The sequence below is a fragment of the Xenopus laevis genome, chromosome 1S (genome assembly GCF_017654675.1).
Source record: "Xenopus laevis strain J_2021 chromosome 1S, Xenopus_laevis_v10.1, whole genome shotgun sequence".
Classification (NCBI taxonomy): Eukaryota; Metazoa; Chordata; class Amphibia; order Anura; family Pipidae; genus Xenopus; species Xenopus laevis.
In genome coordinates, this window is record NC_054372.1 from 193337485 (window position 1) to 193481663 (window position 144179).

At 43.2% G+C, this 144179-nt stretch overlaps 1 protein-coding gene across 1 annotated transcript; it reads left to right on the top strand.

Annotated features, from left to right (window-relative positions):
* Positions 1-616: 616 nt before the first annotated feature.
* ctif.S (CBP80/20-dependent translation initiation factor S homeolog) lies at positions 617-117683 on the top strand. The gene is made up of 12 exons (XM_018244596.2): positions 617-764; positions 20070-20266; positions 22305-22379; positions 24551-24624; positions 27059-27163; positions 29095-29170; positions 48613-48689; positions 69281-69722; positions 73441-73740; positions 110943-111098; positions 116142-116195; positions 117190-117683. Exons 2-12 carry the CDS (start codon positions 20087-20089, stop codon positions 117403-117405), a joined length of 1755 nt encoding a protein of 584 aa, XP_018100085.1. The 5' UTR covers positions 617-764; positions 20070-20086; the 3' UTR covers positions 117406-117683.
* Positions 117684-144179: the final 26496 nt, after the last annotated feature.

Genomic DNA, 144179 nt, shown 5'->3' on the forward strand with positions numbered 1-144179 from the left:
TCAAAAAATCTTTGTCGGTCCCAGTGCAATGTATCTATGTTTGCAGGGCCTTTGTTTTCCTGGCAAATTGGTCTTTTTAGTTGATGGTCAATTCGCACGACCGTTCCGAGAAGATCGTGGTCTCACGATGAGGATCTGATCTTTTAAAAATCTCAACATCTATGGCCAGCTTTACTCAGAGCATCGTCTCCTGCAACACAATCGCTGCTACAAAAACACACAGAGCAGGAAGGAGCAAGTACAGACGCAGAGTAAGATGAGAGGAGCCCCTGGAGAAGGCAACACAAACCGGAAATGGCCAAAGTGCTCCACCTGCAGCTGCTGTCCAAACTACAATTCCCAGCATTCCCTGTCAACGCAGAAAGTTACAGTTCACTTTTAGTTGCAGGTCAGACATCCCCGATTTATCTAATCTATTAAATCAACGTTGTGAGTATAAAGTCCACCACAGGCAGGTCACAACGAGCAGCACATTCACACTGGCCGGTCCTGCTGCCACACGTCCTCTGACTGACTGATCTCCTCAGCGCGGCACGGACTACATTTCCCTGCTTGCCTTGCGCCAATCAACGCTTGCCTTGGACAGTGGGCGTGGCTGTGACGTCACGCTCCCTTTCTCCCTGTGTCAGGCAGGATCTCTCCCCTCTAGTGCCACTGGCCAGGCGTCCGGGCACTTCCGGGACTGATGAGGCTGCAACAAGCGGACGAGCTGCTTTAGGGAGGCGGCCTGGGCCAGCCCTGGGATCTGAGCAGCCACGGAGCAGGTAGGCACAGATGGGACCCCAATGCCCGTGTTATACTGAGACCCACTGAGGGAAGCTGTAACTGCACATGCTGCGAGGAGGCTGCTGGGAGTTGTAGTAAAGCAGTGACAGTGGGTGTTTGTGCTGCGTAGGGCAGAAGAGGGGTTGACAGGCAGCATGAGTGGCCCTTATATGTTGGCCCTTATATTGGTGGCCCCTGTGTGTTGTGGGCTCAGTATTTGCCTCTGGACTGGGGGCACAATCAGGACTGACATGGGGGAAGACTCTGTCCATAGACCTTTGTGTAATAGAGATCTGGTAATCCAATGGCAGAGATGCTGGGAGTTGTAGTTAAACAGCAGCTGAGATGTGGCCCTTAGTGTCTGGTGAGATGAGGCCTCCATGCTCCTATATTGCCCCCCCTGTAGTTTCTGGTGCAATGAAATAGTACAATCACTCTCCCCCCCGCATCTCTGCCCATTCTGCTCCTTAATCTTCCATTGTTTTTATTGGTGATGCCACCCGCTCCCTTGTGTGTGTGTTGAGTTGTACCAACCCCTCTCTCTGGCACTGCCCCTTGTTCTTGTATTGCAGCAGTGAGTGTTGTAGTTACACTACAGTGTGTGAGACCAGCAATACCGTGTGATTGACACCCTTATATTATCCCGCTGCTTCTCTTACTTTATATTGGGCTTATGTATAAACCGGCCCTTTTAGTGTCTGGCATAGCCCAAAGTGCCCTCTTGTACTGACCAATACCCGTTCATAGTATTGAGTTTGAGATCAGTGTCCTCTCTCTGACTTGGCAGGTGCTTATGGGTATTGTAGTTCTAGCACTGCTTGGGAAATGGGTGATAGAGTAAAACCGTATTGTACACTGTGTATTCATTATTTTAAACATTCTGATGTCTGGAGTCTGGTGCTCATATTGGTGCTTGCGGGTGACACAGCACATGCATCAACACAGAGAGGCAGAGGAAGGTGCAACCAACATCTTTTTCCCTGCGCTGCTGGTTTCCTTATCCTCAGCTTTCCTGGTGCAACAAATGTTTCTGCTTTTCCTTTTTTTTTTTTTTTTTTTTATACTTTCAAGTTCAGAGATTGTTAAAGGGATACTGTCATGGGAAAAATGTTTTTTTTCCCCAAAACACATCAGTTAATAGTGCTGCTCCAGCAGAATTCTGCATTATAATTTGTTTCTCAAAAGAGCAAACAGATTTTTTTTTTCATTTTGAAATCTGACATGGGGTAGACATATTGTCAGTTTCCCAGCTGCCCCCAGTCATGTGACTTGTGCTCTGATAAACTTCAGTCACTCTTTACTGCAAGTTGGAGTGATATCACCCCCCCCCTTCCCCCCCAGCAGCCTAACAGAGCAGTGGGAAGGTAACCAGATAGCAGCTGCCTGGTAGATCTAAGAACAACACTCAATAGTAAAATCCAGGTCCCACTGAGACACATTCAGTAAAGCTGGCCATAGATATTGAGATTTTTAAAAGATCAGATCCTGATCGTGAGACCATAATCTTCTCAGAACGATCATACGAATTTACCATCAACTAAAAAGACCAATTTGCCAGGAAAACAAAGGGGAGCTGCCTGCTTGGCCCTGCAAACATAGATAGATTGCAGTGGGACCGACAAAGATTTTTTGACCTGGCCGATCAATTTCCTGACAAATGTCGGCCGCAAAATCGTAAGATGTACGATCGTTCGAATAATTTCGAAGGATTGGTCGGGCTTCCCTAAAATCGGTCGTTCAGCAAGAAGAATCGTCGCGTCCATGGGGAGCTTTACATTGAGTAGAAGAAACAACAGCCTGCCAGAAAGCAGTTCCATCCTAAAGTGCTGGCTCTTTCTGAAAGCACATGACCAGGCAAAATGACCTGAGATGCACCTACACACCAATATTACAGCTAAATACACTTGCTGGTTCAGGAATTTTATATTTTAGAGTGAATTATTTGCAGTGTAAACAGTGTCATTTAGAAATAAAAACTACATCATAAAAATCATAACAGAATCCCTTTAATACTTGTGTGTCCATCATCAGGCAGTGGCGCTTTAATTTGCTGGAAAGCTGACGTTTTATATTGGCCATATGTCCTCTAGACTAAGCTCCTGCTCCTCGACACTGACCTGTATGTTCCCAAAACTGCCTGTGGTTAATGAATATCCACTGTAGGATTATCATTTTTTTTTCTACTCTTGGGGAAAGTTATTGCCCCTTTTATATGCTTGCATTGGGGAATTCATTTTCTGGTACACAAGTATTTTCTGTTTCCTTTCTGGCAAGCGACAGCAGCTCTGTCTTGCTTTATGGCAGGGAGTCTAGATATAATCTCAGGATCACAGCAGCTGTGTAGGATACGTTACACTTAATCTGGAAGGCTCATTAGTATTTACTGCACTGCTGCCTGTCATGGCTGGGACTGATTTAACAATTTTAAAGAGACTTGGCTGAAGCAGAGTTAACATTAAGCATTACTCTGTTAATAACTGGACTTCCAATGTGATAGAAAATAAGTGTATTCTGTAGAAACTTCAATGGTATAATTATAGAAAGGGGTGATGGCATGGCTTCAATTACATGGTAGCATTACTTCTAGGCAAGGTTAAGGCTTACTTACCCTTTAAAGCCCCCGTCATACTTCAGTGGTGTAAATGAAACAAGTACAGTGAATCATTGTGCACAAATAAGTACTAATTTTATAACCAGATACAGCAAGTGGGGCAGTATTAGGGTTCCCCTGTGGTGCAGTTTAAGAGGGAGGTCCTTTGGAGGGTCCTAGTATGTTGGGGTTTGTTCTACTTTAGCAGAATAAATTAGCAGAATAAAGAAGAGTTGGCTGATAACATTTCATCACCGGTAGTGTCATCATGGGGGTGCAGGGTGCAAGCATCATGGCGGGTTGGAGGCAGGGTTGTCGGAATAGTTTGTGAATGTTGTGCCCAATGAAGCAAGGTTAAAGGGCAAGTCAACCCCAAAATAAAAATTTGCCTAATAAAAGAAAATACAATTCTAAGCAACTTAGATGTACAACTCCAATATACATTAATTACAAATTTCCAGTGCTTTTAATGTTATTTGTAAAAATATTTGATATTGAAAGCGGCATTTGCATAACTCCCAGTTGTTACTTTTTAAACAATGTTGCAAAAGTCTTGGTTCCCCAGCAAAGTCATGTCTGTTAATCAGCTGCCTTGTCTTACATTGTATCGACAGTCTTAAGGTGGCCATACAGGGGCATACTTTTATCGTTCTGCCATGAACGATCGTATCGTTAAACGATCTTCTGACGATTATTTTGCCATACGATATGCCATCCACGGAGAACGATTATATGAACAGATATAACCGTATTGTTTGCTTCGTGTATGGACAAGCGTTGTTCAACAAACGAGGAGTGGTGCTAACATTGTGTCACTGCCTGTAGTATATAGTCAGTTTCTCCATGCAGATTTATGTCTTGCTATGGCATAATAAACTTCTTTCACATATGAGGTGATAGGGTGATATTCCTGCAGTCAGCACCAATTTATTTCTTTACATAGTTCATATAGTTACAATTGAAAATGTATATGTTCGTTATCCCTGAATGACGATCAATTTTGCGAACGATAATGTCGAGACGATCGTTCGCCCGATGATTGTTCGTACACCATCAACCATCTGATAGGTTATTGATATTATCGGAACGTTCTGGAATCGGTCGTTTGGAAGTAAAAAAATCTGCCCATGTATGGCCACCTTTAGACATCAGGGCAGAAAAAAGTAAGGGGCAAACACTGCTTTCAATAGCAATACATATACAAATAACTTAAAAACCATAGAAATAGAAAATTTGTAATGATTGGAATGCAAAGTTGCTTAGAATGTTTTCTTTTATTAGGCAAATTGTTATTTTGGGGTTGACTTCCCCTTTAAATTAGGGATGCACCGAATCCAGGATTCGGATCGGAATTCGGCCAGGAGTCAGCCTTTTTCAGCAGGATTCGGATTCGTCCAAATCCTTCTGCCCAGCCGAAAGGAATCGTAATCCTAATTTGCATATGTAAATTAGGGGCAGGGAAGGGAAATCGTGTAACTTTTTGTCAGAAAATAAGGAAGTAAAGAGTGTTTTCCCCCTTCCAACCCCTAATTTGCATATGCAAATTAGGGTTTGGATTCGGTTCAGTATTCAGCGGAATCTTTCGCAAAGGATTCGTTGGTTCGGCCAAATCCAAAACAGTGGATTCGGTGCATCCTACTTTAATTATACTCAGCTCATTGTGGGGCACCATTGTGCCTAGTCATACCCTTACTCTCATACCAGGCCTCCTTTAATATCTGGGGGAAAAAAGCACCGCAGGAGTTGTGCCATGCCTTGTGATGATGGTTACAGGGATTTAGAGAAGCATCTTACTCCAGGTTCAGTTCGGGATCCGGCAGCAGCCAAGCCATTGTTAGCAGGACCACAATCTAAAAACTGGTAAATCCCTGAGCTAATTCCTCTGTGCTCCTATAAAGTCCTGGAATCCAAAAACAAACATAAACTTTGTATCCTAACAATTCAGCAAGGCCAACTGCAATATCCTAAAATCAGAGCCCTACACTGAGTGTATGTGCCAGCTGTCCCAGTCTAATTATCACTTCTCTGCCATTCCACCCAAATACTTACAGTCTGCAGACATGGGAAGGTCGGAATTCTTCTCTGATTCTTCCAATTCAAAATTGAGGTAGTCTGCGTCCCTTTCTCCTGTGTTTTGTTATAGATGTAGTATATGTAGTATAGCGAGTTTATTCATAGTGCAAATCATTAATACATTATTATACAGGACAGGATGAGGCCTCAGCTACTGTATGCATGGAATATTCACTCTCTCTATATTTATATTGACATTTATCCATGGGAGGTGCCATATTTTTTCCTGTTAGTACTACATATAGTAATTTTTTCCATTTTGCTTGGCATGTTTTCTGCAATTCATATACCCGAAATGCTTATTTTAGTGGTAAAATGAGACCAATGGAAATTGCAATTGTCCATATCGCCGTGGCTACAGTAGTGATCATGCTCCAGCTCCGTGTACACGGGGGATACTTGTCTAATTCCAAATGTATTTCCTCGTTAGTGTGGAGCTCACCGATTGGTTCTAGTCGATCACGGGTCCATACATCCAACTTCCCGGCAAACTGAACCTTCTATAAAATCACAAATACGGACTTCTTGGACACGTTAAGTCCGTATTTGTGATTCTATACTTAGTCGAATTCAAATTCTTAAAGGGCCAGATTATGATAAATCTCGAAATTTGAATAAAAACTCATCGAGTTTGCATAATTCACAATTCAAATTTGAGAGTTTTGACTAAAAAAAGAAAAAGAAAAATTTACCCTTAATATATGTGCCCCTAAATGTTGAAATACACAATTTTTGCCGAAATTTAAAATTATGGATGCACTGAATATTTATTATTGGGATTCTGCCAAATCTTTTACCCAGAATCCTGTTAAATCCCAAATCGAAACCAAACTTTGACTGCCGGATGTATTAGGATCGTAAAAAAAACATAGATATCTTGTTCCAAGAATTGTCATGTAGAAAGTGCTTTAAATTGATACACAAGCAACAATCTTTCCGATTTACTTAGAGCAGTGATCCCCAACCAGTAGCTCGTGAGCAACATGTTGCTCCCTAACCCCTTGGATGTTGCTCCCAGTGGCCTCAGAGCAGGTGTTTATTTTTGAATTCTAGACTTGGAGGCAAGTTTTGGTTGTATAAAAACCAGATGTACTGCCAAACAGAGCCTCAATGTAGGTTGAAGAGCCACATAGGGTCTATCAAATGGCCAATCACAGCACTTATTTGGCACCCCAAGAACATTTTCGTACTAGTGTTGCTCCCCAACTCCCTTTACCTCTGAATGTTGCTCACGGGTTCAAAAGGTTGGGGATCCCTGACTTAGAGTTTGAATTTGTTTTGACTAGGCACTTGGATTTGGCTAAATCCTGCTGAAAAACCGTTGGATTTGCCTAAATCCTATATCCTAAATCTCTATACCAAATATCTTCGTGGTACTGTGCCAGTGTATGCTGTGAGTGGATAATGAAGATTTTCAGAGGATTCGTTGTTCTCCGAATGCATCAATGTAACCTAGGCAACAAATATGCACATTTTAGGGAATCCGTGGAAATATAGAATTCAGTTCAGATAAACTGTGTGTGTATATATATGTGTGTATATATATATATATATATATATATATATATATATATATATATATATATATATATATATATATATATATATAATCTGATAGTCTGGCTTCTGCTACAGAGCAATTAATGCCTGGATTGCCCCAATGAACTGACGAAGGCAAGATAGGGTGGCAATATATTTATGCTTTCTCGGTTTGTTCAGGATAGCAGCTGCCATATTAGCTTGGTGTGACAGCACTGTATACATGAGGGATGAACTAGAGGGGCAGGTAGGCACCCACCTTGCTCCTACCCTCCCACTAAGCCCTCTAAAGGTCCCCATAGACGCAAAGATTTTTCTTTGCCGAACGACCCATTTTAGTCAAATTATCGTGACATTAGTGGGATTTGAACAATCGTACATCTTACGATTTTTCGGCCGACATCTGTCAGAAAATTGATTGGCCAGGTTAAAAAATCTTTATCGGTCCCAGTGCAATCTATCTATGTTTGCAGGGCCAAGCAGGCAGCTAGCCTCCGTTTTCCTGGCAATATCGCTTGAAATGGTCTTTTTAGTTGATGGACACATCGTACATTTAAACGATCGTTTCGAGATAATCGTGGGCCCATAATAAAGAAAAGATCTTTTAAAGATTTTTACATCTATGGCCAGCTTAACTTGCATATCATTCACACAAGCAAGTTAGAGCGTGCCGGGGTATGCAAAAGAATCCAGCACTAAGGCAAGTAAGTATATCTGCCCCTGTGCCCACACCTCAGTAATGCCCCAGATGAATGAAATGGTTAAATGAGCACCGAGGTGCAAGGTTTGCACCCCTTAATGCTTTGCACTTAAGTCTAATGAGAAACGATCTTGAGAATCGGCAAAGCAGAGTTAGAATCGCCTTTACAGAAGTAAGGGAAAGTCCTGTAACAGGAATATTGTGCAGCCACTAAGAATAAGAGCAAAAGTGAAAGAAACTCCTGTTGATAATTCAATTTATAATGTGTAATCTTCAGTGTCCCCACAATGCAGCCGGGCTCACACCCAAGTCTACAAGCAAACTCTTTATTTACCTTCTGATACGGACTCTTTAATCGACTGATAAGTGCAGCCTGGGCCCGGCAGCCAATCAGAATTACACTGCTCTTCCACATTTACTCTTCTATATATTTGTATAATCCCCAATTAAATTCCCAATTGATACTTTTAATGATTTAAAGGATTTTTTTTTAATTGGAAAATGCTTAATATGCCCTGATGTCAGATGGTGTCTGATTGTAGAAGAAACAAATAAGAACCATTGTTTAGGGAAAAGTTTATTATAAAAATCAAATTTTTTAAACTCTGGTGAATAGGATCAACCTGAAAACTCGTTTTTTTTGTTTTGTATTTTAAAAACTCCAAACTCAAGTCAGGAAGGCTGCAAACAACTCCAAATTGATCCCTGGACATTTCCCATTGACTTAAACAGCAATTCAGCAGGTTTTAGGTGGCGAATAGTTGAATTATTTTTGAAAAACTCGAGTCTAATTTAAATAACTAGTCAAATTTGACAGTTTTGACCATAAATAAAACTAGAAAATTGGCTAAATCTGCCCCATAGTATGGTGTGTGTGTGTGTGTACAGTGGTGTGAAAAACTATTTGCCCCCTTCCTGATTTCTTATTCTTTTGCATGTTTGTCACACAAAATGTTTCTGATCATCAAACACATTTAACTATTAGTCAAAGATAACACAAGTAAACACAAAATGCAGTTTTTAAATGAGGGTTTTTATTATTTAGGGAGAAAAGAAATCCAAACCTGTGTGAAAAAGTAATTGCCCCCTGAACCTAATAACTGGTTGGGCCACCCTTAGCAGCAATAACTGCAATCAAGCGTTTGCGATAACTTGCAACGAGTCTTTTACAGCGCTCTGGAGGAATTTTGGCCCACTCATCTTTGCAGAATTGTTGTAATTCAGCTTTATTTGAGGGTTTTCTAGCATGAACCGCCTTTTTAAGGTCATGCCACAACATCTCAATAGGATTCAGGTCAGGACTTTGACTAGGCCACTCCAAAGTCTTCATTTTGTTTTTCTTCAGCCATTCAGAGGTGGATTTGCTGGTGTGTTTTGGGTCATTGTCCTGCTGCAGCACCAAGATCGCTTCAGCTTGAGTTGACGAACAGATGGCCGGACATTCTCCTTCAGGATTTTTTGGTAGACAGTAGAATTCATGGTTCCATCTATCACAGCAAGTCTTCCAGGTCCTGAAGCAGCAAAACAACCCCAGACCATCACACTACCACCACCATATTTTACTGTTGGTATGATGTTCTTTTTCTGAAATGCTGTGTTACTTTTACGCCAGATGTAACGGGACGCGCACCTTCCAAAAAGTTCAACTTTAGTCTCGTCGGTCCACAAGGTATTTTCCCAAAAGTCTTGGCAATCATTGAGATGTTTTTTAGCAAAATTGAGATGAGCCTTAATGTTCTTTTTGCTTAAAAGTGGTTTGCGCCTTGGAAATCTGCCATGCAGGCCGTTTTTGCCCAGTCTCTTTCTTATGGTGGAGTCGTGAACACTGACCTTAATTGAGGCAAGTGAGGCCTGCAGTTCTTCAGATGTTGTCCTGGGGTCTTTTGTGGCCTCTCGGATGAGTTGTCTCTGCGCTCTTGGGGTCATTTTGGTCAGCCGGCCACTCCTGGGAAGGTTCACCACTGTTCCATGTTTTTGCCATTTGTGGATAATGGCTCTCACTGTGGTTCGCTGGAGTCCCAAAGCTTTAGAAATGGCTTTATAACCTTTGAAATTGAACTCAGGTGTGATAAACCACAGTGAAGTTAATTTTTAACAAGGGGGGCAATCACTTTTTCACACAGGCCCATGTAGATTTGGAGGTTTTTTTCTCCCTTAATAACGTAAACCTTCATTTAAAAACTGCATTTTGTGTTCAATTATGTTATCTTTGACTAATAGTTAACGGTTTTTGATGAGCAGAAACATTTAAGTGTGACAAACATGCAAAAGAATAAGAAATCAGGAAGGGGGCAAATAGTTTTTCACACCACTGTATGTATGTATATATATATATATATATATATATATATATATATATATATATATATATATATATATATATATATATATATATATATATACAGTATATATATATCTGCAATTAGACAAATGATATTTGTTTTTGCATAATAAAGAAAACTGTTATTTAAGGGTCTGGCCTCCCCGATCTGCCTTTCGCCGGCTAAAATGTAAATAGCCTGGGGGCAAGCACACGGCGTGCTTCGTTTTCTGAAGTCGCCCGAAGTTTCCTCGTGAGGCAATTACGGGCGACTTCGGAAAACGAAACGCTCCGTCTGCCTGCCCCCAGGTGATTTATATTTTAGCCGGTGAAGGGCAGGGGGAAGGCAGATCGGGGAGATTAGTCGGCGCAAAGAAGAGGAGATTTGTCGCCTGGTGACTAATCTCCCCGAATCTGCTCGTGTGGCCAGACCCTAAAGCAACATCCCGCTATATATTCATTATACATTTATACTGTAAGAGGCCCATTTATCAAAGGTCGAATTTCAAATTAATTTTATTTATTTTTTTAATTCGAATATTCTCTCTATTCGACTGGGAGTTTATTTAAGAAAAAAATTTAAGGGGCACATTTACAAAGCTCGAGTGAAGGATTCGAATTAAAAAAACTTCGAATTTCGAAGTGTTTTTTTTGGCTACTTCGACCATCGAATGGGCTACTTCGATTTTCGACTACTACTTCGACTTCGAATCGAACGATTCGAACTAAAAATCGTTCGACTATTCGACCATTCGATAATCGAAGTACTGTCTCTTTAAGAAAAACTTCGACCCCCTACTTCGGCAGCTAAAAGCTACCGAAGTCAATGTTAGCCTATGGGGAAGGTCCCCATAGGCTTGCCAGCGTTTTTTTGATCGAAGGATATTCCTTCGATCGTTGGATTAAAATCCTTCGAATCGTTCGATTCGAAGGATTTAATCGTTCGATCGAACGAATAATCGTTCGATCGTAGGATTAGCGCTAAATCGTTCGACTTCGATATTCGAAGTCGAACGATTTTAGTTCCTAGTCGAATATCGAGGGTTAATTAACCCTCGATATTCGACCCTTAGTAAATCTGCCCCTAAATGTCTAGTATTCTAATGGTTCCGACCCGAAAATACGAATTGTTTTCAATTCGTATTCGATTGGTACGAATCAAGTTTTTCTCCCGAAAAAAAAAATGCACAAAGAATGTCAGGAAGGGTATTAACATCTCCAAATGGCTCAACAAGCTTTTCTATTGACTTGTACGTGAACTCGAACAGCTTTTAGGTGGCGAATATTGGAATTAGGACGGTTTCCATGGTCCATAAGTCTCACATTCTAATTTATTTTTGAATAGGGGGATTAAAAGTGTAATGTGTGAATTTTGAAACTCGAAAATTTAAATTTAATATTTGACCCTTGATAAATCTGCCCCCAAATTTGTAGTTGCTTTAGAAATCAGCCCTTCTTTGTCTGTTCCATGTTGTCTTCTCTGCTGGCTCTGACTCCTGAAACGATGAACTGATTTTTGCTACATTGGTTCAAGAGTCAGAGTTCGAGAACAGAAAAGGGACAGACCGATACTACAGGTATGGGACCTGGAATCCAGAATGCTTTGGACCTCGGGTCTTCCGCATAACAGATCTTTCCATAATTTGGATGTTCATACCTTAAGTCTATTAGAAAATCATGTAAACATTAAATAAACCCAATAGGCTGGTTTTGCTTCCAATAAGGATTAATTATATCTTAGTTGGGATCAATTACAAGATACTGTTGGAGTCTATGGGAAATGGACTTTCCATAATTCAGAGCTTTCTGGATAACGGTTTCCAGATAACGGATCCCATACCTTTACTATTATTGGGCAGAGATGATCTTTGGAATAACTTTCTGGATCTATTCTGTGGGATATTTGATTGCTGTGGCTGGCGTGGGTTAGTTAAACACAGAGTACTTTTGTTGGAGGCAGTGCAGGTATTTAAGGAATGTTTGTCATGTGAATTCCAGACATACCTCCTTCTTTACTTCTACCTGAAAAGGGCCTTTCATGAGCACCGAACAATGGTATTTGTACAGTTTGCACAAGGTCTAGTAACCCATAGCAACCATTCAGATGTTTGCTTTCAGACAGCAGAGCAGTATTTGCTGCCAGTTGGTTGCCATTCCTGATAAGAATTGAAAAAAAAAACTACAAAAATAGTTAACATCATCTGCATATTTTATTTAAAGGGTGAGTACTCCTTGTCTGTGCTTCCTTGAAAAAACAGAGGCCGACAACCCCACCCCCTAGAAAGGTTGTTAATACATGAAACAAGGATTAGTTACCCTTTAAACTGGGTTGTGCATAGTAGGTTACTATTTCCAGAGGAGAGATTATAATTCTCAGATGATGCTTTTCCAGGCGACTTGCCATTCAGTCCTCTGCTTCGACCTTCAAGGTTGTTATTGGGATCCCATAGGCCCAGGGTGGGGGAATATTAACCTTTGCTTTGTTTATACTTGTTACTTAGTTTTCCTTGAGGAAAGGTATTCATTTCAACCTCACCACCAAATCTCCTTCTTCTCCTTCTTTTGGAGAAGATTTGGTTTTAAAGCAAGAAGAAAAAGTTTTTGTATTTTTACTTGCCTTATTTGTGTTATTACAGAGAAAAAGGAAATCATTTTTAAAAATCTGTATTATTTGGATATTTACCCGTCTCCCATAGACTCCATTATAATCAAATAATCCAAATTTTTAAAAATGATTTCCTTTTTCTGTGTAATAATAAAACAGTAGCTTGTACTTGATCCCAACTAAGATATAATTAATTCTTATTGGAAGCAAAACCAGCCTATTGGGTTTATTTAATGTTGACATCATTTTCTAGTAGATTTAAGGTATGAAGCTCCAAATTATGCAAAGATCCGTTATCTGGAAAACACTAGGTCCTGAGAGTTCTGGATAACAGGCCCCATACCTGTAGTTTTTTTTCTGCATTAGAATAGGTTTTATCCTATGGTAAATCAGAGACCTGTGAGTGACATGACATATATTTGACCTGTTTGATCAATCTGCAAGTAAATAACCCAGAATAAATATTTTGTGGGTTTTATGAGCCTCCAAATGCAAATAACCATGTGCCCGTTAATTTCCCCCACTTTCTGCTGTTCGGGGAGCCGAACCAACTGCTGCCTGATGGGTCCGGTGTGTATCCGGAGCATTCTGTATAACAGGTCCCATACCTGTAGAGTCCTGCAGTTTTATCAGAAACAAAACCAGGGACTTGGGGGACACTTTTGCAATGGGCAATTACGACTGGATGATTTATACAGGCTATAACGGTTACATTCTGCCCTAATAACTATTTATAAATAAATACCAGCAAGCTGCCATTTCTATTTGGGCAGTTTTTATGCTCAAGAAAAAATAAAATCTAAATTGGTATCCGAGCAATTTTGCTTTTTTTACAGAGCCGTAATGGGGCTCATTTATAAACGGTGGGCAAATTTGGACCTGTGCGGTAACCCATGACAACCAATCGGATAATTGCTTTCAGTGCTAAACCTGCAGCTGGCTGAAAAAAAAACTAATGACTGGTTGCTATGGGTTACTGCCCAAGTGCAAATTTGTCCACTGTGTTTTCTCCCTTTTGAGGTGTTTGTATTGGCGGGCTGAGTGCGGGCTGAGTATGGACTCCAGGAGCAACAGGAGTGAGCTTTAAAGGGCATGTAAAGTGTAAAATAGAATAAGGCTAGAAATGATGTATTTTGTATACTAAACATAAACATGAACTTACTGCACCACAAGCCTAATCAAACAAATAATTTATGCTTTCAAAGTTGGCTACAGTTGGTCACCATCTTGTAACTTTGTTCAACATCTTTGCAAGACCAAGACTGTGCACATGCTCAGTGTGGTCTGTGCTGCTTAGGGTTCGTCATAAAACAAAGCTGGCGGGGGCTCCCCTTGCTGTTCATAAGTATGATTGTTTCCCTGCAGTTAGGGACCGTCTGACAATTCCTATCCACAGTAGCAAATGAAGGGAAAATTTCACTGAATACAGTTAGGTTTCTTATAAAAACGGTACACATTTTTTAATTAAAGTATATTGGAGATAGGTTTCTTTTTCATTAAAGAAAGTAGAAATGGGATTTTATTTTTTTGCCTTTACATGCCCTTTAATCTGTAAGAGCATCTTTCCCAGGCAACCCGAGCACATTCTGCCCATTCTGTTCTTGGGCAGCTTCCCTGGCTGGATATACTGCGGGGCCAAACTGATACCCCACAAAGCTGTAGAATATACTGCATTAAGGAATATGGGGGGCCTGGTTGCTAAGCACAGGGGTATCTATGTTACATTTCAGTTTGTTCTCCCTGTGTCTGTGTGTTCTCCTCCCTCTGTCCCTCTCTATTCTCTGCGCTCACTCCTGGTTCTGACTGTTGAAGCCGCTCCTTCTCAGCTGCCTTTTGCTACATTCTTTCAGAGCTCAGAAATAGTTCCCCTTGAATGAGAAACATGAATGGACTTGCTCCTCCCCCTGCTGCAGGGTCTCTAGTGATTTTCTTTTAATGTACCAGTTGTCAGACACATTCCTGCCATTCCCTCTGTGTTCTATATAGAGGCTCTGTCTTTCATGTGGTGTCTAAATGGTTTAAATAATGTGTAAATATATGTGTAACTGAAGAAACCACTTGGCTGCTTGTGCCCTCAGCTGCCTGCTCTGTATTATGGCTTATTTACATTTCTTTATCTTTGTTTATATACACCTGTATTGTCTCTTCAATATCTGTAACCTTCACAATCCCACTGTGTTGTATTTATGGATGGATGTCAATGAGAAAATTGCTTGTATGTATCCTGTGTCTATATAATGATACAAAGTTACACTTCAGCGATTTCTAATACATTATCCCTTATAATACATGAGTGATACTCAGAGTTCCCTGTATAACTCAGCCTGCAGTCTTGTGTCTTTATATGGTCACAGAACAACCCCTCAGTGACTTCTAATATCCTTATCATTTACAGTAGGGGGTACATTATCCCTTATAATACATGAGTGATACTCAGAGTTCCCTGTATAACTCAGCCTGCAGCCTTGTGCCTTTATATGGTCACAGAACAACCCCTCAGTGACTTCTAATATCCTTATCATTTACAGTAGGGGATAAATTATCCCTTATGATACATGAGTGATACTAAGAGTGCACTGTATAACTCAGCCTGCAGGCTTGTGTCTTTATATGGTCACAGAACCCCTCAGTGACTTCTAATATCCTTATCATTTACAGTAGGAGGTACATTATCCCTTATAATACATGAGGGATACTCAGACTTCCCTCTATAACTCAGCCTGCAGCCTTGTGCCTTTATATGGTCACAGAACAACCCCTCAGTGACTTCTAATATCCTTATCATTTACAGTAGGGGGTACATTATCCCTTATAATACATGAGTGATACTCAGAGTTCCCTGTATAACTCAGCCTGCAGCCTTGTGCCTTTATATGGTCACAGAACAACCCCTCAGGGACTTCTAATATCCTTATCATTTACAGTAGGGGGTACATTATCCCTTATAATACATGAGTGATACTCATAGTTCCCTGTATAACTCAGCCTGCAGCCTTGTGCCTTTATATGGTCACATAACCCCTCGGTGACTTCTAATATCCTTATCATTTACAGTAGGGGGTACATTATCCCTTATAATACATGAGTGATACTCAGAGTTCCCTGTATAACTCAGCCTGCAGCCTTGTGCCTTTATATGGTCACAGAACAACCCCTCAGGGACTTCTAATATCCTTATCATTTACAGTAGGGTGTACATTATCCCTTATAATACATGAGTGATACTCAGAGTTCCCTGTATAACTCAGCCTGCAGGCTCGTGTCTTTATATGGTCACAGAACCCCTCAGTGACTTCTAATATCCTTATCATTTACAGTAGGAGGTACATTATCCCTTATAATACATGAGGGATACTCAGACTTCCCTCTATAACTCAGCCTGCAGCCTTGTGCCTTTATATGGTCACAGAACAACCCCTCAGTGACTTCTAATATCCTTATCATTTACAGTAGGGGGTACATTATCCCTTATAATACATGAGTGATACTCAGAGTTCCCTGTATAACTCAGCCTGTAGCCTTGTGCCTTTATATGGTCACAGAGCAACTCCTCAGTGACTTCTAAAATCCTTATCATTTACAGTAGAGGGTACATTATCCATTATAATACATGAGTGATATTAGACTGCATTGAATTTTTATTGTAATTACATGGCAGTATACATTGCATGATTAGAGGCTGTGGGATCACTGGACTGCCTGGTATTTAGTGCTGCTGAAGGGCCAAGTGAAGGGAGCAGCTCTGTTTTATTCATGTGCTTCGCAGCACCAGAGCCAGTACAGACTAATTAGTCATTAAATGCAGTCTCCTGGCAAATGGCTTGTGTGTCTCTTGTGCTGTTAGTCTGGCCATAGTGACGTTATCCTATGTCTGTACTTGAACTGACCAATATTATATAACAATGTTATCAGTCATTGATTTATCTGAAACCTTTTGTCACTGTATGTAAAGTAAATATTGGCTTAAGTGGGTGTTCAAATGTTCTTTAGTGGGTGGGTGGCACCTAGAGGACCCACTGCCTTTTATTGTTAGGTTTAAATGGACATCGCTGCATTATAATAGTCATTTTTAAAAAACACTAAATCCAACCATTTTTCCGTGTGTGTAGGGGAATATTTTTTAACCTTTAAAGAGCACCTGTTGGGCAAAAATATTATCCCAAAAAAGGTGTGTACTAATAGAGCATTTTGCATCTGTGTTAGTAAATCACATTTTTACAAGGGTTGTTTAACTTTTAGTATGATGTGGGGAGGGATATTCTGAGACAATTTGCAATTGGTTTTCATTTTATTATTTTTGTTTTTTGAGTTATTTCACTTTTTATTCAGCAGCTCTCCAGTTAGTAATTTCAGCATTCTGGTAGCTAGGCTCCAAATTCCCCTAGCAACCATGCACTGGTTTCAATTAAAAACAGGAATATGAAAAGGAGAGGCCTTAATAGAAAGATGAGTAATAAAAAGGTGAAAAAAAATGAAGACCAATTGAAAAGTTGCTTAGAATTAGCCATTCTATAACAAACTAAAAGTTAACTTAAAGGTGAACCGTCCCTTTAACCTTAGATCTTGAAGTAAAATGAGTTTTGGAGCATTGAGCGCATGTCTGTGAGTCTCTGGCCGAGTTGCAGTGTAATTGGTGGAGAGGTGGTCGGACAATCTGGATGCACATGTCCTTATAAAGTCTCATTAGCCAGCGAGCATTAATCAACACATAAACCCAAATAATCCTGGCTGCTCCCTCTCCATCCTGCTATACGGGCGAATCAGTTTTATGGCACAGGGGGGATACAAGAGAGAACGGTACCAATTCTATCCTGAACATAAATAGGAGGGAATAAACCGATATTTCTGACAGTAACATATGTATGAGGGTATACAGCTAAAGGTGGCCATACACTATTAGATCTGCTCGTTTGGCAAATGAGCGGATCTTAATCTGATATGGCCACTAACGACGGGGCGATATCGGGTGTATCCGAATGTTCGGCCCTGGGGCTGAACAATTGGATTACAATGCTACGAATGGACACCGATGGGTCGCAGGAGCGCATCAACTAGCTGATACGGTCCTGGATCGTGGAAAAAGATCAAACTTGACTGGTCGATATCTGCCCGATTTTTGGCCTGGATCGTACACGGGCAGATAAACTGCTGAATCGTTGTAAAGGACCAATATTGGCAGCTTTAATCGTGTATGGCCACCTTAACTTTAAGTATGGGACGGAGCATTCCTTCTTTCTAAATCTATATCTGTATCTATACAAATGCATAGGAGCTGTTTGTTTGTTGGGTTTGCCAAGTGGTGGGTTGAAATGGCCAGTAAGCTGATTACATGAGAGGGGTTACGGTTACCACCGTTCAGCAGACTTCTACTTCAACTAATGCTATTATGCATATTATGCTATTATGCAGAGAGGCACAGGATCCTCAATACTATGACTGAAGGTAAACAAGTTAGGGACCTTCATATGGGGTTTACCTTGACATGGTATGGAGGCTTTTCAACTTTATGATCATAACTTTGTAACTAAAAACCCCTGTCTTTGTGAACACATGCATTTGCATTTCTACTGAATTACTTAGACAGGGGCCCAGGGAATGTGCACTGACCCATTTGGTTATGTCATTAGCACTTCCCTTATACTTCTATATATTTCTACTTAGCAATGTGAGTGCTCCCACAACCCCCTCTTGTATTTACGGTTGCCACCTGCCAGGCATTTGACTGGCCCACCTGGTAATCGCCAGCTAGGGACTGCAACACCTGCGGGTCGATCGGGTTTGGACTGACAACGCACCCCCATTTGCGGGTGGCGACTGGTTCGTGCTCTTCTTCCTGCTCTCCCCACCACCTTACACTGCCGGCTTCCAACTTCAGGGTTCCGGTTTTATAGCCACGTGCCTTACTTGCCCTGCCTCTTTTGTGACATCATGGGTGGGTCTATAAAGGGAACCCGGAAGTGGGGCTCGGGCGGGCGCTGGTGGTGGGAAGGTCGGATATCGGGCAGGAAAAAACCTGACCCGCACATCACTACCGGTAAAACTATAAACGTCCTTACCTAAGCGCCAATTAACCAAATGTGAGCAGCTTAAATCGATCACACCGATTTCTGTATTTTAACGTTATTACACTATCATTCTCTCCCCTACAGACACGCTTCAAGTCTTCGAAGCGCACCTCTTATTTTTCACTTGTTATTTTAACTTCTGGCATAAGTGGATCCCGTACATTAAGTTGGTGCTGCAGCGAAGCGATTTTTTGCACTAAGTGCAGAGTTCACCCATTCCCTCCTATAAACTCCACCCCTCCCTTACCCCTTCCGCTGGCAGACTCTTCTCCCCAATGCAGATATGTTATTTCCACACCATTTCCCCACCCGCTTTCCGGCCCCTTCCGCCCATCCCACTCACTTTCCCACCCAGATCTAGCATAACCCGACCCGACATCATGACTCTCAGCCAAAAGAAAGTTCAGACATTCCTGCTGTATTGTACATCGCGCTTGACTAGCTGAACAAATGGAACAATTGAAAGATGACCATACACGTGTATAGGTATCCGATCTGTTATCCAGAAACCTGTTACCCAGAAAGCTCAGAATTACAAGAAGTCCATTTCCCATAGACCCCTTATATAAACCAAATAATTCACATTTTAAAAAATGATTTCCTTTTTCTGTGTAATAATAAAACAGTAGCTTGTACTTGATCCCAACTAAGATATAATTAATCCTTATTGGAAGCAAAACCAGACTATTGGCTTTATTTATTTAATTAGTTAGGTAAGTTTTACCAGGCCATGTATTCCAAAATAAAGATAGACTCCTTTATCCAGAAAGCCCCAGGTCCTGAGCATTCTGCATAACAGGTCTTAACCTTGTGCGGGCCACCATATGGTATGGGTTAGCCCATGTATGGCCAACTTTACCAAGCCCTGGTCACATATCTGTCTGGGGGGCATTGTTTTTAATGCTTATATGGAGTGAGATCAAATCAGCAGGCGGTTGTGTATACCTGCCTGATTTTGAATGAATGACTGATCTCCAGTGGCCGAATTGTATACTCGTTAAATCAACTTTGGCTCAAAATGCAGAGGCTCGCGCTTCTACACCGAAACCAGCTGAGTAGAGTCAATGCAGAAAAAGAGAGGAGGCTACAACCGGTGTATTTCTCATAGCTGATTTTGGCCCCGTGTGGCCCTAACCAAAGGATGTTAAGGCTAATGTCAAACCACATGTAATAAAAATCACTACGTGCAATAACCCATAGCAACCAATAAGGGTTATACTTTTATGTGACTAGTAAATGCTGTATGTATTGGTTGCTACAGGTTTCTGGACTAACATAGCCATTTATTACATAACCCCTAAAGTCTCTGCAGGCTTAAACTGGCCAGGAAAATGTCTCAAATCCGAAAACTTGCAACAAAGGGGGATTTTATTATGTGCCCTGACTCTTCCCCCTTCTATCTTCCCTTGTAGCCAATCGTGTAGCTGTAATGGAGAGCTCGTCGGTAGCATCGGCATCCTCAGAGGCGGGGAGTAGCCGCTCCCAGGAAATCGAAGAGCTGGAGAGGTTTATTGATAGTTATGTGCTGGAGTACCAGGTCCAGGGGCTGCTCACGGACAAGACTGAAGGAGACGGAGAGAGTGATAAGACCCAGTCGAATGTATCACAGGTGAGGAGACGAAAACATGAGCTATGTCTAATGTCACAAATTGTGTTTTCTCTACCTGTGTAAATGCACTGGCAGAGAAATATACTGTGTATATAATACACAAGAGCCATGAATATCCTGTAAATTATATCCTTATAAATGGTGACTAGTGATGTCATCAGTTATAAACGGGAGTTGTGATGTCATTTTTGTCACATGAATAAAACTTGTGTATTATAATAAAAAAAGTACCCCTTGTTGGAAAATATGAGGATATTAGAAGTAACCTCGGAACTCCTCGGTGACTTATAATATCCTTATATTTTACAATGGGGGTACTTTATTCACTATGTATTCATTACTTTGTCAGGCCTCATAAGGGTACATTAGACTTACAAATCAAGAGCACCCCTACTACTACTACTTCTACTAAAGGTGGCCATAGACACACCGATAATATCGCACAAAAAAAATTTCATATGATATTTGGTGCATGTATGGTGGGAAAATGAGCCAACCGCTATCAGAAAATTTTGATTGGGCACCTTCGAAGGCACCCGAACATCAGCCATTGTTAGAGCTGAATGGCCAGATACAGGTAGAATTCTATTGTTTCTATATGTACATCTGACGATTCTGCTCTACGTGTGTATTGAAGTGAAAGATCTTTCCTGGAAACATCTTTTCATTAACAGCAGGTCTGGACTGAGAATCAAAATAGGCCCTGGCATTTCAGGTACACAGAAGCCCAATCAGCCCACACAGAGGCCCAAACAGCCAACACCAGCCCACTAAATACTGACTTTCTATGGCACCTTAAAGGACCAGTAACATCATTTTTTTTGTTTTTAAATTCATTAGTATAGAACGAAAAAAAAAAACAAATTACAATTTTAAATCACTAAGCCTTTATTAAAAGACCAGTAACATCAAAAAAATTAATTGTTTTAAAGTTATAAAAATATAATGCAGTGTTGCCCTGCACTGGTAAAACTGCTGTGTTTGCTTCAGAAACACTACTATTGTTTATATAAATAAGCTGCTGTGTAGCAATGGGGGCAGCCATTCAAAGGAGAAAAGGCTCAAATTACACAGCAGATAAGCTCTTGAGAACATAATGGTGTTATCTGTTATCCACTATTTATCCTGTGCCATATAGCCTTTTTTCAATTTCTGCCATTGCTATACAGCGGCTTATTTATATCAACTATAGTAGTGTTTCTGAAGCAAACACACCAGTTTTACCAGTGCAGGGCAACAGTACAGGATATTTTTATTAATTTAAAACACGTTCATTTTTTGGTGTTACTGTTCCTTTAAGAAATAACTTACCAAAGCTCAGCTTGCACTCCTCTTCCGAAAAGGCGACATGGCGACGATCCATCATGCGGCAGCCAATTTCTCCTCCCTGGCTATCTCCTATAAGGAAGACTTAGCGATTTAAAAGTTTAATTTGTCTTTGTGGTGTTTTTTTTTCCGTTCTATACTAAAGAATTAAAAAAAAAAAATTGTTACTGGTCCTTTAAAGCAGCCCCTCTGGCATTTGCCAGAACCCACAGATTGCCTGATTGACAGTTACCGTACATCCAATATATCTTCCTTTCCTAGCAGAGCTCATTCAAATAATTGATTCCAGTACAAACAAAATCTAACAAACTAACTGCCTTTTGCACAAATTCTGCATGTAGAGAGACATGATGTCTGGTGATTTTAATAGAGTGAGCTCTAATACATCTTCTAGGAAAGGAGCCCCCCTATAAGATATATTGGATCTAACTGTCAATGAATATCTGACACCCAACTGCTGCATGAAGAGAGAATGAAGAGAAACAGATGCTGAGAGAGGGATAGTGAAGATAAACTTGATTATTTCAGAAACAGTACAGAATTTTTAATTGTTTAATTGATTGTATTTATAACCTTTCTTATTTCAGTATGCTGAAGCTTATATTGAATTTTCATTTTCGAGGTCGGTCCCCTTTAAATTGTAAAAATGTTTGTTGCTCATTAAGGAGCACTGGTTCTTGTGGCTCACACACTCTGTTGTTGCTTATTGCAGTGGACAGTGGAATGTACTGAACAATTGGAAGAGAGTCGGACCTCCCCAAAGAACAGAGAGCCCATCTACAATCAGGTAAGGTAGATACTTTATATACATGGGGCTACAATATACAGCCTTTTATTGTTCTTGTATCTTTTATGTGTACAATCATTTTAGTTAAACCCAAATCAGTGTCTTCACTGTCCCTACTTGCAAAGACCACACTAAGGGGGTTATTTATCAAAATTCAAATTTATCTAATTTTTTTCTGAAATATACTCCGACCTAATTCGTACAGTTCATTTCTCCTGTAAAACGCCAAAAAAATCACACGAAAATTGGATTCGTACAAATTTGCAGTTCTGCACTTGTGTGTAGAAGCTCGGGGTTTGGGCAGCGACGGCAGAACACAGTAGTATTGTGTATCTCCCTACATGGAGCTTTACTGAGCAGATAGTGGAAGCATGTCTGTGTTTCCCTGCAAGTAGATCACATTCATATAATGCGGCTTTTCCACTGCTTATTGTATCCAGCTGGCAGTATACGTTGTGTGTCTCTAGCCAATGAGTTGAGTGGAGAAATATATTGTACAGCAGAACATGTGGCATGGGGTGCAGAGCTGAATTTAGCTCCACTTACAGGACAATGTCTGTGATCCTCTCATTTTTAATCCTCCCGCTCCTTGGAAACAACAGAACAGCGCCATTCTTACTGGCACATCTGGGTTCCATAAAGAAGCCTGGAGTTGACAGCACATGTCTTCCCTTAAAGGAACAGTTCAGTGTAAAAATAAAAACTGGGTAAATAGATCGGCTGTGCAAAAAAAAAAAAAATATTTCTAATATAGTTAGTTAGGCAAAAATGTAATGTATAAAGGCTGGAGTGAGTGGATGTGTAACATAATAGCCAGAACACTACTTCCTGCTTTTCAGCTCTCTTGCTTTCCACTGTAGTAACCAATCGGAGACTTGAGGGGGGGCCACATGGGACATGTGAACAATTCCGTTAAGCCGCCATTGTTCTTCCTTTTAATTAGAAACCAATTAAAGATGGGCATTGTGATTAAAGCTATTAAAGGGATAGTTCACCTTTAAGGTAACTTTTATTATATTATGGAATGGCCAATTCTAAGCAACTTTTCATTTGGTTTTAATTATTTATTTGTTATTTGTCTTTTTTTCTTCTGACTCTTTGTAGCTTTCAATTGGGCGTCGCTGACCCCTTCTAAAAAGCAAATGCTCTGCAAGGCTACAAATGTATTGTTATTACTCATCTTTCTATTCAGACTCTCTCCTATTCATATCCCAGTCTCTTGTTTAGGGCTCTTACTCACGAGCGGTTGTAGCTGCGCTCCCCTGCGTTCCGTTTTTCTGCGTTCAGCCGCAGTGGAGCGCAGGAATAGACGCATTACATTTTTTCCAATGGGGCTGTACTCACACAGGCGCGTGTAGGCGCCGAACGCAGGAAAAATGCAGCATGTTGCGTCTCAACCTGCGTTCGGCGCCTACACACGCCTGTGTGAGTACAGCCCCATTGGAAAAAATGAAATGCGTCTATTCCTACGCTCCCCTGCGGCTGAACGAAGAAAGACGGAACGCAGGGGAGCGCAGCTACAACTGCTCGTAGGTAAGAGCCCTAAAATCAAAGCATGGTTGCTAGGGTAATTTGGACCCTAGTTACCAGATTGCTTAAAATGCAAATGGAAGAGCTGCTGAATAAAAAGCTAAATAACTCAAAAACCTTAAATAATAAAAAATGAAAACCAATTGCAAATAATCTCAGGATACCCCTCTCTACATCGGCTATGAGCAAATACCACTGTCTGTCTCTTACCTGCTCCAAGATTCTGCTACTTGTAACTCTAGGAAGGGAACACGAGGCCCTTGCAGGCAGGTCATTGGCTGATTATGTTCCCACATCTTGTCTGGATTTTACTGCATATCACTTACAAATGATGATAGGATCATTAGCCGATTGTTAGTGACCAATCAGAATCGATTCTACAACAACTCTGATTGGATGTTGTCTTTTATAGAGCCAAACACACGGGGGAGATGTGTCCAAGCTGCCCATGTGTCAATAGCTGAAATTTCCCCTCACCCTTATAAAGGTGCAAACGTTATGGCAGCTTACGTGTCCATCAAATGTGTCCATTTCAGATTAGATTGTAAGCTTTTTAGCCATGCAAATAAAATGTAGTTATAACTGCAACTTTTTTTTTATGGGTTTTTGCTAAAGATTCCCCCCCCCCTCTCTGCCTACAGAATGGTAACAAAGAGGGGCCCCTGGACATGCTCGGCACGGATATCTGGGCAGCGAGTACTGTGGAGTCTATAAGGTATGAATTCTCACTTCACACCATTGTTCAGCAGAAGTGCGACAGCTTTAAAGGACCAGTGACATCAAAAAATTATATTGTTTTAAAGTAATAAAAATAAAATGCAGTGTTGGCCTGCACTAGTAAAACTTGTGTGTTTGCTTCAGAAACACTACTATAGTTTATATAAACAAGCTGCTGTGTAGCCATGGGGGCAGCCATTCAAGCACAGGATACACAGTAGATAACAGATAAGTACTTCTATAGTTTATATAAACAAGCTGCTGTGTAGCCATGGGGGCTGCCATTCAAGCACAGGATACACAGTAGATAAAAGATAAGTACTACTATAGTTTATATAAACAAGCTGCTGTGTAGCCATGGGGGCAGCCATTCAAGCACAGGATACACAGTAGATAACAGATAAGTACTACTATAGTTTATATAAACAAGCTGCTGTGTAGCCATGGGGGCAGCCATTCAAGCACAGGATACACAGTAGATATCAGATAAGTACTACTATAGTTTATATAAACAAGCTGCTGTGTAGCCATGGGGGCAGCCATTCAAGCACAGGATACACAGTAGATAACAGATAAGTACTACTATAGTTTATATAAACAAGCTGCTGTGTAGCCATGGGGGCAGCCATTCAAGCACAGGATACACAGTAGATAACTTCCGAAGTTGCCCGAAGTTGCCTCGAGGAAACTTCGGCGACTTCGGAAAACAAATCGATCCGAGTGCCATCCCGCTGGTAATTAAGATTGTAGTCGGCGGGAAGGCTTTTCAGGAAGATTAGTCACCTGAAGAAGAGGAGATTAGTCGACGGGTCGACTAAATCTCCCTGAATTGTCGCTTCTGTCTCTGCCCTTAAAATGTTGCTTTGTAGCACATATATATATTTATACTTTACATATACACCTGTATTTTCCACGAGTTAAATAAATAACGTTTATATAATTCAAATAAAGCAAGTTATCATTTCTGTAAAGAACACTGAATATGTTTTTACTTTTTGACTTGAACCTTCCTCCTTAGTTGTTTAGAGCAATTTTGGAATGTAGGAAATGGCAGATATTACCAGTTACAGTTAAAACCACTTATGAGATGAGCACCTCCTTATCTGTAAGCCTGAGACACTGTCAGCATCCGGGACAATGGAGGGGTTTATCTATTCAGAGCTGTACTGTACAGAGTCATACGGGGTTATTACACACACACACACACACACACACACTCACTCTCACTCTCACACACTCTCACACTCTCTCACACTCTCTCACACTCTCTCACACTCTCTCACACTCTCTCACACTCTCTCTCACTCTCTCTCTCACTCTCTCTCACTCTCTCTCACACTCTCACTCTCACACTCTCTCACACTCTCTCACACTCTCTCACACTCTCTCACACTCTCTCACACTCTCTCACACTCTCACACACTCTCACACACTCTCACACACTCTCACACACTCTCACACACACTCACACACACTCACACACTCTCTCACACTCTCTCACACTCTCTCACACTCTCTCACACTCTCACACACTCTCACACACTCTCACACACACTCACACACACTCACACACTCTCACACTCTCACACTCTCACACTCTCACACTCTCACACTCTCTCACACTCTCTCACACTCTCTCACACTCTCTCACACACTCACACACTCTCACACACACTCACACACACTCTCACACACTCTCACACTCTCACACACTCTCACACACTCTCACACTCTCACACTCTCACACTCTCACACTCTCACACACTCTCTCACACTCTCACACACTCTCACACACTCTCACACACTCTCACACACTCTCACACACTCTCACACACTCTCACACACTCTCACACACTCTCACACACTCTCACACTCTCACACACTCTCACACTCTCTCACACTCTCTCACACTCTCTCACACTCTCACACTCTCACACACTCTCACACACTCTCACACACTCTCACACACTCTCACACACTCTCACACTCTCTCACACTCTCACACACTCTCACACACTCTCACACACTCTCACACACTCACTCCCTGGAGCCTAACTCAGTACCTGGGGAGAAATTAAAGGCTAGAGTGACCTTTTTCCACCTTTTCCTAGTCACTCTACCACAATATATATAAAGTGACTGACAAGGGGCTACTTGCCTGGGCTAAGGGAATGACCGCCTTGTTATCTGGCCACAATCCCTTTGTCTGTCAGTGAGGTTATTAGAACACAAAGAGAAGCTGCTCTGGTCACATGATAGTCGATCATTGAGTGAGCCATGGGATAGCAGCATGTGAATGAAACAGGAAGTATAGAAGTTCCTGGTCCCCAGAGCTTACAGTCAATCCAGGTTGTATCAGTAAATCTCTGAGGCAGTGTGTGTGGATTGTTTAATAACAGTTCTGTGTAATCCGTGTGTCTCTCACTCATCAGTGGCGCCAGTTGGGATTTACAGCCAGAGAAACTGGACTTCACTCAACTTCAGCTGAGAAAGAGGAACAGCCCCAAGCACCCCCCGCCTGAGATCCACAGAGATGGGTGAGTGAGCTATTGGGGCCCCTAGATTTGTCTGTGCGTCTGTCTCGTGGGTGCAGACCCCCATCTTCCCGTCTGAGTCGGCAGTTTACTGGCCATTCAATGGGCCTGAACCACCGATATCTGGCTGAAAATTGTCCACATATTGACCTGTCAGGGTTTATATTGTTGACTCAGTAAATTAGAACAAAAGGATTGTAATTATTTAAAGGAACAGTTCAGTATAAAAATAAAAACTGGGTAAATAGACAGGCTGTGCAAAATAAAAAATGTTTCTAATATAGGTACTTAGCCAAAAATGTAATGTATAAAGGCTGGAGTGAGTGGATGTCTAACATAATAGCCAGAACACTACTTCCTGCTTTTCAGCTCTCTAACTCTGAGTTAGTCAGTGACTATAAGGGGGGCCACATGGGACATAACTGTTCAGTGAGTTTGTAATTGATCCTCAGCATTCAGCTCAGATTCAAAAGCAACAGTTATGTCCCATGTGGCCCTTAGTCAAGTCAATGATTGGTTACTGCCTGGTAACCAATCAGTGGAAGCCAAGAGAGCTGAAAAGCAGGAAGTAGTGTTCTGGCTATTATGTTACACATCCAGTCACTCCAGCCTTTATACATTACATTTTTGCCAAACTAACTATATTAGAAACATTATTATTTTGCACAGCCTATCCATTTACCCAGTTTTTGTTTTTACACTGAACAATTCCTTTAAGGTGGCCATACACATAGAGATCGCCAAACGAGCGGATCTCTCGCTGATATGCCTACCTTCAAGGTGGACGATATCGGGCTGATCCAATCATGGGCCCTAGGGATGCACCGAATCCACTATCTTGGATACGGCCGAACCCCTGAATCCTTTGTGAAAGATTGAGCAGAATACCGAACCGAATCTGAATCCTAATTTGCATATCCAAATTAGGGGTGGGAAGGAGAAAACATTTTTTACTTCCTTGTTCCCTCCCTGCCCCCTAATTTGCATATGCAAGTTAGGATTCGGTTCAGCCGGGCAGAAGGATTCGGCCGAATCCTGCTGAAAAAGGCTGAATCCCGAACCGAAACCTGGATTCGTGCATACCTAGGATTTTTACCACGCTTGATCGACATCTGGCCGACTTTCGGTCAGATATCGATGGGGGAAGTCTGTCGGAGGGCCCCACACACGGGTCAATAAGATGCCGACTGGGTTTGATATCGGCCTGTTTATGGGCAACTTTACCTGGTCCTTTCTTCAGAGTCCAGAAGCCAACGTTACGTACGCGCAGTTGAATAAAGTCCGTCCTTTAAAGGAGAAGGAAACCCCCTGGGTGCAAAAATCCCTCCCTTGTGTTGCCCCTCCCTCCTCCCCTGTGGCCTACCTGTCCCCCCGGGCAAATGCCCCTAACTTGTTACTCACCTCTCTCTGCGCAGGTCCTGTCCACAGAGTTCTCAGGCGCCATCTTCTCCCAAGCCGTCTTCTTCCTGGATTAATCTGTATCTTCTGGCGCATGCGCAGTAGGAGCATTTACCGGTACGGATCTACCTGTAAATGCTCCTACTGTGCATGCGCCAAAAACGCCGGTGAAAGCAGGAAGAAGACGGCTTGGGAGAAGATGGTGCCTGAGAACTCCATGGACAGGACCTGCTCAGAGAGGTGAGTAACAAGTTAGGGGCATTTGCCCGGGGGGACAGTTAGGCCAGGGGGAGGAGGGAGGGGGGGGCAACACAGGGGAGGGTTTTTGCACCCAGGGAATTTCCTTCTCCTTTAACTCTGATGCTCGTGCGCTTCTGCATGAAGAACGGAGGAAGAGAAAGGCTCTCTAGTGCCCTGAACCAGTGCAGCTTTCTGCGTGTATGTATGTATGTATGTATGTATGTGAATGCGTGTGGGTTGGTGGCATGTGCGATTACACGGATGTGAATTTACAACATGGCGTCTCTGTGCCGCAGGTGTGGAAAAGGCAAACGAGTGGAAGGAGACGACATCAACTTGAACGACATAGAGAAAGTACTTCCCACGTGGCAGGTAGGTTCCACTTTACATTGGTGGGGGCTTAGTATTTTGGGGGCACCAGCAGTTCTCTGAGTCTTTATTCTGGATCCTCTGAGCTGGCAGCACAGGGGGGAGTCCATAGAACTGGCTCACTAAGGATTTCTCACTTTACTGCCCTTTGTGTCATGGGGGTTTCATGGGGGTCACACGGGGGTGACATGGGTGACATCAGCCCAGGAGACTCTACACCTGCCGACAGGTACGGGGGCTTTGCAGCTATATAATGGGGCAGAGACAATACGTTATTATATAGACTGTACATTCCACTCACACACGGGGGCTCACCTATAAACACGGGGCACATTTGCACCTGGGCAGTAACCCGTAGCAACCAATCAGTGACGGGCTTTTTTCATCCACCAGCGGGTTGAACAGTAAAACCATTGGTTGCTATGGGTAACTGCCCAGGTGCAAATGTGCCCCGTGTTTATAAATGAGCCCCAGTGTAGATCCTACACATTCTGCTTTTTATTCACAACTCTATTTCTATCTACTTTGCTGCATTTTCCCTCTCATTTCTAAACAAGAGCACCGCAGCCTGTCGTCATTCCCCCCTACAGCCGACGCCTTGCAGTTGGTCACACAGATACATATTTATTGTTATTCTTCTTCTTATTCTTTATGATCCTTTATACTGAATATGATTTCATAGAATGAGGCGGGGGGGGGGGGGCTGCTCACAAACAGGAAATGCATTCACTTATTTACCCATAATGCACTGGTAGTATTTATTGGCTCATTATTCTTTTATTATCCTTCTGCAATTACTGGCCAATCAGGAATTCTAAGGCCTAGTTTTGCTATCGATTGACTTGCCTGGGCTTTTGGATTAAATTGTAAATCTGTGTGTGTGTGGGGGGGGGGTACATGGGGGTTAGTGTGTTTTAACCCCTTCACTGCTGAATTGTGCTTTACTGGAGAAAAAGCCTGGATTGTGGTTCCTGTGGTTGGATACATGGCTCCACCTAGTGGATACTCTAAGCCAGGGGTCCCCAACCTTTTTTACCCGTGAGCCACATTCAAATGTAGAAAGAGTTGGGGAGCAACACAAACATGAAAAAGTCCCTTGGGTGCGAATTGTAATTGGTTATTTGGTAACCCCTATGTGGACTGGCAGCCTACTTGGCACTATACTTAGTTTTTATGCAAATAAAACTTGTTTCCAAGCCAGGAATTCAAAAATATGCACCTGCTTTGAGGACACCGAGAGCAACATTCAAGGGGTTGGGGAGCAACATGTTGCTCGCGAGCTACTGGTTGGGGATCACTGCTCTAAGCACTGCATGGCCGTATTTAAAATGCACCAGCATATTCCACGTTGCTGTACAATAGAAGGGTTGTTGTTTACTGTGTGTACAGGACCTGCCGTGTACATTAGCATTTGTACTTACAGGCTGGATCACGCTGCAGCCACTCGCTGGGACTTTTTCCGGATTCTTGCCTTGTGGTAAATGATTTCATGGTAAATTACAATCGTAGATTTGTAGCATTACTCATGAAGGAAATAGATGTATCCGTAGGGCACCTCGCTTGTTTCTATTTCATTCTTTATGGTGAATATGGACATGGGTTTATATACATGGGTACAATCAATACAACCGTCCTTTATATATTATGTGATGGGAGCAGTAGTTTTATTTAGCTGGTTTTAGGGAAATAAATTGCTTCCATATTAGGCAGAAATATGGATTTATATACAGATGGAATTGTAATATTCTGCTTCCATCACAATGTCCCACGCAGCGCAGTTTTCTCATAGTCTGTACAGAGAGATCCCATAAAACTATGGCAGCATAGGTATTCCCTGTACTAAGCACAATTCAGCAGGAACAGTCCCTAAGTTTGCTCATAGTCTGTATAGAGAGATCCCATAAAACTATGGCAGCATAGGTATTCCTCTGTACTAAGCACAATTCAGCAGGAACAGCCCCTAAGTTTGCTCATAGTCTGTACAGAGAGATCCCATAAAACTATGGCAGCATAGGTATTCCCTGTACTAAGCACAATTCAGCAGGAACAGTCCCTAAGTTTTCTCATAGTCTGTACAGAGAGATCCCATAACACTATGGCAGCATAGGTATTCCCTGTACTAAGCACAGTTTGATGAGAGATTATTTTTGTATATTCCCTGTAGAATATTGGTACTTCTCCCTTTATTCCCTCTGTAACTCTTTGAGAGGGTACAGTGTAATTAAAATTTTTGGCTGGGATTTTCTGGTCAGAGCAATCATGACTGAAATTATGGAGGGTTTGCCTTGCATTAAGTAGGCACCTAAATACTGGGTGCTAATTCTACTGAGAATGTTCCATCCCATAATTAATTGATTCTGCCTGTAGTTCACATAAGCACCACAAGGGGTCAGCAAAGCTATTCATTATGGGGCTCATAACAATTTCCTGAATCTGCTTAGAGAAAGCAGCAAATAGCTGTAGCGTACACTTGCCAAGACACAAACAATAATCACAGTGGCCCCTGGGAGCCTAGAGCAGCGTCACAGTAATGGTGGGGCCCCTGATAGCTGAAAAGCCCATGCTGGGACCCAGCTTGAGTTGCCACCTGGTCTTTTTTACTGGCCTGGCTGGTAAAAATGATGGTTATTATTAGGGAACAAAGATAAATATATAGGAAGGCCGTTATTTTGTTCTGGAAAAGGTGACAACCCTACACCCAGGTGGGACAGGAGGCCTATGGAATTCAGCTGTACATCACAGATATCCAGAAGATGCAGCCAAGGTCGAGAAAAGACACTCACCATCAGCTTTAAACTTCACTAATTGCAGGGGTGCATCTTCCGCTAGCAACTCCCAGCCAGCAACTCCCCGCAGTCTGAGACATGAACAGCATTAAATCACTAGCCTATTTATATTCCAGTCTCTTATTCAATTCAATGCATGGTTGCTAGGTTAATTTGGGCCCTAGCAACCAGATGGCTGAAATTACAAACTGGAGAGCTGCTGAATAAAAAGCTAAATAACTCAAAAACCACAAATAATAACAAATAAAAACCAATTGCAAATTGTCTCCCCTGTTCTTCCCAACCCCCCCTTCCCGTGTCCAGTATGTGGGAACCCCAGCCGGGTCTTTCTCGGTCAATTGCTTCCCCCATGTGATCAGTCCCGGGAGGAGGAAATAATGCTCGGGAAGCGCTTCCTGTTCCATCAATGAATCCCCGTGTGAGGAAAGTCCTAGCGACTCTCTTTCCTTCTCTCCCGCGTTATAAATAGCGCCTCTCACAATAACACTCGCGCTTCTGTGCCGTCAGCTTCCTGTCTGCTGCCGCCAGCTATGGTTTCCATTATAGGTGTTTAGGAATGCCGGCCTGGAACCGGACAGAGCTACACTGGGACATTGTATTCAGGAGATGCCCGAACGTGTTCTCAGGGCGCACACCGACTGGCTGTGTTACTGGCCCTTTAAGGTGACGAAGGTCCAGACAGCGGGTAAAGCGAAGATTCGTTTTCTGCTTTTTGCATCATACGGGTCAGCACCGTGTCTTTATTTCAGGGTTATGTTTTTCCTGGCCTGTATTTCACTGCTAGGCAGGAGTAATGAGTCTGACTGATATCAGCCCTCACTTCGTTTTTCAGCTCTCCAGTATTTAAGCAGCTGTCTGGTCGCTAGGGTCCTGTTTATCCTAGCAACCTGGCATTGGTTTGAGCCAGAGACTGAAATGTGGAGAAGGCCTGCATAGAAAGATAAGTAATATAAAAGGAACAATAGCATTAAACCTGTAGCCTCATAAGACAATCGTTTTTGGGTTTTTTTCTTTTGTTTCCGGGGGCAGTGACCCCCATTTGAAAGAAGCAGAAAAAGGAAGGCAAATAATTAAATCAAAAAAATGAAAACCAATTGCGAAGCTAGGAACAGAGCACTTAACAAACATAACAAACTAAACTTAAAGGTGAACCACCCCTGTAACCTTCAACAGGTTTGGGTTGAGGTCAAATTTTTCTCATACCCCCCCTGTCTGATTTGGATTTGGAAGTTCCCAACTATGTCTGGGGGTGTGATGGACACACTCATATGTCACGTATATAGAATCCATAGTGCCGACCCTACATTTTATTCTACATGGGAAGAAATTCAGATCTTCAGGAGGGAATCCAGCGGTTCCAACAGTGGGGGTCAGGGGGATATCCAGTATAGTGAGTGAGGGGGGCACAGCTGTGGGATGTTCTCTTTATAGAGATACATAGAGGGGGGCACAACGCATTAGGGATGCACCAAATCCACTATTTTGGATTCGGCCGAACCCCCGAATCCTTCACGAAAGATTCGGCCGAATACGGAACCAAATCTGAACCCTAATTTGCATATGCAAATTAGGGGAGGGAAGGGGAAGTCGATTTCATATGCAAATACCCCCTAATATGCATAGGCAAATTAGGTTCGGCCAGGCAGAAGGATTCGGGCAAATCGAATCGAAAAGGCCGAATCCAGAACTGAATCCTGGATTCGGTGCATCCCTGCAACGCATGGGTTTCACCTAGGGATGCACCGAATCCACTATTTTGGATTCGGCCGAACCCCTGAATCCTTTGCAAAAGATTCAGCCGAATACCGAACTGAATCCTAATTTGCTTATGCATATTAGGGGTGGGAAGGGGAAAATATTTTTTAATTCCTTGTTTTGTGACAAAAAGTCATACGATTCACCTCCCTGCCCCTAATTTGCATATGCACATTCGGATTCGGTTTGGCCGGGCAGAAGGATTCGGGCAAATCCAAATCCTGCTGAAAAAGTCAGAATCCTGAACTGCATCCCTACAACGCATGAGTCTCACCCAGTCTGTCTGGTCTCTGTGGCATTTCTGGCTGACCCCAATTATATGACATTTTGAGAATGAGGGGGACCCAGCCTACGATGCCAGTTAGGGTGCCACCCTGCACTTACACCTCAGCGGCAGACACAGTAATTACAGGCCCAGGCTGCTTTGGTGTTGGAGGGCACAATGTTGGCTCTATCAGAGATAAAAGGAGGAAGAGGAGGAGGAGAATGTGGGCACTAAACATTCAGGAACTTCTCAGGACAGAGCCAGAACCACCACTGGAGCCGTTTAAAGGGGAACACAAACTGGGTTTCGGTTCCATTTGCAAAGATAAGGGATGCGAAATGTTCAGCCCTACAAGTTCCCATGTGGATCCCATCACTACCCCAAAAGCTCAGCTGAAAGGTCAGACATTCAGTTGGGACTTAAACTGGAAAGGGTTCGCTACATTCTTTCAAAACTCACAACCAGCAGTGCCCAGAATAGAATAGAACAGGATAAGTGCATCAGATACAGTTCTTTCTGGCGTTTGTCACTGACTCACCAGCAGCTAATGTAGCAAACTGTCCCTTTATTAAAGTTTTATATAGAGGTGACTCTCAGTGTAGAGTTCTGCGCGGAACCATTTTGTTAAACCCGCTCCTGCAACCCGCATACTTACCCGCTTGGACCCGCAACCTGACCCACAAGTAGCTTATCTGCAACCCGATCCGTGACCCGCTGACCATCGAGAAACAGTGAAGAGGTGTCACTAAACCGGAAGTGACATCATTAGACGTTGGCGTGATCAGAAAAAAAGGAGCGAAACTCGCTATTGAGAAGACCCGCGATCCGAACCGCAAGCCACAAAACCAGAGAACAGCCGACCCGCATCTATACCCTCTCCCGAAACTTCTACCTGCAACCCGCAGGGTACCCGACCAGCTGCAGGACTCTGTGCTCTGTTTAGGCCCTAGGCCATATTGCACTGTATATAATGTAAGTACAGTTACCAGGATTTCATTGGAACTTGCAGTGTTTGCCCCAAGGCTTCTCGCCCTATTCAACCGGCACATTGGTCTGTACCACCTGTTATAACTCAGTCCAGACGCATTTAAATGCCCCCGACTCTCTCTACTGATTCTCTATTCATGGGATGTAAATGCATTCTGCTTCCCTGTAAATGTTTGGACAGTTTATGGGCTGCTGGATCTCCCATCTATTACTGCAATTTAGTGGCTCAGCTGCAACTTCCCAGCAGCCCAGTTTTTTGGGTTTATAGTGTGTAACATCAGGGGCATAAATATGGATCCAGGTGGGTAAGGATGGAGAGTAATGGATTATTTCTGGAATACCCCCTCATCACTACCCCATGTCCCTCTTTACTCCTCCTCCTCAATAATATAGTCCTTCCCTGGCACCAACCTTATCCAAGGGCTCCCTGCCCCTCCATATCAACCCTATGGATTCCTGACCCCACTTTCCTGGCCCCATGCCCCTGAACCCCCCCAACCTGACGGCACTAATGCTATGGATCCCTGACCCCACCAACATCTCCCATGGGCCGCTGCACCCACCACTGCTCCAGGCCACCCCATCCCCCGGACCACTTCCATCCCGGAGACAGAGCCTGTCTCTCTGGAGTCCTGCTACATATGCGAGGTCTGCTGCCCATAAAATTACCCCACTATAATGCAGCTTAGGTACCTTTTGTTAAAGAGATACTGTCATATGTCAAAACACATCAGTTAATAGTGCTGCTCCATCAGAATTCTGTACTGGAATCTGTTTCTCAAAAGAGCAAACAGATTTTTTTACATTTAATTTTGAAATCTGATATGGGGCTAGACATATTGTCAGTTTCCCAGCTGCCCACAATCATGTGACTTGTGCTCTGATAAACTTCAGTTACTCTTTACTGCTGTACTGCAAGTTGGTGTGATATCACCCCCCCCCCCCCCAGCAGCCTAACAACAGAACAATGGGAAGGTAACCAGATAGCAGCTCCCTAACACAGTGGTCCCCAACCAGTCACTCGTGATCAACATGTTGCTCTCCGACCCCTTGGATGTTGCTCCCAGTGGCCTCAAAGCAGATGTTTATTTTTGAATTTCAGGCTTGGAGGCAAGTTTTGCTTGCATAAAAACTTGGTGTACGGCCAGAGTCCCCTGTAGACTGCCAGTCTTCATGGGGGCTACTAAATGGTCAATAATGGTACTTATTTGGTACCTCCAGAAACATTTCTCATGCTTGCGTGGCTCCCCAACTCCTTTTACATCAGAATGTTGCTCACAGGTAGAAAAGGTTTGGGACCCCTGCCCTAACACAAGGTAACAGCTGCCTGGTAGATCTAAGAACCACTCAATAGTAAAATCCAGGTCCCACTGAGACACATTCAGTTACATTGAGTAGGAGAAACAACAACCTGCCAGAAAGCAGTTCCATCCTAAAGTGCTGGCTCTTTCTGAAAGCACATGACCAGGCAAAATGACCTGAGATGCACCTACACACCAATATTACAACTAAATACACTTGCTGGTTCAGGAATGAAATTTTATATTGTACAGTGAATTATTTGCAGTATAAACAGTGTCATTTAGAAATAAAAACGACATAAAAAAAATCATGACAGAATCCCTTTAAATAGAACCTCTGCCTCCCCTATTGTTCTGGGACCCCCATGTACAGTTATTCTGAGAATAAAAGATCTTTCATTATATTATTCATATTTTATGATAACATTTCTGCACGACTGATCACTTTCCAGCTACGTGCCGTGCCCCAGGTATTTGTGAATGGGAGTCTGGCCGCTGGCTGTGCCGCACAACAAGAACGTGACATTCACTTGACTCCTGGCTGGAAAGTGCTGTGTGGCCAGTGCTTGTCTGGAGGAAGCTTTCTCCTGGCCCGGGAACAATGGCGGGGTCAGCGGCACAGCACTCCATTCTACACCCTTTCCTTCAATTGTCGGGGGACGAGCTTGTCACCAGAATGGACTCGCTGAAATCTCTGGCTGAGAATAAGAAGCAGAGAACATGTCTCATTAACAGGTGGGGGCAGAATTCCTGCATTTACTCATCATCCAGGAATCTCCTTCGTTTAAAGGGCAACTGCCATTCACATACACACCTTGTGCCTGAAACAGTGCTGCACACTCCTGGCAAATACATTCCCATCAGTTTGCTGCTATCTGATCCCCACTGCAAACAGCAGTTCTGCCCTGCTTTATGGCAGCAGAAATTCTAGTTATCTGTATAACAGAACATTCTGTCCCAGTGGCTGCACAGATCCTATCTGATCCCCATTGTAAGCAGCAGTCCTGTCCTGCTTTATGGCAGCTGAGATTCTAGCTATCTGTATAACAGAACATTCTGTCCCAGTGGCTGCACAGATCCTATCTGATCCCCATTGTAAGCAGCAGTCCTGCCCTGCTTTATGGCAGCTGAGATTCTAGCTATCTGTATAACAGAACATTCTGTCCCAGTGGCTGCACAGATCCTATCTAATCCCCAATGAAAGCAGCAGTCCTGTCCTGCTTTTTGGCTGAGATTCTAGCTATCTCATTCTCCACCCCTGCCAAAGACAAAAAAAGGGAAACTGACTCCTCCATGTTTGCAGAATGGGAGGATAATATAAATTCCACAGGTTGCAGGGGAGGGCTGAATCAATGACGGGGGATGCCATATTTCCTCCGGCTGATTTACGAGAGCCGAAAGATGTGGCTATTAAGGATGTTGACCTGTGACTGTATTTGCTGCAGCTGTGCATACACCAGCCCCGGGCACGACTTTCCCTGACAGCTGTATTGCTAATAAAAGGACGTTTTTATCAGTTACTGTCTCCAAGCTCACGGCTACAGCAGAGCTGGCTATAAATATTAATAAGGATTAATAAATATAAATAATGGAAATGGACTTGGGCCCTGTGCATCATGGGGCCCCTGCAGAGCAGCAGTTGTTGGGAGGAAGGTTTAGTGAGGCCAGATGGTGACAGTACCACTTTATAAAGCTATGGGACCTGTTATCCAGTCTTTCCGTAATTTGGATCTTCATACACTGTCTGCTAGAGAATCATAGAAACATTAAATAAATCCAATAAGGATTAATTATATCTTAGTTGGGATCAAGTACAAGTTACTGTTTTATTATTACAGGGAAAAAGGAAACAATTTTGAAAAAACTGGATTATTTGGGTAAAATGGAGTCAGTGGGAGACGGCCTTTCTGTAATTCTGAGCCTTCTGGATTTTGGGTTTCCGGGTTAACGGGTCCCATACCTGTATCAGTGACACTGCAGACTGGGGTTTAGCTAATTCACAAGTTAGAAATGTTCGGAGGTATGTCAGGGGCTGCTTAATATAATATGCAAAGCAGTTCCATGCAGGAATTTAATGGTTAAATGAAACCGTTTTACTTTACTGTTAAATAGAGAATATTGGGCTGAGAGAATGAAAAACCCAACTGTATGAATTTGTCACATTTCTGCTGACACTCGAGGAAGAGGCAATAACATCCTTTTTTTCCCCTTTGGCAGGAGGATTCTTGTAGATTTCCCATCACAGGGAGAAAAATACTGAAAACGCAGGCTTTTACATAATTCTGCACTATGTTTTATTGGTGTAACTTTATAGTCCGTAAGGATCCAAATGGATTTTTACAAGCTGCATGTTTTATAGGCCAATATTGTGGTGTTTGTCTCTCTTCTGTTCCAGACATGCTGTTCTGATCCAGATTCCTGCTAAAAATTGCAAAAGAAGACAAACAAATACATATATATTTTATTTTTTTTATTTATTTATTTATTTATTTTTCCTGACCTGACTTATTGCATTAAATATGTTCACGGAACCCCTCAGTGAGTTCTATTATCCGTATCAATTACAGTAGGGGGTACCTGCAGCCTTGTGCCTTTATATGGTCACAGAAAAACCCCTCAGTGACTTCTAATATCCTTATCATTTACAGTAGGGGGTACATTATCCCTTATAATACATGAGTGATACTCAGAGTTCCCTGTATAACTCAGCCTGCAGCTTTGTGCCTTTATATGGTCACAGAACAACCCCTCAGTGACTTCTAATATCCTTATCATTTACAGTAGGGGGTACATTATCCCTTATAATACATGAGTGATACTCAGAGTTCCCTGTATAACTCAGCCTGCAGCCTTGTGCCTTTATATGGTCACAGAACAACCCCTCAGTGACTTCTAATATCCTTATCATTTACAGTAGGGGGTACATTATCCCTTATAATACATGAGTGATACTCAGAGTTCCCTGTATAACTCAGCCTGCAGCCTTGTGCCTTTATATGGTCACAGAACAACCCCTCAGTGACTTCTAATATCCTTATCATTTACAGTAGGGGGTACATTATCCCTTATAATACATGAGTGATACTCAGAGTTCCCTGTATAACTCAGCCTGTAGCCTTGTACCTTTATATGGTCACAGAACAACCCCTCAGTGACTTCTAATATCCTTATCATTTACAGTAGGGGGTATATTATGCCTTATAATACATGAGTGATACTCAGAGTTCCCTGTATAACTCAGCCTGCAGTCTTGTGCCTTTATATGGTCACAGAAAAACCCCTCAGTGACTTCTAATATCCTTATCATTTACAATAGGGGGTACATTATCCCTTATAATACATGAGTGATACTCAGCGTTCCCTGTATAACTCAGCCTGCAGCTTTGTGCCTTCTGATATCCTTATCATTTACAGCAGGGGGTATTTTAGCTTTTAAAATATACAGCTATCCCGATCTGTATAGTTTATCCCCCACACTTTAAAAACATGGAACTTCTGGTGCTATTAATATTCTTATAATTGACAATAGGGGGTGCACTATTACCTAATTAGCATCTGTGTAATAATTGGAGGTTCCATATAACGAGACATACTGTATAGCAGTGGAAATATAAAAGCACATATATTACTTGGCATACAATGGGAGAGGAATACTTTTATATTCTTGAGTTCTGGAATTGGACATGCCACCTTAATATAAGGATTCCCATTACACTCATCCTTGGGAATCTACAAGGGACAAGTTTAAAGAAACTATTTGCAGACGGGAGAAAACAGAACCTCGCACGCCCGGGTGCATAATGATGCCCGTTGAGCAGTGAAAGCGATATGGCAGCTCCTGCATGCAGACATGACAGCCGGGGGTATTGGGAAGTCCATCTTGCTGGTTTTTATACAACCGCTGGTCTGGTGGATGCCACAATGAAAACCAGCCCTTTTTCCACAAAATTCCCCTTTGTGATCCAGAAATGTCAGGTCTTATTGAATTCCGTGACCTCTGGGAAGCTGCTGATACTGGAAGGATTTACAGATGAATTCTGAGTAACAATTAGAAGCAAATGTGCTCTGTGCCGACTCCATAAACATTTCTCATGAGTGTTGAGTTGGGGAGGTTTTGTTTAGCTTTCCCGGCTAATGGGCCTGCGCGCTGCGTCTAACGACATCAATAAACATGCGCTCTGCTCTCAATGGATTCTGCTGCTGAAAATAATATGAATGGGAAATGAGCGTACATATGGACTGACCTCCCCTTTCCATATAGGGACAATAAACCGTGAGGGAAAGGGGAAGTCATTTCACTTTCATTTCCTCCTCTTTCCTTTTGAGTAGACCCTGTCTCCAAATATTGCTCCCCATTTGCAAAAATCTTGCACGGGCAATTCACCCCCTCTGGGAAAGGGAAAGGCACAAGGCTGCACACTGAGTTATACAGGGAACTCTGAGTATCACTTGTGTATTATAAGGGATAATGTACCCCCTACTGTAAATGATAAGGATATTAGAAGTCACTGAGGGGTTGTTCTGTGACCATATAAAGGCACAAGGCTGCAGGCTGAGTTATACAGGGAACTCTGAGTATCACTCATGTATTATAAGGGATAATGTACCCCCTACTGTAAATGATAAGGATATTAGAAGTCACTGAGGGGTTGTTCTGTGACCATATAAAGACACAAGGCTGCAGGCTGAGTTATACAGGGAACTCTGAGTATCACTCATGTATTATAAGGGATAATGTACCCCCTACTGTAAATGATAAGGATATTAGAAGTCACTGAGGGGTTGTTCTGTGACCATATAAAGGCACAAGGCTGCAGGCTGAGTTATACAGGGAACTCTGAGTATCACTCATGTATTATAAGGGATAATATACCCCCTACTGTAAATGATAAGGATATTAGAAGTCACTGAGGGGTTGTTCTGTGACCATATAAAGACACAAGGCTGCAGGCTGAGTTATACAGGGAACTCTGAGTATCACTCATGTATTATAAGGGATAATATACCCCCTACTGTAAATGATAAGGATATTAGAAGTCACTGAGGGTTGTTCTGTGACCATATAAAGGCACAAGGCTGCAGGCTGAGTTATACAGGGAACTCTGAGTATCACTCATGTATTATAAGGGATAATTTACCCCCTACTGTAAATGATAAGGATATTAGAAGTCACTGAGGGGTTGTCCTGTGACCATATAAAGGCACAAGGCTGCAGGCTGAGTTATACAGGGAACTCTGAGTATCACTCATGTATTATAAGGGATAATGTACCCCCTACTGTAAATGATAAGGATATTAGAAGTCACTGAGGGGTTGTTCTGTGACCATATAAAGGCACAAGGCTGCAGGCTGAGTTATACAGGGAACTCTGAGTATCACTCATGTATTATAAGGGATAATTTACCCCCTACTGTAAATGATAAGGATATTAGAAGTCACTGAGGAGTTTGATTAAGAAACAAAATGTTTACAGTAGTCAGTATGTGATTATCACGTGAATGAGCATTCTCAAATATTTCCGTCCTATAGAGACATATGTGCTTTACCCATCCAAATATGCCCTCTGGTATCTCCTGTTACTGTTAATTCCCAGAAGATGTTTTGGCTGCTGTCAATTACCTGAGCTTAGGGACCGGCATCTATGTACTTTTTGTTAATGTTTTGATGATTTGTGACGACCCCTAAGCTTAGCTTCCCACTGAGCATGTGCAGTGCCACTGACACACAAAAGATGCCTAACAGAATCCTAAGAAGCCTGGGCTGCTGGGAATCATTAATCTTATAGGGCTGGTGATGCTCTGGGCTAGTACAGTAAGTTCTGTATATAAAATACATTATTTATAGTCATATTATGACTTTATTTCTTCTCCCAGCATTCTCTCCTCCAGAATTCATTTCTAGCCCTATGTCTGAGGTCAGGAAGGCACGGATTTTCCCTTGATATCAATGTGCCTGAATCTGCTTTGTTACTGAATCCCCATTCCCTGTCACATAATTCAGCGCATTTCTTCTTTATTGCGACTGTACAAATCTCTCTACAAATAAAGGGAGGGGGGTGTAAATGGCCTGGCTGTGTGGGAGCAGCCAGTGAGTTTCTCTGCTCTTGCCATTAAACTCCCAATGTATCTCCTTTTATGAGAGCTCGGCCCTGCTTTTCCACTGCTATATGAAGTGCAGCTCCATCGTAAATTCCTCGCACTCTTTGAAGAATGAACAAGGAAGGGGAAAGGTCGCGGGCAAAAAACATGCAATTTTTAAGTCTTTATGATCTAAAAAGGTAAAAGATAAAGGGATGAAAGCAAATTAACAAGCATTTGGGGAAAGTTTATTTTGTGCCTAAAAATGAAGTGCCAGGGATATGACCTGGGCCTGATTCATGGGTCATAGTGGTATATGGACTTAGCTTTTATTTGTTTGGTGGGCCAATACCCGCTCCAACATCGTACAGAATTGCTCTTAGTACAGGGGAATACATATGCCAACATGGTTTTATGGGATCTCGCTGTTCCTGCTGAATTGTGCTTAGTACAGGGAATACCTATGCTGCCATAGTTTTATGGGATCTCTCTGTACAGACTATGAGCAAATTTAGGGACTGTTCCTGCTGAATTGTGCTTAGTACAGGGAATACCTATGCTGCCATAGTTTTATGGGATCTCTCTGTACAGACTATGAGCAAATTTAGGGACTGTTCCTGCTGAATTGTGCTTAGTACAGGGGAATTCCTATGCTGCCATAGTTTTATGGGATCTCTCTGTACAGACTATGAGCAAACTTAGGGGACTGTTCCTGCTGAATTGTGCTTAGTACAGGGAATACCTATGCTGCCATAGTTTTATGGGATCTCTCTGTACAGACTATGAGCAAACTTAGGGGACTGTTCCTGCTGAATTGTGCTTAGTACAGGGAATACCTATGCTGCCATAGTTTTATGGGATCTCTCTGTACAGACTATGAGCAAACTTAGGGACTGTTCCTGCTGAATTGTGCTTAGTACAGGGGAATACCTATGCTGCCATAGTTTTATGGGATCGCTCTGTACAGACTATGAGCAAACTTGGGGGGCTGTTTCTGCTGAAATGGTCTCTACACAGAGATGTGCCATCTCTTCATTGAGGGACGAGGGCTTGTTTAGGTCATTTAGGCTGAACTAGAAGATCTGCCAGCAGATATTTCAGCTTTTGGATCCAAATACACATGACAATACTGGATAGGAGTAACTTGTCAGTCACTGCACATTGAACATTCCTTTTTCTATAGTAGCGGCTGACTTCACCTGTGTTAGAAAAGGTCACATTAAAGGGATTCTGTCATGATTTTTATGATGTCGTTTTTATTTCTAAATGACACTGTTTACACTGCAAATAATTCACTCTACAATATAAAATTTCATTCCTGAACCAGCAAGTGTATTTCGTTGTAATATTGGTGTGTAGGTGCATCTCAGGTCATTTTGCCTGGTCATGTGATTTCAGAAAGAGCCAGCACTTTAGGATGGAACTGCTTTCTGGCAGGCTGTTGTTTCTCCTACTCAATGTAACTGAATGTGTCTCAGTGGGACCCGGATTTTACTATTGAGTGTTGTTCTTAGATCTACCAGGCAGCTGTTATCTTGTGTTAGGGAGCTGCTATCTGGTTACCTTCCCATTGTTCTGTTGTTAGACTGATGTGGGGGAAGGGAGGGGTTATATCACTCCAACTAGAGTCCTGTGCCGGTCCATTTTTTGGAACCCGTACCCGACCCGCACCTTGCATTTCTACTCACTTGGACCTGCTATCCGACCCGCAGGTACCTTATCCACAACCGGACCCGCTGACCATCAAGAAACAGGAAGTGCTTTCATTGTAAACTGGAAGTGACATCATCAGAAGTAGGTGTGATCAGAAAAAAGGAGTAAAAATCGCTATTGAGAAGACCTGCGGTCCGACACGCAGAACCGCCAGCCCATGTCTATACCCGCACTCAGAACTTCAACCCGCAGGGTATGGCAGATTTTTGCGGGTACCCGACCCGCTGCAGGACTCTCCAACTTGCAGTACAGCAGTAAAGAGTGACTGAAGTCTATTGGAGAACAATTCACATGACTGGGGGCAGCTGGGAAACTGACAATATGTCTAGCCCTATGTCAGATTTCAAAATTAAATATAAAAAAATCTGTTTGCTCTTTTGAGAAACAGATTCAGTGCAGAATTCTGCTGGAGCAGCACTATTAACTGATGCGTTTTGAAAAAATGTTTTTTTTTCTCGTAACAGTGTTCCTTTAATCGCCCCACTGCCCTTCGTGCCTGCAGATCTACTGAACAAAGGTGACACTTTTGGACGCCCCTTAATTGTCCTCTGCTGACTTTATACTTTCATTGCTTGGAAGAGGTTCATTCCCACCATTAGCGCAACACCCCCCCCCCCCAACATGGGAAGCAGATTGATTCCTTCAATGTGAAAGAAAAGGAAATGTAACATTTGGGCGGGAGGGGGAAAATATTTGGGAAGAGGGGGTGCAGGCCAGCATCTCAGCATGTGCTAGCGAGGCTTTTTAATGAGCTGTTTCTGTTCCCCGTCCAAATGTTTTTGTTGTAACTTGAAGCAGGTCCTTTAATGTCTGCGAGTGTTGCTTGTGTTGCGAGCACGGCCCGTTTGTATTGCTCTAAAGCTTGGCCTCCGTGCGAGGAGCCTCTCCATCCTCATTTTTCCATGAGTTAAGAATATGTTGGAGATGAAAGATGGTTATGCAAGAGGGGCTGCTCAGAGTCAAACGGTTAATGATTTGCAAGAGAGTTATACCGTCCCATTGGGAGCGAGCGTTGCCCAAGTCACATCAAAGAGGAGCTGAATGCCCAGTTTACATTCGCTTTCTTCATTTCCTCTTAAAGGGGCTGTTCCCCTTTAAATTAACTTTTAGTATGATGTCTGGGACATCATGTCTCTCTACATGCAGGATTTGTGCAAAAGGCAGTTAATTTGTTAGATTTTGTTTGTACTGGAATCAGTTATTTGAGTGAGCTCTAATACATCTGCTAGGAAAGGAGCCCCCCTATAAGATATATTGGATCTAACTGTCAATGAATATCTGACACCCAACTGCTGCATGAAGAGAGAATCAAGTAAAACAGTTGCTGAGAGAGAAATAGTGAAGATAAACTTGTTTATTTCAGAAACGGCAAATAATATTTAAATTATTGTATTTAGAAAGTGTATTATTTTAGTATGAGAAGCAAAATCAAGACGGCTTTAGTATTTTCCATATACTGTAGTTGGCATGGGCAGCCCTTTTAGTTTGCTTATAGGCTGTTCAGGGGGATATCCTATAGCAGTGCTGTCCAACTTCTGTGGTACCAAGGGATGGAATTTTTCTGGCCTACGTGGTGGAGGGCTGATAATTGAAGCCGATGTTGACCACTCCCCCTATTAAGCCACACCCATTAAAGCCAGACCCATGTTATCTCAAGGACTTTTAAGACCATGTCCACATTATGGTGACCAGGGGCGTAACTACAGAGGAAGCAGACTCTGCGGCTGCAGGGGGGCCTAGGAGGTATAGGGGCCCCAGGATGCCCTAATTCAAAAGCAATTTCAATAAATACTGGTAATACATGTCAACCTCTAGACATTTTGGGGACCTGAAAAATAATTTGCTGTGGGGCCCCGTCATATCTAGTTACGCCACTGATGGTGACACACCAAAAAAAAATATGTAAAAAATGTAAGTTGTACCCTTAAATATACCATAAACCCTTAAATCCATATAATGCCTCCCCCGTGGATAACACAGCACCCCAGCACATGATTAAACCACCTTACGGCCCCTAACAAGAAATTCCAAATGTAACAAACCCTAGTAGACTCATGTCCCACAGGGTACAGAGTAGGGCAAGCAGAGGATTGATCACGAGGGAGCATAGGGCAGGCAGAGTATGGCGCACACACAGGGAGCATAGAGAAGGCAGAGTATGGTACACACAGGGAGCATAGGGCAGGCAGAGTATATCACACACAGCGTATATAGGGCAGGCAGAGTATCACACACACATGGAGCATAGGGCAGGCAGAGTATCACACACACAGGGAGCATAGGGCAGGCAGAGTGTGGCACACACAGGGAGCATAGGGCAGGCAGAGCGTGGCACAAACAGGCAAAATATAGGGCAAGCAGAGTATGGCACACACAGGGAGCAGAGGGCAGGCAGAGTGTGGCACAGACGGAGCAGAGGGCAGGCAGAGTATCACACACACACGGAGCATAGGACAGGCAGAGCGTGGCACACACAGGGAGCATAGGGCAGGCAGAATAAAGTAGGAGACAGGGGAACCTATCAGGACTCTAACATAGACTGTTCATACTGTGCTATATACAGTGACATAGTGCTGGTGCCCCTCCAGAAGTTTGTATGAGGTATTATCCCCACTGCTACTATAGGCACCATCTTTACCTGCTAAAATATAACAATAGAGGTGTTACAGGTGTGAACAATGCTATATCTTACTGTCTGAATTTGAGGTATAAACAATGCAATGTCATGAATCTCAGTACTGATACATTAAAGCAGTGATCCCCAACCAGTGGCTCTTCTGAATGTGGTTTATGGGTAAAATAAGATTGGGGACCCCTGACTTAAAGCTTACACAAGGCTTAGGAATCACAGCAGGCAGACTTTCATGTGGAGGAAGGGCACACAATGGGGGGTCGCTGGCTGCATCCACCAGTTGGACAGCCCTGTCCTGTAGCTATGTCAGCAAGGGTATTCCCCTGTACTCCAGCCCAGTGTTTTCTTGCAGATTTATGGGCTAGACCCCAGAAGGCAAAGAAGATTTTCTCATACAAGATAATTGTTGGGTTTTGACCAATTTTTAAATTGTATATTTAGGGGCCATTTTATTAATATGAAATCAAGTGGTTGGTTGGTGGAGTTGCACTTCTAAACATCTGGGTTGCTGTGTGTTTACTTCTGGTTAACTTGCATGGGTTCAGCCTGGCATACAGTACTGAACCCCCTTTTGTGTCTCATATGTAATGTTCCCCCTGTTTGTACAGTAGTTCAGTAATACTTCTCTGTTAATGATGTTAAAATAGTCTTGTCCATATAGCAGCGTAGGGGAACTAATTGCACCAATTGAGGTGAGAGGAGACTAAAGGAATTTGGAAAGTGATCCCAACTTTTCCATCACTGATTTGACTGCAGCATTTGGACTAATGAGTTTATTTCTCTTTCTATTTTTAAACTGTGATCACCTAATAATCAGCTGTTAGAACTAAATGCTGGTATGGCTGCAGCATTGCTCAGAAAGCACTTACTTCTTTATTGGTTCCACGGCTGCCTTTAAAGGGGAGAAAAGTATTGAGTGATAGCAGGGTAAGAAGGTGAAAGTAGCGGAGCACAGATACACTAGGCAGAATGGGGCTAGTTGGGCATGGTGGAGTGGTTAGATCAAGCTGGAGACAGTGGGTAGGATGGAGATAGTGGGCAAGATGGAGACAATTTTAATGCAGTTGGGTAGAAAGGAGATAAATGGCAAGATGGAGAGAATGGAAGACCATTTGATAGGATGGAAATAGTGGAGCAAGATGGAAACAATGGCAAAAGGTTGGGTAGGATGGAAATAGTAAGGCAAGATGCATACAATGGAAGATAGTAGGGTGGGATGCAGATAGTGGGGCAAGATGGAGACAATGGAAGACGGTAGGGTAGGATGGAAATAGTGGGGCGATGGAGACAATGGAAGACGGTTGGGTGGGATGGAGATAGCAGGGTAAAATTGAGACAATGGAAGTCATTTGGGTAGGATGAGGATATTGGGGCTAGATGGAGTCAATGTAAGACAGTTGGGTAGGATGGGGATAGTGGGGCTAGATGGAGACAGTGGAATACAGTTGGATAGGATGGAGATAGTGCAGCAAGATGAAGACAGTTGAATACAGTTGGGTAGGATGGGGATAGTGGTGGCAAGATAAAGACAGTTAGGTAGGATGGGGAAAGTGGAGCAAGATTAAGACAGTTGAATACAGTTGGGTAAGATGGGGATAGTGGAGCAAAATGAAGACCGTTGAGTAGGATGGAGATACTGGGGCAAGCTGGAGACCGTTGAGGACAGTTGGGTTGGATGGGGATAGTGGGGCAAGATGAAGAAAGCAGAAAGATGGAGACAGTAACATTTTACATCAATGTTCCTCAACCTGCATCTTTTCAGTTGTCCCTGAGGTTCAGTTCTGCAAGTTGTAGTCGAACATCAGCAATAGGACACAGTCTGTCAACAGAGATCAGTAACTGACTCCACTTAAGGCCCAGTATCAGTGTTACACACATGGCAAAAAAACAGATTCAAATGCTATTTCTTTTTTCGTCTTTTCTGAACAGGGTTATAACCCGATGCCACATGAAGCAGAGATTGCACATACCAAAAAGTTATTCCGAAGGAAAAGAAATGATCGCAGGTAAGAAATACTGGCAAGGGGGGTTGGTGTAACTATAAGGTGGTATTTAGGAGCTGTGCCAGCACATCCCACTGGATGGAAATCACTTTACTGGAGGAACCCAAATCTATTAAATTAGCTCTGCACCAAGTAACTAGTTTCCCTTGTTACATATTTTAAATCTGCTGTCTGCCCCTTTGCCTTGATTTACTTTCTTATCCCTAACACTCTCCTAATAAATCCTATTAAGCTGCAGCCAGACACTCTTAAGCCTAGGATTTAGGTAAAAAAAAAGACTCCAAATGCCCTGCAGTGTTACCTTCTGGCCGCCATGAGATTGGAGAGCCTGCGGGCAGCGCTGTAAGACAGTTGGACTCATTGGAAGACCTGCCATATTTATTTATGTGTTAAATTAACTTGCTTCTAACCTGACAATGAACTTATATACAAATAGCTGGAATTCAGCCAAAAAGCAGGACAGGACTGCTGCTTACAATGGGGATCAGAAAGGATCTGTGCAGCCACTGGGACAGAATGTTCTGTTATACAGATAGCTAGAATCTCAGCCATAAAGCAGGACAGGACTGCTGCTTACAATGGGGATCAGATAGGATCTGTGCAGCCACTGGGACAGAATGCTCTGTTATACAGATAGCTAGAATCTCAGCTGCCATAAAGCAGGGCAGGACTGCTGCTTACAATGGGGATCAGAAAGGATCTGTGCAGCCACTGGGACAGAATGTTCTGTTATACAGATAGCTAGAATCTCAGCTGCCATAAAGCAGGACAGGACTGCTGCTTACAATGGGGATCAGATAGGATCTGTGCAGCCACTGGGACAGAATGTTCTGTTATACAGATAGCTAGAATCTCCGCTGCCATAAAGCAGGGCAGGACTGCTGCTTACAATGGGGATCAGATAGGATCTGTGCAGCCACTGGGACAGAATGTTCTGTTATACAGATAGCTAGAATCTCAGCTGCCATAAAGCAGGGCAGGACTGCTGCTTACAATACAGATAGCTAGAATCACAGCTGTAAGGGCAGTGGCACATGGCATGTTTTATCGCCCAAGTGGAAAAGCACCACGCCTGGCAATTCTCTTCCATCGCACATCATTTTAATTGTTGCAAGCATGTCATTTTGGCATTATTCTGACTCTCCACCCCTGCTCTTACATCCAGAGTTTTCCTTAGTGCTGGCATGGAGACTAAAATAGAACTATCCATCTTTCATGTCTTGAACTTCTGCCCCTTCCAAACATGCCCCCGTGGGGACCTACTCACACAAATGCTTAAACCCGGTGGATGATGTCACCAGGAGTGGAAATGTTTTATTTGTTAATGAAGCCAAAGAAAAAAAGTGGGTGCCCGCTGAGGCCCCTGGCAGTACAAACAGTACATTTAATTCATTTAACTCTCGCTACAGCAGTTGAATGTACAAGCCAGTTATAGGGGTTGTTCAACGTTAACTTAACATTTAGTATGATGTAGAGAGTAGAGTCCTGCAGCGGGTCGGAGGTACCCTGCGGGTTGCGGGTACAAGTTCCGGGTGCAGGAATAGATGCGGGTTGGCATTTCTACGGGTCACGGGGCGGGTATTCTCAATAGCGATTTTTACTCCTTTTTTCTGATCGCGCCTACTTCCCATGATGTCACTTACGGTTTATAATGACGGCACTTCCTGATTCTTGATGGTCAGCGAGTCCGGGTCGGGTTGCGGATATCGTACTTGCGGGTTGGGTAGCGGCTGTCCAAGTGAGTAAGAATGCAGGTTGCGGGTCCGGGTTGTGGATTGCAGGTTGCGGACACGGGTTGCAAAAAATGGACCTGCGCAGGACTCTAGTAGAGAGTGATATTCTTAGACAATTTGCAATTGGTATATATATATATATATATATATATATATATATATCTATCTCATATATGTAGGCCGCAGTATACAATTGGAGTTATCCTGCACCCCAACCCCCTCCCCCCGTGCTTGAATTCTGAACTTATAGGAGAACTTAACCCCCCATTGTCATAAGTCCCCACTCCCTCCCTGCCTCCCCCCTTCACAGTCTTACTTACTGAACTGCGCATGCATCAATATGCCGCTCACTTCACGAAGATTACCGAAGAGAAGAAGATGGCGCCCGTGAGCTCCGCTTCACTCGCTCTGCATTTGCGGTCGCTATTTCTAGAGGGGACAGAATTCAGGGGTAAGACTGTGCAGGGGGGAGGCAGGGAGGGGGCCAGTGTGGACTTATCACAATGGGGGGTTTAGTTCTCCTTTAAAGGAGAATTCAACCCGTAACACAAAAAATCCCTACCCCCCTAACCTATGTAGACCCCCCCAGCCTACCTGGTAACCGGGGCAAATGCCCCTAACTTTTTACTTACCCTCGGTGCAGATTCTGTCCTTGGCTGCCATCTTCTTTTCTTCGTTAAACTTCCGAAGCAGACTGTCGTTTTCGGCGTTTGTGCAGTTGGAGAAATATTCCAGTCCCGAACAACTGCGCATGTGCCGAAAGTCACGGAAATTTTCGGACATTTTTGTGACATTTTTCGTGACTTTCTGCACGTGTGCAGTTGTTTGGGACCAGAATATTACTCCAACTGCACATACGCCAAAAACGTCAGTTTGCTTCGGAAGTTTAACGAAGGAAAGAAGATGGCAGCCAAGGACAGAATCTGCACGGAGGGGTTAGTAAAAAGTTAGGGGCATTTGCCCCGGGTACAGGGTAGGCTGGGCAAAGGAGGGAGGGTGATTTTCTAGTAGACATATGAAGATCCAAATTACAGAAAAATCCGTTATGCAGAAAACCCTAGGTCCTGAGCATTCTGCATAACAGGTCCTTGGACCCTAGCACCCACATTGCTAAAAATTGCAAACTGGAGATAAAGCTAAAAAAACTCAAAAACCCCAAATAATAAAAAATGTAAACCAATTGCAAAATTCCTCCGAATATCACTCTCTAAATCATATTCAGAGTTAATTTAAAGGTGAACAAACCCTTTGACTTGTAAATGAACTCAGCAGGTTTTAGGTGGCGAATATTTGAAATGGAACCGTTTCCATGGTCTGTGTGATAAATCTCACATTCAAATTTGGTGCTTTTACATTCGATTTTGTGAGTTTAGACACAAAAAAATTTTGAAAATTCGAATTTACCATTCAAACCTCAATAAATCTGACAATTCGAATTTACCATTTGAACCTTAATAACTCCACCCCAATTAAAGGGGCTGTTTACCTTTAAATTAACTTTTAGTATGATGTAGAGAGTGATATTCTCAGACAATTTGCAATTGGTTTTTATTGTGGTTTTTGAGTTATTTAGCTTTTTATTCAGCAGCTCTCCAGTTTTCAGTTTCAGCAATCTGGTTGCTAGGGTCCAAATTACCCTAGCAACCATGAATGTATTTGCATAAGAGACTGGAATATGAATAGGAGAGGCCTGAATAGAAGGGTGAGTAATAAAAAGTAGCAAGAACAAAAAATTTTTAGCTTTACGGAGCATTTGTTATTTTAGATAGGGTCAGTGACCCCCATTTGAAAGTTGGAAAGAGTCAGAAGATGAAGGCAAATAATTCAAAAACTATAAAAAAAACAAAAAAAAAAACGAAGGGCAATTATTATTATTTGCTGTCCCGGGTACACTTTGTATCTGGCAGGCCAAGATGTTTCGGGGATGAGTGTTATTAATATTTAGCTACATGTTTGATCGAAGACAAACAGCAGGAGTCTCTTTACAAAGTGTAAATCCGCATGTAAAGTCACATTTGAATCTCTGACAGAATGGATATTAATATAGAAGGCTTTCTAACTGAACTGCTGCAAAGAGCCAAATATCTTACGGCTGCACCAGAATATGAAGGATCATTTGTGGGACACCTGGTAATACAATAAATCAGCCCTTACTGGGTGCTAGACCTTTAAAGGAGAACTAAACCCTAAAAATGAATGTGGATAAAAATTTCATATTTTATATAGTGAACTTATTGCAGGAGGCTAAAGTTTGAGCTTTTCAATAGCAGCAATGATCCAGGACTTCAAACTTGTCACAGGGGGTCACCATCTTGGAAAGTGTCTGTGACACTCACATGCTCAGTGGGCTCTGATTGGCTGTTGAGAAGCTAAGCTTAGGGCTCGTCACTAATTATCCAGCAGAAAATGAGCTTCCCTGGCTGTAATATAAGCTGATGCTACAGGTTTGCTGATTATTCAATTCTGATGCTAATTGCACTGGTTTCTGTGCTGCCATGTAGTAATTATCTGTATTAATTACTAATCAGCCTTATATTGTGACATTTCTATTCTATGTGTACTGTATATTGTGAGTGGGTCCCTAAGCTCAGTAAGTGACAGCAGCACAGAGCATGTGCAGTGAATCAGCAGAAAAGAAGATGGGGAGCTACTGGGGCATCTTTGGAGACACAGATCTTTACTGCTAAAGGTCTGTGGTTGCCTTGGGCTGGTACAGAAGCACAAAACATCATGTACAACATTTCTAGCTACTTCTTTAGTTAAGCTTTAGTTCTCCTTTAAATGCCCCAAGCTGCACCCTAAATATGCCACTGCCACATAACCCAGTAACAGTAATATAACCACTAGTGGCATATTTATTTTCTTCTGTTTGTGCTGGGAATTAGTTAAAGGTCTTTTCCCTTAAATAGCCTAAAAAGAAAATGAATCCATGTGCTGTTCTAATAAATTAGTATCTTGTACATGTGCTGCAGATGCCACCACTGAGCTGTTCCTTTGCAGATAAGATGGGATCATTGGTGTATTAATCGAACTCGATTTCCTTGTGATGATTTAGTTGGGATTTTATATTGGGTAGAGTTGTTTCCACATCCAGAGAAACAACTAATATCAACTGTTACTATAGGCACCATCTCTCCCTACTATACCTGCTATCCCACAGTCACACTCCCTTCCCAGAGACTATTATCCACTGTTACTATAGGCACCATCTCTCCCTACTATACCTGCTATCCCTCAGTCACACTCCCTTCCCAGAGACTATTATCCACTGTTACTATAGGCACCATCTCTCCCTACTATACCTGCTATCCCACAGTCACACTCCCCTCCCAGAGACTATTATCCACTGTTACTATAGACACCATCTCTCCCTACTATACCTGCTATCCCTCAGTCACACTCCCTTCCCAGAGACTATTATCCACTGTTACTATAGACACCATCTCTCCCTACTATACCTGCTATCCCTCAGTCACACTCCCTTCCCAGAGACTATTATCCACTGTTACTATAGGCACCATCTCTCCCTACTATACCTGTTATTCCACAGTCACACTCCCTTCCCAGAGACTATTATCCACTGTTACTATAGGCACCATCTCTCCCTACTATACCTGCTATCCCTCAGTCACACTCCCTTCCCAGAGACTATTATCCACTGTTACTATAGACACCATCTCTCCCTACTATACCTGCTATCCCACAGTCACACTCCCTTCCCAGAGACTATTATCCACTGTTACTATAGGCACCTTCTCTCCCTACTATACCTGCTATCCCACAGTCACACTCCCTTCCCAGAGACTATTATCCACTGTTACTATAGGCACCATCTCTCCCTACTATACCTGCTATCCCACAGTCACACTCCCTCCCCAGAGACTATTATCCCACTGTTACTATAGACACATCTCTCCCTACTATACCTGCTATCCCACAGTCACACTCCCTTCCCAGAGACTATTATCCACTGTTACTATAGACACCATCTCTCCTTACTATACCTGCTATCCCACAGTTATACTCCCTTCCCAGAGACTATTATCCACTGTTACTATAGGCACCATCTCTCCCTACTATACCTGCTATCCCACAGTCACACTCCCTTCCCAGAGACTATTATCCACTGTTACTATAGACACCATCTCTCCCTACTATACCTGCTATCCCACAGTTATACTCCCTTCCCAGAGACTATTATCCACTGTTACTATAGGCACCATCTCTCCCTACTATACCTGCTATCCCACAGTCACACTCCCTTCCAGAGACTATTATCCACTGTTACTATAGGCACCTTCTCTCCCTACTATACCTGCTATCCCACAGTCACACTCCCTTCCCAGAGACTATTATCCACTGTTACTATAGACACCATCTCTCCCTACTATACCTGCTATCCCACAGTTATACTCCCTTCCCAGAGACTATTATCCACTGTTACTATAGGCACCATCTCTCCCTACTATACCTGCTATCCCACAGTCACACTCCCTTCCCAGAGACTATTATCCACTGTTACTATAGGCACCTTCTCTCCCTACTATACCTGCTATCCCACAGTCACACTCCCTTCCCAGAGACTATTATCCCACTGTTACTATAGGCACCATCTCTCCCTACTATACCTGCTATCCCACAGTCACACTCCCTTCCCAGAGACTATTATCCACTGTTACTATAGGCACCTTCTCTCCCTACTATACCTGCTATCCCACAGTCACACTCCCTTCCCAGAGACTATTATCCCACTGTTACTATAGGCACCATCTCTCCCTACTATACCTGCTATCCCACAGTCACACTCCCTTCCCAGAGACTATTATCCACTGTTACTATAGGCACCATCTCTCCCTACTATACCTGCTATCCCACAGTCACACTCCCTTCCCAGAGACTATTATCCCACTGTTACTATAGACACATCTCTCCCTACTATACCTGCTATCCCACAGTCACACTCCCTTCCCAGAGACTATTATCCACTGTTACTATAGACACCATCTCTCCTTACTATACCTGCTATGCCACAGTTATACTCCCTTCCCAGAGACTATTATCCACTGTTACTATAGGCACCATCTCTCCCTACTATACCTGCTATCCCACAGTCACACTCCCTTCCCAGAGACTATTATCCACTGTTACTATAGACACCATCTCTCCTTACTATACCTGCTATCCCACAGTTATACTCCCTTCCCAGAGACTATTATCCACTGTTACTATAGGCACCATCTCTCCCTACTATACCTGCTATCCCACAGTTATACTCCCTTCCCAGAGACTATTATCCACTGTTACTATAGGCACCATCTCTCCCTACTATACCTGCTATCCCACAGTCACACTCCCTTCCCAGAGACTATTATCCACTGTTACTATAGGCACCTTCTCTCCCTACTATACCTGCTATCCCACAGTCACACTCCCTTCCCAGAGACTATTATCCCACTGTTACTATAGGCACCATCTCTCCCTACTATACCTGCTATCCCACAGTCACACTCCCTTCCCAGAGACTATTATCCACTGTTACTATAGGCACCTTCTCTCCCTACTATACCTGCTATCCCACAGTCACACTCCCTTCCCAGAGACTATTATCCACTGTTACTATAGACACCATCTCTCCCTACTATACCTGCTATCCCACAGTTATACTCCCTTCCCAGAGACTATTATCCCACTGTTACTATAGGCACCTTCTCTCCCTACTATACCTGCTTACCTCCCATTTAACGCACTGTTGTACTTTTATTTCAGTCTTCGCTACCCATTGTTTATATCTCTTACAATTTTAAAATCTTAAGGGATTTAAGAGAGAAGCATGACTGGGCAATGTCTGGTTTTACGCATCTTCCTGGTAATTAAACCACCCATGACCACTGGGACATGGAAACTGATGGACACCCTTAAGTTTTACATTATTTTCCACTTTTCTTGACACGGTTTTTAGACTTGATTTTCACATCCTGAAAAATGATCCCTTAACTGTGGAGTATTTATCCAGAAATGTGGCGTTTATTTTAATGAATCACTGCTGGAGGCCAATTGGAAGGCAGATATGTCCTCGTTAGGGCAGTCCAAACACATGGGTTGAATATTTTTGCAAAGGGAATTTTTCAATTTTACATTCTTTGTTTTTTTAAGTTAAAATAATTTTGAGCTGAAAGAAAAATATCACGGAGAGAAAAATTCCACTGCAGGATTTATTAGAGAATCTTTCTTTGACCCAATAGGCATCACATCGACGTATAAAGACACTTATGTACATTGTACGACATTCCTGTTGAACCATAGTTCCTGTGATAATTTTAAGAAAAAAATGTAACGTTTTGGGTTTCTCCTTTCATGCAATAAATTGAACAGTCAGTTAAAATGGCTGCTGTTATTTTATGAAGAACAGACTCCGTGTTGAGCTCAGATAGGCCAGAGCCATAATGAAAGCAGCCACCTAGTGCTCACGGACATCTGTTCCCCATTTGCATTGAACTTGATATTCCACAGGGGCTCCGGTTTGATCTACACGTAAATGTGTTCGTCACAGCAAAGGAAAAGACGAAGCGCCTCTTTTTCTTTCCCAGGTTGCCAGGTAGAAAGTAGAAATTTTTTTTTTTTTTTACCCTAAAACCGTGTAAAAAAAAAAAAAAAAAAAGGTCTTTAAAATAACCAACTAAAGCAATATCAGAAGCAATTTAGAATATTCATGTAAATTTTGAAACTTGGTGCCAGGTTTTGCCATTTAACGCAAAGGCCAGTTGGGAAGCACATGGTGGGTCTGAAAAGGGCTGACCTCCATCATTTCAGCTGTTGTCTGAATGACTGCTGCCACCAGATCTCATTGGCCAAAGGCATTTACTAACTTGATGGAAGACTCCCTTATTCAATCCAAAGGCTAAACTAGAAATTCTTTGACCAGTTAAAGGGATACTGTCATGGGAAAACATGTTTTTTTCAAAATGTATCAGTTAATAGTGCTGCTCCGGCAGAATTCTGCACTGAAATCCATTTCTTAAAAGAGCAAACAGAATTTTTTAAATGTAATTGTGAAATCTGACATGTGGCTAGACATATTGTCAGTTTCCCAGCTTCTCCCAGTCATGTGACTTGTGCTCTGATAAACTTCAGTCACTCTTTACTGCAGTACTGCAAGTTGGAGTGATATCACCCCCCTCCCCTCCTTTTCCTCTCCAACAGCCAAAAAACAGAACAATGGGAAGGTAACCAGATAGCAGCTCCCTAACACAAGATATCAGCTGCCTGGTAGATCTAAGAGCAGCACTCAATAGTAAAATCCAGGTCCCACTGAGACGCATTCAGTTACATTGAGTAGGAGAAACAACAGCCTGCCAGAAAGCAGTTCCATCCTAAAGTGCTGGCTCTTTCTGAAAGCACATGACCAGGCAAAATGACCTGAGATGCACCTACACACCAATATTACAACTAAAAAATATACTTGGTTCAGGAATTAAATTTAATATTGTAGAGTGAATTATTTGCAGTGTAAACAGTGTCATTCAGAAATAAAAACGACATCATTAAAATCATGACAGAATCCCTTGAAGTAGCACATGGTGGGCCAACAATGTACGAAGTCGATTTTTTTCAGTTGTTGCTTAGATGATTGTTGACATGACATCTCATTGCCCTATGGCATCTACTAACTTGAGTCATTAAACACAAAGGCCAAACTAGAAATTCTTTGGCCAGTTGGGTAGAATGTGGTCAGGAGCGCTCACAAGGAACTTGTAATGGCAAAAAAAAAGCCGCTCCTGGTAACTTTAGGAGCCAAAATTCAGATTTTTTTTTATTTAAAATGTGTGATCTCCGCACTAGTGATGCCCCCCTCCACCCGCTTCGGCACTCTTAATGGTATGCGCCAGGTGTGATTGGGAGCAACTGGAGAAGGGACACCTCAGGGCGGCAAGGGGACCCTAAATGCCCTCTATGTGGTTGACCAACAAGGGGTGAAATTCAATATCCCCTGATCTTCTTTAGGATTTTTGGGGCTCTTTCTTCAACAGTTAATGTTGAAGCCACCTCCACTTTATATCATAGATAGAACTGGAGAGCCTTTCAATACCGTCAGTGGTAGTTTATTGGAGAACTTCAAATTTTGGACCACAAGTCCTTGCACCCGAGGTAGGACCTCTGTCAATGAATGATCCAATATATCTTATAGGGGGGCTTCCTTTCCTAGCAGATTTATTAGAGCTCACTCAAATAACTAATTCCAGTACAAACAAAAACTAACAAAATAACTGCCTTTTGCACAAATTCTGCATGTAGAGAGACATGATGTCTGGTGAGTTTAATAGAGTGAGCTCTAATACATCTTCTAGGCAAAAGGAGCTCCCCTATAAGATATATTGGATCTAACTGTCAATGAATATCTGACACCCAACTGCTGCATGAAGAGAGAATGAAGAGAAACAGATGCTGAGAGAGGAATAGTGACGATAAACTTGATTATTTCAGAAACAATGCCGAATATTTAATTGATTGTATTTAGAAAACTTCTTATTTCAGTATGAGGAAGCTTCTATTAAATTTTTATTTTCACGATGGTTCCCCTTTAAGTTGCTGTCGCAATGCAACCGAAAACAGTTTTGGGTTTGTTTGTTTTGCTGCTGCTGCCAATCAGAACACCCGATCTATCAAGCATGTTGTTGTAATGAGCAGAATGCCACCCAGCTTTCTATAAAAACACCATTTGATCCCAGTTCCAAGAGCCAGGGGGAGAACAAGCTCCGAGCGCCATCGCCTCCTACGCGCTGCACTTTTAAACCGTTTCTCCGAGAAGCAAAAATAACTTCTCGACGGCAAATATTAACTTTTCCACCCTTTGATAAAATAAAACGTATCCGTCCCACGAGGTCTCATTTGCACGCTGGTAAAATAAATCTCTTGGAAACGTATACGCGCGCTTGGCTCGCTCACTTTGTGGATTCGGCAGTTCTGAAGTGTGCGGTGGGCAAGTATGGAAGCTCTGCAGGGTCATAAGGCATGAAAGCTTAAATTCCGAGAAAAAGGGTGATGAGTTTCAAACGTCTATGGCAAATGGTTTCAAGCTGTCAGTTTGGATCCTATTGATGCCAGACTGATATGAGTTTACCCAGGGATCAGGCCATTTTGGGTCACACGGGTGCCCTCCTGTTAGGGGTTTGGGTGCCAATGTTGCTAGACCTGCTACATCTCGCCGTGGCTGGGTTTTTTTTCTGCACCCTTCCCTCTTTGACATCAGCTAGCAGTTTGGGCCCAGGAAAAAGCAAAGGTAGGCTTCAGTGGGTGCACGTGTCCTAAGGGAAGTTTAAAGGATAAGTGAATGTAAAATTGATGAGGATGCTATTCTAAGCACTTTTGTTATTTACATTCGTTATTCATTTTCTTTTAATTCCAAGATATTAAGGGATACATGTACTGTTAATTTGAATGAATTTAGTTACAACAGCGCCACCTGCTGATCAGTTTCCCACCAGTCTGACCACCAAGTAGTCAAGGAAGTTGTCAGGAGAAAGAAAGAGGCTGCTCTGATGTTCTTCTGCTTAGGAAAGATTTGAGCAAAGTTTCAAATTGTTTTCCTAAGCAGATGAAAATTGTGCCAGTGTCCCCCCCCATAAAAGTTTTTACAAAAAAATTGGTGGTCAGGGGCCCCATAGAATATTTTAAAAAATGATTGGTGGCCAAGGGTTCAATAAAAAAAAACAAAAAAAAAACATTGGTGTTCAGTGGTACCTACCTTAGGTTCAACTTTGGGTCTTTTAGCCGCGGCTTTGGATCTTTTCATGGCTTCTGGTCTTTTTGGTTCGGCTTCGGATCTTTTTGACATGGCTTCAGGTATTTTCGGGGAGGCTTCGGGTCTTTTAGGCGCAAATTAGGATCTTTAAATGCAGCTTTGGGTCTTTTTGCGGCTTTGGGTCTTTTTGACATAGCTTTGGGTCTTTTCGCTGTGGCTTCAGGTCTTTTTGGCAAGGATTCAGCTTCTTTCGTAGCTTTGGGTCTTTTCGCGGCTTCAGGACTTCAACTTTGGGTCTTTTCAACGCGGCTTTGGTCTTTTCAGTGCAACTTTGGGTCTTTTAGGTGCGGCTTCGAGTCCTTTTCGGCCTAGCTATGGGTTTTTTAGGTGAGGCTTTGGGTCTTTCTGATTTCTGATGCCAGCCCTGCATTCCTGTAATGGTTTTGCTGCCCATTTCCCTTGAAAAAATGTTTTACGATAGTGTCCTCTTGATATCTCTATACATATAAACATTACCTTCATTTCTGACCATTGATGGAGACATTTCAATTGTAGGATGTACTTCAGCCAAGCAAAGCAGTATGGCAGCTACCGCTGATGTGTATACATGTGTATACAGAGTAGGACTATCCCAAGCCATTGCTTCTTTATAAGAAACAGGGTCAGTGTTTTATTTAACCCTTTATGTGATGACTGTAAGTAGATAGCCTATGCCAGGCCAAATATAGAGAGGGATGTTTGTGTGATTTGGCTTTGGGGAACGGCACATCAGCAGGTTTTATTGTGACCGAGTATTGGACATTATTTTATTGCCTCTCCGGTCCTGAACTAGAATCCGAAAAGTCTGGGAAAGCAGCCGGTGGAAGTCAAATGGCTGGATGGTCATAGTAAGGTTTTGGGGCAAATTTTGCTTTTGAAAGTATGTTCCTTATAGTTATTGTTCTTAATGTGTTGCACCCAACATGCACAAATCAGGGAGGTTTCAAGTCATAAGAGCCCGTTTATTGGGGTTCAGGTAGGTAGAGGGTCCAGACTGGGCTGCCTTAAGTAACCATGGGCCCCAAACTACTAAGTAAGCAGTGCGTTTCTCCTAGGGGGCCATAATTATTAGGCCCATTGGTCACCTGGTCTCCCTGGGTGGTGTTCCCAGTAAAATGGGCCCCAATGAAAAAGCTCCTCTCATTTATGGTCAAGCCCTTGATTCGCTTTGGCCACTCTTGTCTAATTATGCTCAGACTGCACCCGCATTTTTTCCAAACCCTGTCCACTCCCCAACAATCCCCACCCCCTTCACTGCTACTGAATCACACTTTTTTCATGCCGGGCCCCCTTCTGACTGCAATACCCCTGTACCCCCTTCCTAAACGCCTCGGGTAGATACCCAAAATTCTGTTTGCTGCACCACTAACTAAAGCATGCTTCTCAGATTAATCAATTAAAGGATAAGTAAACCTTTAAATAAGTGAATGTAAATTTGACAAAAGTGCTATTCTAAGTAGGGATGCACCGAAACCACTATTTTGGATTCGCCGAATCCTTTGCAAAATATTCTGCTGAATACTGAGCCAAAGCAGTTTTTACTTCCTTGTTTTGTGACAAACAGTCATGCGATTTTCCTCTCCTAATTTGCATATGCAAATTAGGATTCGGTTCCTCCGGGCAGAAGGAAAAAGACCTACTGAAAAAGGCCGAATCCCAAACCAAATCTGGGATTCAGTGCATCCCTAATTCAAAGAACTTTTGCAATTTTCATTCATTATTTATTTTCTTTTAATTCCAAGATATTAAGGGATACATGCGCTGTTAATATGAATGAATTTAGTTACAACAGCGCCACCTGCTGGTCAGTTTCCCACCAGTCTGACCACCAAGTAGTCAAGGAAGTTGTCAGGAGTTTTTTTCCTAAGCAGAAGAACATCAGAGCAGCCTCTTTCTTTCTCCTGACAACTTCCTTGACTACTTGGTGGTCAGACTGGTGGGAAACTGACCAGCAGGTGGCGCTGTTGTAACTTGTAACAAAATTAATTCATATTAAAAGTAAATATTTCCCTTAATATCTTGGGAGTTAAAAAGAAAATAAATAATGAATGTAAATTGCAAAAGGTCTTAGAATAGCCCCCTCATCAATTTTACATTCACTTATTTTTAAGGTTTTCTTATCCTTTAAGCCTGGTGTAACCAACTGGTCCAGCATTTGGCTGACTGAAAGCTCAAAGAAAACATTTACTACTGGGACTTTATAAAGCTGGCCATAGATGTAAAGATATAGTTGTACGAATCGACAGTTTGTACGGTTTTCGGATTGTGTGTGGATTGTTCCGTCATTTTTCGTAGCATCACGATCGGTCGTTTAGTCGATGGGAAAGATTAGAATATTTCTGTCGGCTTATGATAATTTCTCTGCATTGACGATATCAATGGGCAACTGTCATTTCTATTTGTCGGACAGAACGCTCGTACGATTGTCATGGGCAGAACACCTTCTGATTTGTTCTTTTACTACTTTATTTAATCTGAATGGTTAGTGGCAGGTTGGAATTTTGTGACGTCCGATCTTCGTCGGATATAAAGGAAAAATCTGCACCTCCGTCACCAGTTTAAAAGGCAGTGACCATAAACTGAAGGGCCACAGATTGCCCTGACCTGCTGTATCTTGCCCCATTAATCTTTCCTATGCACGCGGCAATGATAACCCAGATGACAGCTCTCATTCTGGAAACGTTCCTGCTATCTTTAGAGCCCCCTATTTCCAGCCCCTCATACCTTTCTATTAATGAGCAGTTTAAGTGCCGCCTCTAATAGCCTCCCAGGGCGCTCCGTTATTCTTAGTAAACGGGAAAGTGTTTTACGACTGATGCTGATATGTAATTATAATGCTGAGACATTCCCGAAAAGCCGTGGAAATAAGATGCAAATGTCAATAATGTAAGAGGGCAAAAATACACTTTATCTTAGAAACAAATGAAGGGGATTGGCTAAAAGGTAAGAAAACGAGCAATGTAGAATGTATTTGGTGCCGCAATGTCTCCAGGTGTTTATCCCAGTAAAGTGCTAAGGGCCTGGGTTAACTTTAATAGAGTAAGAAGTCAACATCTACAACAGCAAAGGCTGAGAGTTGTAGTTGAAGAACAGCTGGGAGACTCCAGAAGGGCTGCCTGATGTTTAGGTTCCTATTATAATCATTTATTTGTCTTATTGGATAATATATTTTAGCGCAAGTGCAAAAAGTGTAAAAAAAAAAAAAAAAAACAGGTTGCAGTCCGCCATGTTTTCTGCCCATTCAAAAATTGTAGCAAACCTCGTGAATACATTGCTGCCTGCATTTTGCTGCACTGTATTCATAATCTTTGTTTAGGTGGAGCCACGTAAGCTCCCGTACCCTAAATTGCACACTGTTTACACCCGCAAGGGAGCCCCAGTGGGCGCAGATTGCAATTAATCCCTGTACTCTCTGTCCTATGTAGGGATGCACCGAATCCAGGATTCGGTTTGGTATTCGGCTATGTTAAGCAGGATTGAGCCTGGCGGAACCGAATCCTTAAAATCATGTGACTTTTCGTCACAAATCACGTAAGTAAAAAAATTTTTAGCCTGCCCACTTCCCTCCACCTCACTGATTTTCATATGCAAATTAGGGTTCGGATTCAGTTCGATATTCGGCCGAATCTTTCACGAAGGTTTCGGCCAAATCCAAAAAAGTGGATTCGGTGCATCCATAGTCCTATGGCACCTTCCTTGCACCCACCACCAGACATTTCAATGGCGGGGGTAAGATTTGGGTGAAAATGATTGACAGAGGGTGATTAAGAACTGGGGTGTGAGTTGACTTGTCTGTAGCACTTGCATCTAGGGTAATTTCGAATTACCCCTCTGCAGTTTTAGATTGGCATGCTCCAATTCTGGGCCAATGGTACATAAACATTCTAAGGATTTGATTGGCTATAGGCTTATACTGGGCCAATGGTACATAAACATTCTAAGGATCTAATTGGCTATAGGCTTATTCTGGGCCAATGGTACATAAACATTCTAAGGATTTGATTGGCTATAGGCTTATACTGGGCCAATGGTACATAAATATTCTAAGGATCTAATTGGCTATAGGCTTATTCTGGGCCAATGGTACATAAACATTCTAAGGATCTGATTGGCTATAGACTTATTCTGGGCCCCAGAATAAGCCTATTGCTAATCAGATCTTTAGAATGTTTATGTACCATTGGCCCAGAATAAGCCTATAGCCAATCAGATCCTTAGAATGTTTATATACCATTAGACGATGTAGCAAGTGTGGGCTGGTGGCAGGCTAAATATTATTTCTTGCTGTTCTCCCGTGGAAATGGAAGCATAAAGGAAACATTAATATTATTGGAGGGGTGTGAAGCTCTTAGGAACTGTGTCCTTTTGTGCGAGTGTCAGATCTCCCAGCTATTACTTGGAAAAGCTCAGAACACCATGTTCCTTTCTAACAAATAATCATTTTTGGATGCAGACATTGGGCTCTGTGAATAGCTGGGAAGGTGAGAAAGTCAAGTGTTCAACTCGCACTGCATGTTGTGACTTCCCCTTGTTCCATTGTGTAACTCACACACATTGTTTGTTCTACAATGTTCTGGATGGATTAGGGCTGATTCAACAAAGGTACCCAAATTGTGCATCTACCCGAAAGGACCAGTGCTGGGGTTAGCCAGCATTTGGAGGGGGGCAAGCAAAAGGGGGGTTGTGTGGACCAAATGGTGGGGTAGGAGGGTGTATTTGTTAGGGATGCACCGAATCCACTGTTTTGGATTCGGCCGAACCCCGTAGTCAAGGAAGTTGTCAGGAGAAAGAAAGAGGCTGCTCTGATGTTCTTCAGCTTAGGAAAAAAATTATAAACCTTTCTCAAATCTTTCCTAAGCAGAAGAACATCAGAGCAGCCTCTTTCTCTCTCCTGACAACTTCCTTGATTACTTGGTGGTCAGACTGGTGAGAAACTGACCAGCAAGTGGCGCTGTTGTAACAAAATTCATTCATATTAACAGTACATGTATCCCTTAATATCTTGAAATTAAAAGAAATCATAAAAGAAATCCCTCATCAGTTTTACATTCACTTATTTTAAAGGTTTACTTATCCTTTAAGCTTACCTACCTGATATAACTAACTAATTATTTGAGAAGTGTAAGGGCCCCGTGTGTATTCGGGCGGTGGGACTGTTTGATTTGGTTCATGGATACAGATGTACACTTACGTGCTGCTGTGCAAGGGCATGATGTAACACAGGGGTGCCCAAAAGGAAGATTGGGATCTACCAGTAGACCTTTAGTTGTGATCAGTAGATCTCAAGGACCTGTCAATAAACAACTTGTCTATATCATCCTCCTGTTTCATGCTCAGATGTTTATTATGTTAATGTTACCTAAGGAATAGTTGTTTGTTAGAATATAGCAATAAAAATTCTCTCCTAAATCAATATAATATTTAAGTAATATTTTCCATGGAACAGAAAGCTAACAGTGATATTATGGATGTAGATTATAATGGGACAACATCGTTAAAAGTAGACCTGCATTATTGAAGTATGGGCACTCCTGATGTAACAGGTTTAATACTACTGTAATAGGATTCCTGGACTTAGTGATAGGTCTAGGGTTCCTGTGTGGCAGAACAGACTGGTGCTTATTTTTCAACACTGTGCGCATTTGCCTATGGGCAGTTATCCATAGCAACCAATCGGTGATTAGCTTTCTAAAAGCAGTTGCAAGTAGAACAATAGATGCAACAATCTGGTTGGTTGCCATGGGTTAGTTTGCCCAGTGTTGATTGATGACCCCTCACTGTGTCCTGTGCCTGAGGCATCTAAGTAGGCACAGCCGCTAGATTTGTGCAAGTAGACGCAAACCTTTTGGTTCATTGCATTGTGGTGGGAGCAGGTTTGGACTTGCCATCACTGACCGGGCACCTTTTTTTCCCCACAAAGTTTGTCCCCTGAGTGAAGAGCAGAGAAAGTGAAAGGGGCAGAAAATGGCAATGGAAAAACAGGAGGGAAAACAAGGGGCAATGTTAAAAAGGCAGCAGGTCAAGGGGGGAAAAGCAGGTTAAGGAGAAACCTGAAAAGAAGAAAGGCAAAGACATAAGAGAAGGAGAAGGGCACAAGACTGAAGGGTGAAAGGGAGAGCCCTTCTCTTCCTTTCACCATTACTATTGATGGCATGACTGTTAACCCGGTTAACTCAGCACTATGGTTAGGGGTCATCTTTGACCAGTCCCTCTCCTCTAATAATATTAATAATACTGCCAAAACCTGTCGTTTCTTCCTCCGCAATAAAGCCAAGATACACCCATTTCTTTCACAAACAACAGCCAAAACACTAATCCATGCCCTTATCTTATCCCGTTTAGACTATTGCAATCTCCTCCTAACTGGTCTTCCTGAATCCCATCTCTCTCCCCTCCTATCAATCTTAAATTCTGCTACCAGGATCCTTCTGCTCTCTCCTAAAAGGGTACCTGCTCAACCCCAACTAAAATCCTTAGTGTGGCTGCCTGTTAAGCAAAGGATAACATATAAACTCCTTCTACTAACATTCAAAGCCCTTCACTCCTCTGCTCCTCACTACATTTCTTCTCTTGTCTCACTATACGTTCCTGGTAGTCTTCTCCGCTCTTCTCAGAGCCCCTTCTCCTCACACCATCCACTGCGACCTCTCATCTCAAATCCTTCTATCTTGCTGCTCCTTCCCTCTGGAACTCCATCCCTGAATTCCTCCGTAAGGAATCCTCTCATAATCTCTTCAAGAAAAAACTAAGAGTCTACGTTTTGGACGACTAGAACATTAGCCTAGTCCTGTCCCTACTGACTATGCCTTACCTTGTGCACTTTTTATCTCCAATTTGTACCTGTATGTTAGCCTCCCATCCACTTAGACTGTAAGCTCTACAGGATAGGGACCTCCTTCCCACTATGTCTCTTACCACATAGCACTTAAGCTCTTTGTCATATGATTCTGTATATATTTATTATGTGATTTGTCTCCCCCATATATACTTTAGTATATATTGTACTTTTATGCACTGTACAGCGCTGCGGCTCCTTAACAGAGCTTTACAAATAAAGTTATACATACATACATACATACATAAAGGCCCACCTACTCAATGTATTTCTTCCAAAGAGACCCTAGTAATTCTGTAGACTCTAGATACTGGGAAGAATCACCAAAGTCATTATATTTAAATCTCCTCTACGTTGGTGAGTTGAGGGATCTCCGCTTTGGAGCAGTTGCACTGAGTTACCCTAGAGTGTCTGCTGAGGCCCCCAGTCAACAAGTTCAGCTCTTTCCCTTTGGAATAAAGCCCTGCTGGAGTTCTCTACTGTAAGCGATACTTTTTAACCTTGTAATTTCCACCATATGTTGGTTCAGTAGAACATATCATTCTCCCTGCCGCATTCCATCAATGTGCCCCTCTAAAAGCCTGCACTTGCCATGAAAAGATTAAAGGGAAAAGGTTCAGACCTTAATCAGTGGTCCCAACTTCTAGGCCTGGCTCACTGCTTCAACCGACTTTCATTTGTTGTTGCTGCTGGGACTTTAATATGGCATATGTGATCAACAACTCATGCTTTCTTCTTCCATGTTAAGCCATATCTGGAATATATATATACATTAGGTTATATCAGTGGCACAGACAGGCACCGTAGCTAAGCCCCCCACAGAGACACATGAAGCCTCCAACAGCTGGCGTTCCCTTCTTTTTCCCAACAACTTGCAGTGAATTATTGTAACAGGAAAGTCATAGACGCAACAGGGATGTATCTGTTACAGACTGGGCTGTGCTTGAACTTGGGGGAGACTGACAGGGAAAGGTGTTTTCATTTTGTCTCAAACGGATTCATCTCAAAGCCCGAGTGAGTCATCTTCCACATGGTGTCAGGAGGTCATGGTCTCTGCTGGATACAAGGTACCCTCTCGATTTCACGCTCCCCTCTCACTGAAACACTTTAATTTGGAAAGCCTGTGGAAATGGAACTCGGTTTTTTTCTGTAGGAGAAGCACATTTTTATTATATCCTCCAGCTATCCTATCCCCACCGCCTGTGTTTAGAAGCATATTCTTTTGTAACTTGGGCAGAAACAAAGATGGCCAACAAGGGTTGAGTATTTTTGAGAGCTTACTCAATGGCAGTGTTTCCCAAACCGTTGGGTTAACTCCCAATGAGGCATTAGAACTGTTGTTTGGGTTGGACTGTCTATTTGCTCTCATAGATATCCCTAGAAGTCCATCTTGGAGGTTAAGTAAAGCAAGAGTGGTGTGAAAATGTCATTGTTGCTTTAGAGATTTTTGAAACTATGGCTGCAATGTTTCTAAAAGTCTGCAACCTTGTTATGGTCTAAACTTGTTCCTTGACCAAATGATAGGCCTCAAGGGTGTCACTTGATCTGAATAAGTGACCACGACTGCTATAGGATGATGCTCTTAACAACCATCTCCCTCCAGTGGCAGAACTACCAGGGGAGCAGGGGGGTGCGAGGGGGCCAGGGCCAAGAATATACAGGGCCAAGAATATACAGACTGCACTGGGTCCTGTGTTGTCATGTAATCTAATGTGGATTTTATAGTTTTTGTATTGTTTAATATAAACGTTCTCCAACTCTGCAGAACCAGTGGCTGCAGCAAAATAATCCACCAAATAGAATTCCAGTTTATCTGTTTAAATCTGGCTCCATGATCTTTGTCGCTGGAGTTGGAAACAGTAAAGGGGATGTAAAGGCAAAAATAAGATCCAACACAAATCTCTACACAGTCACCGACTGCTCTACAGGGAAACAAACAAAGCTGCTTGAGTTCTGCATGGCTGGGAAGTAAGGCGGGGGCTCCCCCTGCTGTTCATAAGTATGATTGTTTCCCTGCAGAGCAGTTAGGGACCGTCTCACAATTCCTATCCACAGCAGTAAATGAAGGGAGAATTTCACTGCATACAGTCAGGTTTCTTATAAAAACTGTACACATTTTTTCATTAAAGTATATTGGACATAGGTTTCTTTTTCATTGAAGAAAGTAAAAATGTAATTTTATTTTTTTGCCTTTACATGCCCTTTAAGTGTATAGTAAGAAGCTAATTGTGAATCTTGTTCTTTGTAGGAAGCAGCAGAAACCCCAAGGAGGAAATAAACAACAACCTCAGCCCCAACAAAATGATGACCAACCAGTCACTGCCAAACACAACGGTAGGGAGCACCAGAGACAATACCACGGCAATCCACCACCTCCGCACTCGTCGGGCAAGCAAGGCCACCATGGCTACAGCCAAAACCGCCGATGGAACCACAATCAGAAGCACTTGCCAAATGATCTGCAGAGAAATGCCAAAGACACCGACACTTTGAAAATTGAGGATGCGTCTGTCTGTACAGTGCACATCCCGTTGGACTTTCACAGCAACACAGAGACCACGGAAAGGCACTGTCCGCAGACAAGTCAGTCTGAAGAGAAGAGGAAAGATGGTGCACAGAACAGAGACAGGCCTAAAATATGCCTCCTCCAGTCTTCAAAGGACAGGTTGAGAAGACGACTGAAAGAGAAGGTAGGGTGAGGAGCAATGGTTTCATCTGAAGGCATAGTCCTCCAATAAATAGGACTTGGGGGAATATAACACAAAAGAGGGTTATGGAAGACAGCTGGAGTGACAATGGCAATTTAGGAAGTACTGAGCCTGAAGGCATAAATTACATTTGATATTGTAGAGTGAATTATTTGCAGTGTAAACAGTGTAATTTAGGAATAAAAATTACATTTTTTTTAATTACTTGTACAGGTATAGGATCCCTTATCAGGAAACCCGATATCCAGAAAGCTCCGAATTACGGAATGGCTGTCTCCCATAGACTCCATTTTATCCAAATAATCCAAATTTTTTAAAATGATTTCCTTTTTCTCTGTAATAATAAAAGAGTCGCTTGTACTTGATCCCAACTAAGATATAATTAATCCTTATTGGAAGCAAAACCAGCCTATTGGCTTTATTTCATGTTTAAATGAATTTATAGTAGACATAAGGCATGACGACCCAAATTACGGAAAGATCCTTTATCCGGAAAACCCCATTCTGGATAACAGGTCCCATACCTGTATTGGATGCTGAGCCTGAAGGTGAAACCTTTAGGAATCCTAATGGCAATGGGCAATTTCATGTTTGTACATTTACCCCCAAAGTAATATCACTTGTACATGATTATGATTTATCAGCATCTCCCCACTGGGAAGAGAATTAAGGTGAGACTAGTGTCTCAAAGCTGGTCCCATATAGGACACAAGCATTCTCCTCCTATCCCCAGAACATTAAAGGATAAGTAAACCTTTAAAATAAGTGAATGTAAAATTGATGAGGGGGCTATTCTGAGGTGCAAATTCACTAACCGGTGGAGTTGCGCCAGCGATGGCTTCACGCACTATGCCTGCCTTTCTCAAATCTTTCCTTAGAATAGCACCCTCATCAATTTTACATTAACTTACTTTAAAGGTTTACTTATCCTTTAACAACTACACACAATAGTCTGTATCCTTCCATAGCCCCAGCTGTCAGCTTGCTTGGAAATTAATGGGACACTGTCATCACCAATAACATTTATTTATTGGTACATGTATGGGATCCGTTATCCGGAAACCCCTCATCCATAAAGCTCAGAATTACAGAAATGCTGTCTCCCATTTTATCCAAATAATCCAAATTTTTAAAAATGATTTCCTTTTTCTCTATAATAATAAAACAGTAACTTGTACTTGATCCCAAATAGGCAAAACCAGCCTATTGGGTTTATTTAATGTTTACTTGATTTTCTAGTAGACTTAAGGTATAAAGATCCAAATTATGGAAAGATCCGTTATCCAGAAAACCCCAGGTCCCAAGCATTCTGGATAACAGGTCCCATACCTGTACCTGAAAACAATGCCTACAACAATGTTGTTATGAGTACTGTTGGAACCTTATTGGCACTTTTTATGTTTTCATGGGGGATTTTATTTCCTGGTACTCCTTGTTCCTTTCTTGCAAAGAGCAGCAGTCCAAAATTACTTCATGGCATATTCTTCAGAATCAGAAACAAAGTAGGACTAGTTATCATTTATTAAAGGGATTCTGTTATGATTTGTATTGTAGTTTTATTCCTAAATGACACTGTTTACACTGCAAATAATTCACTCTACAATATAAAATGTCATTCCTGAACCAGCAAGTGTATTTAGTTGTAATATTGGTGTGTAGGTGCATCTCAGGTCATTTTGCCTGGTCATGTGCTTTCAGAAAGAGCCAGCACTTTAGGATGGAACTGCTTTCTGGCAGGCTGTTGTCTCTCCTACTCAATGTAACTGAATGTGTCTCAGTGGGACCTGGATTTTACTATTGAGTGTTGTTCTTAGATCTACCAGGCAGCTGTTATCTTGTGTTAGGGAGCTGCTATCTGGTTACCTTCCCATTGTTCTGTTGTTAGGCTGCTGGGGGGGAAGGGAGGGGGTGATATCAGTCCAACTTGCAGTACAGCAGTAAAGAGTGGCTGAAGTTTATCAAAGCACAAGTCACATGACTGGGGGCAGCTGGGAAACTGACAATATGTTTAACCCCATGTCAGATTTCAAAATTAAATATAAAAAAATCTGTTTGCTCTTTCGAAAAACAGATTTCAGCGCAGAATTCTGCTGGAGCAGCTCTATTAACTGATGTGTTTTGAAAAAACATGTTTTCCCATGACAGTATCCCTTAAACGTTCGCTGCACTTCTGCTTGGTGAGGCCAGTAGCTGATCTGACAGCGAGAGAGGTCAGGAGGCTGCGTTAAGGCCAATGAAGATAGGAATTATATGAATTATGAAGTCTGAACCTGCAGTGTGACAAGCCTGTTAGTGGATTGATTTCCCTACCAATCCTCACGGCGCCTCAATTGCCCTTCTAGGCGACAGTTTATTGACAGGACCTACAGGATCCTGGGAGAGGAGGCGAATTCCATTTTTGGTGCCGTTGCAGAGCGCCCTTTGTTACAGCTCTGGCCCCGAATCTTCCTGCCTCTGATAAAGGGATACATAGGCTCGGAGCAAACATCCTGTTATGTGAACACACTGTCTCCTAATGACAGCATTAATAAGCAGCAGGGGAAAAAATAAGCCCAGCAAATACAGGTCAGTGTAATGGATTGAGGTGCATTTGTTGGCGCCAATCTCTAGTGAGGATAGAGAAGTGCGGCGCCCGCCGTATAAGAGCTGCTGTAATTCATGCACTTCTCTTGTTTTTGAAGCTGAACGGAAATATATTCATCCTTTATAAGTGTTACTTTATTTTGGTCTTAAAGGGTCACTGACAGAACATGTCCTATTTAAAGGGGAACTAAAGGCCTCTAGAAATGACGTTTGCCTCCCTGCAGAACTAAATCCTAACTAAAGAAGTAGCTAGAACTGCTGTACATTATGTTTTGTGCTTCTGTACCAGCCCAAGGCAACCACAGCCCTTTAGCAGTAAAGATCTGTGTCTCCAAAGATGCCCCAGTAGCTCCCCATCTTCTTTTCTGCTGATTCACTGCACATGCTGTGTGCTGCTGTCACTTACTGAGCTTAGGGAGCCACTCACAATATACAGTACACATAGAATAGAAATGTCACAATATAAGGCTGATTAGTAATTAATACAGATAATTACTACATGGCAGCACAGAAACCAGTGCAATTAGCATCAGAATTGAATAATCAGCAAACCTGTAGCATCAGTTTATATTACAGCCAGGGAAGCTCATTTTCTGCTGGATAATTAGTGACGAGCCCTAAGCTTAGCTTCTCAACAGCCAATCAGAGCCCACTGAGCATGTGAGTGTCACAGACACTTTCCAAGATGGTGACCCCCTGTGACAAGTTTGAAGTCCTGGATCATTGCTGCTATTGACAAGCTGAAACTTTAGCCTCGTGGAATAAGTTCAGATTGTAAAATATGGTATTTTTAGCCACATTAATTTTTGGGGTTTAGTTCTCCTTTAAAGCCAGGGCTATGGTTATCCAAAGACAGGTGCCATTTAGTTAATTACCGCTTCAAAACCGCTCCAATCAGAAGCCTCGTGCGTAGGGTGCCCTCATTTCCCACACCCTGTACTGGAGTACGAAGGGGCAAAGACACCCGTTATTCCAGTCATGGAGGGACTAACAAACTCGCACCTCTAGTGAAGAGAAGGCCCCAAGTCTATTTTCAGTCAGTTGTAAATAAAAGAGTTTAACGTTTTGCTTCGTTACCGATGTTCACGTTGTGTTTCTATTGGTTCTCTCCCGACAGGAAGACGTCGCGGTTGAATCCACCAATCCCCACAAGACCAAAATGGACAAACTGATAGAAATCCTAAACAGCATGCGGAATAACAGCAGCGACGTGGATTACAAACTGACCACTTTCATGGCGGAGGCGCAGAACTCGGCCAATTCGGAAGAGATTCTGGGGGAGATAGTCAAGACTATTTATCAGAAAGCGGTTACAGACCGAAGCTTCGCCCACACGGCCGCCAAACTCTGCGACAGGATGGCTTTGTTTATGGTGGAGGGGACCAAGTTTCGAAGTTTACTCCTCAACATGTTACAGGTAATTTCATTAAAGCAGCTCCATCTCTGTGCCTGGAGCTGCACAAATGTCAGTACATTTCACATTCACTATTTTGTATTTATGGTTCTGTTACAGTCTGAATCCAACAGCAGCTTGTTTGTAGTGTGACCTGCATTGGACATGTAGATAAATGTGGGGATCACACATTTTTCATCCAAGCCTATTAAATCACAGGTTGATGGCTCAAAATGATAGCTATAGAATTCTGCCCCAGTGGCTGCACAGATCCTATCTGATCCCCATTGTAAGCAGCAGTCCTGTCCTGCTTTATGGCAGCTGAGATTCTAGCTATCTGTATAACAGAACATTCTGTCCCAGTGGCTGCACAGATCCTATCTGATCCCCATTGTAAGCAGCAGTCCTGTCCTGCTTTATGGCAGCTGAGATTCTAGCTATCTGTATAACAGAGCATTCTGTCCCAGTGGCTGCACAGATCCTATCTGATCCCCATTGTAAGCAGCAGTCCTGTCCTGCTTTATGGCAGCTGAGATTCTAGCTATCTGTATAACAGAGCATTCTGTCCTAGTGGCTGCACAGATCCTATCTGATCCCCATTGTAAGCAGCAGTCCTGTCCTGATTTATGGCAGCTGAGATTCTAGCTATCTGTATAACAGAGCATTCTATCCCAGTGGCTGCACAGATCCTATCTGAGCCCCATTGGAAGCAGCAGTCCTGTCCTGCTTTATGGCAGCTGAGATTCTAGCTATCTGTATAACAGAACATTCTGTCCCAGTGGCTGCACAGATCCTATCTGATCCCCATTGTAAGCAGCAGTCCTGTCCTGCTTTATGGCAGCTGAGATTCTAGCTATCTGTATAACAGAACATTCTGTCCCAGTGGCTGCACAGATCCTATCTGATCCCCATTGTAAGCAGCAGTCCTGTCCTGCTTTATGGCAGCTGAGATTCTAGCTATCTGTATAACAGAACATTCTGTCCCAGTGGCTGCACAGATCCTATCTGATCCCCATTGTAAGCAGCAGTCCTGTCCTGCTTTATGGCAGCTGAGATTCTAGCTATCTGTATAACAGAACATTCTGTCCCAGTGGCTGCACAGATCCTATCTGATCCCCATTGTAAGCAGCAGTCCTGTCCTGCTGAGATTCTAATTATCTTTACAGCAGATACTTTATGGCCCCTGCAGTAGCAGATCCTTTATGAAATCCATTGTTTACATCACTTCTTACACCATAAGAAGACTAACAGGCAACGTGGTTGAAATAATGAAGTCCCACAAGGGAAAAAGGAAACAAGCCCTGAACAGTTTTACATATGTGATTTTATAAACATTGCCTATATTTAGTATCAGGAAGCTGTAGAAAGTTAATGAGCATTGCACAGAACTGAAGCAAAAGTATCTGTAACTACATTACGGGTGGAGCGTTTTCCTTCATTCTTAATGAGATGCAGGAAGGTTGTTTAATATTATTTGTTTTTATTCTGGAGACAGGGGAAGAGTCACACCAATGGCGCAGTGTTATTGTCGGTCAGTAAATGCCCCTTTAGCTCGCTAGTAATGTAAATAAAACCGAAGTGGGAGTAGTGGGCCCTTTCCCATGGCTACTAGTCATCTCAATGGGCCGCTGGAGCTAGTGACATCTTTCCTCCTGCAACTACTTTACACCTAGGAGGCTGCAGACAGATCTATGTTTAGTCTCAGCTCATTTACAGATTGGTAGGAGACTGACCCTACGTCTGCAGCAACAAATTACTCCTAAATGTGGAATAAACCGCCGCTGCCTCATTATACAGAATGGCTGTAACAGAATCTGCGTGTCTGCTCTCATACGTCTTTCCCTTCCCATCACATTAGAACATCATTTATTTCTCATCCCGACTAATTAGTTTTGCAAATTAAGGAGGCTTGGCTGCACTTATTGGGTTCTGAACGAGGGGTCCCACTCTGCCTGAGGGCCCCTGGACAATGACAGTGGGTGTGTAACTTTAAATCCATTTCCGTCCTTTCCTTATGGGATCTGTTATCCGGAAAGGCATTATGCAGAAAGCTCAGAATTTCGGAAAGGCCATATCCCATAGACTCCATTATAATCAAATAATCCAAATGTTTAAAAATGATTTCCTTTTTCTGTGTAATAATAAAACGGTACCTTGTACTTGATCCCAACTAAGATATAATTAATCCTTTTTGGAAGCAAAACCAGCCTATTGGGTTTATTTAATGTTTACATGATTTTCTAGTAGACTTAAGATATGAAGATCCAATTTACAGAAAGATCTGTTATCCGAAAAACCCCAGGTCCCAAGCATTGTGGATAACAGGTCCCATACCTGTAGTAGGTGTTTATGCCGAAGACCATCAGCTAAAGGAGACATTCATAATCCACCAGATGGACTGGCACAAAACTGGTTTCGGTCAAAAAGCTGCTTCTTAAAATTATTTATTATACAGGTATGGGACCTGTTATCCAGAATGCTGGGGTTTTCCGGATAATGGATCTTTCTGTAATTTGGTTCATTCCTTAAAGTCTACTAGAAAATCATTTCAACATTAAATAAAGCCAATAGGCTGGTTTTGCCTCCAATAAGGATTAATTATATCTTAGTTGGGATCAAGTACAAGTTACTGTTTTATTATTACACAGAAAAAGGAAATCATTTTTAAAATTTTGGATTATTTGGATAAAATGAAGTCTATGGGAGACAGCTTTCTGTAATTCAGATTTTTTTTGTATAATGGGTTCCCAGATAACGGATCCCATGCCTGTACAAATATTGTATCTGCCCAAAAATTCTTATGTGTTTTGTGCCAGTCAGGAGCAACTAACCATAGGCTTCATCATAGAGAACATCTGTATTTAACCTTAACATCTCTTAAAATAAATATTCAGCATTTTGGGGGATTATGGGTGCTAATGATTTCTGTACATTGTGGCATACCTCATTTTGGCAATACTGTAGAAAGAGGGACACATTTTTCACCACGCCCATTTGTGTGGCCACACCCCCTAATTACCATGTTCATTTTGCAAAATTTGGCAGGTTATGAAAGTTTGAACACGTTTCTGTGGTCTTTATGTGTTATTACAGTTTTGCTAATGAAGGTGAATTGCCCTTTAATCTGCAAGACACAGTTTCCCCAAGAGACCTGCTTATTATTACAATTGTTTCTTTGCTTATCTTAAATTGTTACAGTTGTTTCTTTGCTTATCTTAATTTGTTACAAAAGTATCTATTCTGGGCTCTCTGCCAAAAGCCAATTACATTTTCGAAATGTTGTATCTTTTTCTGGCTGTAAAGTGCAGGAGATCAAAGAGAAAGTCAGGTCATTTCAGTAACCCAGGACTGCGGGTTGAGCTTTTCAAATTGGGACTGTCCCGCAAAAAACGGGACAGTTGGGAGGTATGCATTGTGGGCCATGCATGAAGTTTGTGATGGAATTGGTTATCCCTTGACCAGTGCAGGCAGACATCAGGTCCAGTCGGGCAATGGTATGAGGTGTGGTGTTTGCTCCAGCTCTTGTAACCCATAGCAACCTGTTAGCAATAAATGTTATATGCTAAATGGTTGCTATGGGTTTCAAGACAGGAGCCAACTCAGCACCTGTTATGATGTTATAAACAGTGGGCTTCTTTTACCCACCAGGGTCAGGCCTAAAATGTGTGTATATTTGGGGGAGGCTGGGGGCTATTTATATTTAAATAGAGAAAGAAGCACACAATGCTATAATAAATAACGCTGCCCTCCAACAGACAGGCATTGAGTGGTATTTATTGCTAAGCTGCTTCTTTGCTCCCTTATCTGTTCCCCCGGGGTGGGCTATGCACGATAGGGACGTCACAATGGCTGCTGTCATTCACAATGAGATTGTGGAATGAGGGATCTCGCCTCCGATTAGAAGTATGACGGCAGTGTCTGGTTATTAGGGAAGGCTACACACGTCTCATTAGACAGAATATGTACAAATCCCAGCTTATAATGCATCCTGGGAGCTGTAGTTCATTTTATAGCGGTATTGCTCAATAAGGCTATTCCCTCGCTCTCCTGGCCAGCAGCTTGAAAGAATCCTCCTCTGAGATCTGTATGGATCTCATGCACTTTGTTTTTAAACAACAAGGAAATCTCTATTATTATGAAGCTAAAATGACCACAATTATCTCCCTAAGTAAGATGGCTGACATAGTGCTGGTAAAGCCACATTCTCATTGGTGAATTATTTGGCACAGGTGGAGCAGCAGGAGAATTTTATGTAGGGGTTAGTTTTCCTTTCTTGTTTTTCTATTAGATCCGCTCAAACCTTCTCCCGATATGCCCACCAGTATCGGACAGTATCGGACTAATCCAATCATTCGGGCATAGGGCCAAACAGTCGAGTTATAGCGATGGGAATGGGAGCTGATCACGGGGAAAATCAAACCTGCCCAATCAATATCTGGTGATATCAGACAGGGAAAGCCCCATACATGGGAAAGCTGCTGAATCTGTATAAAGGACAAAAATTGGCCCCTTAAATCTGTGAGTGTATGGCCACCTTTAAATCTGGCCACATGGATCAATTGGTCAGATCCAGGTCCTTAAAGTGGACCTCTCATCCAGACACAAAAATCTGTATAATAAAAGTCCTTTTCAAATTAAAAATGAAATTCAATTTCTATTTTTTATTAAAGCATTCACAGCTATTGCAAGCTCATTTAAAAAATCAAGCTGCTCCCCGGGAGTGAAGGAGTTAAAGGAGAAGGAAAGGCTGAAATTAAGTAACCTTTATTAGAAAGGTCTATATAAATACACCAGAAAACCCTCAAAGTAATGCTGCTCTGAGTCCTCTGTCAAAAGAAACACCACATTTCTTTCCTTCTATTGTGTACTCATGGGCTTCTGTATCAGACTTACTGTTTTCAGCTTAAACCTCCAGGGCTAAGGCTTGAGCATGCTCAGTTTGTACCTCTTCCCCCCTCCCTTCTCTGATGTAATCTGAGCTCAAAGTTATGAGTGAGCAGGGAGAGACTCAAGCAGGAAGTGATGTCACATCAAGCTAATATGGCAGCTGCTATCCTAAACAAACAGAGAGAGCTTCTAGAGCTGGTTACTCAGGTATGCTAAAGCATTCTGCAGAATAAATATAGTTTTATAGCTTTTACTATTGTGGCTAATCTATTGGCAAAAAAACTGCTTCGGTAGCTTTCCTTCTCCTTTAACGGAGAACTAAAGCTTAACTAAATAAGTAGCTAGAAATATTGTACATTATGTTTCGGGCTTCTGTGCCAGCCCAAGGCAACCACAGCCCTTTAGCAGTAAAGATCTGTGTCTCCAAAGATGCCCCAGTAGCTCCCCATCTTCTTTTCTGCTGATTCACTGCACATGCTCTGTGCTGCTGTCACTTACTGAGCTTAGGGACCCACTCACAATATACAGTACACATAGAATAGAAATGTCACAATATAAGGCTGATTAGTAATTAATACACATAATTACTACATGGCAGCACAGAAACCAGTGCAATTAGCATCAGAATTGATTAATCAGCAAACCTGTAGCATCAGCTTATATTACAGCCAGGGAAGCTCATTTTCTGCTGGATAATTAGTGACGAGCCCTAAGCTTAGCTTCTCAACAGCCAATCAGAGCCCACTGAGCATGTGAGTGTCACAGACACTTTCCAAGATGGTGACCCCCTGTGACAAGTTTGAAGTCCTGGATCATTGCTGCTATTGACAAGCTCAAACTTTAGCCTCGTGCAATAAGTTCACTATATAAAATATGCTATTTTTAGCCACATTCATGTTTAGGGTTTAGTTCTCCTTTAAGAGGGGATGGCAGTTGGTGACGACTGTCTGTCTCGGATTGCTGGGGTCACATCCTGGCCTGTCTCGGGCTCCTAATTATACATTCTGTGAGTACCAGGAGGGACGTGTGTGTGTTTATGGCGTGTCCCCAGAGGAATGTCATGAGGGAGAAGCACATAACTGGGAAGAGGATATCCGTCCTACAGCAACAGCCCGGCCACTGGCAAATGTCAGCCCTGCGTTGGCTTATTCCACTCTCTGTCCCCTCGGGGGTCCCTGGCTTTAGCATTATGGCCTGCGCATGAATGGAACGAGCATTAGTAGTATGGAAGGACTTTGTTGCCTTACAATACACATTACGCTGTCGTTACAGCCCAGTCCCAGAAGAAATTCATTGGGAGAAATGAAGTTTCTTTACTTCCAACAGTTGCTGCTCTTTTGATTCCCACAAACTGTAGTGCCCAGAGCAGATAGTCTGAGCTTGCAGCCCTCTAATTGGCAGCTCTGGGGGCAATCACTGGCTTTCTATAAGAGGGGTATTTATCAAGAGGCAGGCTGCATTAAACTGGCCTATTAAAGTGGACCTGTCACCTACACATAAAAATCTGCATAATGAAAGTCCTTTCCAAATTAAATATGGAACCCCAAAATTTTTTTTCATTAAAACATCCCTACCTGTTATAAAGGTGTTTAAATATCTAAACTGTCAATCAAATATTACCTGCCCCGCCTCTATGCCCGTGGCATAGAGGAGGGGCAGTCAATTACTTTCACTTTCCATTCAGCACTTCCTACATGTCACTGCTCTCCCCACATTCCCCCTTCCCTCCTCAGGCTCAGGGCCGCTTTAACAAATGGGCAAAGTGGGCAGCTGCCCAGGGCCCACTTATAAGGGGGGCCCACTGTTGACCTGTTAAAAAAAAAAAAAAAAATTGAAATATTTTTTTTTATTTTTATTTTTTACAATTTTTTTGGGCTTTTTTTTTTTTTTTCTCTGCTGCTGATCTGGGCTGCCTCCCTTCCTAACAGATCAAAGGAATTAAATTTGGGACAACCACCCCCCCTAGTACTGCTGGAATGGAAGAGGCCAATTAGTGCGGGAAACCACCTGAAACTATAAATACGTCCGGGAGGAGGAGGAGGAGTTGTGCAGGGTGCAGATGCCTGTCGCGTTGGACGTTGGTGCGTCACAGACTCACACAGTCACTGCTGGACTCTGAGGTGAGGACCGGTGGTGGGGTCAGCCTCTGTCTTTACCCCGGGCCCGGGCCGCTCTTGTCATGGTGCCTCATTCATGTGCAGCGCAATTCACTACGTTCTGCTACGCGCAAACATGCAGTGTAATCAGGGCCGCTTTAACAAATGGGCAAAGTGGGCAGCTGCCCAGGGCCCACTTATAAGGGGGGCCCACTGTTGACCTGTTAAAAAAAAAAAAAAAAATTGAAATATTTTTTTTATTTTTATTTTTTACAATTTTTTTGGGCTTTTTTTTTTTTTCTCTGCTGCTGATCTGGGCTGCCTCCCTTCCTAACAGATCAAAGGAATTAAATTTGGGACAACCACCCCCCCTAGTACTGCTGGAATGGAAGAGGCCAATTAGTGCGGGAAACCACCTGAAACTATAAATACGTCCGGGAGGAGGAGGAGGAGGAGGAGTTGTGCAGGGTGCAGATGCCTGTCGCGTTGGACGTTGGTGCGTCACAGACTCACACAGTCACTGCTGGACTCTGAGGTGAGGACCGGTGGTGGGGTCAGCCTCTGTCTTTACCCCGGGCCCGGGCCGCTCTTGTCATGGTGCCTCATTCATGTGCAGCGCAATTCACTACGTTCTGCTACGCGCAAACATGCAGTGTAATGTAATAGGAACCATAGATTATTGTTCTGAGCTACACCGATCCTTATGGATTCGCTACCATATATTTTTATGCAATTGCTCAGCTCTGTGCGCGCAAAACGAAAGCGTTTCCAACTGTCCCCGATCCACTCTCTGTCTCTCCCAGTATTAGAAAAACAAAAACACTTCTTACCCATTCCGCTCTGCACTAGGGAATCGCGAGGCTGCTCTGCAGAAATGTAGTGACTCAGATAGACATGGGATGAGGGCAGTGGCGGAACTACCGGGGGTGCAGGGCCCAGGGGTGCGGCGGTACCATGGCCCGTGCCCCTGCACCCCCGATGGGGTCCGCAACCCAATGGAGGGATAAAGTTTTTTTCTGATTTTAAACGGCACCCTCCTCCAGCTGCGCACTTTGTGTGACGTCACCAGCGGCGCAGGGTTGCGGCACCAATATTGAGCTTGGTTTTGCCAGCCCCTGCCCTACCCCCTCAGCTCTCCGGCAGCTCTGACCTGGCTCTGATCGCAGAGCTTTTGAACTGTATCGGGGAGAGGAAGGGGGGGGGGCATAGGAACAGAGCGGCAGAAGCAGAACTTCCCATGCACGTGAGTCACAGGCAGAAAGGGGCCTGCATCTGCCCCAGGTGAGTGAGTGAGAGAGAGCTATGCGGGGCAGGGGAAGTTGGGGAGTGCAGGTAGCTGCGGGGTCCTAGTACAGATAGAGACACGGCGAAGCTGCTACGCCTCCCCAAACCTCACTGTTACTTAAAAAAATAAACACAAATCAAAGTTGTTTTTTTTTTTAATGATGCGTTAGTAAACGGTGCGACTGACTGCCGATGTGCCTTTATCTTGGAGATGGTGGGGGAGGTTGTTAGCTTTTATTAAGGTGTTTGGTTCATTGCCTGTCTGCCTCCAACCCTCCCTCATAAATAACAGTTTTCTTCAACTAAGGGCAGACTGTGGGAGAGAGGCAGCCAGAAGGTCCGTAAGGGTCAGGAGCCAGTGAAAAGTCACAGATATCTGCTCTTGTGTGAAGGAAGATGCAGCGAACAGAAGCCCCTGATATTTGAATGACAGAGTAGTTATGGCTAAGAAACTAGGCAGCTTTCTGTCATCCTAACAGCTGCTGGGCTGATCCATCTTGTCTATGCGGCAAAATCAGCGGTCATTACCTGGTATGTCTCACTATTTGCAAGTCTTACATTTTATGTTGCATGGTCTGCTGGGCCAGGTACAAGAAGGTAGCATTCTAACAAAAATTGCCGGAATGGAAGGTGTATAAGTCAGACTTAAAAAGAAAGATAGAAGCAAAAATAATAATAAAATTAAAGTCTGCCTTTTGGGGGGGGGGATTTAGGTCCCATATAAGTCAGGCCATGTGTGGTCACCTGTAGCCTGCCCAAACTAAAAATTTACCCTCCGCCCATGCTGCTGCTGTATTCAAACAGATTCTCATAATTCTCATAATGAGGCAAATGCTTCCACTTTCCTTCCGACCAAATAGTTCTGAGCAACAACTGTAGTTTATTATCCACCAGCACCACACACTTTTGCACACTGCTCCAGCACTCGTTCACTGTCACACACTCCTATAGTGTCCAGTCGCACATACTTTCTCTCTCTTTAGCTCTCTTGTACTCGCTCTTCTCTATCTACTCTCTCTTCTATTTCCTATACAGTGCCTCATCACACACTCACTCTCTCTTTCCTCTCTTCTCTTGTCTCTCCTATACAGTGCCCCATCACTCAGACTCACACATATACTGGGGAAGTGTCAAAATAAGATGCCATGTGCCATCTTGATATAAGTTCTGGGGTATTTATACATGAAATTGCCATCTTGATATGACATGTATAAATACCCCAGAACTTATATCAAGATTTGGCATAACCATAAAACTATGCTCATAGTCTGTACAGAGAGATCCCATAAAACTATGGCAGTATAGGTATTCCCTGTACTAAGCACAATTCAGCAGGAACAGTCCCCTAAGTTTGCTCATAGTCTGTACAGAGAGATCCCATAAAACTATGGTACATAGGTATTCCCTGTACTAAGCACAATTCAGCAGGAACAGTCCCTAAGTTTGCTCATAGTCTGTACAGAGAGATCCCATAAAACTATGGCAGCATAGGTATTCCCTGTACTAAGCACAATTCAGCAGGAAAAATGCATTGCTTTTCCTTGATTTATATCCTGTTTTCCCTAATTTTACACCAACATTTGTTTATTATTATTTTATGGTGTTCTCCAGTTCTCTGTTAATGTTGTTAGTGAACTTTAAAGGTCTAAGATATTTGCCATGGTTCTGTCTGTAAACATTTCATTCCAATTAGTCTGTTCTTAAAGTCATGCACCAATTCACCTATTGCTCTAGGTTGTGCATGTAATGTAACTGGCAGAGAGGCCTTGCACATGCCCCCCATAGTGTAACATAAAAGGGATGGTTCACCTTCAGGTTAACTTTTAGTATGTTATAGAAATAAATTCTAATCAACTTTTCAATTGGTCTTCATTTTTTTCTTTTAATATTTTAGTTCTCTCCTTCTGAGTCTTTCCAGCTTTCAAATGGGGGTCACTGACCCCATCTAAACAACAATGACTTGTAAGGCTATACATTTATTTTTATTGGTACTTGTTTTTTTGTTTTTTTGATTCAGGCTCTCTGCAATTCATATTCTAATATTTCATTCAAATCAATTCATAGTTGCTAGGGTAATTTGGTCCCTAGCAACCAGACTGCTGACATTGCAAACTGGAGAGCTGCTGAATAAAAAGCTAAATGACGCAAACCGCAAATAAAAAACATTAAAAAACCAATTGCAAAGTTTCTAAGAAAATCCCTCTGTGCACCATATTAAAGTTAATGTAAAGGTGAACAACCCCTTTAATGCTGCACTGATTAACCCTTGACCTTAACACAGTATAAAATGCATTTCAGACTCCTTTGCTTATATCCTTTGAGTACAGGTATGGGACCTGCTATCCAGAATGCTCAGGACCTGGGGGTTTCCAGATAACGGATTTCCGTAATTTGGATCTTCATACCTTAAGTCTACTAGAAAATCATATAAACATTAAATAAACCCAATAGGCTGGTTTTGCTTCCAATAAGGATTAATTATATCTTAGTTGGGATCAAGTACAAGCTACTGTTTTATCATTACACAGAAAAAGGAAACCATTTTTAAAAAGTTGAATTATTTGATTATAATGGAGTCTATGGGAGACTGTGTACCAATCCAATGCACAGGGGGGTTGGTGTCGCGTAGGGGGGCCCAGTTGTAAATTTATGTACCAGGGCCCTTAGGGGTCTAGTTACGCCACTGGATGAGGGGGGGGGTTATTTTGCAGAGATCCAGATCAGGAGGAGGGGGTCGTGCGCTAAAGAGGCTCTTCCTCCCAGCACTGCGCCTTCCTTCTGACTGAACAACAACTCCAGTCGCACCGCAAAAGCGCAAGGGCGATCTTTATCTGATCAGAGCAAAATCGCTCTAAGTTATCTGGCTGGCTGCAGTTTGTTCTGATCAATTTGACGTGTCTTCCACGTCAATCTTGGTGGTCAGGCAGCGGCGCTACTGGTGACATCTCATTGGTTCCCGTCATCCCAAATAGGCTGAGATTTCAGAGCAATGCGACTTACCCATTCCGGTCTGCTGTAACCCTATCTGTCTCACTGGAATGTCTCCCTGCACTCACACTAAAACAACTCTGCCTACCAACTTTGATGGCTTTCTCTTGCTCTGTGGCAGCCCCATCCATCATTTATTCTTTTACATTCATCTCTAGCTTCTCTCCATATTCACACACCCACATATTTATTCTAACTTTCTAAGCACTTCTACCCAGGACTATTGGGGGACTTGTAGAACACAAACTGGCAGTGTGTGTGTGTGTGTGTGTGTGTGTCCTATGGTAATGGTGGGAGGACATTTTTTTCAGGATGAGGGGGGCCCACCAAACAATCTCTGCCCAGGGCCCACCAAGGCCTTAAATCGGCCCTGCTCAGGCTCTATAATTGTGTAGGACAATGCACATGGACATTAGGTCCCCCATTCTGGCACATACACAAGATTTTGGGGTGATACACAATTTCCCTTAATAACCGTGTCCACAAAATGGCAGCTGCCTGCTTGCTGTGATTGTATAATTCCAAAACAGAAGGAAACAAAATTTAAATAATAAATACAGTGTAAGTAAAATTTATTTTGCTCAACTAACATGATAGAAAAGAATTTGAAATTATTTCATAGGGTGACAGGTCCCCTTTAACTGTAGTAAGGAAAGCACAATACAGCGCCGTCTGCAGGCTGGAGATGATATAGCAGCAGATACACATCTTAAATGGTTGGTTCACCCTTAAAGGGATTCTGTCAGGATTTTTATTTCTAAATGACACTGTTTACACTGCAAATAATTCACTCTACAATATAAAATGTCATTCCTGAACCAACAAGTGTATTTAGTTGTAATATTGGTGTGTAGGTGCATCTCAGCTCATTTTGCCTGGTCATGTGCTTTCAGAAAGAGCCAGCACTTTAGGATGGAACTGCTTTCTGGCAGGCTGTTGTTTCTCCTACTCAATGTAACTGAATGTGTCTCAGTGGGACCTGGATTTTACTATTGAGTGTTGTTCTTAGATCTACCAGGCAGCTGTTATCTTGTGTTAGGGAGCTGCTATCTGGTTACCTTCCCATTGTTCTGTTGTTAGGCTGCTGGGGGGAAAGGGAGGGGTGATATCACTCCAACTTGCAGTACAGCAGTAAAGAGTGACTGAAGTTTATCAGAGCACAAGTCACATGACTGGGGGCAGCTGGGAAACTGACAATATGTCCAGCCCCATGTCAGATTTCAAAATTAAATATAAAAAAATCTGTTTGCTCTTTTGAGAAATGGATTTCAGTGTAGAATTCTGCTGGAGCAGCACTATTAACTGATGTGTTTGAAAATAATGTTTTCCCTTGACAGTATCCCTTTAAGTTAATGTCTAGTGTGTTATAGAATGGCTAATTCTAAGCAACTTTTCAATTGGACTTCATTTTAACCTTTTTTACCGTTTTTGAATTGTTCACCTTCTGAGCCTTTCCATCAAATGTATTATAATCAATGCATGGTTACTTGGGTAATTTGGACCCTAGCAACCAGATGGCTGAAATTGGAGAGCTGCTGGATAAAAAGCTAAATAACTCAAAAACCACAAATGATCGAACATGGAAAACCAAGTGCTAATTGTCTCACAAACTCATGCTCTACATCATACTAAAACTGAATTTAAAGGGGAACAGCCCCTTTCACTTCCAGCTTCAGCACCCCTGAGAGCACCCTAAGATCCAAGACATTTGCATGGAGCGGTTAGTGAGAGAAACACAATGATTTGGGCAGAGTAACTTTGAAAACAAATTCCAGCAACAAGGAAAGGTAAAAGGTATGGCCACACCCTTGTTTCACCACAGACACCCCCAATTACACCAAAAAGCCCACTTTTTTTTTTTTTTAATAAAACCAAAGGCACCATGATTCTGCAATATAAATAATCTTGTACCCATGCAGGAATGTTAGACTGATGGTTCAAGGAACCAGGTGGGCTATCGCACCTCCCAACATTTTGGAAGTAGAAAGAGGGTACAAAAAGATTTGCCACGCAGGGAATTTTTTTGACCATGCCTTTTTTGGTCACACCCTCTAATTACCATATCCGTTTTACAAAATTTGAACACTATTTAATAAAGTTTGAACACATTTCTGTGGTTTTTATGTGTTATTACAGTTTTGCTAATGAAGGTGAATTGCCCTTTAAGCTGCAAGTCACAGTTCCCCCAAGAGACCTGATTATCTTAAATTGTTACAATTTTTTCTTTGCTTATCTCTCCGCCAAAGGCCAATTAAGTTTTAGACTGACCAATACAGGAGACTCTGTTTGGCAGTACATCTGGTTTTTATGCAACAAAACTTTCCTCCAAGCCTGGAATTCACAAATAAGCTTCTGCTTTGCAACATCCAAGGGGTTGGGGAGCAACATGTTACTCATGAGCTAATGGTTGGGAATCACTGATCTATATAGTGATATTCTTCGATAATTTGCAATTGGTTTGCTTTTTTTATTATTTGTGATTTTTGAGTTGTTTAGCTTCAGCAGCTCTCTACTTTGCAATTTCAGCTATCTGGTTGCTAGTATTCAAATTCCCCTAGCAACCATGCACTGATGAATAAGTATCCCCCTATGTGCTTGGCCACGGGCCTATTGGAATTATACAAAGCCCCTTTTAGCGAAACCCAAGTGGTTTTGTGCCTACCATATAAATGAGCCCCATTGTTGGGATTCATTCCCGGATTCCATGGATATTCCCTTTATTATAAATCTACAGTGGAATTGGATCCCATGCCCCTCTGCTAATCCGTTGTAGAAAAAAGGGACACGTCACTGTTATCATAGGATTTTTCTCTTTGAGGCATAGTTTGCCTTTAAGTAAGTGAAGCCTTCCTATAACTGTGTGTGGCACGGGGCTGCTGTACCCTGGACATTCTCATAAGATTTTCTTTTCCATTGTGTCCTTGGGGACCCCTAGGTTCTGCTTTGCAAGGTATGTAGGTATTCACCTCTGGTTTCCATGGTAACCCGAGTATTTCCATTTCTACGTTTGCATGCGCATTTCCTCCTAGAACTCTGATTGGCCACTGACAGCTCCTTATCATCCCCTGAGTAATAAATAGATGCGACTGCGGCAGCTCATGTTATCCTGCCCCTTGGTTGGTGCACACGTATCGCCCGCACTGACTGTCACTAGGGTTGCCACCAGGCCAGTATCTTATCTGGGAAAACACATGCCAGGGCCACTATTACAAAGTTAGCAGCAATGGAATTGCTGGTAACTTTGTAATACCCCAAAGTGCAGCCCCTGGCCCACCCCCTTAAGCCCGTCATCCAGTAAAAAACAGACCCAAAGTCTCTCTTGGACGTCTGGTGATGTCATCGCCCCACCCCTCGCCATCATCATCCCACCTTATTACATCATCGCCTCGTCTCCCAGTGTGTCATCGTCCCCACTGGCCAGTAATAATATTTTAAAAAGGGTGGCAACCCTAACTGTCGCCCACACTGACTGCCGCCCACTCAGTCTTGATGTGAAACCGTCACAATTCAGGAACTTGTCGGTATCAGATTTAGGGTAATGGCACACAGGGTAGAGTCCTGCGCGGGCCCATTTTTTCGAAACTGGTACCCACAACCCGGTCAGCCTTATGTTTCCGATACCCGACCCACAATTGGCCAACTAACCTTCAGACCCGGGGGACCCGCAAAAACGGAAGTTATGGCACTCTGACCGATTCTTAGCAAAAAGATTGTTTAAAAACTGGACGAACCATAAGGGAGGTTTGGAGGGGTCAAGCCCACACCTTAGTTGGGTACCCAGCCAGGTTACCCGCGGACTGCCCGCACGATGAAGGAATCTGACTTTTTGCCCGAATCCAAACCACTTTGCAGGTATTCAGTGGGTACCTTACCCGATGCAGGACTCTCACACAGGGCACATTCTAGTGTTTTGTTACCCATTGCCAGACTTCTCCAGCAAAAGGATTAATATATTTAATTTCTACTTAATCCTATTAGTCGTCATGCCCACCGATCAGTAAGCCAGTCCCAGTATACCAACCCCTGATGTACTTTGGCACATTAATCCCTCGTGTAGAGAGAGCAATGTATAATATTGAGTAACTTCAGGTATAGGACACTCATGCGGTTGCTGAACTACAACTCCCATAAAATGCATTGCTATCCAGCAACTGATATCTTGCTTACTGTTATTTTCCCCCATCAAGACTGCGGGCTGTATTTATTTATATGTGACAGGTTCCCTTTAAGGTCAGAATCTGACCTGACAAGGTCTATCGCAGGAGAGTGCAGGTAAGCGAGACATTGCTGCTCTAATCACTGACACAGCTACACACAGCTCTCTAATCAAAATAAACTGAATTTTTACATTTTATTAAAGGGGTTGTTCAACAATGATGTAGTGAATGATATTCCAAGACAATTTCCAGCGAGTTTTCTTTTTTTTTATTATTATTGTTTGTGGTTTTGAGTTATTTAGCTTTTTATTCAGCAGCTCTCCAGTTTAAGCAGTCTGGTTGCTAGTGTCCTAATTCCCCTAGCAACCATGCACTGATTGTAATAAGAGACTGGAATATGAGTAGGAGAGGCCTGAATAGAAATATTAGAAATAAAAAGTAGCACTAACAATACACTTGTAACCTTACAGAGCATTTGTTTTAGATGGGGTCAGTGACCCCCATTTGAAAGCTGGAAGAAGTCAGAAGAAGAAGGCAAATAATTGAAAACCTCTATAAAAAAAAATAAAAAATAAACACCAACTGAAAAGTTGCCTAAAATTGGTCATTCTATAACATACTAAAAGTTAACTTAAAGGTGAACCACCCCTTTCAAGAAGGATAAAACTTTACTCCACTTAAAGCGGTCGTTCACCTTTGCGTTAACGTTTAGTATGATGTAGAGAGGGATATTCTGAAACAATTTGTAATTGGTTTTCATTTTTTATTATTTCTGGTTTTTGAGTTATTTCGCTTTTTATTTAGCAGCTCTCCAGTTTGCTACTGAAAAAACAAAGGCCAATTGAAAAGTTGCTTAGAATTAGCCACTCTGTAACATACTAAAAGTTGACTTAAAGGGGTTGTTCACATTTGAGATAACTTTTAGTATGATGTAGAGAGGGAAATTCTGAGACAATTTGCAATTTGTTTGTTTTCATTTTTTATCATTGAAGGTTTTTGAGTTATTTAACTTTTTATTCAGCAGCTCTTCAATTTGCATTTTAAGCAATCGGGTAACTAGGGCCTAAATTCCCCTAGCGACCATGCACTGATTTGAATAAGAGACTGGAATATGAATAGGAGAGGCCTGAATAGAAGGATCAGTAATAAAAAGTAGCAATAACTATACATTTGTAGCCTTACAGAGCATTTGTTTTTTAGAAGGGGTCAGCAACGCCCATTTGAAAGCTGCAAAGAAGAAAAAGGCAAATAACTATAAAACTATTAAAAATAAATACTGAAGGCCAATTGAAAAGTTGCTTAGAATCAGCCATTTTATAACATACTAAAAGTTACTTTAAAGGTTAACCAGCCCTTTAACTAACAAATTGCTTGGGTCCCATTGGGAGATATAGGCCTTTCAGTGCTGGAACGGTTGATTCTTTTGGGATCTCTGATGGAATCAGCAATTATCGCAATTCCCAATGGAGCAGGGTGGCGCCATATCCGCGCTGATTTAAATGGATGCCCTATGGGTAGCGACTGTGGGATTTTGGGCATAATATTGGCGCTAATCACTGACATTTACTCCCGTGCTTCACACAAACCCCTCAGACCCTGTGCCCTTTTTAGCCGGGAGTTGTCTCAGTCCGAGGCATGCGGGGAGAAGTATTATTAGAGGCAGTCTCCCGGTGCCTGTAACCGCACACTGCTTTGCCTAGCGACCGTTCTAGCAACAGCTCAAACACAACGACAAATCTCCCGACGCGCTGCTAAACCAGTTGTGCCGTCATGGAAGGACGGGCTTGTCACCGGCACGTAGAAATAGAACGGCGGTTTCTAGAATCGGCCTATAAATATGCAGCAAATCCCCGTACTGTAAAATTCTGGGGGAGATTAGCGAGAGATTACAAGGGAACTGAATACCCAAAACAAGGAATAAACAAAGAGCAAATGCAAGTCCATGTGTGTCTGGGCAGGGCGAATGGGTCCTTAATAATCGGAACAGGCTTTTTTTCTTATTGCTGTAGCTAAAATGTAAATCTAGAATGAGGAGACGTTTCTCTTTCATTTACTTTCCCTTAGATCAATGGCAAATGTGGTGATTGCCAGTCTGATACATTTTAGCCTACGAAAAAATGCAACAAACTGCTTCATGCTGCTCCCCTTCACTGGGACAGAATGTTCTGTTATACAGATAGCTAGAATCTCAGCTGCCATAAAGCAGGACAGGACTGCTGCTTACAATGGGGATCAGATAGGATCTGTGCAGCCACTGGGACAGAATGTTCTGTTATACAGATAGCTAGAATCTCAGCCATAAAGCAGGACAGGACTGCTGTTACAATGGGGATCAGATAGGATCTGTGCAGCCACTGGGACAGAATGTTCTGTTATACAGATAGCTAGAATCTCAGCTGCCATAAAGCAGGACAGGACTGCTGTTTACAATGGGGATCAGATAGGATCTGTGCAGCCACTGGGACAGAATGTTCTGTTATACAGATAGCTAGAATCTCAGCTGCCATAAAGCAGGACAGGACTGCTGTTTACAATGGGGATCAGATAGGATCTGTGCAGCCACTGGGACAGAATGTTCTGTTATACAGATAGCTAGAATCTCAGCTGCCATAAAGCAGGACAGGACTGCTGTTTACAATGGGGATCAGATAGGATCTGTGCAGCCACTGGGACAGAATGTTCTGTTATACAGATAGCTAGAATCTCAGCTGCCATAAAGCAGGACAGGACTGCTGCTTACAATGGGGATCAGATAGGATCTGTGCAGCCACTGGGACATAATATTCTAATATACAGATAGCTAGAATCTCAGCTGCCATAAAGCAGGACAGGACTGTTGCTTACAATGGGGATCAGATAGGATCTGTGCAGCCACTGGGACAGAATGTTATGCAGACAGCTAGAATCTCAGCTGCCATAAAGCAGGACAGGACTGTTGCTTACAATGGGGATCAGATAGGATCTGTGCAGCCACTGGGACAGAATGTTATGCAGACAGCTAGAATCTCAGCTGCCATAAAGCAGGACAGGACTGTTGCTTACAATGGGGATCAGATAGGATCTGTGCAGCCACTGGGACAGAATGTTATGCAGACAGCTAGAATCTCAGCTGCCATAAAGCAGGACAGGACTGTTGCTTACAATGGGGATCAGATAGGATCTGTGCAGCCACTGGGACTGAATGTTATGCAGACAGCTAGAATCTCAGCTGCCATAAAGGAGGGCAGGATTTAAGCTTCCACAGAATTTCTACAGAAAATTCAAAAAGCACTGGCTGACTCAGCAGTGAATGCAGAAGTTAAATGCAGAGCTAAGAAGTGCCTGCAGGGGGCTCTGAAGCATTTGAAATGACTACTCCGTAGTTACACACCTGTAAACTTGAGGGGTCAGTTTTACGTTTCTTTTTCCCCCGAAAGAAACTGTATGTGCGGTCCTCAGCAATGAGATTATATTAATCCATCCTGATCGCTATTGGACAAAGCTCAGATCATACCTAATTTTATATCTATGAAAATATATACAGGTATAGGATCCGTTATCCGGAAACCCGTTATTCAGAAATCTCCAGATTATGGAAAGGTCATCTCCCATAAACTCCATTTTAGCCAAATAATCCAAATTTTTAAAATGATTTCTTTTTTCTGTGTAATAATAAAACAGTAGCTTGTACTTGATCCCAACTAAGATATAATTAATCCTTATTGGAAGCAAAATCAGCCTATTGGGTTTATTTAATGTTTATATGATTTTCTAATAAGATCCAAATTAAGGAAAGATCCATTATCTGGAAAACCCCAGGTCCCAAGCATTCTGGATAACAGGTCCCATACCTGTATATATGAAATCTATAATAATATGTGAGTAATATTACACCCCACAAATCTGCCTATAAACGAATCTTCGCGGCTGAAATGACAAATAGTATTTCATAAATCTCCTGCCTGTGCCCTTTCTGCCTCCCCATTTAGGTATCGCTTAACAGCAGAGCTGCCAATGTTATATAGATTAGTATGTACAATATTTAGGTAAAAAGCGATTTGTCTTCATCTTGCCAAAGGTAATAATACTCATAGGGTGAGAAGATGAAGATGCAGAGATGTCGGTAGACCTGGCGGGGATAGTGTGCTGGGATTTGTTCATTTAGTATCACCTCTATGTTACTGGAACGACACGAACATCCAAAAATAAAGATTCTGTTTGTGCTTCATTATCATCATCATTTATTTATATAGCGCTGTCAAGATACGCAGTGCTTATTATAATCATTTACTTATACTAGGATTATAGTCGTCTTCCTCTCCCTCAGTCCTACCCTGCTTTATGGCAGCTGAGATTCTAGCTATCTGTATAACAGAACATTCTGTCCCAGTGGCTGCACAGATCCTATCTGATCCCCATTGTAAGCAGCAGTCCTGCCCTGCTTTATGGCAGCTGAGATTCTAGCTATCTGTATAACAGAGCATTCTGTCCCAGTGGCTGCACAGATCCTATCTGATCCACATTGTAAGCATCAGTTCTGTCCTGCTTCATGGCAGCTGAGAGTCTAGCTATCTGTATAACAGAACATTCTGTCCCAGTGGCTGCACAGATCCTATCTGATCCCCATTGTAAGCAACAGTCCTGTCCTGCTTTATGGCAGCTGAGATTCTAGCTATCTGTATAACAGAGCATTCTGTCCCAGTGGCTGCACAGATCCTATCTGATCCCCATTGTAAGCAACAGTCCTGTCCTGCTTTATGGCAGCTGAGATTCTAGCTATCTGTATAACAGAACATTCTGTCCCAGTGGCTGCACAGATCCTATCTGATCCCCATTGTAAGCAGCAGTCCTGTCCTGCTTTATGGCAGCTGAGATTCTAGCTATCTGTATAACAGAACATTCTGTCCCAGTGGCTGCACAGATCCTATCTGATCCCCATTGTAAGCAGCAGTCCTGTCCTGCTTTATGGCAGCTGAGATTATAGCTATCTGTATAACAGAGCATTCTGTCCCAGTGGCTGCACAGATCCTATCTGATCCCCATTGTAAGCAGCAGTCCTGTCCTGCTTTATGGCAGCTGAGATTCTAGCTATCTATATAACAGAGCATTCTGTCCCAGTGGCTGCACAGATCCTATCTGATCCCCATTGTAAGCAGCAGTCCTGTCCTGCTTTATGGCAGCTGAGATTCTAGCTATCTGTATAACAGAGCATTCTGTCCCAGTGGCTGCACAGATCCTATCTGATCCCCATTGGAAGCAGCAGTCCTGCCCTGCTTTATGGCTGAGGTTCTAGCTCTCTGCTGCTAGGTAATTGGGCTGCGGCTTATTGCAGTAAGGTGAAAAGCTTCCCCTGTGTCTACTATGTGTCGAAGCATGGGTCCCATTTATTTAGCGGGGTTGAACTTTGAACTTTTTTTGAACCAAATTTAACTATGTAACTATGGGAAATATTTTTGGCTTTGAACAATGTCCCTCAGAATAAGGAAGACCAGTTCTTTTATATTGCAGTGCTTGGGCCCTCAGTGCTTCGCTCTCCTGATCTCATACAGTAATATAACTCACAGTATCGTCATTTATACAGTGTCGAGCTTAAACTTCAGTACTACACTAAGCCCTGTGGATTTATGGGGATTATCTCTTTGCTTACTTGGCTGTCGGGTAGTATTGCGAGACATATAATGTTTAATAAAGTAACAATATCATTTATAGATGTCAGGCTGTGCCGTGTGCCTGTATTTAATATAGATGCACCCGTAGGAACTCACTAGCACCGAGTGTTTCTGATAAAGGTTAGTATCACAGCACATTAATGTGCATCTTGTAGTAGCACTACTCCTTGTGGGGAAAATATCCTCTGTGTAGGGAGTGTGGGATAGCAGGTATAGTAGGGAGAGATGGTGTCTATAGTAACAGTGGATAATAGTCTCTGGGAAGGGAGTGTGACTGTGGAATAGCAGGTATAGTAGGGAGAGATGGTGCCTATAGTAACAGTGGATAATAGTCTGTGGGAAGGGAGTGTGACTGTGGGATAGCAGGTATAGTAGGGAGAGATGGTGCCTATAGTAACAGTGGGATAATAGTCTCTGGGAAGGGAGTGTGACTGTGGGATAGCAGGTATAGTAGGGAGAGATGGTGCCTATAGTAACAGTGGGATAATAGTCTCTGGGAAGGGAGTGTGACTGTGAGATAGCAGGTATAGTAGGGAGAGATGGTGTCTATAGTAACAGTGGATAATAGTCTCTGGGAAGGGAGTGTGACTGTGGGATAGCAGGTATAGTAGGGAGAGATGGTTTCTATAGTTACAGTGGATAATAGTCTCTGGGAAGGGAGTGTGACTGTGGGATAGCAGGTATAGTAGGGAGAGATGGTGCCTATAGTAACAGTGGATAATAGTCTCTGGGAGGGAGTGTGACTGTGGGGATAGCAGGTATAGTAGGGAGAGATGGTGTCTATAGTAACAGTGGATAATAGTCTCTGGAAGGGAGTGTGACTGTGGGATAGCAGGTATAGTAGGGAGAGATGGTGCCTATAGTAACAGTGGATAATAGTCTCTGGGAAGGGTTTGTGACTGTGGGATAGCAGGTATAGTAGGGAGAGATGGTGCCTATAGTAACAGTGGATAATAGTCTCTGGGAAGGGAGTGTGACTGTGGGATAGCAGGTATAGTAGGGAGAGATGGTGCCTATAGTAACAGTGGGATAATAGTCTCTGGGAAGGGAGTGTGACTGTGGGATAGCAGGTATAGTAGGGAGAGATGGTGCCTATAGTAACAGTGGATAATAGTCTCTGGGAAGGGAGTGTGACTGTGGGATAGCAGGTATAGTAGGGAGAGATGGTGCCTATAGTAACAGTGGATAATAGTCTCTGGGAAGGGAGTGTGACTGTGGGATAGCAGGTATAGTAGGGAGAGATGGTGCCTATAGTAACAGTGGATAATAGTCTCTGGGAAGGGAGTGTGACTGTGGGATAGCAGGTATAGTAGGGAGAGATTGTGTCTATAGTAACAGTGGGATAATAGTCTCTGGGAAGGGAGTGTGACTGTGGGATAGCAGGTATAGTAGGGAGAGATGGTGTCTATAGTAACAGTGGGATAATAGTCTGTGGGAAGGGAGTGTGACTGTGGGATAGCAGGTATAGTAGGGAGAGATTGTGTCTATAGTAACAGTGGGATAATAGTCTCTGGGAAGGGAGTGTGACTGTGGGATAGCAGGTATAGTAGGGAGAGATGGTGTCTATAGTAACAGTGGGATAATAGTCTGTGGGAAGGGAGTGTGACTGTGGGATAGCAGGTATAGTAGGGAGAGATGGTGCCTATAGTAACAGTGGATAATAGTCTGTGGGAAGGGAGTGTGACTGTGGGATAGCAGGTATAGTAGGGAGAGATGGTGCCTATAGTAACAGTGGATAATAGTCTCTGGGAAGGGAGTGTGACTGTGGGATAGCAGGTATAGTAGGGAGAGATGGTGCCTATAGTAACAGTGGATAATAGTCTCTGGGAAGGGAGTGTGACTGTGGGATAGCAGGTATAGTAGGGAGAGATGGTGCCTATAGTAACAGTGGATAATAGTGTCTGGGAGTTGAATTTTAACCCAATAATGCGTAAAAATTTTTTATGAAACCCAAAGAAATATTTGGATCTTATCTTAATACTATTTTGGGATCAGAAGTTCCACGCATTATTAGGGAGAAGCTTGATAGGGGCGACGGTGCAGTGTAGCCATGTAGTAGAATGTGTTTGTGTATCAGACTAAGACATTTATTCCCACATAGAGGTGATGGCTCCCTGAGGTGCTGTTTGTGCTGACATCTGTTACACAAGTTAACAGGACGGAGCTGATGGAACACTGTGAGTAATGGTTACCATGTGTCCCGTGGACGGGTTGAGCGCCGGGACGAGTACCGTGGTCACTGCCAACTGGTGTGTTAGAAAGATGTTTACTCGCACCAACCAGTGGGATGAGGTCATTTGATCCCTAAAAACCTCAGCGATGCTGGACGGAGCATCATGCCCTTCCTGTGAACTGTATAGTAGGTGGAAATGTAGCGGCGTGCATTGCCAGGAGAATGATGGAATGTCATGTGCAGGCCGAGGGCTTTGCTACACGGCTTGTGACCGCAGGCATCCAAAGGGGCCCCCATGGGTGCAGAAAGAAAGAGGACAATCTAAGCCACAAGGGGGACTATGGAAATGACTGGGGTCCTGTATACATTCAACGCTGTAGCCCTTTGGCCCTGGCTATGATACTGTCACAGCAAAACACATCAGTTAATAGTGCTGCTCCAGCAGAATTCTGCACTGAAATCCATTTCTCAAAAGAGCAAACAGATTTTTTTATATTTAATTTTGAAATCTGACATGGGGCTAGACATATTGTCAGTTTCCCAGCTGCCCCCAGTCATGTGAGTGCTCTGATAAACTTCAGACACTCTTTACTGCTGTACTGCAAGTTGGAGTGATATCACCCCTCTCTTTCTTCTCCAGCAGCCTAACAACAGAACAATGGGAAGGTAACCAGATAACAGCTCCCTAACACAAGATAACAGCTGCCTGGTAGATCTAAGAACAGAACTCAATAGTAAAATCCAGGTCCCACTGAGACACATTCAGTTACATTGAGTAGGAGAAACAACAGCCTGCCAGAAAGTAGTTCCATCCTAAAGTGCTGGCACAAATCACATGACTGGGGGCAGCTGGGAAACTGACAATATGTCTAGTCCCATGTCAGATTTTAAAATTGAATATAAAAAAAAATCTTTTGAGAATTGTATTTCAGTGCAGAGTTCTGCTGAAGCAGCACTATTAACTGATGTGTTTTGAAAAAAACATTTTTTCCAATGACAGGATCCCTTTAACTTAAAGGTGAACAACCCCTTCTGCTACATTGTTTCATCACGCAGAATAGAAAAAGAGTGGGCCAATCAGACGTTGCTTTCGGTTGTGGATTTGTTGAACAGATTTAAATGGATATCGGGAAGTTGCTTAGAATCCCATTGCCTTTCATTCGACGTAATTGAATTTTTGGTTTTGACTTTCCTCTTTATTTATAAGAAAACTGGTTAAAAACAGTTGTATAATTGATATTTATATTATTTATATATTTAACTGGGTATAACCTGGAAACATTTGGGCCCCTCTTTTATCTTTCCCTGACAAAGGGGCCCCGCCTGCTCGCTGGGAAGCTGGAGATGGAACAGACTTCGCGTGACCCTAAAGCGCAGGGGAGATGAGTTCTATTCCAGGCTCGGCCCTCCGCAGCTCCCATAAAAGAAACATCAGTTCTTCTCTATAAATAAAAAATGGCTTTACATGGAGAAGAATCTGCGGCCGGTGAATTGCAGGTCAGCATTGCAGGGTGTGACCGTCCCAAATCTTTCACTGATCCACCTCCAGCCAGGCATCACTTCCAGCCGCTGAGCATCCCTCAATAGCAGCGCCTGACGATTTGGCACGGGGGGGGGGGCATTAACCCTTCGCACACTGCGAGTTTAGTATTAACCTTTCAGCTGGAGCAGGCAGTGTTGTTTCTGCACCTCGTTCCATGTCTAGTAGCAGCATTCACGCTGGTCGCTAGGATTTCTCAGCTTAGCAACCGGGTAACATAAACAAAGACAGGCCGAGGGGTTCATAAACAATACCCCACGGTTGTACCCCTTTCTCCTCCTGACACCATTGTGCCATCATCACACTGCAGTTAAAGGCAAGAGCATTTAGTTAATAATAATTACATAGTGCTAATTAGGTGACATAGTCATAATTGTACTATTGCCCATTTTCTGTGCTATTGTGACTGGCTGTTAACTTCCCCGATGTCTTTGCCCTCGCAGGCTCCCCGGGCTAATGCTCCAGGGAGTTGCCATCCTTCAGTCGCTGGTGAGCTGCTGTAATCCTGCTCCAGCCAAGCATATTTACTCTCAATGACCCCCAGTCACATTAAAGGAGAACTAAAGCCTAACTAAAGAAGTAGCTAGAAATGTTGTACATGAAGTTTTGTGCTTCTGTACCAGCCCAAGGAACCACAGCCCTTTAGCAGTAAAGATCTGTGTCTACAAAGATGCCCCAGTAGCTCCCCATCTTCTTTTCTGCTGATTCACTGCACATGCTCTGTGCTGCTGTCACTTACTGAGCTTAGGGAGCCACTCACAATATACAGTACACATAGAATAGAAATGTCACAATATAAGGCTGATTAGTAATAAATACACATAATTACTACATGGCAGCACAGAAACCAGTGCAATTAGCATCAGAATTGAATAATCAGCAAACCTGTAGCATCAGCTTATATTACAGCCAGGGAAGCTCATTTTCTGCTGGATAATTAGTGACGAGCCCTAAGCTTAGCTTCTCAACAGCCAATCAGAGCCCACTGAGCATGTGAGTGTCACAGACACTTTCCAAGATGGTGACCCCCTGTGACAAGTTTGAAGTCCTGGATCATTGCTGCTATTGACAAGCTGAAACTTTAGCCTCGTGCAATAAGTTCACTATATAATATATGGCATTTTTAGCCATATTCATTTTTAGGGTTTAGTTCTCTTTTAAGGTTAGTGTTTCCTGCGGCTTATTGTCATAATGTCTTGTCTCCAACGCAACCCCAGATCCCTTCTAATACCTGGAAAGAAGCAGCATGCCTAAATTACGACTGACTGCATGAATTGCACCCTCGTGGCACCCACTGTGTTTGCAGGGCTCACTAGTCTGCACGGCTCTTGGCATTGGGAAAGCCCATTGGCCGGTGCTTCAGTTTGAGCAGTAGCCTGCACCCCCAGCCCAAACTGCCCTTGGAGCCTATTGAGGTGCTTGTTTGTGTATTGTCCTGTCCTTTTGTTCAAGATTTGTTTGATGGTAGAATTAGTGCCCATTGAAGCCCAGGGCTGTGCCTGTTTATCCTGCAAGATTTGCCTATAATATTTCTGCTGTCTGGTCGGGAAAGAGGTGCAGAAAGGTGCCAGTCGCTGGCAGGAGACTTAGAGGATTCAAAAGCAGCAAAGCTGCCACCTATTCACATTTCAGAACAACGTCTGTGGCATAGCACACAATGCGCTTCGTTTTCCAAAGTCACCCGAAGTTGCCTCACGAGGAAACTTGGGACAACTTCGGAATACGAAGCACCACGTTTGCTAAGCCACAGGCGATTTTTCATTATAGCAGGACGAAAACAGGAGGATGCCATTCGGGCAGATGTCGCCCCAAAGAAGCGCCGATTAGTCGCCAGGCTCTAAATCTCCCCGAATCGCCAGGTGTGCCCTTACCCTTAATTGCACGAGAAACCTAGAATCCCTTTGAACAGACACAATGATGGTGAGCGGAGGGTCGGGTTTATCTGCACAAACGTAAGAGTCGTTAGAGAGTTGTGCTCAATGATATGCGCATATCAAAGAGCAGCCCCAGGCTTACTTGCCCTTTATCTGCCTGCTGATCCCGCAGCCAATTTCCCTCTTGCGTTTGCCTTTATTCTTGCTTCACTTCAGAAGCAGAAACCCACTCCCAAAAAACAGATTATCCAGGATTGCAGTTCACAGCGCAACAACTTGTCCCATGCATTTTATATGTTAGAGATAAGTCCAAAGGAGATGGTCTGTGCCTGGGGACAGCATCTCAGCATGGAGCTCAACCCTGCCCTCAAATACTGAGCTCCCCTGTACCCCCCCATGCTCCGGAATACACTCCTTCCATAGACTACTTCTACTAGTAGGGCTGATCAACCAGGAATCATATGATAGGGGTGCATTCTATACATTAACAAGCCACCCCTATAACTTAACTTTTAGTATCTTATAGAATTCTACAACATAAGCAACCTTGTGATTGGCCTTCATTTTTTCTTTTTTAATACTTTTTAAATTGTCTTCTTTTGACTCTTAAGGTGGCCATACATGGGCCGATAAAAGCTGCCGACAGACCGAGTCAGCAGCTTATTGGCCCGTGTATAGGGCCCCCCGACAAGCTTCCCCGAAATTCGGCTAGATCTCGATTGGATGGGACTAAAAATCCCATCGGATTGCGGCCTCATCTGTTCGTTGATGCGGTCCTGTGATCCGACCGCCCGTAAAGCCACCGTTAGGATCCGATCATAGGGCCCTAGGGCCCACGATCGGATCAGCCCAATATTGCCCACCTCAAGGTGGCCAAACGAGCGGATCTCTCCATGTATGGACAGCTTTAGGTTTGAGGGCACACACTCATTTGGGAAAATGAAGCCATCTAGCCGGCGATTTACATTCTAGCCGACGGGAGGCAGTTTCTGGAGATTAGTCGCCCGAAGAAGAGGAGATTTGTCGCCAGGCAACTAATCTCCCCGAACTGGATCCCTCCAGATAGAAATCACCGGCGGTATGGCACTTGGAGCAATTCGTTTTCCGTTGCCTCATGAGGAAACTTCTGGCGACTCCCAAGTGCCATCCCGTCTGCGATTTTCATTCAAGCCGGCGGGGAGGCAGTTCGGGGAGATAAGTCGCCCCAAAGAAGAGGAGGTTTGTTGGTGGGTTAGGGGTATTTTAATCACTGCAGGTGTTTTGATCCCCCAGAGTAATGTGTTTACAAGCTCAGGTCTGTTATAGCTGTGGCTGGAAGAGAATTCTGGGAATTCTTGGGAAGATCAAAGGTCGAATTTCAAAGTTATGTGAATTCTATTCAACTCTAATAAATTCGACTCGAAGGGGAGGTTATTTATGAAAAAACTCGAACGTCTAATATTCGATCGAATAGGAACGACCCAAAAATTCAGATCGAGTTTTTCTACAACAAATTTTTTGTAATTTTTACGCACAACATAGACTCCCATTGGAGTCTATGGGGCGTCATTTTCGCAGCAAAACTTGCCAGAAAATTGCCTCATCGCTACCGTTAATATCTTCAAATAGTTTAAGAGACCTCTGCCATTGACTTGTACGTGATCTCGGCGGGTTTGGGGTGGAGAATAGTCAAATCAGAACTGTTTCCAGGGTCGTGGTGTGAGAAATCTCACATTCAAATTCAAGTTGGTGGTTTAAAATTCAAATTTGTGAGTTTTGACAAAAAAAAATTAAATTTGAATTTACCATTAGAACCTTAGTAAATCTGCCCCTGTGTCATAATCTCATTATGGCAGGTCCCTTCTTGCCTTATCAGGATCCTTCCTGCTCCTGCCTCTTTTTTTGGGGCTTATCTGACCCTCTAGGCTGCATTCCTTGCTCCCCTCTCAAGCCGCTATCACACTGTCCTTGTTACTCCGGAATGTTATCTGAGCTCACACACCCTCACACTACTACACCCCCCACTCCATTATCAAGTCGTTGCCACTTCTCCCACCCTATAGTTAATTTTGTCCCTTTCCGCTGTCTCCAGCAGCACCATCCTGCTCAGTGTCACCTTCCACTCATCCCGCATGTGCTAAACACCCACTTGCACCCACTCCCACACTCCCAATCCTGTTATAGAATCCACAGAGCTTTGCAGTTGAACATGTTGAACTTTCCCTGTAAACTCAAGGCACAAATGGCATTTTGATTTGCTGCTGTCCAGACAGATTAACTGGTGTTCTTGGCTAATCCAGTTGTATCGCTGAAAATAATGGATAGGGATCTGTGTAAATAGTGAATACAAAAAAAAAAGTGGTACAGTGAAACATCTGAGCCCAATGACTAATCTCCCCGAACTGCCTCCCACCGGCTACAATCTAAATTGCCGAAGGGATGGCACTTGGAGCGTTTAGCTTTCTGAAGGAAAATTTCGGTTGACTTCGGAAAACAAAGCAATTCGATTGCCATTCCACCAGTACCGTAATTTAGATTCTAGCCGGCGGGAGGCAGTTTGGGTTGATTAGTCTCCCAAATAAGAATCAGTTTGTCACTGGCCGGCCAATCTCACCCAGTAACTTTTTGTGCCCCTGCCCTAAGGGCAGAGACACGTGGAGATTCAGGGAGATTAGTCGCCTGGCAACAAATCACCTTTTCTTCGGGCGACTAATCCCCTGCTGGCTATATTCTAAATGGCCGGTGGGTGGCACTCGGATTGCTTCCTTTTCCGAAGTTGCTCCTCACGAGGAAACTTCGGGCAACTTCGGAAAACGAAGCATTCCAAGTGCCATCCCGTGGGCGATTTAGATTCTAGCCAGCGGGGAGGCAGTTCGGGAATATTAGTCGCCCGGAGACGAATCAGTTTGTCACTGGGCGACCAATCTCCCTCAGTAGCTTTGTGTGCCCCTGCCTTAAGGGCAGAGACACGTGGCGATTCGGGGAGATGTCGCCCGGCGAAAAATTGCCTTTTCTCCTGGCAACTAATCTCCCCGAGTGATTTGTTTTCCAAAGTCGCCCAAAGTAATCTAAATCACCGGCGGGATGGCACTCGGAGCGCTTCGTTTCCAAAGTTGCCCGAAGTTGCCTCACAAGGAAACAGGAAGGCAGTAAGGGGAGTTTAGTTGCCTGAAGAAGAGTGGATTTGTCCCATTACTAGGAAATAAAGCCCTGAAGATCACTGAGTACTGCATGTAGCTTGTATTAGCACTACACCCATATTACAACTTGAAACCCTTCTCTTTCTTACTTCTCCATACTCCTCTCCATCAATGTTCACCTCTAGGCTTTACACACGTGGGTGCCCATCAGTAATGGAACAAGTGCACCAATGCAGGACTCAACCACTCCAACTCTGTCAGGCCTAGGTATCTGGATGCTCAGTGTGAACCATATTTTCAGCACAGTCATGCCCCTATACTCAAATACAGAATAGGTTTGCTGAAATGGGAGTGAGAGAACTTGCCTTCACAAAAAAGAGAGCGTAGCATCAGAAGTCAAGCAAATCATGGCAACTGTTAGTAATGTGCATGCATATTTGATATCCTTTGGTCGTGTGGGTTTGGGTCAGTAATTGGGGTTGCTGGTGTGGGTTTAGGTGGGCGACTTGTCATCTTGAGCCTCTACCGTATCTCTCCCTGCTGGTGATATCAGTGGAAGTCTTCTCCATCATGCCACCAGCAGCTTGGACTTTGGTTGGTTTTGGTTCCCCAGGGGAAGGTCTTATCATTGGGGGCAGCAGGGGTATGCCCTTACTATGTTTGGAGAGAGCACAGCAGATTTATTTTCCATGAATTCTCCTATAAATTTTACACCCCCAAAGATGAAAGATGACCCTTTATAACTGAACTTCAAACTCGCCCCCCTGCATGGCAGTATGGCCAATATTTAGATATCCGTGCCCCAGACAAACTGTCACATTACTGCAGCTGCTCCCATCGCGTATCGCCCTTTTTCCCTCCATCCTGGTAACCATCCAGCCAAAATAGAACCATTAGGGCATCTCAGCATGATTCCTAAACGTAGCCCAAATAAACAGAGGCATCCTGGCATTCAGATACTGATGGAAGACATTGCTTCATGGTTCTATAATGCACAGCCCCGAGCCAATAGGAAAAGCTCATTTCCGTCCTGCGATCCCACTGTTTAATATATCTAATGACAGCCATTTAAACATACAGGCAACGAGGTGCAGGAACGTGCCAGATCAAAACAAAAGAAACCAATGGACTCAGCCCTGATTCGTATGAGAAATAAACCCCTTTGTTCCTATAGTCTCCTCACCAGATGTATGTACCGTACAGCGAGGAGCTCAACCCATGTTAAAATCACCAGCAAATGTAAATATTTAAATCTATTACACTCGTCCTTAGGATTGTTCCATGTAATGGGAATGAACAGGAAACTGCAATGAAAGCTTCCTTTATTAACCCCTTGCTCGGGGGTCAGGTAGCCCCTGGCAGTCCAAGGAGGCTGGGGTCCCATCCAAGGGGGAGAAATACATTAATCAGAGGTTTCTAACTTGCAGCCTTTCTGTTGCTCTTGTTTTACAGTTCTTACAGTTTTACATATTGAGATTAAACCCTCTTTCGAGACACTTTGGAGAACATAAAGAAGGCTCTGGGGTGGGGGGTTCTGGAATGACCTACTAACTGCCCATACCCTGGGTATATTTATGTCTCTAATACAGGTAACCCATAGCTTTAATGAGATCACATTCCTTTTGGGGGGCCCAGTTGTGAATTTCTTACATTACCCAAAAGTGTCCCACTAGACCTGCACCTTGCTGAGCCAAGAGATGGTCTCACCAAGGGAACTTGTTCAATGAATTAGTCCTCCAAGTTTATCTCATTTCTAATAGCAGGTTATCACAACATTGTGCAGTGGTGTAACTAGATGTTACTGGGCCCCACAGCAAATTAATTTTAGGGCCCTCAACATATCCAGAGATTGTCCTGTTTTACCAATATATGTTCAAATTGCTAATTAATTAGGGCCTCATGGGGCCCCATATACCTTATGCAGCTGCAGGGTCTGCTTCCTCTATAGTTACGCCCCTGACATTGTGTATCACAAAGATGTGTTTCTCATTACTTGGAACTTAATTCCCCTCCTTTCATTCATCTCATCCCCAACTTCCCATGTCATATCACAGATCTCATCTGTTGCTCTTCTACCCCCTGTATGGCAACCGCTAATAATAAGCTGTATTTGATACCTGTTGGTCGTGTGGGTTTGGGTCAGTAATTGGGGTTGCTGAGGTGGGTGGTGGGTCCAGCTTTTGGTATTACCAGACTGTCTCTCTTGAGTCCCTTTGCTCTACCTTATCTCTCCCTTTTGGTGAAATCAGTGGAAGTCTTCTCCATCATGAAACCAACAGCTTCAGGTTGCGTTAAAAGTAAAGGTCCATGGTTGGTGTTGGTTCCAATGGGGCAGGTCTTATCATTAGGGGGAGCAGGGGTATGTCCGTGATATTTCTCCTATAATTTCTACACCCCACATCCCAAAAAAAGATGGTTTGTTAGTCCAGACTGAGGGGCCCATTCACTAAGTTCGAGTTAAGGAATAGAGTAGTTTTTTGTGCTCCTCGACTATCGAATTGGCGTAAATTCGCCTGAGTAGAATCATTCGAATAGATCGAGCACAAAAACGCTACGACTATTCGCCCATTCGATAGTCGAAGTACTGTATCTTTTAAAAATACTTAGACTGCCTACTTCGCCACCTAAAACTTACCGAATTGTTTTAAAAGCCTATGGGAAAGTCCCATAGGCTTGTTTTCTAAGTTTTTGATCGAATAAAAAGGCATTCGATCGATCCTTCGATCGAATATTAGATTGTGCGACTATTCCTTCGTGCGACTGTTCGCCGGGCGAATATTCGCCCATTTGACTATTCGCCAGCGTGTAAATTCGCCCGAATTGCCTATTCGATTCTTTTCCCCAGTCGAATTTCGAGGGATATAACCCCTCGAAATTCGACCCTTGATACATCTGCCCCTGAGGCTCTCCATAACTGAACTTCATGGAACTTAATTCCTTTCATTCATCTCATTCCCAGCTTCCCATGTCATCAACTCATCTGTTGCTAAACCCTGTGCATTTATTCAGCTTCTATCCCCCTTCACCCCCTTCCCGGGGATGTCAAATTTGAAGGTTTCCTTTGGACTGCAGTTCCCAACATCTTTGGGAGTCGTGAAAATGATAATGGTAGCCCTCTTGTTGACTACTTTGCCATGGAATATTCTACTAGGGCAGGGGTGTCCAAACTTTTTGCAACGAGGGCCAAATTTGGTGAGGTGAAAATGTGTGGGGGCCAACCATTCAGCCTGACATTCTTTGAACCATTAACATAATTTAACTCATTTAAACAAGGAATCGTGTAGCTGTAGCAGTAATATTTGGGCACATTGGTGAAATGATCTGCCACTTGGTCTATACTGCTGCCTGTGTGCTGAAGGTGTTAGTAATGGACTATTGGCACGTAATGTCACTGTCAAATACTTTTTTAGTTTACTGTACTGGCACTTTAGTACGTCTATTGCACCTTCAGCCCTAAAGAAGTATGTGAGAGCGGTGGGTCACTACGTGCCAGTACGTGTCTATTACTAACACCTTCAGCACACAGGCAGCAGTATAGACCAAGTGGCAGATCATTTCACTAATGTGCCCAAATATTACTGCTACAGCTACGCAATGATTGCACTGTGCTGGGGGGCCGCATTATTATTAATTACATGATGGAGGCTGAGGACCACTGTAAATTTAAAAATGGGCCGCAATTGGCCCCTGACTTTGGACATGCCAGTACTAGGGCTTATCTACAACATGATCACCTATCTATTGTTTGTTGGTGTTGGAATGATCTGCATGTCTCCAATACATATGGTGCATGAACGGTTTAACATTCTCCATCATGTTCAATTGACGAACCAAACTGATATCCATGGAACCAAGATATCGGTGGGGATCATCAGGAGCTTTAAAATCTTGGCACATTCCAAAACAAAAGCATGAGAACTCCACTGATGTTGATATCAAACCATTTTTATGGTGTTCCAATTTCTGGATCTAATGGTGATCCCAACATCCTCCGGAATTAATTTGCTGGGAATAGCCTTTGACATATTTATAGGCCAAGCATGTCATCCATACCTGGTGGAATTTATATAGTCATCAGGTATGAGTGAGGTAGCATGGTGTCAACACTGTGACTAAATGAGCTTCATGGGCTTCTCCTCTTTTAGATTTTTTTCCATTTGGGACAATTGATTCAGATGGCTAAGGCGTTTAGCAACAGCATGTTGTTTAAAGTTTTTCCCCCGATACTCATTTCATCAGACATTCATTCATAGGTTCAAAAATCCTCGCTGCTTCATACAATGAGGACTTCATTAAATGGCTAAATCTGAATAAACACAAGTGCAAAGGAAGGAAGTTCATCAAGAGCAACTTCTTTATCTGTTCATCTTACAGACTGGAATGTTTTATCTTTTCTCATTATCTTGTGTGTCTGTTGTGCTTTCCTAGCAAGGCGCCCTGTGTGTGTGTGTGTGTCTGTCTGTGTGTCTGTCTGTGTGTCTGTCTGTGTGTCTGTCTGTTGTGTGTGTGTGTGTCTGTCTGTCTGTCTGTCTGTCTGTCTGTCTGTCTGTCTGTGTGAGTGTGTGTGTGTGAGTATCTGGTGAATTACACAGCAGCAGAATGAACCTCCTCACCCGTCTGTGGCCCATAAATAAAGAAATGACATTCTTTTATTGCGGATTAGCTCTTATACTTGTGTAAGCAGTGAGTAGCGTGGGATGCCCAGGGTAACGTTTGTGTATCATTTTTAGAATTTATTATTATTATTATTAACATGTATTTATATAGCGCCAACATATTGCGTAGCACTGTAAAGTAAATGTGATTATACAACTAAATCACATGAATTATATACATAGAATATATGGAGTAACAAACATCACAATCAATACAGGTACAAAAAGGTGAGGAAGGCCCTATGCAGAAAGAGCTTACACTCTAAAGGGAAGGGAGTAATACACAAGGTGTGGGAGTGGGCAAGATCGAATTAAGTGGGTGAGAAATGTGGTACTGTATGTGGTGTTGCGTTTGGTAGTTAAGCAGAGTGAGGGGAGGCTTCTCGAAAGAAGTGCGTTTTCAGAGATTTCTTGAAAGCAGAAAGGTTGGGAGAAAGTGGGACAGACCGTGGGAGAGAATTCCAGAGGAGGGGTGCAGCCCTTGCAAAGTCTTGAATGTGAGCGTGTGAGGAGGTACAAGCAAGGAGTGCCGTGGTCAGGCCACCATCACAAATCACTGGGCCCCATACAACAATATTTTCTGGGACCCAATGTCGCCAGGGGTCCTGTAGAATTAAAAAAAAACATTGGTGTCCAGGGGCCTATATCTTATTAAAATACAGTGGAACCTTAATTTTACATCCCCCTGATTTTAAGTTTTCCCTCATTTTACATTGTTGTTTTCTGCATAATACATTTCCCTGATTTTACATTTTCCTGGATTTTACACCATTTTTTCTTGTCCCCTGAAAAACATAAAATGGGGGTTCTGCTGTATAAGACTGGTGGCCAGGGGTTTAAATAAAAAATAATAAAAAACACATTGGTGTTCAATGGAACTTACCTTCGGCTCCTTTCGTGGCTTGGGTATTTTCGCAGCTTTGTGGCTTCAGCTTCAGCTTCTTTTGTGGCTTTGGGTCTCTTCGTGGTTTCAGGACTTCAACTTTGGGTCTATTTGTGGCTAGGGTTTGCCATCTGGCTTTTATTACACTGGCCTGGCCGTTAAAAATGATGGTTGATCCCAATGTTATTAATAGGGGAAAAACATAAATATATAGGAAGGCCGATATTTTTTTCGAGAGAAGGTGGCAACCTTAATTGTTCCTTCGGGTCTATTTGTTGCTTCAGGTCTTTTCATGACTTTGACTCATCAACACTTTTGGTCTTCGTGACTTCGGATCTTTGGCTCTTCAGGATTTCAGCGGTTCCCCTTTTAGGACCAGTACAAATGTACTCCCTGAGTCCCCCTGATGGTGGCCCTGGCTGTGGTATACTAACCCTGTACTTACTGCTTGTTTCTAAAGGTGGCCATAGACGTAGAGATCCACCCGTTTGGCAATGTTGCCAAATGAGCGGATCTCTCCCTGATATGCCCACAGTGAAGTGGGCGATATCGGGCTCAGGCCCGGGTCTAGGGCGGCACATTTTTGGGGGCAGCATGCCGCCCAGCCGCTCTGTGGGGAGCCTGTGCTCCCCAGTGCACCGGTGCTCGCACGCTGGCGCTTTTGCGGTAGCGTGTGGTAGTGTGGGCGGGCGCTAGGACCGTGCGGAGCGCACGGCCTAGGGGTGCCCGTCCAGTGAATCCGGCGCTGATCGGGCTGATCCGATCGTGGGCCCTAGGGCCGAATGATTGGATTATAATGCATCCGAAACAGGGGGTAAGATCGCGGGACCGCATAAACGCAAGGATGCGTCCGCGATCCAATGGGCAGCAAGGGGTCACACAACTGGAGGGTCCAGGAACAAGTGCTTTGTGTGAAATTCTAAATGTGGTCATACACAGGGCAATAAAAGTTGCTGACAGACCAAGTTGGCAGCTTGTTGGCCAATGTATAGGGCCCTCTGATGGGCTACCTCAACTGTTATCTGGCCTGTTCATTAATGCTGTCCTCGTTCTGTCTGCCTGCATTGCCAGCGTTGTGGTCAGATCGTTGGCTTGGGCCTATGATAAGATCAGCCTTATATCTCCCACTCAAGATGGGCATAACTGGGCAAAATACGCTCTTTGTAGATTGCTCCATGGGGCAGGAGGAGGTTTCCATTCTGGATCCACTCGGAGCAATTGATTTGTGTCTTGGACTCTAAGGTCCTCTCCTACTTGTCAGCCCAAGGGGCAGGAGGGGGTTACACTTTTCGAGGGGATAGGAACAAGTGCAGGGGACCCTAAGCCCTCCTTGTTAACCTTGGCCTGACAAGCCTGGGAGCTGAAGGGGACTGAGCTTCTAGAGGGGCTGGGGGAGAAAGTTCTTAGTACATGGGACCCTAAGGGCAGCGATATTGTGTCCCTTACCAATCCTGCACTTAGGGAGGTATGTAATAAAGGCTCTAAGTTTGCCCAGGAGCAATAAACCATAGCAACCAATCAGCAGGTAGCATTTACTGGTCACCTGTTTAAAAGCAAACCTCATATTGGTTGCTATGGGTTACTGCTCCCGGGCAAACTTAGTGCCTTTTATTACATATGGGGGTTTATTAGCCTTTTGTAAAGGAGCCAAGTGTCTGTAAGTCAAGTCATGTGCAGCCGGACATTACATTCAGGCTCCATATATTTATATATATAAATAGCAGCAGAGACAACAGTCTGATCCTCGAGACTGAAATAACCACACTCTGGTTAACTGGTTTCCCCTTTTTTTCTGTTGATTTCACAATTAAAGTAAAAGCAGTTGAACGGATTCCTGACATCTCGCCGTTTGCAGGAATCTATTGGCTCATTTCGGTGTCTCACAACCCTGGGTGACTGTTCTTTTCATTTGTGTTTTGCAGAAGGATTTCTCCATAAGGGAAGAGATGCACCGCTCGGATGTGGAACGCTGGCTGGGTTTCATCACCTTTCTGTGCGAAGTCTTCGGCACCATGAGAAGTAGCGCAGCCGAACCTTTCCGAGTCCTTGTCTGTCCCATCTATACCTGCCTTAGGGAGGTAATGGCTGCTCTCCTATGTCAACTAAATTCTCTCGTCATCCGCGGGATGGTCCCGTTACAATTCTCAAGACAATTTATTTGATATGGAAATGTTGGAAGATATATCATCTAGGGATGCACCTAACCAGGATTCCGTTCGGGATTCGGCCTTTTTCAGCAGGATTCGGATTCAAACTAATCCTTGTGCCTGACCGAACCAAATCCGAATCCTAATTTGGTGGGGGTTGGGAAATCACGTGACTTTTTGTCACAAAAGAAGAATTGTTTCCACTTTTTCCTTTCCTGCCCCTAATTTGCTTATGCAAATTTGGATTTGGTTCAGTATTCGGCAGAATCTTTCACCAAGGATTTGGGCATTCGGCCGAATCCCAAATAATGGATTCAGTGCATCCCTAATATAATCAACTTGCACTTCCCAGTTAAACTTCACTTAAAGGGGTTGTTCACCTTCCAAACACTTTTTTCAGTTGCGTTGTTTTCGGATTATTCACCATAAACAAAGACTTTTTTTCAATCGTTTTCCATCTTTTATTTTTTACCGTTTTCCCAAAATTGAACGTTCGTGTCTCTGGGGTTTCAGTCTGGCAGCTCAGTGATCCAGGAGCATCTGAACTGTTAAGATGGCCATAGATGTTGAGATTTTTAAAAGATCGTACGAATTTACCATCAACTAAAAAGACCAATTTGCCAGGAAAACAAAGGGGAGCCGCCTGCTTGGCCCTGCAAACATAGATAGATTGCACTGGGACCGACAAAGACTTTTTGACCTGGCCGATCAATTTCCTGACAGATGTCGGCCGAAAAATGGTAAGATGTACGATCGTTCGAATCCCACTAATCGCGCGATAATTTCGAAGGATTGGTCGGACTTCCCTAAAATCGGTCGTTCGGCAAGAAGAATCGTCGCGTCTATGGGGAGCTTTACAATTTGCTACATTTAGTTGGTACAATTAGTTGATCAACAGTATCTGTGGAGTATCAGCAACTATTGTATCAAGTCTATCAGCTGCCTGTAATGAAACCCAGAGATTCTGCTCAGCAGGGACAAAGATAAGAAATGTATCAACTAAATGTATCAATTTAAACCAGTTAAAGAGTCGGCGACCCCCTTCCCAGAGCTGCTTTAGAAGGTGAAAAATGAAACTTTACACTTCAATATTAGAAAAACGGTCACAAATAGAAGATAGAAAGTCATTGGAAAAGGTCCTTATTTCTGGTGATCTATCTGAAACCAACTGAACTGAAAAAAGTGCTTGAAGGTGAACAACCCCTTTAAAATGAACTCCTCCTTGTCTTAAAGCTACACCTGGGTTTAAACAACAGTGACTTGCTCATTATCTCTAAAAACTTCCCTGGTCCTCACTGTAAGCAGCAGTCCTGTCCTGCTTTATGGCAGCTGAGATTCTAGCTATCTGTATAACAGAACATTCTGTCCCAGTGGCCGCACAGATCCTATCTGATCCCCATTGTAAGCAGCAGTCCTGTCCTGCTTTATGGCAGCTGAGATTCTAGCTATCTGTATAACAGAGCATTCTGTCCCAGTGGCTGCACAGATCCTATCTGATCCCCATTGTAAGCAGCAGTCCTGTCCTGCTTTATGGCAGCTGAGATTCTAGCTATCTGTATAACAGAACATTCTGTCCCAGTGGCTGCACAGATCCTATCTGATCCCCATTGTAAGCAGCAGTCCTGTCCTGCTTTATGGCAGCTGAGATTCTAGCTATCTGTATAACAGAGCATTCTGTCCCAGCGGATGCACAGATCCTATCTGATCCCCATTGTAAGCAGCAGTCCTGTCCTGCTTTATGGCAGCTGAGATTCTAGCTATCTGTATAACAGAACATTCTGTCCCAGTGGCTGCACAGATCCTATCTGATCCCCATTGTAAGCAGCAGTCCTGTCCTGCTTTATGGCAGCTGAGATTCTAGCTATCTGTATAACAGAACATTCTGTCCCAGTGGCTGCACAGATCCTATCTGATCCCCATTGTAAGCAGCAGTCCTGTCCTGCTTTATGGCAGCTGAGATTCTAGCTATCTGTATAACAGAGCATTCTGTCCCAGTGGCTGCACAGATCCTATCTGATCCCCATTGTAAGCAACAGTCCTGTCCTGCTTTATGGCAGCTGAGATTCTAGCTATCTGTATAACAGAGCATTCTGTCCCAGTGGCCGCACAGATCCTATCTGATCCCCATTGTAAGCAACAGTCCTGTCCTGCTTTATGGCAGCTGAGATTCTAGCTATCTGTATAACAGAACATTCTGTCCCAGTGGCTGCACAGATCCTATCTGATCCCCATTGTAAGCAGCAGTCCTGTCCTGCTTTATGGCAGCTGAGATTCTAGCTATCTGTATAACAGAACATTCTGTCCCAGTGGCTGCACAGATCCTATCTGATCCCCATTATAAGCAGCAGTCCTGTCCTGCTTTATGGCAGCTGAGATTCTAGCTATCTGTATAACAGAGCATTCTGTCCCAGTGGCTGCACAGATCCTATCTGATCCCCATTGTAAGCAACAGTCCTGTCCTGCTTTATGGCAGCTGAGATTCTAGCTATCTGTATAACAGAGCATTCTGTCCCAGTGGCCGCACAGATCCTATCTGATCCCCATTGTAAGCAACAGTCCTGTCCTGCTTTATGGCAGCTGAGATTCTAGCTATCTGTATAACAGAACATTCTGTCCCAGTGGCTGCACAGATCCTATCTGATCCCCATTGTAAGCAACAGTCCTGTCCTGCTTTATGGCAGCTGAGATTCTAGTGTAAGTGTTTCTGAATGCCCATTAGTATGGCAGCAAAGTTCTTCCTGTATATCCGTTCATGTTTGAGAACAAAAGAGCTTGTCATTAAGTAGATGAAGTGATGTCAGTGACAGTGATAGTCAGGACAAGGGCTGTGAGCCAGTAACAGTGTGTGCTGAGTACGGAGATGTCCTGAGGGAACTGGCACCGCTCGTGCCCTTCACCCACCCGCATCCCCTCCCTTCCCTCGAGACGCTAATCCAAACCCTGGAGAGATCCCAAGTGCTAAGTATTTGTCAGACTTTCAGGAATACATTTGGGAAGGTGATTAAACACATTCATAAACAAGCGGAGGGAACCAACATGCGTCTCGCACAGAGGTGCGTCATCCGGCCCCTCTGATTGGATGCTTGGCCGGCAGCCATCTTGGCACTCAACGAGCCTGAAATTGCAGAGGGAAAGTGATTTTTAAAGATGCTCCTTCTATTGTTAGTCTTTATAAAGATGAGCTGCCGTCATGCAAAGCAATGCAACAAGGCATTCTGGGTAAGAATGTTAAAGGGGGTGTTCACCTTCCAAACACTTTTTCAGTTGAGTTCTATTCAGATTCTTCTCCAGAAATAAAAAAAGACTTTTTTCAATAGCTTTCCATTTTTTTTTTTTTTACAGTTTTTCCAAAATCTAAGTCTAAAGTTCCTGTCTCTGGTGTTTGTCTGACAGTTTAGTAATTCAGGTGCAGTTTCTGAACTGTTACAATTTGGCAACATTTAGCTAATACATTTCTCAGCAGCATCTCTGGAGTATTAGCAACTATTGTATCAATTCTAACAGCCGCCATTAGGGCAGAGACACGCTCAGATTCGGGGAGATTTAGTCGCCCAGTAAGAAATCGCCTTTTCTTTGGGGCGACTAATCTCCCCGAACTGCCTCCCGTCGGCTAGAATCTAAATTGCCGGCGGGATGGCACTCGGAGCACTTTGTTTTCTGAAGTCCCCCGAAGTTTGCTCGTGAAGCGACTTTGGAAAACTAAGCGCATCAATTGCCATCCCGCCGGCAATTTACATTGTAGCTGGCGGGAGGCAGTTCGGGGAGATTAGTCGCCCCACAGAAGAAGAGAATTGTCACTGAGAGACTAATCTTCCCCCTGAATCTGAGCGTGTGTCTCTGCCCTTAATGAAACTCAGGGAAAAGATAAGAAATGTATCAATTTTGAAAAGTTTAGAGGGTCGGCGACCCTGCCCCCCTTCCCAGAGCTGCTTTAGAAAGGTGAAAATTTTGATTTACACCTTATAGAAAATTTAGAAAAAAAATAGAAACTAATTTGAAAAAATCTTTATTTCTGAAACCAACTGAACTGCAAAAAGTGTTGGAAGATGAACAACCCCTTTAAATATACCAGCTGCCATTTTGTTCTTAGTGCCTTGGTGAGTGGCAGTTGGGAGAGTGCCATTCCGCTTTTATACCCTGATATTTGCCTTTATCTCTGACCATGTAATGAGCTATTGGGGACCCTGAGCCAAGGTTGGACCTCCAAGGGGGGTTTCAACTGAAAAAGCCCAACCTCCATTGCTTTGAGAACTTACAGAAACATAAACACCCAAGGAAATCATGTGAAGAAAAGCATAAACCTATCTCAGATGGGACAGTTGGTTCTCCTTCTATTTTGTCTATGGGACTCTGTAAAGAGACATAATGATGCTCCTATTGTTCCTTTTGGGATTGGGGCATGTTCCGCCTCTCCGGTGTCCCATGATGAGAGAGAGGGGTCAGTGGATCCCTACATCCCAGGGGTCAGGAGAGCAAAGGAGAAAGAGACGGCAGGTGGCTCATTTGGTACAAAGTCTCGTTTTAATGAGCAGTGCAGCCTCAATGAGCAGCTGTAGAATCCCCAGACGCCTCCTGTCACTATTTCTTTCAGTCTGTCAGGAGCCAAAGTCACTGGCCCTCTCTGAGCTTGTGGCAAAATACCCGAGTATAGAGTTAGTCAAATACAAGAGTCCTCTGCACTCAACCCATTATCAATATATTTAAGACAGAGACATTTTGTGCTACTGCTACTGAAAAATGCCTTACCCTTTAAACAACACAGGGATTGTTTGTCCATATATTGCAATATATTTAAGCTGAACAACTACGTCAAAGTCATCCCATATCTGGCCAGTCCTACGCTTAATTTTATCTGATTCATTAAGAATTCTATTGCTTCATTATACATTTTACACAGGGACTAAGTTTTACCTGCAACTTACTTGCTGCTTTCAAAGTAAAACTCCCAAACTGACCGATGTTATTGTCTTTCAGCTGTTGCAGTCGGAGGATGTGAAGGAGGACGCCGTGCTGTGTTGCTCTATGGAGGTGAGGCCAAATGTATTGTTCGGATCAATGTCCTGGTTATGCCACCCAGAAGCTTGGCTACATTGGCCTGATCTCCCGACTCCCAGCTCAATGATTGGATCAAATAGGGGTCCTCTAGGAACAGAGTCACATCCACAGCCCTTGGAGATTTCCCAACCTTTGTGCTTGAAATCAAACCAATCCCTGAAGAAAAGGCTCAGTATTAACCCATATATGGCAACCAGTACGCGGGCTTTCATTATCTTAAAGTGGTGGTTCACCTTTAAGTTAACTTTAAGTATTTTATAGAATGTCCGGTTCTAAGCAATGTTTTAATTGGTCTTCATTATTTTTTTTATATAAAGGTTTTTTTTCCTAGTCCAATAACCTATAGCAACATGTCAGCACTACATAAATAATAATCATTGCCCCTGTCTGGTGGCAGCTTTGCCCACTGACAAATAAGCCCTTTTTTTTTTTTGGTATGGTGTCACACGACACCATACAAGTCTATGGGCATCATTTCTGCGGTGAAACAAGGCGAAAAAATTCGCCCATCCCTACACATAACTACAACCCTAAGCCTCCGCAATCACCTGCATTATGTGTTAACCCCACCCCCAATCTGATCTCCACCCACTTTCCAACTCACTCTCTGCAAGACACGCCCACAACAGGACCTGCTGATCACACTTTTATGGGGGTTATTTAATGAAAGGCACTAAGTTTGCCCAGGTGCAGTAACCCATAGCAACCAATCAGCAGGTAGAATTTACCAGTCACCTGATTAAATGCAAACACTTATTGTCTGCTATGAGTTACTGCTACTGTTCAAACCTAGTGCTTTATATTACATATGGGGGTCTTATGGCACCCTGTTACTTGGGGCCCCTGAGTGCAGTACCCCTATTCTCATGATGATCCTGATTAGGAGCATCTGTCTCCCCATTGGGGACCTTAGGTGACGTAACAATCGCTACTATGCTGCCTACTGACCCCCTTTCTCTATTGACAGCTGCAGAGCACGGGTCGCTTGTTGGAAGACCAACTGCCCGAAATGATGTCGGAGCTCCTGGCAACAGCGCGAGACAAGATGTTGTGCCCCTCGGAGTCCATGCTGACGCGCTCCCTCCTCCTTGAGGTCATAGAGCTGCACGCCAACAGCTGGAACCCCCTGACCCCGACCATCACACAGTACTACAATAAAACCATCCAGAAACTCACAGGCTGACGGGGGGCAGGACAAGAGCTTCGGATGCCCCAGGATGGGCCCTATGGGGACACGGCTTGTGAGCGTCTCTTTAAAGAAGATAGTGATGAGATAGGGCTGACAGAACACAGCATGGGAGATCTTATTGCGTGAGGAGGGGGGGGATTATTTCTTTTATAGTGCTGTCCTCCCCCGACACTAAATATTCTCCTCCTCCATTCAGTTCTTGCCACTGCACCCACCCTGGGCATTGTACTGTGGGCACAACAGAGATGTGTATTAAAAGGCAAGTGTCTGGCTGCTATTGTTTACTCGTGATTGTGACGTCGCTTCACATGTGTCACACAAAGAGGCGCAGGGCCCCAGCATCTCTATATACCCAGGGGGGGGCTGAGCCTTGGAAAGTGGTTTGACGATCAATTAGAACATTGCACGGGTTGAATTTTTCATTTGCACTGTTTTGTTACATTTAAAGAGACAGAGAACTTTACTTTGCGGCGGAAATACCAAGAAGGATCGATCGCTGCGATCAAGTCGGGAGTCCAAAACTTCCGGGGGTTCCAAGGGGTCACACCTTATGCTCAGGCTGCAGAATTGTTATTGTGTCTCACTAACAACGTTTCACCTGCTTCAGTCGTGCGACAAGTCAACGTGATCTTGTGATATGTAATGTGCTGCGGGTTGCAGTTTGACTTTATATTTTTTTTAGGGATGCACCGAATCCAATATGTTGGATTCGGCCGAACCCCCAAATCCTTCACAAAAGATTCGGCCGAATACCGATCCAAATCCTAATTTGCATATGCAAATTAGGCGTGGGAAGACAAAAACATTTTTTTACTTTCTTGTGACAAAAAGTCACATGATTTCCCTCCCCGCCTCTAATTTGCAATTCAGATTTGGTTCAGCCGGGCAGAAGGATCCTGCCGAATCCTGCTGAAAAAGGTCGAATCCTGGCTGAATCCCAAACCGAATCCTGGATTCGGTGCATCCCTAATATTCTGGGTTCTAATTTGCCTCTCACCAAAAGCTATCTGGTTGCTGGAGGATCCACAGCCATCAGCAAGCCTGATTATTATTCTCATTATTTAATGACTTCTCTTTCTTGTCAGGTCCCCTTCTTGTTATGGATCATCACAATGCCTTGTGGCTAGGGTTGCCACCTGGCGGTAAAAATGCCGGTTGATCCCAATGTTATTAATAGGGAAAAAAGATAAATATATTGGAAGGCCGGTATTTTTTTCCAGAAAAGGTGGCAACCCTACTTGTGGCTAAAGGCAGTATCCCTCACCCCCAGCAACCAGAGTTTTGTTCCAAATTGGACAGTTAAAGGTTAATCCAAAAACCATAAAAATGAAGACCGGTTACGGTATGTTGTTTTCACCCATCATGGTAAAAAATTATAAGGTGATCTTGATGTTTGAGGGCAACTGTACCCCTACATTATACTGCTGAATTGTGCTTAGTACAGGGAATACCTATACTGCCATAGTTTTATGGGATCTCTCTGTACAGACTATGAGCAAACTTAGGGGACTGTTCCTGCTGAATTGTGCTTAGTACAGGGGAATACCTATGCTGCCATAGTTTTATGGGATCTCTCTGTACAGACTATGAGCAAACTTAGGGACTGTTCCTGCTGAATTGTGCTTAGTACAGGGAAATACTATGTTGCCATAGTTTTATGGGATCTCTCTGTACAGACTATGAGCAAACTTAGGGGACTGTTCCTGCTGAATTGTGCTTAGTACAGGGAATACCTATGCTGCCATAGTTTTATGGGATCTCTCTGTACAGACTATGAGTAAACGTAGGGGACTGTTCCTGCTGAATTGTGCTTAGTACAAGGGAATACAGACTGTGGCATCATTTTATGATATATCACTGTACAGACTATGAGCAAACATATAGCGCAGTCCCTCCTATGAAGAATGACAGTTACCTCCCTGTTTCGCAGCTCTAAACCCCTGTGATGCCCTTCTAGCTTCTAGTAATTGGATTATACCACTATAGAAAGTCCATGAGGGGTGTTGGTGGGTGACCCCAACCAGCCTGCCAGAGAGACTGGTTGGAAAGCAGAGGCAGTTATACTTTAGCAAAAGCTTGGGGGGATACAAATATATCAGTTCAGTATTTATAGTGCCATTAGACAAATCCATGGAAATGAAGACATAGTTACCCTTTAATGAGCACATCACTGAGTATAATGTATAAGCCCCTGTGGTGCCTGAGCATCATGGGAACAGTATCGCTGGTGTAAAAACCTTCAGCCTGAATCAATGTTTTTCCCTACAGTCTTTGCTTATTATCGCACACTTCCAGTGTTTGTCTGCTCATACTGTAGGATATTTCCAGTTTGTGCATCAGAAATGTCCACCCTGAGCCCTTCCAGCAGTTAATGGGTGATGTTGGGAGTTGTAGTTCAAAAACAGGTGGAAGGCTGAAGGTTTCACATCCCTGAATGTATGTTTTTTTCCCTTGCTCCTCAAATAAGCCTTAATGCTTGGCCTGGGGCCCCATGTCCCCTATCTTTGGATGTGACTGCACTAACAACTGTCTAGCGATGCTGGGGGATGTAGTTCAGCTGAGCTTGAGATCTGAGGGCTAAGGAGCCATTTTTGTTTGAATCCACTTATTGGCAGGTTTGTCTGGAGGAGACATAGTCAGTGAGCCTCCGGTTGCTACTAATAGCTCCGCCATTGTCTTAGGGCAGAGACAGACGCTCAGATTTAGTCGCCCAGCGACTTCAGGGCGACTAATCTCCCCAAACTGCCTCCCCCCAGCTAGAATGTAAATCGCCGGTGGGATGGCACTCGGAGCGCTTCGTTTTACGAAGTCGCCAGAAGTTTATATAATCGCTAACATTAGACATTGGGCCGTTGCTTCAGTTCAGTTAAAAGTGCACCAGCCAGGGGTAATATTCCTTTAAGTGCTGTGATGTTCTCTTTGCAGCAGGAATATAAAAGACCTGCAGAATGGCCTGAGCTTTGTTATTGTAGCATTGCAATGGGAGCTCAGGAGCATCCTTCTTTCTCCCAGCTCTTCCCCAGCAGGGGGTACAATGGCAGCCCCCCATGACAAGACGTTGCCCGCCAGTAAATACACTTTGAAGTAAACGCTTGTTTCTTGATTGGCGGCCGAGGAATGTGCCGGGTCGCAGCCTCTTTTCCTGACGAGCCATCAGGAAATGATGTCAGAGCTCTGAGATTTCCTTATTTACTTTCTTTATTGATCTTCTACTTACTAAATCATGGCCGCTGCTTATTAAACGCCGAATTCCAAAGACGAGAGGGGAAAGGCAGGGAGCCTTCCTGTGCCTCACTCATCCTGAGCTGGGAATGTGCACCCGGAAACTTGCCTTGACGTGAGAGCAAGAACATTGGGACGAGCCCTCAGCATTCTCGGGCCTACTTCGGCCTTTTCTATTATTATTTCTATTATTATTTCTATTATTATCAGTTAATAGTGCTGCTCCAGCAGAATTCTGCACTGAAATCCATTTCTCAAAAGAGCAAACAGATTTTTTGATATTTAATTTTGAAATCTGACATGGGGCTAGACATATTGTCAGTTTCTCAGCTCCCCCAGGCATGTGACTTGTGCTCTGATAAACTTCAGTCACTCTTTACTGTTGTACTGCAAGTTGGACTGATATCACCCCCCCCCCCAGCAGCCAAACAACAGAACAATGGGAAGGTAACCAGATAGCAGCTCCCTAACACAAGATAACAGCTGCCTGGTAGATCTAAGAACAACACTCAATAGTAAAATCCAGGTCCCACTGAGACACATTCAGTTACATTGAGTAGGAGAAACAACAGCCTGCCAGAAAGCAGTTCCATCCTAAAGTGCTGGCTCTTTCTGAAATCACATGACCAGGCAAAATGACCTGAGATGCACCTACACACCAATATTACAACTAAAAAAATACACTTGCTGGTTCAGGAATGACATTTTATATTGTAGAGTGAATTATTTGCAGCGTTAACAGTGTCATTTGGAAATAAAAACAACATCATAAAAATCATGACAGAATCCCTTTAAGAACAGAATTTAAACCCTTCAGGCCCCAGAACATCCCCCACCAACGTTAAGCAGTAAAAATGGAAGGGCCACAGATTGGACAGAGGTTATATAATATATAGAGATCTTGCTCTACCATCTCCACAATGGCTGGCGGGGTAAATCCATCATACTTGAAGGAAAGGCCCTTGTTTCCTGGGTTTTGGAGATTGGATCAGAGCAGGAAGTTCTTGTTCTGTTTGTGGTCCATAGATTGTGTGTTTTGGCAACAGTCTCCATGCCTTGTAACTCAAAGGCACCAATCAGCATTTCGCATTTATGGGCCTGCTGAAGTTGAGATAAGGAAAGTAGAAGTCTTAGTGGTTGCTCGTCCGGAGCAAACTTTGCACATGCAACTTTATCATTTTTGATAGGTCCATGTAATAAAATACTGGATCTTCATTTCATTGAGAGACTTTATATAAGGAGTTTGCATTCCAGTTGTTATTACTGACGCGATGTTCAGATTGGTTACCGTTTGGATTAATCCAGTGGAGGCTCTATAATTGGCTACACATTGGTCCAATCCTGTGATACTCTGATTGGCTGCAGGTTGGTCTATCCTGTTAAAAGACCTGATGTTCTTATTTGTTACGAGTTCGTTGTAGCCTTTTGCATAGAACTAATGCTCTGATTGGCTACAGATTGATCTAATCCTGAGAAAGATATAATTATTGGTTACAGGTTGATTCTAGGCCTAAGGAGGTTCTAACTGGTTACAGGTAAGCTTGTCCTGTGGATGTTTTAATGCTCTGGCTACAGGTTGGTCTAACCCTGTGAAAGTTCTAATGTTCTCATTGGCTACAGGTCGCTCTAACCCCGTGAAGGTTCTGATTGGCTACCGGTCGCTCAAGCCCTGTGAAGGTTCTGATTGGCTACAAGTCACTCTAGCCCTGTGAAGGTTCTAATGTTCTGATTGGCTACAGGTCGCTGTAGCTCCTTGAACTTCTAATTTTCTTATTGGCTAAAGGTCACAGCCCTGTGAAGGTTCTTATTTTCTGATTGGCTAAAGGTTGGTCTAACCATGTGAAGGTTCTAATTTTCTGATTGGCTACAGGTCGCTCTAGCCCTGTGAAGGTTCACTTTTTCTGATTGGCTGCAGGTCATTCTAGCCCTGTGAAGGTTCTAATTTTCTGATTGGCTAAAGGTTGGTCTAACCCTGTGAAGGTTCTAATGTTCTGATTGGCTGCAGGTCGCTCTAGCCCTGTGAAGGTTTACTTTTTCTGATTGGCTACAAGTCAGTCTAGCTCTGTGAATGTTCTAATGTGCTGATAAAATGTTGATTAGTCAAGCACGTGAATATTAAATAGTATTATGAATTACAAGTTGGTTCTGGCCCAAAGTAGGTGCAAATGCTCTGATTGGGCTACAGGATGTTCTAGGCCTGTGAACTTACAGTTAATGGTCTTCGTAGCTACAGATTAGTTAGCCTGCAAGCGTTTGAATTCTAGTTAAAGATTGCTTCTAAACCTACGAATATTCGAAGTCTCAGATTTGCTATAGGCTGGTTCTACCCCTGCCTAGGGAATTATGCCTTGTGCACCTTAAAATTACAGCCCATTATATAAGGCTTTAATAAGTCTCAGTGGTCCTGCATTGGTCTCCCAATGTCCCACAAATAGGAGTGCACCTTACATGGGAGATTTGTGCACCAGCACCTTAGCAAAACGAATTGCACGTTACACTGTTAGAAAACAGTAAATTAAAGGCCTCGGAATATGGCCCTTGGGCCGGGAGACTTTCATGGCACTGGATAGAAGAGGAAAGTGAATTTTTTTGCTCATGGAATCTTTTTACAGTCCGATGCGTTTGGATTTTTGACATGATTTTCCTTAAGGCGACCGTACAGGGGCTGATCCTGTACAATTGAGTTGCTGTGTGTGAGTCTGGTTGGACAGATTGACCCACAACCTGACCCAGACCCCCCCTACTACACTTCCCGACCCTACCTGCAGGGGGTTACCTTTAATCCCAACCAAAACCTGTGTAACCAGAAATGACAGGACATAATACTACTCCATATTACAAAAAAGTCCTCTATATCAAGAGGGGAAAAAATACCTGGACAAGGTACCTACAGATCTCCCACTCGCTGAGGGACTTGGGAACTGTGCGAGTGTTCCATGGTTACCCATCTCGACTGTACATGATCCAACTCACTGATACCATACAAGGGCCAATCAATTGGAATTGAAGAGAAGCTTTATCTCATCTGCTGATTCCCCATGCGCTGGCCGACATGGTTCATTGGATAGAACTAAGCATTATCCATGGTGCTTAGATAAAAACCATGTCCAGCTATTGGCTCTTCCTTGTTCTGATTCTGTTGAAGCTGACGCATTTTGTGCAGATATAAATGTGTGAGTAGTGGTGGATATAGAAAGAGCTGTACTAGTTACAATTTAATCCCAGCGGTTACAATCTGTGCCACGTGTTTCTTGGAAAGAGGGGATCTGTATGAGCAAATCCAATGGGCAGAATGTACATGAGGGGGTAAATTAAATAAACCACACGCAGTGCATAGTAATTCCCAAACAGTAAAGGATCACAAAGAGCTTAGCTCCCTGGGTATTTATGGGAATAAGTAGGAACAGGAGTCTGTTTAGTTTTTCCCATTACTGGCATTGCCCATGAATCATGTGTCTCTGACTTCATTTAGCACCTGATATTAGTGGGGTACTAATGGGTGTGCCAATCAGACCAGGCTAATTTGGTTCATTATGAAATGTGGCACTAAGGGGCCGATTCACTAAATTCGAGTGAAGGATTCGAAGTAAAAAAACTTCGAATTTCGAAGTATTTTTTGGGCTACTTCGACCATCGAATGGGCTACTTCGACCTTCGACTACGACTTCGAATCGAAGGATTCGAAGTAAAAATCGTTCCACTATTCGACCATTCGATAGTCGAAGTACTGTCTCTTTAAAAAAAACTTCGACCCCCTAGTTCGGCAGATAAAAGCTACCGAAGTCAATGTTAGCCTATGGGGAAGGTCCCCATAGGCTTGCCTAAGTTTTTTTGATCGAAGGATATTCCTTCGATCGTTGGATTTAAATTGTTCGATTCGAAGGATTTAATCGTTCGATCGAAGGAATAATCCTTCGATCGTACGATCGCAGAATTTGTGCTAAATCCTTCGATATTCGAAGTCGAAGGATTTCAATTCCTAGTCGAATATCGAGGGTTAATTAACCCTCGATATTCGACCCATAGTGAATCAGCCCCTAAGGGCGGAATTCACAAAAGTGGAAAGAGACCATTTTTGGAGTAAAAGTGGTGTAAACTGGTGTAAAATACTTTCTCCATATTCACAAACAGAAATCCGCCTAAATTCGGACTCAACCCCCACTTTTCATTCCTTTGTGAAAATAAGACCGTTTACACTTTTATGAATTTGTCTTTCAAAATGACGCAAAAACGACATTTTAAAAATGGAGTAAATCTCAGTATAACTTCCCCGTGTATCCGATCAATTCTAAAATAATCTGCTCTGTTTTGGTTCACCTGGTCTTTATTTCTCACCTCACCCCATTGGGGAATTATTATCATATTGCTAATCCCTATTAATCCCTATTAATATCATAATAATTCCCCAATGGGGCACAAGTTTGTGTCTAACCCTATAGGTGTAAAAGCCTCATTAACAAAACAAATAAAACACTGATTAAACAAAAAAAGTGTAATTTATACAATTTGATATGTAAAAAGTTTTTATCTCACACTTGCGTTATTTTACTAGTTTTATCTTAATGAATGAGGCAATATTAGCAATTGGAGCGAATATATCATCTAAAGGAAAAGTAAAGCCTCCCAGGCATTGTTTTTAGTTTTAGCAGCAATTAGACACTTGAATTAAGATAATAAAACATATTTCTGATACAAATCCCAATATTATGGAAAATATTAAGACCCTTATAGCTTGTTACAGAAGTGGAATTACACAAACATGTAGGCAGATTTAGAAAGCTCAGGTTATCCTGAAAAATACGATGTATAATTTTCCCAGGTATAATAAAGCCCTTCCCCCAAAAATTCAAATTTGATGTTTGACTGACAGGTTTAGTAAGGGCTAAAGACAAATCCAGAAAAATATTTCTTTATCATGTCGTGCGGAAGACAAAGTCTGAAAACTGTTTAAAAGAAAAATTCACAAAAGTGGAGATTGAGGTTTGTGAATTTGGTGGGAAATGCGACATTTTTATTTCCAGTTTTATTTTGTTGAATGTATACGGCCCGCTACACCATGTTCTTGTCCCCGTCATGCCATTCCTTAGAAGGTTGAATGTATATTTTCCATTTATTGTCTGTAACCTCCTTTCTGAGGGGGTCTTTTAATGTATTACATCGCTATTAAAGGAGAAGGAAAGCTACCGAAGCAGTTTATTGCCAATAGATTAGCCACAATAGTACAAGCTATAACACTATATTTATTCTGTAGAATGCTTTACCATACCTGAGTAATCTGCTCTAGAAACTATTTGTTTAGGATAGCAGCTGCCATATTAGCTTGGTCTGAGTCTCTCCCTGTTCACTCATAGATCTGGGCTGAGAGGAGCAAACTGAGCATGCTCAAGCCCTAGCCCTGGAGGTTTAAGCTGAAAACAGGAAGTCTGATACAGAAGCCCATGAGTACACAATAGAAGGACAGAAATGTGGTGTTTCTTTTGACAGAGGACTCAGAGCAGCATTACTTTGAGGGATTACTGGTGTATTTATATAGACCTTTCTGATAAAGCTTACTTACTTTTAGCCTTTCCTTCTCCTTTAAATAAAATGAAGAAATGATATATTTAGGTAATGTGAAGGCGTGACCCATACCCCACCCCCCAGGTCAGGAGCCGTATTTGCATTTTACAGAAATCCATGTATTTATTGTGTTTTTTTTAAGGTGCATTTTGTGGGACAATACCAATGAATTATTCAGGGTGGTAATTTTAATGGAAAGGGAAACTGGGTCGGAAACCATTCGAATGGGCAGACAGTCCCTATAGTTCCATATTGCTGCTCAGCCAGGTCTGCTCATGAAATATTCAGTGTATGCTCATCCGTCATGTAATAAATGCTTCAGACTATATATTATATACCCACAGCCGTCACTTGGCCTTTTTATTCACTTTGTGGGAAGTCTGTGGGGTCTTATGAGGATTAGGGGATGCGGATGGCTTCGACCCTTGTGCTTGTTGCTATGTGTGCGTTGGTTGCTGTGAAATTAGAGTGTAAGCTCCTCTGGCACAGGGGTAATGTGAGTGATGGTGGTGCAATAAAATCAGTAACAATGGCAGCTCCTGTCACTCATTCACCTTTATGTCTGATCAATAAAGAGGGAGTAAATGAAATCAGGATTCAGCCTTCATCAGCAGGATTCGGCCGAATCCTTCTGCCCGACCGAATCTGAATTTGCATATGCAAATTAGAGGTGGGGATTGTAATCTGGTGACTTTTTGTCACAAAACAAGAAAGTAAAAAATGTTTTCCCCAAATTCGGTTCGGTATTCGACCGAAACTCTCGCAAAGGATTCGGGGGGGGGGGGGTTCGGCCAAATCCAAAATAGTGGATTCGGTGCAACCCTAATTATTTCTCACAATTCCAGAGTAATTGCTTCTACAAGTGGATTGGCATCTGATGCCCCAAAATGCCGATGGGCACTGCGGAAACCTTGAAATTTCAACCAGCTTGAAGTTGGGGGCAGGGTCACTATTGGAAATGAAAAAGAAGAGTCCGTATAACCATACCTCCCAACTGTCCCGTTTTCAGAGGGACAAGTCCCTCTTTTGACCGCTCAACCCGCAGTCCCTCGTTTGTACTGGAAAGTCTAGTTTTTCTCTGCACTGAACAACCAGAAAAAGAAAAAATGTTTCTAACATAATTGTCTTTTAGTAGAGAGCCCAGAACAGCCACAGCTGCAGATAAGATACGTTTGTAACAATTTCAACATAAGCAAATAAGTAATTGTAACAATATAAGATAACATGTCTCTTGGGGACATTAGCAAAACTGTAATAACTGGAAAAAAACCACAGAAATATGTTCAAACTTTCATAACCTGACAAATTTTGTAAAATGAACATGGTAATTAGGGGCCACAAAAATGGGCGTGGCTGAAAAAACTTTTGAAACTTTAAATGTATCCCCAGTAGTGAGACCCCCTTTTTTCAAGTAAGTCTCCGCTATACGGACTCTTCTTTTTCAACTAATTTTTAATTTTACTTGGAGGAACTCTGGGGTGTATTTCCCCTAAAATATTGGGTATTGATTATATTAATGGTGCACCTTTATCTTCAGCTTTGAGTTATCCCCTTTTTTTCATCACTATTGGGAATCACAGGGCCTCATGCTACTAAATAGGGTCTTTGCCTCCAGGGGGCCCCAATTTTTAAATGTTAGGGTCCTGCCAACAAGTAGAATGTGACCCCAGTGAGACCCACATCCCATTCACTTCTACACAAACCCCTTTGTGATCTACAAGTCACACTCTTGGGGCCCACTCTGCCATGGGGCCCCGATTGCAGTACCCCCCGATGTTGGCCCTGGGTGGAGGCAGATTTAGGGATCCCCTGCACCCAGTGATTTAGAAGAGTAAGCGAGAGGGATGCGCCAGCACCCAATGCAATTATACAGGGTCGCAAGGAACAACTTTGGATACATTTCCCAGAATTCTCAGGGGGTTGCACACTTTAAATGAGCCATTAAGCAAATTAAAGAGGGATTCTGGGATTAATTGCTGGTAGTCACAAGGCATTCCACCTGGGCTTTGTATTGCCGGGCACTTACCTACGTCTGCCTATAACTCTCCCTCTCTCTATAGGGCTGAGATCCTTAGAAGAATTTGGAACAATGAATATTAAAGGGAAAGCAAAGGTTACAGTGCAGCAGCTTAGTGCGAGGAATGTATTGACTCCCCAGTGTATATTAAAGGAGCAGTAATGTGGCTATAATAAAGCCAGACTGGGCTCATTCTTTGGCAGGGAGGAAGCAGAGACGGTCACTAGGAAAGTACATCCCAAATCCATCCCTGTGTCACTAACCAGCTCCAGCTGGGGAACCCCAAATTCCTTCTCTCTGTATTTCATTCAATAACATCAGCTGCTCCGGCGCTGCTATTTATTTTTTTACCTTTTGTTTTTTTTGTTTTGGACATTTGTGCTGCTGCTGCTATAGTCTTTATATATACTGTATATCTATATGCAATAATTCATTTGCTGAATAATTTTATGTCTGAGGTCTATGCTAGACTTATGAATAATGCTGTTATTATGGTGCAAGTAGATATAAATAGCCAAATAAATATTTCATTACTGTGCAGAAACTTCCCCTGTCTTATAACTTATTGTATCTGATAATCACTCGAGAGCAACACTTTCTTTTATTTAACAATTTCTTTTATTCCGAAATCCCTGCTTTATGGCAGCTGAGATTCTAGCTATCTGTATAACAGAACATTCTGTCCCAGTGGCTGCACAGATCCTATCTGATCCCCATTGTAAGCAGCAGTCCTGTCCTGCTTTATGGCTGAGATTCTAGCTATCTGTATAACAGAGCATTCTGTCCCAGTGGCTGCACAGATCCTATCTGATCCCCATTGTAAGCAGCAGTCCTGTCCTGCTTTATGGCAGCTGAGATTCTAGCTATCTGTATAACAGAACATTCTGTCCCAGTGGCTGCACAGATCCTATCTGATCCCCATTGTAAGCAGCAGTCCTGTCCTGCTTTATGGCAGCTGAGATTCTAGCTATCTGTATAACAGAACATTCTGTCCCAGTGGCTGCACAGATCCTATCTGATCCCCATTGTAAGCAGCAGTCCTGTCCTGCTTTATGGCAGCTGAGATTCTAGCTATCTGTATAACAGAACATTCTGTCCCAGTGGCTGCACAGATCCTATCAGATCCCCATTGTAAGCAGCAGTCCTGTCCTGCTTTATGGCAGCTGAGATTCTAGCTATCTGTATAACAGAACATTCTGTCCCAGTGGCTGCACAGATCCTATCTGATCCCCATTGTAAGCAGCAGTCCTATCCTGCTTTATGGCTGAGATTCTAGCTATCTGTATAACAGAGCATTCTGTCCCAGTGGCTGCACATATATATATATATATATATATATATATATATATGAAACCAAGAGTCCCAGCACTCAACAAAAACGCTTCCACATTGTAGTTAATTGTACATGCTGTCCGAGATCTCACAAGTATATATATATAATATATCTGTTACATGGACTCCACCAACTTCCAACAACCTGTTATTCCACAATTCTTCTTCATTTCTTGCTTTTGCCTCACAAACACCATTTTTAATGTCACCCACAAGTTTTCTATTGGATTAAGGTCCGGGGATTGGGCCCCTCCATAGCGTCAATCTTGTTGGTCTGCAACCAAGATGTTACTCAATTACTGGGGTCGTTGTCTTGTTGAATCCCCATTTTATTTCCTCTTGGGCATAAGACAACATGACCTATGTGTCCTAGTGCACTGGTTAAATAAAATACTTTTTAATTGAAAAGTCTGCCTGGAAGATTGGTCCTTAATAATGCCTACTCAATTTTTCTATACGGTTAACAATTACCCTGCTATAGTTCCAGGGGCACCCAGGGTACAAATAAACACTCACCCCAAATCTCCCCCTAACTGACCTTCAGACTGGGCCCCCTTAGCTCATAACAAGGTTACAGATATATAGAAACATTGGGGTAACAGTCACCCTGCTTATAGTTCCAGGGGTACCCAGGGTACAAATAAGCACTCACCCCAAATCTCCCCCTAACTGACCTTCAGACTGGGCCCCTTAGCTCATAACAAGGTTACAGATATATAGAAACATTGGGGTGTCACCCTGCTATAGTTCCAGGGGTACCCAGGGTACAAATAAGCACTCACCCCAAATCTCCCCCTAACTGACCTTCAGACTGGGCCCTCTTAGCTCATAACAAGGTTACAGATATATAGAAACATTGGGGTGTCACCCTGCTATAGTTCCAGGGGTACCCAGGGCACAAATAAGCACTCACCCCAAATCTCCCCCTAACTGACCTTCAGACTGGGCCCCCTTAGCTCATAACAAGGTTACAGATATATAGAAACATTGGAGTGTCACCCTGCTATAGTTCCAGGGGTACCCAGGGTACAAATAAGCACTCACCCCAAATCTCCCCCTAACTGACCTTCAGACTGGGCCCTCTTAGCTCATAACAAGGTTACAGATATATAGAAACATTGGGGTGTCACCCTGCTATAGTTCCAGGGGTACCCAGGGCACAAATAAACACTCACCCCAAATCTCCCCCTAACTGACCTTCAGACTGGGCCCCCTTAGCTCATAACAAGGTTACAGATATATAGAAACATTGGGGTGTCACCCTGCTATAGTTCCAGGGGTACCCAGGGTACAAATAAGCACTCACCCCAAATCTCCCCCTAACTGACAGGATTACTGATGAGACCAAATCAGAATTATAACTAAATATCACTAACCACTAAACACTGGTCGGGCCCCACAAGGGATAATGAAGAGGTTTGTGTGACTTATAGATGAGACATCAGTGTGTGTCCTACTATTATTTACTTCCCCCCCCCCAACATTTAGTTTTTGTGAGTAGACAGAATTATTTCCAGGTCCAGTCCCAGATACACAACACACAGTGAGTGCAGGAATGAATGCAGCAGGACACCGAAAACAAAACCTGTCAAGGTTGGTTGACAAAGCAGCTTCCAGAAATCCCCACTCAGCGATTCTGATGCAGATAAAATATAAAAAGTCACTTATTTACTGAAAGCAGAGAGAAGAATGGTGCCGGCGTTCTAACAACACTCCTTTAGAGATGAAATAGAACAGACAGGGGATTATGTGCAGCTTTGTGATTTTGAGTTGTAACAACACCCGAGACGCACAAAAATCACAGAGTCGGGGTTGTTACTGGCAGGACATGGTAACGGAATGTCTCCGCTGTATAGAGACTGGAACTGAAGACTGGAGCTAGAGACTGGCGCTACTAGAGACTGGCGCTACTAGAGACTGGAGCTAGAGACTGGCGCTACTAGAGACTGGAGCTAGAGACTGGCGCTAGAGACTGGAACTGAAGACTGGAGCTAGAGACTGGAGCTAGAGACTGGCGCTAGAGACTGGCGCTAGATACTGGAACTGAAGACTGGAGCTAGAGACTGGAACTAAAGACGAGCTAGAGACTGGAGCTAGAGACTGGAACTGAAGACTGGAGCTAGAGACTGGAACTAAAGACTGGAGCTAGAGACTGGCGCTACTAGAGACTGGAGCTAGAGACTGGCGCTACTAGAGACTGGCGCTAGAGACTGGCGCTACTAGAGACTGGAGCTAGAGACTGGCGCTAGAGACTGGAACTGAAGACTGGAGTTAGAGACTGGAGCTAGAGACTGGCGCTACTAGAGACTGGAGCTAGAGACTGGCGCTACTAGAGACTGGCGCTAGAGACTGGCGCTACTAGAGACTGGAGCTAGAGACTGGCGCTACTAGAGACTGGCGCTAGAGACTGGCGCTACTAGAGACTGGAGCTAGAGACTGGCGCTAGAGACTGGAACTGAAGACTGGAGTTAGAGACTGGAGCTAGAGACTGGCGCTACTAGAGACTGGCGCTAGAGACTGGCGCTAGATACTGGAACTGAAGACTGGAGCTAGAGACTGGAACTAAAGACGAGCTAGAGACTGGAGCTAGAGACTGGAGCTGAAGACTGGAGCTAGAGACTGGCGCTACTAGAGACTGGAGCTAGAGACTGGCGCTAGATACTGGAACTGAAGACTGGAGCTAGAGACTGGAACTAAAGACGAGCTAGAGACTGGAGCTAGAGACTGGAACTGAAGACTGGAGCTAGAGACTGGAACTAAAGACTGGAGCTAGAGACTGGCGCTACTAGAGACTGGAGCTAGAGACTGGCGCTACTAGAGACTGGCGCTAGAGACTGGCGCTACTAGAGACTGGAGCTAGAGACTGGCGCTAGAGACTGGAACTGAAGACTGGAGTTAGAGACTGGAGCTAGAGACTGGCGCTACTAGAGACTGGCGCTAGATACTGGAACTGAAGACTGGAGCTAGAGACTGGAACTAAAGACGAGCTAGAGACTGGAGCTAGAGACTGGAGCTGAAGACTGGAGCTAGAGACTGGAACTAAAGACTGGAGCTAGAGACTGGCGCTACTAGAGACTGGAGCTAGAGACTGGAGCTAGAGACTGGCGCTAGATACTGGAACTGAAGACTGGAGCTAGAGACTGGAACTAAAGACGAGCTAGAGACTGGAGCTAGAGACTGGAACTGAAGACTGGAACTGAAGACTGGAGCTAGAGACTGGAACTAAAGACTGGAGCTAGAGACTGGAGCTAGAGACTGGCGCTAGAGCAGGGATCACCAACCTTTTGAAGCCATGAGCAACATTCAAAAGTAAAAGCAGTTGGGGAGCAACACTAGAATGAAAAAATGTTCCTGGGGTGCCAAATAAGTGCTGAGATTGGCCATACACTGAGGCTATGTTTGGCAGTACAAGAAGAAAAAACAGCGGAGCACCGTGAGAGTCCAGTAAAAGTATTAAAAGTAGAAAATTTTTATTCAGTAGGCATGTAAAAACAGGTTACAGCAGCAGTTCACCCTGGCTGCCCGCTTAACGCGTTTCGTGGCGTCCTGCCACTTCATCAGAAGCTGTTTGGCAGTACATCTGGTTTTTATACAACCAAAACTTGCTTCCAAGCCAGGAATTCAAAAATAAGCCCCTGCTTTGAGGCCACTGGGAGCAACATCCAAGGGGTTGGTGAGTAACATGTTGCTCACGAGCTACTGGTTGGGGATCACTGCACTAGAGACTGGCGCTAGAGACTGGAACTAAAGACTGGAGCTGAAGAATGGAGCTGAAGACTGGAGCTAGAGACTGGCGGAAAAGACTGGCTCTAGAGACTGGAAGTAGAGACTGAAGCTAGAGACTGGAGTTTAAGACTGAAAGTAGAGACTGGAATTAGAGACTGGAGTTTAAGACTCAAAGTAGAGACTGGAATTAGAGACTGGAGTTTAAGACTGAAAGTAGAGACTGGCGCTAGAGACTGGCATTAGAGACTGGAGCTAGAAACTGGAGCCATGTATAGGTGCAATGGGGGTCAATGGGAGCAGAGCACCCTGTGAGCAGCTAAAAAAAGTGGCCTCAGATTAAAGAATGGCTAATTCTAAGCATCTTTACAATTGGCCTTTACTTTTTTTTTATAGTTTTTTAATTATTTACCTTCTTCTTCTAACTCTTTTCAGCTTTCAATTACACATTAGGGAGTTATTTATTAAAGTCCAAATGCCAAAAACTAAAACAATGTGATTTTTTTTACTATAAAATCTGAATTTTTAGTGGAAAAAAACCCATCAAATTTATTTATAGATTTATTATACCCCGAGGATGCAAAAAGTCAGAATCCAAAAATACTCCAATCCTCAACAATTTGAAGATATAGGTATGAGATCCGTTATCCGGAAAGTTTCGAATTACGGAAAGGACGTCTCCCATAGACTCCATTGTAATCAAATTCAAAATGTTTTAGAATGTATTTCCTTTTTCTGTGTAATAATAAAACAGTAACTTGTACTTGATCCCAACTAAGATATAATTAATCCTTATTGGAAGCAAAACCAGCCTATTGGCTTTATTTCATATTTAAAGTAGACTTAAGACATGAAGATCCATTCTGGATAACAGATCCCATATCTTTATTATGGACTGCACTGGGTTTTGTACGATAATCCGAACATTTTGGGCTTTTCCGATGATTTTTCTCCAAAAAAGTTGCGTTTTTTTTCGTCAACAATCTGAAAAAGTAGCAGTTTTTCTGACTTTTTTTTAATGATAAAAAGGGGTAAGTTGTGGATTCTAGTTTGTTCAGCCTTTTTTTATTTCAAATATCTGATAAATGTGGGTTTTGATAAATAACCCCCTAATTGTTATTGTTAATTTATATCACTCATCTTTCTATTCAGGCCTCTCCTATTCATATTCCAGCCTCTAATTCATATCAATGCATGGTTGCTAGGGGAATTTGGACCCTAGCAACCAGACTGCTGAAATTGCAAACTGGAGAGCTGCTGAATAAAAAGCTAAATAACTCAAAAACCACAAATAATAAAAAATGAAAACCAATTGCAAATTGTCTCAGAATATCCCTCTCTACATCATACTAACAGTTAATTTAAAGGTGCAAAACCCCTTTAATTTTTTTTTTGTTATTACTCATTAGTGTCCATTAGTCGGTCCCTCAGCCCAATCACAATTGGAAACACTGGCCAGCGTTGCGCTTGGCCAGACAGAAATGCATTGTGGGTCAGACGCAGCGGCTATGCTAAAAGCACAATCAGGGACAATGTTGGAAGATAGAGACTAAGCTGAATTTCCACACTCGGGACAAATCATATTGATTGTTTCAGTTGGTCAGCATGTTCCATTGATCACTCTCTTGTAACCTTTCACCTCTGTCTAGACACCCGTCCAGATTCCTCTGTCGCTTCTTTAATGAGAGCTCAGCCCTTTTGTCTCACAGGCTGCACAGCGGAGACACATTTCCAGGAAAAGATGGAGCTTTTTTTCCTTCTCACGGCACCAGTACCTACAGCCCTGCAGCCTGGCTCCTACACACTGACCAGTAAATTATTCAACAGGCAATTTCCTTCTATCCTTCCAGTAAGACTTCTCTCTGCTCTCAAATACTCTGCGCTCCTGTCACCCATCTACACCGGCCTCTACCTACAGCTCCATCAGCTACTCCTCTGTTACTCCTCTGTTACTCCTCTGTTACTCCTCTGCTACTCCTCTCACAAGGAACAGCTAATCTCTCATGTATTATAAGGGATAATGTACCCCCTACTGTAAATGATAAGGATATTTGAAATCACTGAGGGGTTCTGTGACCATATAAAGGCACAAGGCTGCAGGCTGAGTTATACAGGGAACTCTGAATATCACTCATGTATTATAAGGGATAATGTACCCCCTACTGTAAATGATAAGGATATTAGAAGTCACTGAGGGGGTTCTGTGACCATATAAAGGCACAAGGCTGCAGGCTGAGTTATACAGGGAACTCTGAGTATCACTCATGTATTATAAGGGATAATATACCCCCTACTGTAAATGATAAGGATATTAGAAGTCACTGAGGGGGTTCTGTGACCATATAAAGACACAAGGCTGCAGGCTGAGTTATACAGGGAACTCTGAGTATCACTCATGTATTATAAGGGATAATGTACCCCCTACTGTAAATGATAAGGATATTAGAAGTCACTGAGGGGTTCTGTGACCATATAAAGGCACAAGGCTGAAGGCTGAGTTATACAGGGAACTCTGAGTATCACTCATGTATTATAAGGGATAATGTACCCCCTACTGTAAATGATAAGGATATTAGAAGTCACTGAGGGGTTGTTCTGTGACCATATAAAGGCACAAGGCTGCAGGCTGAGTCATACAGGGAACTCTGAGTATCACTCATGTATTATAAGGGATAATGTACCCCCTACTGTAAATGATAAGGATATTAGAAGTCACTGAGGGGTTCTGTGACCATATAAAGGCACAAGGCTGAAGGCTGAGTTATACAGTCGCCTGAAGAAGAGGCGATTTGTCGCCTGGCGAATAACCCCCCCCCCCCCCGAATTTCCACCTGTGTCTCTGCCAATAAGGTCAAGGGGCGGTTTTTCTTATGGGCATTATTTCACTGTGGATTTTTCCACTGCAAATTTTCGCTGCAGTTTCGCAAAAATATTTGCACATGGCGAAATTCGTAATTTTGTCGCAAATCCATGGCTGGCGAATAAATTTGCTCATCACTAATCATAACTTGCTTATCCTGACCACCGCACTGCATGCTGGGTACTTAGACTCCTATGGAACCCGCAGAACTTCAGTGCACCTCCACCTCTTACCCTCCTACAGCCGCACGTTCCTATGTGCCTTCAGTCCTCATACCGCATCAATGCCTTGCTGAGCATAAGGGTGCAGGTGTGGTGCCTACAGAGTAAAAATAGCAGCTCAATAGATGCCAAAAGAATAAGCCACAAGTCTCTGTCTCCGTCTGACACAAACCGCTCAGGAAATAACAAGTACAGTCGCTGGGTCTGTTTGTCTGCTCTGTGCCTGGTGGATACGACTTTAGAAAGAATGTAGCAGAAACCAGAGATCCGAACAAGCGTGTAAGACTGACCTGTGCTACATTGTTTCAGCAGCCAGAACCAGCAGTGCCAAAAGGGGTCCGAAAAATGCTGCTTTTCAGTTACATTGACAAATAACTTCAAAACCATTGCTTGGGTCAACATGTCTGATCCCAGAGTGCAACCCATGCTGGATAAATGTGTCGCACAGAAAATATAGAAAATAAAGCTGCATAGCAATATGGACTTTCTTTAATCTCCCTATGAAAATGTTTATCCTCTTTTTATGAAAAGATCCTGACGGCACCGGGCAGAAAAACCACAGAAAATATACGCCAGGGACACAAGAAATAAAAAGGGAAAGAACGCTGAGCACTGTTATTAAATTCAGCAGTCGGACTTTCCCAGATAGGGGAAATCTAAATGAGTGGGGCCACATGGAAAGGTATGCGGATCCTTCCCTCCCTGCTGGGAGAGATAATGAAGTGTCTGTGCAGGAATATTACTCTGCAGCTCCAGCCAAAGACCAGGGGATTGGAGGAAACAGCGTCTAGGCTGAAACAGAATCAAGGCCCCTTTCCCATATATAGAGCTCAGCGCTGGGGCCCCTTGGAACAGAAACCCAGTGTGGGGCCACCCTGAGGCTCTGCAGAAAAATTGGAAATGTATTTGGTGAAAGAGGAAGTGACACTCACCTTGCCCCTTAAAGGGTAAACCTTTAAAATAAGTGAATGTAAAATTGATGAGAGTGAAATTCTAAGCACTTTTGTCATTTACATTCATTATTTTTTTGTTTTAATTCCAAGATATTAAGGGATACATGTGCTGTTACTATGAATGAATTGTGTTACAACAGCGCCACCTGCTGGTCAGTTTCCCACCAGTCTGACCACCAAGTAGTCAAGGAAGTTGTCAGGAGAAAGAAAGAGGCTGATGTTCTTCTGCTTAGGAATAAAATTAGAAACCTTTTTCACATCTTTCCTAAGCAGAAGAACATCAGAGCAGCCTCATTATGGTTGATCCCAATGTTATTAATAGGGAAAAAAGATAAATATATAGGAAGGCTGGTATTTTTTTCCAGAAAAGGTGGCAACCCTATTTACTATCTATCTATCTGTCTATCTGTCTGTCTGTCTGTCTATCTATCAGTCTGCATGTCTGTTTGTCCATCATCAATCATCTATCTGTCATCTATCTTTCAATCTATCTCTTTGTCATCTATCTATCAGTCTGCCTGTATTTGTCCATCAGTCTGGGGGTCATTTATAAAGTTTTGCGCAGGGCAGATTGGTTCGCAAAGTGAATATATTTGCCCTGCGCATGGTAATATTTATAAAGCTGAATAAGAGGGTTCAAACAGAATTGCGATTTTTTTCTGTCCGTCTGTCTATCGGTCTGTCGGTCTGTCTGTCTGTCTGTCTGTCTGTCTGTCTGTCTGTCTGTCTGTCTATCTATCTATCTCTATCTATCTATCATCTATCTGTCTGTCTGTCTGTCTGTCTGTCTGTCTGTCTGTCTGTCTATCTATCTATCTATCTATCTATCATCTATCTGTCTGTCTGTCTGTCTGTTTTCTATCTATCTATGAAGGCTTTTTTTGGTAACATGTGGAGAGAAGACCTATTTGCTCACTGGAAATCCCCCTGTACAAGTCAGTTAGTGTAAGTTTTGAGATGAATATGTATTTGCGACCCCAGATAATCTTGGCGCTTGAGCTGAATGACTGATACACTAGTGCTGTGCTACATATATATATATTTATATAACCCTAGTAAGAATTAAAGGCAGTTCTGACCAAAAAATGATATCTTCTATGGGGGCTCAAAAAAGTCTGTCTTAACAGTGGTCCTTCACCCCTCCCCCCATCACCATTGTGTCAGAGATACATAAAGGCCCAAAACTGGGGGTAGTCAGAATATACTTATGTACCTGCTCCCCCTTCATTTTGCCCTAGGAAAATTCCTTTTCTGCCTGCCCCTAGTTCTGGCCCTGGCCATCATCCTAACTAGATCCAATAATGGAGAGTAGTACAACCAGAAATGAATTGTTTATCTTTCATTTTGCAAAATGTTGTTTTGGGGTTTAATCCCCTTTAAATATTAATTGCAGTATAGTGGGGGTGGGTTTTATATGAATAACAACTCTGGGCTCCCATACAGCCTGTAACAGAGAAAACTGGGCAATTTGCTGGAATTTCTGGGGCAGATTTATTGTGAGTCGGTGACAGGTGTGAAATGTAGTTTTGTGTTTCATAAAAAGGAAACGCGTTTCACTAGAGGAAACATCCCGAGCACAAACCTCTGCTTCTAGTCTGATATCCATTACTGTCACCACTTCACTATGATGTTGTTTCATTGCTATATACAGGTATGGGATCCGTTATCAGGAAACCCTTTATCCAATTACGGAAAGGTCTCCCATAGACTTCATTATACTCAAATAATCCTAATTTAAAAAAAGTATTTCCTTTTTCTGTGTAATAATAAAACAGTACCTTGTACTTGATCCCAACTAAGATATCATTAATCCTTATTGGAAGCAAAACCAGCCTATTGGGTTTATTTAATGTTTATATGATTTTCTAGTAGATTTAAGGGATGACAATCCAAATTACGGAAAGATCTGTTATCTGGAAAACCCCAGGTCCAGAGCATTCTGGATAACAGGTCCCATTCCTGCACACTGATAATGATATAGTTAATAAAGTACCCCCTCTTGTAAATTATAAGGATATTATAAATTACCGAGGCATTTCATGACCATATAAAAACACAAGGCCAAAGGCCTCAGACAGAATGTGACAGAAATGACATCACTACTCACCGTTTATAACTGATGACATCAGAACTCACCGTTTATAAGGATATCATTAACAAGATATTCATGGCTTTTTTGTATTATAAGCAGGGCCGGAACTAGGGGTAGGTAGAGTAGGCACATGCCTAGGGCGCAAAGCTGAGGGGGCGCCAGGCACGTACCTGCTCTGTCGCATACCCCGTGTCCGGTCCCGTCTCTCCCCGACTGCCACTGGTGTCCTCCGTGTAAATGCGCTTCTATGCATGCGCGCACATGTTTCGCGCATGCGCGCTGGAGCGAAGTTTGCGCATGCACAGTCGAGCACGCACAGAGCCGGCGCCTGGCCGGGTTGGCCCGGCTCTGCCTATAAGTATATAAGATACAGAGCTGACTGTGCAGCAAATGCAATTGAACCCCTCTTTGTAGTCACAAAGCAAATATCCCATTGGTTACTTACTTTGTATCTTGTAAAAGCTAGGGGGGCAAAAAAAGAGGGGTGATAAGAACGGATCAAGCGAATGCAAGTTCCCAGACACAGGCGCAGAAGAGGTTGCCGGCCGGCTTGCCAGTAAGCCCATGCACGGAGCCTGCAATGTTATGACAAGCTGCTCTCAGTGATATATGTGCAAAGAACTCACTGAATAAATATGTTTTTGGAAGTGAAGTGTAAAGGTTACATAAGAGGCTCCTGGAAAGGGTAAACGTATTCATTGCTGTGTGGTAAGTCCATGATACGAGTTGCTGGGGCCACTGCAGAAGTGACACCATTGTAGACTAGTGAGGGCAGGGCAAGTGACCCCCAGCCAACAAAATAAACAAATATTTGCAGGTAACCCTTAACACTTTGGTCTCTCTCAGCATGCTGGGAAATCAGGAGAGTCAGGCTACTTGCCCCAACGCTTGGACTGTGACAATGGAAATGTTACAAGGTTTTTTTGACCTTCAGGCAAGTAGACTGACTCTCATGATTTCCAGCATCTGAGAGAGACCAAAGTGTTACCCACAAATATTTGGTCATTTTGTGGGCTGGGGGTCACTAGCCCTGCCCTCGGAGGATGTCCCCAGTCTACAATGGTGTCACTTCTGCAGTGGCCCCTGGGTCGGGTGCAGATACAGTTGTTGTGGGTGCAGGTCCAAGCAGGTAAATAACTGAAGGCAAGTCTATCAGATTAGCCCCATGCAGGTCTCTAGTCAGGGGCCCACCAGGGTTCCCATATTTCCTAGAATATATCAATTTAAAGGGATACTGTCATGGGAAAATGTTTTTTTTCAAAATGCATCAGTTAATAGTGCTGCTCCAGCAGAATTCTGCATTCAGTAGGTGCATCTCAGGTCATTTTGCCTGGTCATGTGATTTCAGAAAGAGCCAGCACTTTAGGATGGAACTGCTTTCTGGCAGGCTGTTGTTTCTCCTACTCAATGTAACTGAATGTGTCTCAGTGGGACCTGGATTTTACTATTGAGTGCTGTTCTTAGATCTACCAGGCAGCTGTTATCTTGTGTTAGGGAGCTGCTATCTGGTTACCTTCCCATTGTTCTTTTGTTAGGCTGCTGGGGGGGAAAGGGAGGGGGTGATCAGGCCCAGATTTGCGCAGAGGCCGCATAGGCCTGGGCCTAGGGCAGCATCAATTAAAGGAATGGCACGCCACCCAGCCGCCAAGCGATTTTCTTGCCGGAGCATTAGCGCCGAGCGGCTAGTGCTCTGGAATAAAGGTGACAGTAGTCGCATGCGCAATCTTCAAGATAACAGGATGTGCATGCACGTGCGCCATCTGCAAGCTGGACGCGCAATCTTCTGAAAGGGAGGGGGCGACAGAGTACGCCAGCCTCCGGGCGCCCTCAGGGCAAATCCGGCCCTGGGGGTGATATCACTCCAACTTGCAGTACAGCAGTAAAGAATGACTGAAGTTTATCAGAGCACAAGTCACATGACTGGGGGCAGCTGGGAAACTGACAATATGTCTAGCCCCATGTCGGATTTCAAAATTAAATATAAATAAATAAGTTTCCTCTTTCGAGAAACAAATTTCAGTGCAGAATTCTGCTGGAGCAGTTCTAATAACTGATGTGTTTCCCATAACAGTGTCCCTTTAATTATAATAAAGCCAGGACATGTTAGAAGAACGCCTGATAGGGCAATTACAACATTGAGCTCATCCTTATACAGATTCTGAATATAAATATCCACAGAAAGGTGGCAAAGGTCAGTCCTATAAATAAAAACAATGCTGATTGGGCTGCGCTGCTCTAAATGGCACAACCATTGGCCTCGGGAAGCTCAAAATGAAAGGCCTTTTGTCCTTTCAGCAGCTCAGTTAATGAAAAGATCAGCAGAGAGGATTGTGCAGGAAGCCTTTATATTCTTACACACGGTAATTAAATCACCTTTTCATTAGCTCTTGTCTGGGGAAAATAAACCCAGTTTGGGCAACGTGTTTCTTTAACTCTGTGCCGCTTTGGTTTTGTGCCTCTTTTTTCGTAGAAAGCCCTTAGTTCAACCTTAAAGTTCTTAGAAACCATTTATAATCTTTGTCCCTCTTGGGTGGTCTTCATTCATAACCATTCTGCACCCCGCTTATCTATCTACGTACAGGATATTCAACATAGGCCTACACAAGGTTCTAACCATCTTGTATACAATTGGCATTGTGTAGAGGACATTCCAAGGGCAATTATTGCATTTTCTGACCCTTGTCTTTCATTTGCAGCTATTTCATGATGTCCTAGCCTATAAACTTTCAAGAGTCAAGAGCCATTATATGCAGGAACCTGAGGAGCACCCCCTGTTGTAAAATATTTTTGGGTATCCATCATCTTAGGGTAAATGGTAAACAGTTCCTGCACCCCTGCCAATCCCGGGCAGGCAGTAGGCCGGGGGCAGCATGGTGTTCTGACAGCATAGTTCAACCACTTCAGGTCCTCTTCTCTGAAGACCCTATCTGGACTTGGGTCAGTGTTGGCTATCACAAAGGATTGGGTCTGTATCAGCATGAGATGGAGTCTGCCAACCCAGCAACTTTTCTTTTCAGCACAAGACATGGACAAAAAGGAAGTTTAGAGTGACCCCAGAGGTGTAGTTCAGGGGTAGGAGTCTGGAGAGGGGGCCAGTGCATTACATAGGCGTTAGTTCTCTTTTAAGTCCATTTAGGGTAAACATTGGGGAGACTGCAGTTCTACACACAAGGTGGGCACGATAATACATGGCCGTCTCCCAGGCTGGTCAAACTGCCTATTTCTGTTCCAAGATAAGTCCAGAGTGAGGGCCAGTTAGGGTGAAATTAGGGATGATCACCAATATTCTTGAATGGAGGCCAAGTGGCTGATACAGTACAATATATTTTCATATATGTATGACCTTGCTATGGGGTAAGATATTAGATATTCTTTGCAGCACACTTTTACCTTGATAACACTCTGTAACAGGAGACCCCCCCAATTCCTTGGTCGCTGGACCTTGCCAGCAGCTGCAGATATTTAGAGAAGAACTTCCTGTAAACCCAACGGGGAGGGGGGGGGGCGCTTGAGGACTTCATAGAGACTTGTCACCTAGATTAAAGTAGCAGACAATAGATCATTCTCATATCCCTCTTTTACCCTCGTAAAACTGTCTCGCTGCCCTAAAAAAAGCCAAGGATCGGATGTCCATTTTGCAAGACTATTACGACAGCTGAAATGGATTCCTGTTTAATAGGTTTTTCCACCGCAGAACCTTTCCTTTGTACCACGCCTGGTACCCCCTGGCTACATGTGGGGCGTGCTGGATTCAAGCAGTGGACTTGTTACAGAGGGAGGCCCAGCAGAGGATCACAGTGGGCCTACAAGATGTTAACCTCTCCAAGAATTCTTCACATGCCATAGAATTTTCAGCTTTTGTGGAGCAGACAAGCTTGACATTGTATGGTGGGGAGGGAGCAAACCAACAACTTAATTAAACTGTAGGGGCTGCTGGAGACGTGCAAGGGAATTATTGAAGGTGCAGGGTATTGTACTTAGTATCGGATTCCCTGGAGCAGAGATTCCCCTCATGGGTGGCCCAGGAAATATTCACAGTAAGGGGGAAACGTGAATGTTGAGACGGTTTTGCTGACTGACGAATAGAAATAGTGATATTATCCTGACTGGCTCAATAACTCAATTCATAGAAGCCTCTTCTGGAAACCTGGTTTCCCAAAATAAGTGGTCAATGAAATGCTAATATAAAATGCCATGAACATCGATGCACCAGACAGATGCAATTTGCCAATAATCATATTTCTAATTCTAGGAGAAAATTCTGCATTCTGGGTCAAGTCCATGCCCAGAGCATTGCTGTGTGATGCCTCATACCTGAAAGCTGCTGTACATATTAATATATTCTCCGAAGGATTCATCATCAGTAACAAGCTATGAATGAGAAGTATGGTTTTAATCTGTATCAGCGTTTCACAAGTTCCCCCACCGCCCGCCCTGTGGGCTACAGTTACTGTTCCGCAGACGGTCCAATTTGCATCTTCTTGGAATTCGCATATCCTGGGTTTTTTTTTTGTCCTCAGAGTTCTCTCTCGATGACGCACATCATATCACTGTGTTTGCATGTAGAAACTAATGATGTGTAAAAGTATGATCAAGCGGTGCTGAAATTGCTTTTTTCACTAGTAAGTGCCACAAAGTGATATTGTTCATTGTGGGGCAGGGGTTAAACCTCCTGGTAATACCCCTCGGGGCAGGTGATGTAGGCAGGGCACTTTCCTCTATACCCTGGTGGACTCATCTAGACTGAGAAGGAGATACTGCACTGCTTTGTGGCAGAAAATATGTTTCA

Bases quoted from the DNA above. Each gene is read 5' to 3' on its own strand.
- ctif.S (XM_018244596.2), top strand. From the start codon at position 20,087: ATGGAGAGCTCGTCGGTAGCATCGGCATCCTCAGAGGCGGGGAGTAGC. The intron at 48,690-69,280 runs GTAAGAAATACT...TGTTCTTTGTAG, and splicing joins AGGAAAAGAAATGATCGCAG to GAAGCAGCAGAAACCCCAAG. The intron at 73,741-110,942 runs GTAATTTCATTA...TGTGTTTTGCAG, and splicing joins TACTCCTCAACATGTTACAG to AAGGATTTCTCCATAAGGGA.